We start from the raw sequence: 121,896 nt of genomic DNA on the forward strand, positions 1-121,896 counted from the left end.
GTGCATGTAATTGTAAGGTCACTTAGCTAGATTTCAGAGGACAGCTGTTACACTGTGATTCAGTATTATGTTTTTGATCATTAATGTCTGTCAGCTGTTAAGGAGCTCTAGTTCAAATGTTAAAGACGCACCTGTAAGATAAGTACACCAGTGCTGAGATACCAGTGAAGAGGAGAACAGGACCCCTGGTTTAGTTGTTCCTTTTTCTTTTTTCTTTTTTTTTTACAGTCTTTAAATCCAAATTTAGTAAAACTATGAGATGTATTTTTATATATAAAGCTAACCAGCAGTGTATAATCTAGCTGCAACATTAAGGTGATATGCAAATCACCGATAAGTATGATGACTGATGACAGTATTGTTTTATGTAATTTCATCTGAATCTAAGTAATAAAAAAGTAGTGCCTATTGTTTTTCTACAGCAGTTTACTTCTGATCACATTCTAATTAACTGTGTAAGAATCAAAGAAAAAAACAAAGCAAAACAAAGAAGGAAAAAGCTCGGAATTTCAAATGGTTGCTAAACTTTTAAATCACAGCAGAAACCAGGAAGAGAACCCAGACATAAAATATTCATGCAGCCCACAACAGGCAGGCAGATACTGAATTCTTCTGAATGCTGACCACTCCTGAATATAGATGAGAGGACGTGAACAGAAGCCAAACATGTGTTCTAACATAAAATGTCACTGTGCCCTGGAATTCAGTTATTCACACAACTAAACAATGAGTGAATGTCTCAGTACTGCACTCTGCACATACCACAATACAGCACATTTTTACAGCGGACAATGCATCCTGTTGTCACTTTAACGTTTTGAATCATTGTATTGAGGCAGGTTAGTCTCCACTTATTTCCAGTCTTTATGGTAAGCTAATCTAACCAGCTGTAGCCCTGTGTTTAACATGTGGATGTGAGTGTGGTAATAGTCTTCCACTCTGCATCCCAGTTAAACTTTTCCTGTAAAATATGAGCACTTTTAACTCAAATCTCCCACTATTATAAGTGATCATCTTTTCTAACACTTAGGGTTGAAATACCACAGTAGTAATTCTTTCTGTTTTTTATGGCAGAAACATTTATGGAATTGTAGAATTTTTAGCATGCGTATTTTTGCATGCAACTTTATTTTTCAGTGCAAGAAAAATGCCCTTTCTGGACCTCATTAAAATTCAGTTGAATGTCTTGCTTATTCCAGTTGTTTGTAATGCATATCTTTTTAAGAGGTGCAAAAAATTTTGATTTGGAAATAAAATGATGTTCTTTTTTCAGATAGAAAAGGGGGTTGCTTAAGTTGGTGTCATAGAAAGAGCACCACCTGTGTCTGTTATTAAAACACACCTGCCACTAAATTGTTCAAAAATCCTAATGCTAAGCATGTTATATTCACTACTCACTAGTACAGTGACAAAGAAATTATGTTAGTTGCAGCTGATAATTGTTATCATAGTTATTTTATTAACCAGCTGGCTTTAAGTACCACAGCAGATAAGAGCCAATGCGAGGGCCAGTAGCAGGGCCTGAGGTTGTTAATTTTAGCATCACAATGTTGCATTTTTTATTGATTAAATTTTGGGAGGCTTTTATTGTGTAAATGCCTAATAATAATAGCATAAGGCAGTATTTGGTTGTGAATTTTGTGCTGGTAAAAACTCCTACTGTGGTGACCTCTTGTGGTACGATAAGAGCCATTATGGAACATGGCACAGGATATACCCAGTTCTTTCTGATCTTTGGTGTCAATTATCGGTATATAATTGACAGGTAATCACAAAAACACAGGTTAAGTCCATTTTAACCCTTTTTTAGTTTAGACATATTTTATGAAAGAAGGCTGTTGAAATGAAATAAAAAGTTCCTTTAAACAAACTTATGATCGTCTATCCACCGGAGGCAAAGGCAAACACACTCACTTACTCACTCACAAACACCCACACCAAGACACACAAATATAAATGTACATGGAGGATGGAGTGTGTCCTATCAGCAGTGCGGTTCCTTGTGTTGATGACTGCGTCGTGAATGACATTGAGCGTAATGACCGACCGGCATGGCTTTTCAGTATAGCACATGCAGTCAAAGTTTTTGTCGAACAAGTTGATGTCATCTTGTGAGAGACCACCGCTCACAGTCAAAGGTCCACCCCGGTGTTGCTGCTTGATCTGGTAGTGACATGAGTGCAGATGAAGGAACACGTCATCATCCCAGTGCTTCCTTATACAGCGATCTTGGCCCTGGCAAAGTGCATCACCACAGAGGCGTGTTGCAGTGGAAACATTCACAATGTACCTGTTTATAACCTGCTCCAAGTGATGTTGTGCATCAAAGCAAGAGTCCTGCAGGGTTGTGGGATATTGGAACATTTGATTAAAATGTTATGATTGAAGTCTTGCATGAAAGATACCTAAAAGCAACCAATTTCCTATCAAAAGTACAATCTACCTCTGTGTCTGTGACATTCATGTCTCCCCAAGATATGACGCCAGCAGCACCCAGAGCAGCAGCTTCTCCAGTGGTGTTAACCAGATCAAACTGCACAATTCAATTTTCAATTCAATTCAATTCAATTTTATTTATATAGCGCCAAATCACAACAAAAGTCGCCTCAAGGCGCTTCATAGATACAGAGAAAAAACCCAACAATCATATGACCCCCTATGAGCAAGCACTTTGGCGACAGTGGGAAGGAAAAACTCCCTTTTAACAGGAAGAAACCTCCGGCAGAACCAGGCTCAGGGAGGGGCGGCCATCTGCTGCGACCGGTTGGGGTGAGAGAAGGAAGACAGGATAAAAGACATGCTGTGGAAGAGAGACAGAGGTTAATAACAGATATGATTCAATGCAGAGAGGTCTGTTAATACATAGTGAGTGAGAAAGGTGACTGGAAAGGAAAAACTCAATGCATCATGGGAATCCCCCGGCAGCCTACGTCTATTGCAGCATAACTAAGGGAGGATTCAGGATCACCTGGTCCAGCCCTAACTATATGCTTTAGCAAAAAGGAAAGTTTTAAGCCTAATCTTGAAAGTAGAGATAGTGTCTGTCTCCCGAATCCAAACTGGAAGCTGGTTCCACAGAAGAGGGGCCTGAAAACTGAAGGCTATGCCTGCCAGTCTACTTTTAAATACTCTAGGAACAACAAGTAACCCTGCAGAGCGAGAGCGAAGTGCTCTAATAGGGTGATATGGTACTACAAGGTCATTAAGATAAGATGGGGCCTGATTATTTAAGACCTTGTATGTGAGGAGCAGGATTTTGAATTCAATTCTGGATTTAACAGGAAGCCAATGAAGGTAAGCCAAAACAGGAGAAATATGCTCTCTCTTTCTAGTCCCTGTCAGGACTCTTGCTGCAGCATTTTGGATTAGTTGAAGGCTTTTCAGCGAGTTTTTTGGACATCCTGATAATAATGAATTACAGTCGTCCAGCCTGGAAGTAATAAATGCATGAACTAGTTTTTCAGCGTCACTCTGAGACAGGATATTTCTAATTTTAGAGATGTTGCGCAAATGGAAGAAAGCAGTCTTACATATTTGTTTAATATGTGCGTTGAAGGACATGTCCTGGTCAAAAATGACTCCAAGGTTCCTCACAGTGTTACTGGAGGCCAAGGTAATACCATCCAGAGTAAGAATCTGGTTAGATACCATATTTCTAAGATTTTCAGGGCCGAGTACAATAACCTCAGTTTTATCTGAATTAAGAAGCAGAAAGTTAGCGGCCATCCAGGTCTTTATGTCTTTAAGACATTCCTGCAGTCTAACTAATTGGTGTGTGCTATCTGGCTTCATGGACAGATAGAGCTGGGTGTCATCAGCATAGCAGTGAAAATGTATGCTATGTCTTCTAATGATGCTGCCTAAGGGAAGCATGTATAATGTAAACAGAATTGGTCCTAGCACTGAACCCTGTGGAACTCCATAATTAACCTCAGTGTGTGAAGAGGACTCACAAACAGAACAGAAAGAGTCAGAGTAATGTTGACTGATAGTTGAAACTCATTATTCATGTATAAGACTAAAACAAGCCTATTCCCTAAATACTTTGTAGCAATTACCTAATTCCCTGATAACATGTGTTTGTGTGTGTGTTTTTAAATGTCATGTATTGTTACAGGTTTTTATGAAATCATTGTTTAAGACTGAGTGCAGGAACGTGGGTGTAATCCTGAGTATAATGGAAGATTTGATAGGAAATTAAGTAAACAAACCATGTTTATTGTTGTTCCCTTAAAGCTTTAGCTTAATCCAGTGAGTAAATAATACACTATAAAAGTTTTAACTCTAATAAAAGATAAGGATAACAAAGAATGTAGCTTCAGGACAATTAATACTGGTTTCACTTTTGAAGGCTTTTAAAAATTGAAACATAAGAACAAAAAACAAAAGCAAACAAACAAAAAACATAATTGTTTGTTTCCATGTACTCTGTGCTCTGCTAAAGTAGCTTTCCATGATTCACTGTCTACTTTGACATTAGAATGAATAAAGATGAGGAAAACATCTGCCTGAAAAAAAAAGTTTTTTGAATAGCCTGAAGCCTAAGCTATAGTGCTGGAAGATGTTAGTGAACAAAGTTTACTGTGAATGAGAGCCTTGTACTTAGAAAGTAGTTCATCCCTAAATTCTATGTTGGATGGCAGATACCTTTCATTCCATCAAGGATTGGTGAGGCACACAGAGCACAAATTGTTTCTCAAGGTAATACAATACTGTGTGTTGAGCAGTGATGTCTTACTTCTGACACATAGTCATCAACGCTGTCCTTGTACACAGGTCTTATGTAGGCATAGATAGGGATTGAATAGGTGCTTTGGGGGAGGGTTGATACCCTCATGGCTTCCTGGATGCGATGGCGAACAAACAAACGAGCTTTCCAGGAGTCTTTGAGGACCAACTCCAGGTAGATGGAAGGAAAGAGTGCCGTGGACTCTTTTCAGAGCCACAAAAGATTTTCATTCCTCTGCTTCTCAATATCAGGACACTCTCCAGTGAAGCCCACCATGTCCTGGTTGTAGTCATAGTTATAGCAGTCAGGATACAAGTAGTAACCCCAAAGTCTTTTTGGCCTCAGTTTCTTCCCAATTTGGATGGACAAAATACCTCTTGGCTGCTCTTTCAAACACAATCTTTGCCCTTTCCTCTGCTTCATCTTCAGAAAGTGAAGTGTTCTTCTTTTTGACCTTTTCGATTGAAACCTCTCTGTAGATATATTTGCTTCCCCAGTTTCGAATCCACTGCGGTCTCCACTCTTCAAAGTCAAGCACAGCCAGGCCAGGTCCATCGGTGGGAATATAGTGCTTGATGTCATCTGCAGCATCGTCATGGTGGTCCTGCATGTCTGTTATTTGCGGCAAATCTTCATCATGCATTTCTCCAGTGTCTTCGTCAATATAGGGAAAGATGCCAAAGCGGTCAATGTAAAATATGGAGATGCTTTGGTTGGTCACCGTTTTCAGGGTGCTGCTGACAACGCTGAAGTAGGAGAGGTCAAGGGGCATACCAAAGTGGATGTTACACAGTTCAGTTGGAGCATTCCACGTGAACATGAAGTGATGGCCAGGAAGGATAGGGTAGTCTGTCCTTGGTAAGGACCTACAGGAGGATATCAGGGCCATTGCGCTGACAAACAGGAATAAAAAATGCTGTGTTTCATGGATCAGTTTCACTCCATACATTTTGTAACAAGAATGAGATCTGTCATAAAAGGAAACAAACACCAGTTAGGTTTGAGGCCCTGATATTGATATTCATCTTGCTTGGACAGATTTGTGCTGATGCCAGACTTATTGCTCTTTTTCTGTCTTCAAAAGGGGCAAAGTATAAAAGATGGAATTTCATTAATGAAATCATTTCTTAATTTTCCCAACATTTTCTTGTTCTTACCACATTCCAACATTTCTTTTGTATGCATGACAACAAGACGGGCTTGCCCCTGCATGTTCACGAAGTGACGACTTCAGTATTTAGCCTCACATGCAAAGACACTAAATTCCTTTTGCAGGAGCAAAAGTTTTTATAAAGCTACATTAATAAGAGCACTTATTAATAACACCATATATCCAAACAAAATTCCATCTTATAAAATCTTCCAAAACAATAACTTTTGGAAGATTTACAAATGTTGCAAATACAGTTACAAACACAATAAATTTGCTAAATCTTCATCAACAAAGTTTTTTTTTTCTTCAAATTTTCAATTTTAGTTTTATTAAACTTGATGAACTAATGATACATATTCTTGTTAGTAAATGTAAGAGAAGTTGGGTTAAGTAATGGCAGGGTGCAAGTCTTTAGAGCATCTTATTGATTCAATGCTCAAGATTATTTTTCACACAAAGCGATTTCTCCAGGATTTAGTTTTTTCCCCATGCTTTGCAGACAGCAGTGAAACCTTATGACTTGCTCTTTTTTTAGCAGAAGATGTGTTGTGTTCTCAATATACTGAAGAAAAAGAGCTGACTAAGCAATTGCTTGGCTTTCCCTTTGGTCTTCCCTTGTTGTATAACAGAAATGTAGCTACTCAGTAGGTACAGTTAATGTCTCTGATGTTCTCAATTCACTTGGAACAGTTACAAAGTTACAAGAAATATTGATAATAACAAAATGTTTCCACTCTGAATTGCCAAAGGCTGTAGGGGGATATCTTTTTATCCTTAAGAAATGAAATCATCACTTGAAAGTATTTTGTATTTACCTTGGTTACCTTTGTTTAATATAATTAAAATGTTTGTGTTGATCTGAAATATTTAAATGAGTTGATTGCAACAACTAAATAAATGTTAAATGGACTGCTGTTTATATAAAGGTTTCGTATTCTACTTCTACTTTACTATACTAGCAGTCACCTATGGTGATAAAATGCCCATCCCTACGAGTTTGAAGGCAATGTTTGGGCTCAAAAGGTGGTTTTAGTGTCAGGCTTCCAATTAGGTTATGGTTAGGTTTAGGCTGAGGTTTAGGATTAGGCATTCATTTTTGATGGTTAGCGTTAGGATAAGCGGCTAATGTGTGTGTGTGTGTGTGTGTGTGTGTGTGTGTGTGTGTGTGTGTGTGTGTGTGTGTGTGTGTGTGTGTGTGTACTTGCGTTAGGAACCACTAGTAAGCCTGCAGTGTCAGAGCGAAGTGCTCTACTTTGGTGAAATGGTATTATGAGGTCTTTAAGGTAAGATGAGGCCTGATTATTTAAACACTTTGTATGTGAGGGGAGGGATTTAAAATTTGATTCTGGATTTAACAGGGAGCCAATAAAGAGAAGCCAGTATGAGAGAAATATGCTCTCTCTTGCTAGTACCTGTCAGTGCTCTTTAACCATCTATTCCTCAAATCTACATCTCTCCTAAGAAGAAATTAAGCCTTTGGATCAAATGCAGCATTTTGGATCAAATGCAGGCTTTTCATGGAGTTTTTAGGACATCCTGATGATAATGAATTTCAATAGTCTGTTGCCGGTTAACCTGATTAGTTTTCAAATGTTCATCCAATTGTTTTTTATAGTACAATTTACAAAAAATCTAATTTAAAATGAGTTAATATTTTTTTAACATTGTGTTTCTTCTCAATTCAAACATTTAATATGTTTGTTGTTTTATTGTGAATAAAATATGGGTTCATGAGATTTGCAAATCATTAAATTCTGTGTTTATTTACATTTCAAACAGTGTTAAAGCATTTTGTGAACTGGGTGTAGTTTTGCAAGGACCATCCCTGGGATTAACATAGTTTTAACAGTTATTAAAAAAAACCTTGACCTTAGAAAATGTTTCCTAACCCACATAATGACAGTTTTATTTGAGTTCTATTTATTCAACACTACACTCTTGCCAAGTTATATTTAAAGTAGAAAGCATTTCAGAGCTGCTGGCAAACTTGACCCTATAATAAATCCCTACTAAACTCTCAATCAAACTTTAAATATAAACATGTTAATCAGGTAAATGAAGTCTCATTAATTATGTACTTACTTGTTCTGCGGGTCCAATTTGTTTTGGTCCAAAGTAAGCCCTCAGTGAGTAATTAATACCCGTTAGTCTCCTCGTTAAATAAGCTCTTGCAAGTGCTTGAATTATAGGTGGACCAATTGTGGTAGCTTGTCAGAGCTGAATGATCTGCTTCCTTGAGGTGTTCCCTCCTTTTTGGGCTGTCTTGATGTGTTCCAGGTTCCCTCCTTACTGCCTGGAGGAAGATAGCTGAGGAACCTCTGGGTTGAGAACAATCTGTCCTACCGCTACCACTCGCAGACAAAGTCTCTGTCCAGACACGCAAAGAATGTGAGTGTTTGAACTTGGTCATTTGTTTGTGGAAATGTAATAAGAAGGAAATCCACCTTTAGGTTAGTTATCAAAGTGATAAAATGTATGGACCAGATGGCTGGTTTCACCAAAGATCTTTACTCATAACAACAGATTTTGCAAAGAAAAGCGTCTGGACTTCTTTAAGTTGCTTGAAGACGTTTCACCTCTCATCCGAGAAGCTTCTTCAGTTCTAAGGTCAAATGGTGGAGAGTCCCAGATATAAACCTAGTGGGTGTTTCCCCCCACAGAGGGACAAAAGGACCCCCTGATGATCCTCTAATCGCCTGAGCCAAGGTGTGAAACTGGGTGTGGGTCCCAATCAGCCAGAGTTTCGGGTGTGTTCATTGTGAAACCAGGCCCCACCTTATCATGCGAATTCCTGAGGTCAGATGGCCCAGGATGTGAGTGGGCGTTAAGGCGTCTGGGAAGGGATCTCAAAACTGGATTATAGATGGTAGAGAGTTGGTGTCGTAAACCACCGCCTCTGTTCAAAGATGGTCGCTCACAGTGGACATAGATGGCTTCTTTCACTCCTCTTTCAAACCATCTGTCCTCTCTGTCCAAAATGTGAACATTGGCATCCTCGAAAGAGTGTCCTTTATCCTTAAGATGCAGATGGACTGCTGAGTCTTGTCCTGTGGAGGTGGCTCTTCTGTGTTGTGCCATGCGCTTGTGAAGTGGCTGTTTGGTCTCTCCAATGTAGAGGTCTGAGCAATCCTCGCTGCACTGTACAGCATACACCACATTGTTAAGTTTGTGTTTTGGCGTTTTGCTTCTCGGATGAAAGGTGAAACGTCTTCAAGCAACTTAAAGAAGTCCAGACGCTTTTCTTTGCAAGCTCCTTTGACTACGATGACCTGGATGACTGAGAACCTTCACAGACAACAACAGATTTTAAATGTTGTTTTTACATAACAAAAGAAAGGGTATATTTTAAATTGTGCCAAGTAATTAAATTCTGTAAACTGTTTCTACAAATTACTAACTTTGATTAACACTAGTCATTTTATACAGACCCATAATGTTTCTGTTTCAATGTTTCTTACGCATACTCCATGTAGTTTCACTCACATATATGTATACTTGTATGCTTTTTATTTTATTTTGTTTATTTATTTGTTTTCCCCTTGTTGTGTATTGTTTTCTCTTCTTACCTTTGCACCTTTGTGGTCCACCTACCCAATTTCATTGTGCAAGAAACTGCACAATGACAATACAAAACTCTAAGTCCAAGTCTGATTTTAAGGAAATCTCTTGTTTGGTTAAGATTTGAAACCCAATAAGTCTACAGTACAAATAGTCTAACCTTTGTGGAACTATACACAGATGGGAATCAAGAACCAGTGCCCAGTAGTTCAGAGAGCACGATGCCATAGTGCAAAATGGATCCAGGACAGAAAGCAGCACACAGACAGCATGCTAACATTAAGCTAGCAAAGAATCCAGAGTAAAGTTAAATCTGAGCAAATGCTGATCTCACCCCAGCAGCCAGACCCTGAACTTCAACAGCTAAAAAAAATGATGATCCTCTGTTTCTACCTGTTCAGGTTTCTACAATATAAGCACTGTGTTACAAAGACTGGTTTTCCTCTGCTTTGTGACCATACTTAGCTAATGAGAGGAAGATAATATGTATGTCCTCATTAGGATAGGGATTTGTGCTGGTGTGTGGGACTGTAACTGATAGGTTTATATTCTTAAATTATAATTGTGAGACAACATATTTAAGTTTATTTTACATAGAAACAGTGATGTAATTACTGCATTACTGTAATAAAAATATTCTGTATAGTATGTGTAATACGTTACTCTTTTGAGAACCAAAAAAATGACCCCAAAAGTGATCTCAACAAAGAGGGGAAATACCTCCAACATGCAAAAGCATTTGACCACATAGCAGGCAGTCAGTCTGCAAAATAGTAATATTGTAATTCTGTTTAGCAATCATGATTACAACAGTGAGAACTGATAAGAGAATTGAATCGATAATGGAATCAGAATGGCTAAACTCTTATCGATTCCCAGCCCTAGTTCTTTAGTTGTGGAAAAAATCTTAAATTTTTGAAACAATGTAATGTTTATTTTTATAATGTTGAGTTTCAGGTTCTTGGGAGGCCGATAGTGTTCTGTTGTGTATTCTTCTATCTGTGTATGCTTTTACTGCATTACATGTTTGGGATCATTGCCATGCTGTAAAAGGAAACTTTTGTCAGGCGGGACGGACTCAGGCGTAGACTGAGGAATACAGTTACACAGTTCTTTATTAAGCAACACCAGGTGCTCTAGATACAGATGGGGGGAAGGTGGGGGTTTCCAGGGATCCACTGGGTTAGTGGAAACGGGATCGCCACACTCACTCAGCTCCTCTCGCTGCTCGCGGGGAATTCCTTCCTCACACTCAGGGGATCCAAGGTTCATGATTCGGGACAGGTCCAGGAAATCTATTTACAAAGCTAGCACTAGGAGAACCAGAAGTTTGCAGAGCCGAGCTTTTACTAACATGAGTTACTCAATATTCCAGCGACGAGTAGCTCAGCGCTCCTGCCTTATGAAGAGGCCAGCAAACAAAGTGATGAATCACAGGTGGGTTATTAACTGCAGGTGTGTAGGTGAAGGCGAGAGCCCAACATGAGCTCCGCCCAGGCAGGGCGAGAAAGCAAAAGCCAAACCAAAATATTTGTAGCCGCGGGGCTGACCGGGCAGGCGCAGGGACTGTGGCAGCTGTTTCAAATCACAGTCTTTCCAAAATCTGACTTTACTTTTCTGGATTAAGTAAAGTCCAACATCATTAATCCAACATCACTAGCTGAAATGCAGCCTCAAAGCACAACAGAGCCTCCTGTGTGTTTTACAGATGGCTGTAGACAATCACTGTTTAACCTCTCTTTTGACCTCCTACTTACTTATTGACAATAATGCAAACATTACAAATTTGGTTGTTGTCTAATTTGGCATTCTTCTGCCTTTTATTCCCATTTCCCTTTGTTAAGAATGGCCTCCTGATAACCACCCATGAACTGTGACCATTTCTGATGAAGCTTTAACTATGAATGGATCAGCTGAAGAGCCAGAAACATCTCCCAAATTCTGTATTAGGCCCTTGCTGGATTTTCCTTTTTTCTTAAGGACATGACTTTTAGATCCTGTCCTTCTGTTGTACATTTTTCATACATTAAAATGGGAATAAATTAAAATAAATTAAAATAAAATGTTTTTACAACATATAATGTGGCTACATATACATTTTAAAAGGAGTTCTTAGCTAAGTTATATTTCTCATATTTCTTTATTTCTTATATTTTGTTTTGTTTTTTCTTTTTCTTGTATTTTGTACACCACAATTGCTTCCTTTAAAAATGTCCAGGCACAAGGACTAGACTGAAAATCACTGAATAAGGAGTCAGTGTCCAAGGAAAATCTTTAAAGACCTTCAGAAAGCCTGGAGAACTTTAAACATTTTTTTAAGGAGTATGGAAAAAATAACATATTTGGTCAGTCATGGGAAAGTTAGGATTAAGGTGCAAATTTATGTGTTGCAAATCATTTTTGTAGGTTGTCACCATTAGTTGTTTTTTTCATAATGTGGCTTAGAAAAATTTACTTTTAATCCCGTTAATAAACTTGGTAAAGTAGCCATATACTTAAAAAGATCTATCAAACACAAAACACACTCATTCTCTTTGTGACACTCGTGTTTATTTCATTCATCAAATCATTCTGATTTACAAGCACATGAATAAGATGCTATAGAAGAATGATGTCACTGTTCTGAGGACATGAATATTTGCATGTATTTGTATTGTTGTTGCTCTGCTCATGTCATTTATTAAGGAAACGTCTCCATTTTTTTGTATTATTTATTATTATTTGTTGATTCATACACTCAGCGGCCACTTCATTAGGTACATCTGTTAAACCACCCCATACTGTTAATGTGTCATCAGCTAATTAGGCCAGCAACTGAATTTAGGTGTGTAGCATGGTCAAGATGACCTGCTGAAGTTCAAACAAAGCATCAGAAGGGGCACTTTTTCTATTCTAACTGATCACTCAAAGCAATTTTAACTACAGACCCCAATTATACACTGATGGATGAATCTGGGCCAGATTCAAAGTTCAAACCTATATGACTGGCCTATTTAAATTCATAAAAAAAAATATGACTGACAGTCCTGCTCAGATGTTTACAACACAGGTAATGTTTAAAAAATGTCTTTCCAAATAGAGTCTTTGTAATGTAACAGACAGACGCTTCATCTACTCAACTTTAGATGAAGGTATATTTTTCAAAATTCAGTTTAGTTGAGCTGAGTTTAGTTTAATTAAGGCCCATTTACTTTTAAATAGTTAAAACTGAAGTTTAAAGTATAGCTTGTCTTAACAATTATTATTATTGTTGTTGATGTTGTTGTTATTAGTATTAATAGCACTATGTTTTGAGGGAATCATTTACTTACATTCCTTTCTGTTTTTGGAAAATAGATGAATGATAGATAATCACATGAACGAATTCTACTTTCCTCACACATTAAATCCAAATGAGTTTCATGGTGGTTGGGTGTACTAGTTTGGGAGAACAGTTCCGCCCTGCGTAGCACTGACAGGTAAAGTTTTCAGCCCAGGCACTGAGGTCAGCAGCAGAAGGGAGGCCAATAGCCACATACTTCCTATCAGCTCGTATGATGTGGAAATGGGTGGGGTTTAGGTGCAGGTAGTGGCGAGAGTTGTTGCTCTTCCGGACACAGCGGCCCTTCCCCTGACACAAGACTTCGCTGCAGAGCTTGGCGGCTGCAGTCACATTAGCAATGTAAGGGTTCAATGTGGATCTCAGGTACTTGGACAGAGCATCACAGGACGCCTGCAAAGACAGGAGTTTATATGAGAGGTTCAGGTGTTCAAAAAGTATGTACAAAAAAAATCTTAGAACTTCAAGATGAATGTCAGCTAAAATATTTTATTGGGGTAATTAAAGTCCAAATAAAACATATTGCTTAATGGATGTTTGTGTCCAAAGGAAGAACGTCAACTGGACTGAGAACACGGATAGTGGCAGTAAGACCATCTAAATGGTCTGTTTTATTCTTAATTAGAATTTGCATTCAGTTGTGCCACTTTAAATTGGTTGTAAGACAATAAGATATTGTGATTGTGTGAACATCAAATGACAAGAAAAAGATATACCAAATCAAAAAGCGGCTGCAGCAAATGAAGCTGCAATACCTCTTTCACATGTCTGGTAAACACAGATAAACAGTCACAACTGTTAGTTCCTCTTAAGAGAGGAAACAAAGGCATGTTAATTATTTGTTGATGCAAGGCTGGCCAGTTGTGTTCCTGTTTTCAGACCTGTGAAGAGTTACTAATATAGAGTTTTTATGGCTAAAGACAAATGCAGAAACTTCGGGTGGCTCGTGTGATACTTGAAGTCTTTTCTCTTCTCATGAAACAAACAAACACTGGATTTGCAATGTTGAGAAGGAATCACATTGCTCAGCTGGTAGATTTTTAATGCTGACGTGTCAATATTGTGTTGAGTTAGAATATCCCTTAATGATAGGAGATCTGATCAAAACATCCAGTAAATATCAGTAAGCTGTGAATTACCTTGTTGTTGTAGTCTCTGGCACCTCCCCATATTATGACCCCAGAAGCTCCAAGTGCTGCAGACTCTCCGATCGTGCTGATTAGATCTCTCTGAAAGAGCAGGAACGAAACTTTTTTTTTTAAATAAAAAGGCTCAAAGTAATTTAATGCCCTATCCTCGAGGCCCCCAAAACACCCCCCAGCTTCTCTCTCATTCACATCTTTTAGAATCCAGTATAGAAAACCTATAGATAAACCTTGGTAGAGTTGATATAAGGTACTACAAACTGTTCAAAGTGAATGAACTCCAAACCTTTATCACATTAGAGTTCTAAATTGAGGCCTTCATTCTCCTTTCAGAGCAGTATTAATTGATGTTTTTATGTCATTTTCAAAAGTTTTTAAAACATAAATCTTCATTTGTTGAGTTGTTTTTCTGTTGTGTTCTTGTGAATGCTTTTTGCTCTTACGTGAGAAATTTAATAACTATTTAGGTTCAAATGACAAAACCCTCATGTGATGGGCTGTTTATTGTAATCATAAAGATGAAGTGAATGATGTGCATAAATGTGATTTTAACACAAACACTCACCCTGGTCTGAAACTTTTTGGTCTGATCCCGGTACAGTGGCCTGCAATAGACATAGACTGGCATAACGTAAGGACGTTTAGGCAATGCTGCCACCCTCAGAGCCTCAAGAACACGGTTACGAACAAAGAGCGCAGCCCGGGGAGAGTTCCTCAGATTCTGGTGAAGGTAGACTGATGGGAAGAGAGCTGTGCTGCGTTCCCACAACCAAAGCATCTGGTTGTTCTGCTTGTGGGTCTTGTGGGAGCACTCTCCCGTGTAGCCAAGCTTGTTCCATCCATAGTTGTAGCAATCAGGAAACAGGTAGAAGCCCCATCGGCGGTTTGGACGCTCACCAGTACCAAGGCTAATGGTTTTTTCCATGAAGTGACGTCCAGCCCGCTGGAACTGTTTCTTTGCCAGTTTAAGAATTTGCTCTAATGATAAAAACGGGAGCATCTGCAGGGTACGACTGATGGACAATTTCTGATAAATGCGTTTTGAACCCCAGTTCTGGTCCCACAGGGGGCGCCAGGATTCCCAGTCAATGACAGCCAGCCCAGGAGAAGAATCCTGGGAGATGTAGTGATTTATTTGTTTTTGGGCTCTGGCCAGGTGCTCTGTCAGGTTGCCATTTTGGGGGACCCCACCGCTGTAGAGCTTATGCTTGACAGAATCAGCTCTAGGGTAATGACCAAGGCGGTCCTCATAGAAGATGGTGAGAAACTGGCCTGGCACAGCTGCGGGTGTCGTCACTGACTGGAAGGCTGCAGTGTCCAACGGGATGTGAAGACGTTTACAGTGCTCGACTGGCGCGTTCCATATAGCCACAAAGGAATGGTTATTGATGAGCGGTGGCTCAGTTGGAGGTAGGGCAAGGGCTAAGGTGATAGATCCAATTACACAGAAGCCAACAGAGGAGAAGAAGGATGGGGCCATGGTAATAGGTCTGGACAAGCAGGGCAGACAGTGGATAAAAGTCAGCAAACATCAACATAAATCACAGCTATTTTTGACAAACTCTGTTTTCTCTTTAAAATAACCAAACTCCGTCTTCTTAAGATGGGCTAAAAGTGGGAACTTTTGATCACATTTGAAGTTATTTGAAATATGACTCTCGGTGAAAGATGACTTCATAATTTTTACATCTCAAACAATTAATGGAGAAAACAGTTATTAGATGCTCTATTAGATCACCAGTGGATACAAAATAGTTCTGAAAGAGCTCCACTTGAAGCTGCAAATGTTAAATACTACTTTTATAATATGAATATAACAGGACACAAAGCTGTTTCTGCAGTTAGAATGTAAGATACTTCCTCCATTATTATTTTATGTGTGTGTGAAAGAGAAATACGACATAGCTCTGCTACATGCATGCTCTGTGCTCAGAGCTTAAAATGTCAGCAGTGGCCCCAATTTATGTAAATGATCATTATCAGCAAAACAGGGAAAATTAGAAAATTTTAGGTGCTAGAACGTACACATAAGTGCTTGGAATGATGAACCAAATCTCGAAGTTCACCCAGTGGCTGAACAATCTGCTCTATTCACCTACAGTAGTGTAAGGACACTCCCTGCGTGTTCAGAGTTCAAGTTCACTTGCCTAATCATCATCTGTAGGGGAAAATTTATGAAAACAGACTAATTGTAGTCCCTAACAATTTCATATGTTCATGCCATAAACTTTTATTTCATTATATATTTAAAAAATATTCATATTTATGACTAATTCTAAACAGCATATCATTTTAAAAATGATATTGTGTAGGAGAACTGAACATGTTATCAAGTCATGACTCGAAATGCCATTAATACACATTCTAAAAAATATTTTAAAAAATATGATTTATTTAATTTTAGTGTGACTTACTGATCTCTAACCAGGAACAACAACAAAATAGATTTGGCCTTTTGGACTGAGTCCTTTGCAGTTCTTCTTTTTCCTCTTGATCAATAACCATTTATACTGACAAAATTAACTTTTTGTTTGTGGATGATACTATTTGTAAGCAGCAAAATAGTCATTTACAGTGGATTTGGAATGATAAAAGTGCTAAATAATGATATAAAATAAAGATATTTGTAAAACCTTCCTTCATATTTGGTGTTCAGATAGAGCCCTTGTGAATGTGAATACATATGTTAACTACATTCTGTTTTTGATGTCCTTTTTGCTCATCCTGGTAAATCAATATAAAATTATAAATAAAATAAATATAAAATGACTCAAGGATTTCGCAGTATATCTGTAAACAAATTGTCCACATTTTAAAAAGATCAAATCTTTTTAATAATATCCTTTATCTTACAAGGTTATCTCACTATTCTTTTCAAATCAGTCAACATTTTTTGAATATAATAGTGTTTTAGCTCCTACCTGTTGCTGTCTTCAGTGGCTTGTCATAATACTTCAGTGTTTCTCAAGTAATTTTTTTGCTGTTTCATATGTCAGAGGAAACAGTTTCTTCTCTCTGGTAGATCCTTATCTAATTAAAATACTAACTGGTGAGTGGTTTTAGGGTGTCAGGTTAGAATAAATGATGCAAAGAATTTGGAAACAGTTTTGGACAAATACAATCAACACTAAGATAATTTAGTGAAAAAGGTTTTTAAAAAGTTGCATATTTGCAAGATGAAAGTAAAACTCAGAGTGCATGAAAAACAGAATGGTAACGAAAGTTAAAAAATAAACAACACAAGTTAAAACAACAACAACAGCCTGGTTCATGTATAATATTTCTGGTTTGTACTGATTTATCACAAAAATGACACGATGATGGCAACATGTTTTTCATACTTTAGCTTTGTGTCAATTTCATTTGTAAATCAGGAGATTGTAGTGCATATAGTATTTTAGTTACTTAAGGTCTTCAGAGTTTTGACAACATAAATTAATCTTATTTTAACAGAAAAAGTTATTTAAAGTCAAAACTTTTCTGTATAAAAACATATTTGCATACTTATTATTACTTATTACTAAATATTCCGAAACATTTTCTTCGTTCTTTAGAGTTTGTCTCTTAAAAAAAAAAAAAAAAAAAAAAGATTGGATCCAAAGATTGGATCTAGCTGGGACTTGATGTTTGAGTTAAAAGGGCCTCTGAGCAGAAAATATTCTTGCCAGGGCAGTCATCTCACACCAGTGACTCATCATTATCATTAGTTCAGCCTTCTGTTCCTTTTTCTCACTAACTGGGTCTGAGGTTTAATGACTGACTGTAGAAAAGGTAGTCAACGTTTTTCAAGACACAGTTTTTTCATTGTTTGAAAACCTAATATAAAGACAAAGATAAATAATGTCAACGGAACGTGAATCTGCCCCATCAGATTCATATCCAATCTGATCTGGATCAGTAGATGATCCAGTTGGCTGCAACTCAACTCACTAAGCGGAAGATGTTTCTTTGTTACTTCCCCTGAACTCATCACTTTATGTAATAATGGCAGGAAAAGGAAGAAACACACTGTAGCTTTGGAAAGTGTTTATTAGCAGTGCATTTACAGTCAGGTAACATTTTTCATGTGTTGCATACTCCTTGTTACATATGTAGTTTACAATCTTAAGATTTAATAAAGAATACAGTGACTACAGGAAATTTACAATTGCTACACAAAGTCTGAAGTAAAAGCCTAAAAACACTAACCTAAAGGCAGGCTTGAGCCGTCCATGTGACGTGCTTCATTGTTGCTTAATGTTAAATACTAAAATTTATTGGAGTACCCCTTCTACCCCTGTTTTCTTCTGTCTCTTTGACTACATAAGCAACATAGGCTGCCTTTTCATCAGCTATTTAAACTGCAACAAACTGCCAACTTCTCCAAAGGTAATGTTTCAGGTTAGTGTCATTACTCAATACTGTTTGTTCACTCTGAATGTAAAGCAAACTTTAGGGGATTGATTTCATTTAGAAAAAGTAACAACATTAAATTTTATTATCTAATGACTTTGAGCCAATGACTTGAGAGCCACCATCTACCGGAACCAAATTCCTTGTATGTGTCTGCACATATACTTGGCCAATAAACATGATTCTGATTCTGATTCTTTAAACTGTTTTTGTTAGGAACAAGGACACCGAATTAGAAGATTTTCTTACATTGTGTTATGATTGGTAAAATCAATAAATTCCTAATACATTAATGAAAGTTAGACCATCTACAGTTTTATTACTGAACAAACAGTATTTGCTGATGGAGGCTGGTTCTAAAATGATAAATGGTGAATAGATATGACAACTTTGTTTTGTCAACTTTGGCATCGTAGTTATAAGTATGCTTTATACTTGGAATTATCCAAAGAAAAGCACTTTGGGACACAGAGAGAGAGAGAGACTGAATAAAGAGTTTCACGAGAACCTGAGGTATCAAAAAACTGGTAAACTTTGGTAAAAAGGTGAAATTAAAGGACCTCAGTTTCCAGAGGCTGTGTCTGTCAGATATAGTTTGTGCCATCTCCTGCATCCAGTTGAGTGCTTCCTTGCACTTGCAGTTGTACATTCAGAGACAGTAGCCATTTACCAGTCACACTGAGATGAAGTAGAATCAAATACAAAATCCAGAGATCAATAATATAAAAAGTCTTTCTGTTCTTCAGGGTAACAAACCCAACAGAATGTATTCTGAAGTTAAAAGCAGCTATATGCTGCATCCTAACAGGCTCCAAAACGGTTTGTGACATCTCCTGGAAAGACTACAAGTAATAAGTAACAATACAAAAATATAAATTTGTACATATACCGCAAAGTATAGTAACAGTTCATTCAAGGTATTGGAAATAAAGGATGTCTTTAAAAATGCATCAAGTCTTTGTAATTGTGCTCCTATATATGTATGTGCAGTATTGTATTTTGAGCAGCCTTTGGTTTTTGTGGACAAAGCAAAACGGAGGATCATCATGCGACAAGCCAGCTCTGCCTTTTTTCATGAACTATAAGGCATTTCACATGATTTCTCTGCAATATGAGTTACAGTGAATAAATTCAAGCATGTATATTGGCTGTGCAATTCCATTTTTCCTTCTGTTTCAATGGGTACACTGCTGATTTAGGCCACAAATAATGTTTAGTCCGAATAAATGAATAATTGACTGACAGGCAATCATTTTCTGATTGGGTAAAATGTTTTCATGAGACATGTTTTCTGCATGTATTGTATTTCAGGTGGTATTTTGCAATTGTTTATAGCACATTTATCAAACAGCATCAGCAAGACGTTCCTATTACTGCAATTAGCTTTATGGTGCATAAAGTCAAGTTTATGTCAGTATCCTTGGATAAAATAAAAAATACATTTTGAATTAGAACATTATATTTACTGCAGTGTTGACATGTCACATCTACCCGCAGCTAAATTGAAACTAACTTTCTCTTTTGAAGCCATCTTCAAACATATATCTTTACTAATAATAAATTCAACAGGAGCAACAAAGTTAAGTGATGGCTGACGCAAGTTGGCGCTGCTGCACTCTCTCCTGCCTCCTGCTGTTCATCCTGTTCATCCTCCCACTCTGTCCTCTTCTTGTCGTGATCTTCGTACTCTTCCTCTTCCTCCCATGGCCCTTTATCTTCTCTCACTTTGTTGATGCTGTCGCAGTTCTCACCATTGTGGCCCTCATAGCAGTGGCAGCGGAACCTCTCCATTAGTAGCTGCTGTTCATGCGGTGAATGCCAGCCATTCACAGTAAAGTCCCCATCCTCAGAGGGATGGATGCGGTAACTGTCAGCACTTAGGTGGAGGTAATGCCGGGCGTGGGGGTCCCGGCGGATGCAGCGGCCATTACTCTGGCACAGGAATTCACTGCAGATTTCTGCGGCCCGTGTCACATTGGTGATGTACAGACCCAAGCGGTGGCTTAGGAAGGACTTGACGTGGGTGCAGCTGTGCTGTGGAAACAAGGTGAAATTCGTAATAGCTTATATGATACTACAGCCAAAATTTTGAGTTTAGTGGCTTCACATCAAGTTCTGCTTTAAACCCAATGATGAACCAGACTCACTATGACAAAGATTCGCCAGTGCCTAAATATAACCTTAAAATGAAAATGTATAGGTTGGAATGGAGTGGCATCCTCACAGATTCTGATTCCTCATGGATGATGAAAGAAACTTTCAATTTCAGCAGAGGTTGAAATAATTATTTCCCCCCACTGTAAAGCAACTTGAAGAGACTGTTATTGTCAACTGGCTGGAACAATATAAATAAAACTGAACTAAAATGAACTGAATTCCTAAAGATGTGTTAGGAGTTCAGCTTTATGTATAACATCGCTGCACATTAAAAATATTAATCACAAACGTCAGAAGAGCATATGCATGCACAGTCACCTCTTGTGATTTTGTTAGATGTTCATAAATAAATCTCCATATGCACCAGCATATATGATGAAAACATACTATAAATAATTTTACTTTGTTAATGTAGGGCAAAGACCACCTACCCTGGATGAGGTCAAATTTAAATCTCCCCAGATGACAAATCCTGCAGTTCCCAGTGCAGCACTCTCCCCTATGGTGTGGATCAAATCGTCCTACAGGAAAAATACAGGTAAACCATCACATCACATCACACATGTCTGTCACCATCACTACCACGCCACCATTTAAGGCAGGGATCTCAAATTATTGATGGCGAAGTGATGATGAAGTAGCTGAAGAAAAAAAATAATAATAAAAGAACAATAAAATAATACAAAGGTCAACATATTTGAACATTGAATTTTTAATACTGCTTGGACCACACTGCAGTGTGGTCCAAGTGTTACAGTGTTAGTAACAGTGTTTGTCAGTGTTACAGTGAGAAACTGGTTATGTTGTGCAAAGCTCCACAAGATCATACTTCAAAGAAATTCTTTAAATAGCCTTCTTCTTTTCAAAGACATCAGCAGTTAACCTGCCGAATCAACAGATCATCCTCAAACATTTGGTTTTCCCTGAACCTCCAATAGATGGCAGTAGGGAGCAGACTCAGAGTATAGCCTGACTGTTTAAGCACATTGTTACTGAAAATGATGTTTACTGCATACAAAAATTAATAATTATATGACAATTAATTTGAAGGGGTGGGTTGCAAGTTTAACTATTACTAATATGCAATCATATTAAGAATTACAGAAAACAATATTTGCTTTTTGACTTTTTCTTTGGAACATCAGGATTGGTGATTTAAATCTTTAAATTGAGGCCAAATGATGATTGTTTGCCAGTCATTTGAACACACAAAATTACAACATTTTCCACTATAAAATGCAGAACTGATCCCTTTGTCACATTGTCCCACATTGTGTTTGTGTGTCTGTTAGTACTCTGATGATTCCTTGTACTTTGATTCCTTGTTCCTATCCCGTTAGGGTTTTATTTATATATTTTTTATTAAAGCTGCTTTTGTAAGTTGACCTCATTTCCAGAGTCTTGCATTTGGGTCTATATTTGAAGCTTGGTAATGCACTAAAATTGACTGAGAAGATTAAAGTTTCTCCAGGATCTTTAATCCTGTCTTCTGTGAAGTATATCACAAAGGCTGCCATTCATATTTTAACACAAGTTTAACATATTTTATTCCAGCCCTACTGATTTTGATGAATGTGTTGTCTCTATTGATGCTGAAAAAGCCTTTGATCGAGTTGAGTTTGAGTGTCTCTTCTTCCACAGATTTTGTTCTGGAGCAAATTTTATGGTTTGTTTTTTTGAGTGGCACAGAAGTGTAATAACTTGCTTCAAGGACCTTGTCATAGCCTGGAAACTGGCATCATTTAAACAACTTGCTAATACAATCTACCACCATCACACTTTTTAAGATGCTTGCAAGCCAGGCACTTTATTTGTTTCCAGATTTCAGGCTCAAGTCCTCTACCAAGGCCAACCATACAACTTTATCCAACCAACAGAGGGCTGATCTCCCTGCTTTACAGTAAAATGTTAAACTTGACACATACCTCAAAATGTTATGGGAAGAAGATTTAGACTTAGGCCTCTGTACTCACAACTTGACATCATTATGTGCCCGCCACTGTTAATCCAGTTCAAAGTGGTGCATGGAGCCCACTTCTCAATATCCAGATTATCTTCTATCTATCCTGAAATCACTGCATATTGTGATAGATGACAAACTGCTGAAGCTTCACTGATCCATGTCTGTGGCTCTATATTTTTCTACCACTAGTAAAATCCTGCTTTTTTTCTAGTCAAACGTTTTAGAGACCAGTATGGAACAGGACTGCACAGGTGCCAGTACTGTTACATAAACAGTATAAGGAGCCTTAAGTCAATGTGGAGGCTGAAACATATTTTCCTTTGCGGCTACCGCTGCTGTACTTTTTATCCCTTCCAACCTTTATCCTCTGACTCATTCTGACTTAACTAAGGTTTTGCTTATGTGTGCCAACCACCTTTTGCATGCATCCTAAAATGCAGTTCAAATAGGAAAGAATATGTTCTGCTTAGAGGTTTCGATTCACATTTATTCATAAGACTGAAAATCAGAAAATTCAGACATTGCCTAAAGTTCTTGTTGTATGGTTTTGGAATTTTAAAAACCAAAAAGGCTATTACATTTTAAATTATCTTTTGAAAATGCATGTTGTATTTAATTAATCCACAATTTTTTAATGGATTTTTGATCAGAAGGAAGGAAACAGCACAATTGTCTTTTATTGTCTAAGGAATGCAGTGGTTTTGATGTCATACATTTAAGACATATAGTGAAAGTGGCCAAGAAAAGGAAGGTACTAATTTAAATTCTGATGTTATGTCATACTCCGCTGAGCTTATTGAATTTGAGCATGAACCTCCTTTAATTTCTCAGGAATTTTGCAGAGGTTTGTGATGAAACTTAGCACACGTATTGTGTGGGTATCCAAAAAGAGGAACTCATTGAGTATTTCATGTCAACTATCAAAGAAGATTTTTTAAATGCATTTTTGATATATCATCATGTTTAACTGACTTTGTTCAGAATTGAACCAGCAGTTAAACATGGTTCGGGCATCTGACAAGGATGCCCCCTGGGTGCCTCCTGGGTGAGGTGTTCTGGGCATGTCCCACTGGGAGGAGGCCCCGGGGCAGACCCAGGACACGCTGGAGAGATCATATCTCTCGGCTGGCCTGGGAACGCCTTGGTGTTCCCCCGGATAAGCTGGAGGAGGTGGCTGGGGAGAGGGAGGTCTGGGCTTCTCTGCTTGGGCTGCTGCCCCCGCAACCCGGCCCCGGATAAGTGGAAGAAAATGGATGGATGGATGGATGGATGGATGGATGGATGGATGGATGGATGGATGGATGGATGGATGGATGGATGGAAGTTCAGAATTGTCATTTATGTTTAAAATAATTTTACAGTCCAATAAATCTGGCAAGATTTGAATGACTTTCCCATAGAAGTTAATCATGAATGAGGAATTGCATTACCAGTCAAATTCAGAAGACAAATGAAAGAACAACAAAAAAAATATTCTATTGGTTCTATTTTGTCTTAGTTTGCCCAAGATAACATGCAACAAGGCCGACCTACCACCCCTAAGCTGCCACAGGGTGAGATGGGATTCATCCTGGACAGGTCGCCAGTTTGCAACAAGACTAATGTAGAGACACAGACGACAATTAATTAAGCTATTAACCTAACCCCACTAACTGCATGTCTTTAAACTGTGGCAGGAAGCTGGAGTACCCAGAGAGAGCCCACACAAGTATGGGTAGAACATGCAAGCTCACACAGAAAGGCTCTAGCCAGAAGGACTAAAACCCAGAACCTTCTTCCTGTGAAACAACAGTGCTAACCACTGTGTTATGGTATGTCATAGTGCTTTAAATAACAATTTAAAAATCAATAAAAAAAAATGTAAATGAAATATTGGGGAAAAAAATAAATTGTAGGTTGGATTTTTTTGTTTTTGTTTTGTTTTTAGGTCTGCTTCAAAATTCAGATAAAACTGAGGCTATTGTACTCAGCCCTGAAAATCTTTGTGTCTATGGCATGGTACGGCTGGCATTACCTTCTCCGCGGTAATGGAGTGGTTTCTGACCATGATATCTCCTTCAATGCACATAAAACACAAATTTAAAACTACTCTATAATTAGAAACATGTCTCATTGTGATGCTGAAAAACTAATTCTTGCATTTATTACTTATAGGCTGGACTACCGCAGTTGATTATTATCATATTTTCCTAAATGCTCTCTGAAAAGCCTTCAGTTGATCCAGAAAACTGCAATAAGAGTAGTGGCAGCGACTATTTAAAAGAGCATATTTCACCACATACTACTATATCTGTCCAATGGAGCATGTTGCTCTAGCCATACTTGTGGTTCTTAGGGTAGATCCTTCAGCTTTCAGGCCTTTCTTCTGTGGAACCAGATCCCAGTTTGGAATCAAGGATTATTGTAGGGTCTATCTTACAGTACAACGTATTTTGAGTTGACTGTTGTTATGATTTGGTGCTTTGTAAATAAAACTGAACTGAATTGACTTGAATTGGAGCAGGTAACCCTGAACCCTCCCTTAGTTATGCTGCAACAGGCATAGGCTGCGGGTGATCTCTTTATTTAATTATTAGTTACTATAATCTCTGTATCTCTTCCACAGTGTGTCTTTTGTCTCACTTCCCCTCACCTCAACTGAAGGTTTCGTTTTGACAAAAGGGATTTTTCCTTCCCACTGTCGGCAAGAGCTTGCTCATGGGGGTCATCTGATTATTGGGGTATTATCTTACACTGTTAAGGAACCGTTGTTGTGATTTTGTGCCATAAAAATAAAATTGAATTAAAAGTATCCCTGTGAAAGGAAAACGAACTACTTTGTTGCATAATGGAAATTTTATCCAGAACACACAGTAGAAAAAAATATATAATATTTTGGTAAACTTTGCTCTTACTGTAGTGAGAAAGTTGAGGGCCTCATCTCGGTAGCCCAGCCTCAGGTACACATAGGTGGGAAGGTCATACTCCTTTGAGGTCAGTGAGGCGACTCGGAGCGACTCTCTGATCCTGTGCTGGGTGAAGTGCAGGTTGCTGATGCTGTTGCTGTGATGCTTCCTGATTGTGACAGAGGGATAGAGGGCCATGCTGCTGTTCCATAGCCACACCAGCTCGTCATTCCTCAGCCTCTCCAGCAGGGGGCAGAAGCCTGTATAGTTCTGATCATGCAGGTTGTAATTGTGGCAATCAGGGTAGAGGTAAAAACCCCAGAGGGCACTGGGCCGGAGCTGTCTCCCCAGCTGAATGGTTTTTAGCATGAACATCTTGGCACTTTTCTCAAACCTCCGCCGTGCCAGTTCTTCCACTTGTGCTGCAGTCACGTTGATGTATGCTTTCTTGGTTAGCTCCTTTGATTTGCGTCTATAGATGTCCTTTTTGTGCCAATTACGACTCCACTGAGGTCGCCAGAACTCCCAGTCAATAACAGCCAGGCCACGAAAGTCCTCTGCAGGTATGAAGTAGTTGATGTCCTGGTGGGCTTTGAACAGATGTCGGTCCAGGCTGCAGTTTTGAGGTAGGCCACCAAAGACGGCTTTGCCATGTGGGGTGTAGTGAGGGTAGTAGCCCAGCCGGTTGGCATAGAAAATTGTGACGTTCTGGCCTGTCCAATCAGCACGTGGGCTTCCCTGGATGTGGAATAGGTGGTTAACGTTGGTGGTTATGTTGTACCTGAAGGTGCACAAGTCCAGTGGAGCATTCCAGGCAGCAATGAAAGGTTTTCGGCCAATCAGAGGCAGTTTGGCAGGTTTCTGACCAAAAGCTGAATGAAATAGCAAAATCAGCCAGGAGCAGGTGAGCGCAACAGGTACAGCATGGTGGGAGGAGGATTCCCCAAGTACTGGCACAACAGGCATTCTGGGATTCAGAAGGTGCAGCTGTCAGTCATCCTGACAAAGGGAAAAGTGACAGGGAAAAAGAAAAACAAATGAAAAACAAAACTCAGACATTTTTTTCATCTGTAAGACTTTTTTCTTTAATTATTATTTATCTATTGTTTCACCTTTGTAACCTGCATGAAATTTGTTGTATCATCTGTCTAATGAAAGTTACAATAACAAAATAGTAAAGGTAAGGATGGCTACAAAACAAAGCAACGCAGAGCAGGATAGTAAGATTTTCTCTGGGGATTTTTCATATATTTCACGTGGCACCACTTTGGGTCCTGACCTCAGAGTTAAGAGACTCTGTTTTCACATATAATGCAGCATTTCACAAAACTGACAGAGACTTTTTTATGTATAAAATGTTGCAGTACATCTGGTAAGCTCTCCTAAATTTCATTTGCCCTGACTGTTTTTATATTGTTTGGCAATTTTATTGAAGTCACATTTGATGAGCTCAACAGTTCTTCTGAATTAACAATGGTCTGGTTTAACTGTTTATTTCATCTTTCAACACAATAGAGGATCGTCAAAGCTTCAACATCTGACTTTATGAGTGTGCGTGTACATGGAAATTTGCCGTGTTCAAGTCTTGATAATATGTTGCATTCACTCAGTTTTGACATTCTACATTATTTACTCTTGGCCTTTTACTCTTTCCAAAATACATAAATGATTAAAAGGATTTGCATGGTATGAGTCAGAGGTCACATAGACTAAGTCAGTTGACACCAAGGTACATGGACTTCTGCTAGACAGAGCACGGCTTTTCTGTGCACATGTATTCTCCCCTTACCATAACTGAAGCCTCAAGCTGTAATGACAGGTCTTCCTTCCAAATGTCTCAGCAAGTTTCAGTGTTTGCTGCATCCCAACTTTTTCAAGCAAACATCCAGTCACAGAGCAGAGACAACAATCAGATGTCTGAAACCTGGATGTTCAAAAAAATTTCATTTGAATTTCTTTATTAACGAAAATGCAATTTATTTATATGCTATTTATTTATTGATTACCCTTTTAGTCATCTAGTGTGTGAGCAGCTTACTGGCTGAATGTTTAGTAAAGTACTAATGGCAGACAAGAGGTGATCTTATTTGCTGAATATGGTTTGAATTTTGAACTAGTTATAATTGTAAAATATTTTATGCTAAAAAATATTTGAAAAGCATTCTGGCTAGAACAGGCCAACATCAGCCTGGCAAAGGCTCCAATCTGGCCCTTTGGATAGCTTTTGAAAATGTGGAGGAGGGCATATCTTTTGGACTTTTAACTGTTTTTAAAAAAATAAATTTTACTGTTTGTCCTGCTGATAAAGACCCTCCCCACAGCCATTCATACTGCAGCAATAAAGTCAAATCAAAGTGGGTTGTATGTGGCCCCCCAATATATGATAACCTTGATAGCCCCAGTCTAGAAGTTTGGATGTTAAATTGTTTACTTTTTCACATAACATTTTCTTTTACAGAATGATATGTGATAAAGTAATGGTGTACATATGACATACGTTTGTTACAGAGACCGTTTTGTGACCATTTTGTGAATTCCTGTTATTAAAGCTCAAGGTGAGCATTTCGCATCACCAGCTTATTTACACCATGGTAGCAGTGGTAACTGAGAAGCTTGGCTACAAGGTTAACAGTGCAAAGGAGCAGTACCCTTCATGGAGGAGGCTAGAAACCAGGCTGAAGGTAGCAAGGCGTGAAGTTATCTAACTAAGTTATCTAAAGGGATGGCTAAAATGTTCAAGCAAGGTGCCCATAGCTGAGGTCTTAAAAACCGCCAAGGAAAGACTCACAGCCTTGGCCAGCCACCTGAAGAGGTATACCAGAGAGACAAACGCCAGGAAAATAAACAAACTGAGCCATCCAAGGTGTACTCTCAGTGGCAGAGGAACAGTATAACAACCAAGGCTGGAGAAGGAACAGTACTGGATGGGCATTTGGGAGAAGGAGTAACAGAGAGTTTGCATCCTTTCCAAAGTTTCATGTGTTCCTTCCTATGCTGAAAATACAACCTGAGGCTGTAACGAGTCCTGTGTAATTAATATAAATCTTCTATTTTATCTTCTCACTGGTGTTCTTGAGATATAATGATACAGCTTTTTATATTTTGTTCTCTTATATGGAAAGGTTTTTTTTTCTCCCTCACTTTCAGTTTTGCTCAACACACAATATGAGAATCAAATTACTTTCCTTTATTTTTGCAGTCAGTTTCTCTCTGTATTCATTTGACTGCACTTACTGTTAGCAATTTAGTTTTTAAAGTTCACTATACTGTAGAATTACAGTAAATGCATGGATGATTTGATCAGAGGAATGTTAGTGATTATTCTCTTTGTTAGTTTTTGTTTTGAGCAAAAAGGTTGAGCTGATTCAACTCGGTTTTATTTGACTTATATAGCACCAAATCACAACAATTAGCTTCAGGTGCTTTATATTGTAAGGTAAAGACACTACCATATTAAGAACAAACAGAGACAACTCTGACATCATGTGATCCCTTATGAGCAGTGGAAATGAAAAAACTCCCTTTTAACAGGGGTTTCTTTTGTTTGTGTTGTTTCAATGAATGGGACGAGAACAAATTCATCAACTAACACAAGCAAGCTTGATTGACAGTCTAAGTTCACCATTGATGGTGAGCTGAACTAAGCTTTCATATTCTCCACTAAGTGGTCCTTATCACGATAAATGATGAAGGAGAAGCCACCGATTAAACATGCTGGAATTTATATTCAAAGTCTGGCTTTATGTCAAAATAAATTATTTATCCAGAGTAGCTCCGAACCACAACCCGGTCTGGCATTGATTAAGATAAGAGTTTGTTGGTGTCTGTGGTCCTTGTGGACTGGCTCCACTCATTCAACAAATATTGTACAAGAAGGTATAAGAATGTCTAATTTTCAGTGATTGTAGGAAAATTTGGGTGAATATGACCTACAGTTGCCAGTGTCTGAAATTTTGGGTTTATGGGAGGAATGTTGACATAAAGTGGTATAATTTGCAGTAACTTACTCTTTTGTAAGTTCATATACAGTTTTGGAAGAATGGCAATTATTATTTTTGGTGAGTCATCTAGGTTTTGCTGTACAGCCTCCACAACCCTTGTGACCTCAAAGAAGCTAATTTCACACCTCTGTAGTGGACCTCAGAAGTAAATGCTACTCCCTGTGCCAGGTGTTTCTAAAAGAGGACAATGTTCTGAAAACAGAAATGTGAGGAGAGGGAGACTCATTTCCTGCTTTTGATGCTTGGGAACTGAGCCAAGTTCCCTGTGGGCAGGGCAGAGCAAAGAGTCGAAATAAAAGATATTCTGACATACACCGTCTGTCACATAAATATGTCTCGGCGCCAACTAAACATCGCCAAGTCACATTACTGTTCTTCAGTCAGATTCAGAAAGCTTTTAACATTGCAGGCTTCCTATTCGTTGGTTATGTCTGATTAAGAAGCAGACCTGATTTTAAATCCAACTTCCGAACTAATAAAATGGCCTCAATAAAACAGTTGAATAAAGAAAAAAATAAACATCCTTACTAAATTAACCTACATGTGTATGTAGAAGTAGAATGGGAGACAGATCCTTCAGCTTTCAGACCCCTCTGCTGTGGGAGCAGTTCCCAGTTGGACTTGAGAGACAGACACCCTCTCTACTTTTAGGATTATGCTTTAAACTTTCCTTTTTTGACAATGCATATAGTTAGGACTGGATTAGCTGACTCTGAATTCTCCATTAGTTATGTTGCAATAACCCATAGGCCATTTGGGTTAGGATTGGGCACAGGGTTTCCCATGATGGACCAAGTGATTCTTCTTCAGTCACCTCTTTTCACTCACCATGTGCTTATACACCACTTTTTATTCAGTCATTAGTGTTTCATCTGGCTGTCTCCCACAGCAGGTTTTTTGCCTTGTTTTCCTCCCCTCGCTGCTTACCACTGGCAGCAGATGGCCACCTTTCCCTGAACCCGGTTCTGCCAGAAAACTGAGAGAGCTTTTCTTTTGCACTGTCACCAAGTGCTTTTTCATAGGGGGTCATCTGATTGCTGGGGTTAACCTTACAATATATAAAACCTTGAAGCAACTGTTGTTGTGATTTGGCACTATTTGAACGAATTGAATTTAGTTCACTTAATGGATAAAAGGTCTAGGATGTCAACTGGTTTTAGGTGTAATCAAACAAACCTTTAGGACAAAAGGGTTCAAAGAAATGAAATGACAGTGAAATGAACGGCATTAACAATTCTGATCAACCATTTATAGAATCTGACAGAAAAGACACGTCATTCCAACCCAGAACAAGCCTGATGCGCAAGACTCAGGCTCATGACGGGAATCGTCTTCTTAAAAGCTATTGAAATATTTGCTACAGTATAGCGTCTTGCAGTTTATCATCTTTATACAGTGTACTGTGTACAAACGTGAGAGTTGTGTAACAGGTAACAAAGAGCTTTGTTTTAAGTCTACCCAACTGATTTTGTATTGTATTTTCTCAAACTGAAAGTGGCCTTGCAGCTCGTCTCTGCTATCATCTCTACAAGCACTCAGTAACACGACTCTGCCTCAGAATTTTCCACGAGGCACAAAAAAGCTGGTCCAACCATGTTAACCAGAGGAGCGAGAGAAGCCTTTTAACACATGTTATTGCTGAGCAAATGTGGTCCTGATTCCAGAAAACAAAAGCTGGAAAACAGGAACTACCAAAGTTGAAATTTGTACCCCCAGAGTCTATGGCTCATTGTAAAGAATTCTGGTTTAGGCCATTTCTGCTTTTGCTTCATTTTCCAGACCTGGAAGCTACTTTCATCTTTTATAAACAGTCTAATGGTAGCTACCATCCCATCAGGTGTCACCTGGGCCCTGTACTATTAAACCAGCTCAGCATGCCCAGGGTTTCTTTCTGTTATCTGGATTCACTTACTATGACAACAGCAATCAGGCAAGTGTTCACACAAATGTGATTATCAACTTAGGTGAAACCAGTTTCCCCTGTGTGGTAACATGAAATGTATGGCAAATGCGCGACCAGTCATATTAATGGTTAAGCGCTGCAGAGTGGAAATATTTGAAGAGGTTAACATAATACTAACTCAAAGCAAGCGCAGCAGTGTAAATGTATTTGACAGGAAAATCACTGCACAACAATTTCTGTTAAAAGCTGCAAGAACGTATCAAATCAAAGCACTTTAGGTGCTTTGATCAATAAGACTGGAAAAGAACTGCTGTGTTAAAAACATTTAGCCTGTTTGAGACCAGGAAAGGAAGCCGACACAAATGCCAACTGTGTAAGCTTCCAGACCTATCAATATCACAATTATATGATTATATTATGAGAGAATTTGAATGGATTATAATCAAATATTCAGTAAATTAATGTTTAAAAGAAATTTTTAGTTTTCATTCTTTCAGTTGCATGTCAGAAAGAATAACTATAAAAACAGGAGTCGATAGTAGGTTTAATCTATGCTCAAATTTGAAATAAGGTCAGCAATTACAGTATAGGTGTATGGTATAGGTGAGTATCCAGCTGCTTTTAGTAACAACACTTGAAAACTGTGCTCTCTCTTGTTGTCAGGTAATCTTGCTGTGACACTTTATGAGTCAAAGCATCCTTAAAATGGGATTTTGTTACTGCCTCTGTTACAGCTGATGCACAGCTTGTGCCTGTTGGGTAAAATCTCCACTCAGATGCTTAAGAAATTTGCTGCCGTGCATCTGATTTCTCAATGGGGAAAAACTCCTCACTTTGAGGGTTATTTTTTAACATTGAGCCAACATTCCTTGGATGATTGGGCACTCCTATCCTCCTCCTCCCCTTCCTGCATCACCCAGAGCATTCACCAAGGGTGGCTGCTTCCCTCAGGGTTTAAAAATACTTTTATCTTCCTCTTTGTGCAGCAAAACAAAAGGTCCCAGAAAGGCATGATCTTTCAGCCTGATAAAATAAAAGTTTTTAACAGTTATCTGGTGAAAACATGCTAAGGGTGTAAGAGCTCACCTATAGATGCTCGGGTCTCTTCTTCAGGGTTCAAAGCAGGAGTCATGGTGGCTGTCTGTGCTGCATGCTTGCATTCATTCCTTCTTGCAGTCTGAAATACAAGCCAGCCATCTGCACTTATATACAGCACAGAGAGGAGACGAGAGGGAGGAGAAAGTGTGACTACCACAACACAGTGATTAGAGAGCAGAGAGGGAAGGAGGGAGGAGGGAAGAGAGGCACAGAAACAAAGGAGAGAGAGTGAGGGTTTAAATTCGTTAGCTTGTAGAGCTCATCAGATGTCTTATCCTCCCTGGAAAAAAAAAGTCAATTCATCCACATCAGTCAGTCTAGAACACACATGTAAACAAAAATGTCATCAACTGTCTGTGAGAAAGTCTGACCAGATCTAATCTCACTTTTTTGCATATGAACTTTACATTCAATTAAAATAAATAAAATAAGTTGTCCCTTGCATTTTTTACTCGAATATATTAGTCTATACGTAGTATTAACATCATATAAAGATGGATACAGCTTCTGGGTGTGAAAAATGAAACCACGTTTGCACTGTCTTAAACCTACATTATTTTTAATGGCATTTGTGTTATATTGTACAACAGTGTGCCGCCTACTTCATGTCTCAGCGTAACGGCCTTTGTTGAACTAAAGGCTCCTTCTTGCCCTGCTGGAGCTAGAACACCAGAATCATGTTTCTCCTAAATGGGTTCACCAAAAAACAGATGCCTTGTTATAAATGAGCTGAGACTAATTTGGTTCAGTTACCAGAAGGTTGCTGAATCAATCCAAGCTCCTCCTGTACATGTGCATGTATCCTCAGGCTGAGTGTGTGTGTGTACCAAAAACAAATAATCAGTTACAAATAACAGCACTGTATGAATGCCTGTTTGACTGGATCAGTGAAAACTGTAGAAAACTGTTTCAGAGACCAGTGCAGCATAACAGATGTTTGTATATTAGCAATTACAAATTTGAAGGAGATATCTTCTGACATATTTTTTTATCACCTAGGAACAATTTGTATTAGAGCCTTGATTTTTTTTTCTTGACTTGCTCACCAAAGTAAAAGAAAATGTAGGCCCGTGTTTAGAAACAGTACCTATGTTTTAAAATTAAGTGACTTCTAGCAGTTGTGCACGAAAGGGTGTAAGAATAATGTGTTCATTTTTCTCTGGCAAATTCTGAAGAAAAATGTAAATATGGACTTTTTTTTAGAGCTCTGCTTTAGTAAATCTGAGACAGTGTAAAGTAAGTTTTGGTTTATTTTAGGAAACAAATACCACCAAATTACCAATCAACAGTAATTCATTTGTGTACTTTTTCCTTTATAACCCTGGCTGTACTAATAACAGTCAGTGTCTTTCTTTGATACAGAGGAAATCTTATAGGCCTCTGCCTGTCACTGTATATTGAGGGAGCAATCGTTATGGAATAGAACTTGCTAGAGACTCTACTCATTTTGAAGGTGTCTTTATTATTAACTTATGTAGTGGCAGTTCAGTTCAATTTCAATTTAGTTTTAATTGTTTACCACCAATCCACAACAGTAGTACAGAATAAAAACAATATTAGAGAGAAATTCAAAGAATCGGAAAATCTCAAGCAAGCATGAGGCAACAGTGCTAAGGGAACAACTCGCTTTTAATAGGACGAAGCCTTCAGCAGAGTAAGGGAGGGGCAGCCATCTGCCACAACCGGTTGGAAGTAAGAGGAAAGAGAGGAGAGCCAAAAAGAGACAGGATAAAAGAAAAGCTATAGGTGAGAGTGCCAGAGTTTAGAGAGGCAGAGTTTATTAATTACTAATGATTAAATACAGTGGTGGTGTATACACAGAAAGAAAGAGGACAGAGCTGAGTGAAAATAAAATAAAATAATTTCATCTTGTGAAGTCCCCCAGAAGCCTAAGCCTATTGCAACATAACAAAGGGAGGATTCAGGGTCACCTGATCCAGCTCTCACTATAAGCTTTATCAGAATATAAAGTTTTAAGCCTAATCTTGAAAGTGGAGAATGTCTACCTCCAAATCTAAACTGGGAGAGAGGCCTGATAGCTGAAGGCGCTGCCGCTCATTGTACCGATAAAAGTGCTAGGAACCAAAACTAAGCCTGTGGGTTAACAGCAAAGGACTCTTGTAGGATAATAATGTACTATGAGATAATTAAGATGTGATGGGGCCTGATTGTTCAAGATTTTGTTCATTTTAATTCTGAATTTAACAGAGAGCCAGTGAAGAGAAGCCAGGATAAGAGAAATATGGTCTCTCGCTTTCTATTCTCAATTAGTGCATTCTGAAACAACTGAAGGCTTTTCAGGGAGCTTTTGGAGCAACCTGATAACAATGAATAAGTCGTGTGTAAACTAGCTTTTGAGCATCACTAACACAGGATTTGTACAATTTATTGTACAAATTAAGCTACTAGTACGCCCAATTACATGCAGAACAGGAAGCATTACAGCAAAGCATTATGTGAAACAAAGACTACAAAATGAGGCTTGAGTGGTTTCTGTTTAAACCACCACAGACCAGTCAGAGGGCCAGTGCTGGCCCCTGTCTACTGGCGAAAGTGTCAACAATGGGCATGCAAGCATGGCGCAATGGAAGAAGGTGGCCTGGTCTGAATCACATTTCCACTGCATGTGGATGACAATGCTGAGAAACTTCAGATCCAACCATCCATGTTGATTTTTCTTTGACATTTACCACCTACCTAAGCACTGCTCCAGACCATGTACACCCTTTTATGAAAATGGTATTGCCCAAGGGCTGCGGCCTCTTTCTGTAGGATAATGCGCCACAAAGTAAAGTTCAGGAAGGTTCAGGAATTGTTTGAGAAGCACAACAAGTTTGAGGCATTGGCTTGGCATCCAAATTCCCCTCATCTGAATGCAATTGAGTATCTGTGGGATGTGCTGGACAAACAAGATTGATCCATTGAGGCTCCACCTTGCAATGTATAGGACTTAAAGGATCTGTTACTATCATCTTAGTGCCAGAAACAACGGCACACCTTCATATTTTTCATTATATATTTATTCTATACTAAAACATTAGTAATAGGCGGTATAGCACAAAAAGCTTCAAAGGATACATCCTCAATAATAAATGGGATCTATGGTTTATTACTGTATGTGAGTGCATTAGTTTTAGTTAATACTAATTACCTAGTAGCAGTTAATACTTCAGTCATAAATCCTTACTAGATGTCAGTGTTACTTAACTATTGCTAACATCGCTCCAATGCAAAGTTACACTTCTAGACCAGTGTTTTAAAAAGATCCAGGGAACTTTCTATAACACTTACATCCTGGTGTAAAACCAATCCTATAACCTCCTTTTAAAATTCTTCAACTAAAAGCTCAGAGTTTACAGTACATCTCAAAATAAATGTACAAGCATTTCAGCTTCTAATGTACACTGTGGTGCACCATTAGTTTTTTTTCCCTGTGTAGAACATTCAAATGGGTCATCTCATACAGGACATGCCAGTCTGCTAGTTTAATAAGTATAACCACATAAACTTGACAGCCCTGAAGAAAATCAGCTCAGTCAAACAGAGAACATGAAATCTCAGAGGGCTCAAAAGTCATTATTTTCTTCTTTCCCCAAAGTAAAATGCAGCTGTTAAAAGCAGTATCACCTTGTCTCCACATTTGTTAATTTGTATTCTCCATCCTCTGCACAGCAGAGTGTCACTGTGCTAATTAAATGATATTATATATATGGACCTGGCACTTTAGCCAGGGCTGAAATTCCAGTGGTTAACCACACATATTTACAACAAGGAGACAAAAGTCACAGGGAGCCCAATTCTTGCAAGCCCCTATATTTAATATGGACATGGCTTTTCCCTTTTAATGTTCTTTTCAGACTACAGAGTAAACCATCCAACTAAACAGTATTTACACGAAAAAATACAGCTACTTTGTATTCGTGGAGAGACATGTCATTATGGAGGAAACCGTTCTTTTACTGAAAACTGAAACATTTGTTTTGTTTATTCACTATCAGCTTCAGAGCATGTTTCTGATGAAGCTTCTTTTTTCTTTTATACAAACTTAGCAAAAACTTAGCCTGGTTTTCACTTAAATTTCAAGTAACTGTGAGTACGATACTCCACTTGTTATCTTTGATAGAGTGATGTGAAAAACAGGTCTCACTGGCCTGAAAATATGTATGGGCTCTTATTGTTTTTAGGCAGGCTGCTGATTTACAGTATATGACATGAACTGGTGGTATGTGAAAATTGGACCCAAAAGCAGACTTATTGCACAAATAGAAACATTTACAAGATTTATTTACAACAAACCTGTCAGAGCTTCGCCGTGTGGAGGTGAGGAAGAGCACACCCAAACGCGAGACTCACAGGTTGGTGAAGGCTGGAGTTAATTGTGAAGAATGGATGAACAGAACATAAGGTGGCTGAACTGACTGAACGAATGAACGACTGACTGACTGACTGAATGGATAGACACACATGTGGGAGAGACAACAGCAATGACAAGACCATGAGCTGGAGAGAACTGATGACTTAAATACACAGACTAATAAGGATGATAATGAGAGACCGGTGAGTACACAGCTGAACATAATCTGACTAATGGCACATGGAAGTAACTGGAACAGCAAAACAGGAAATGAGAACGAGTGACAAAATAAATTGAAGTTGAACAAACTGAAAATGATGGGTCAACAACGCAGGAACCCTGACAAAACCAAAACTAAGTGGTCAAACATGACTCGGGCTGCAACGTTCAAAGAGGACCTAGAGTAAAAAAAAAGGCAGTGGCCGGAGAAGGTTTGCATAAGAGTGGAACACACGTAATGGGGAGCTCTGATCACACGATGGTGTGATGAACTCTGACTGAAACGAAGCAGGCTATGACTGTGCAGGGCTTGCACGAGGCTCTGGTAGTTGCTGCCCCTTGAGCTCATGTAGAGGGGAACCCACTGCCTTGGTCCCTGTAGCAGGTGGTGGTGTGGAGACCGCAGATGGATGGGCAGGCTTGGCTGAGGCAGGAGGCGGGACTCGCTGAGGCCAGTCTTGTGTCTAACAGACCGATGCCTTCCGCCCTCCAGCTCGGCTTGACTGGGCCAGAGTCTATATATGTATATTTGCAAAAATACATATACACATATAGAACATGCAACAGAATGGAAGATCGTCTCTCACTCAGAGAACTAAGGTTACAAAGTAACCATGCATTCTGTAGAGACCCTGCTTGAGCACAACCACCTCATCCACACTGCCCCTATAAATGAAAAATCTTGTGTTTCTTGATATCAGAACTTGTGCATTTATGAGTGTTCAGATGTGAGTCACCAACTATTGGTGGTTCAGATGTTTTTTACTCTTACAGTAATCTCTGATTCTTGCCTCCTTTGGATCGTTTCTCTTGGCTTGTCCTATACATTTTTCTGTATTTGCTTCTGAACACATCTTTCTTCTCTGTCTTTTTAAATCCAACATACAGTATACATTTCAAAGGTTAACACTGACGCCTGCAAGAGATTTTAAAAGACAATGGGAACGTGCCATCAGTTTAGACTGGGTCTTAATTATATGCTTCGCATTGTTGTGTAAGAGGGAGCACTTTGGGGGGTGTGAACAGAAATTCAAGCAACACTGTTTAGTGAAGTTTTTTCACTGTTTGTGTATTTTTCGATGCTCTATAGCAACATCTTTACAACAGTTCCTTCAAACAAAACTGTGTTTACTTAAGCAAAATAAACAGTTTTCAGTGTAAGCTAGCTTCAAACTAAGCATCCCTAAATAATTGAAGACTGTTTCACATTAGAACAGAGGAGCCAGAGAGTTGGAAAAAGTATGAAGCCAGTTAAGCTCAAGTCTGACGAAACAACGCAGTACGCACTGGTTTGGAACATAAACTATATAATAGATAGACTTTGCCACTATGACATCATACTAGGGTTTCTGTACTCCACACACTGAAACATCATGCTAAGTTTTTGTTACCATATTTTTTGTGTGTTTGTTCTGTGTTTTTATGTTTTTTTTTTACCCAGAAGCAACTGTCAGGATCTGGGCAACACAAGGAGGCCAGAGTGAGTTAAAAATCTTCACTAACAAATCCTGAACAGGGGGAGCACTAGGAACATGGGAAAGACCTGAGGGAAGCTGAACTGACATTCCAGCAAAGGACAAGGGTAGACTGGGATAAAGTCCAAGAAAAACAACTCATACATTTAAGAATTATTAGTTCGGGCTTTAAAATCCAGAAGTCTGGTTCAAAATCAAAAATGTACTCACTTATCAAGATATAGTATTGCAAAATTTTTACACTTTCAAAAAAGTGTCTTCACTTTGAGAAAGAAGAGCTTTTAATAAAGTACAATTCAAGCCTTTGGACAAAGTCAGGAAAACTGAAAGACATACAAATATTACCTCAGTCTGTGTGTGTGTGTGTGTGTGTGTGTGTGTGTGTGTGTGTGTGTGTGTGTGTGTGTGTGTGTGTGTGTGTGTGTGTGTGTTGAGGGGCATTTTTTTGAACTCCTCAGGCAGTGTGATCCCGACAGCACATTCGTTTCCACTACCTCTGCAGATGAAAGGCACATACCATGAACCCAAACTACCCTTTCTTCACCTCCTCATCCCCCTCACTCACTCACTCACTCACCCATGTGCAGAAACCCCAGCGTCGGCTGGCTGTCGTGGTCATAGGCTCCTCGTGGGCATATGGACTTCATTACAGAAATGGCTATGCTCAGACAGCATGGATCCTACTGCTGCTTTAATGACCTCAGTTGTAATGAGGCTTTGAGAATGAGAAGGAATACTTGGCTAAAAATGGTGCCTGGAATCAATACTTACCACATGATACGTTGAGTTTCAGGATAAACAAAGTTGATTTTCTTCAGAAAAATTTGCCAGGCATTTACTTCTCCACTACTACGATAATTTAGTTTTGATAGACCAGGGATTGAAAAAGCATAATTGTGCTTGTTGGAGAAAAAGGCCATCAGTCCTTCAATATTTGGGGAGTTTCAACTTTCAGAGCCAATTCAAATAATTTCCATTTTGTCATTGTTACGTTTAGATAAATGTTTGCAGTCATGTATTTGTTAATTCAGTTAAACACAGTACTAGAAGGACAGTAAAACATTGTTAACTGGCTCTCAAGAAAAAAATAGCTGTGTTTTATCTGTGAAGCTATAGTAACAAACATTTTCCAGAAACCTCTGTGCTGTGATTTGCTCTATAAACAGACTGAAACCTATCAAATATGTCATTTTTTAAAGAAAGCACTGATATACCTATAGCCTTTCTGATTCTTTATTTAACAAGGAAGGTTTGATATTGGTTTTTAATTACTCTGTATCTTAGTGTATGAGTTTCTTTAATAGAGTTTTATCTACAGTGCTTAACAAATTACACCAACACCCAATGTGAGGTTGTTGCCACAGCTGCCATAGATCAGAATCACAGTATTAGTGATTTAAAATATTTGATATGTTGTAATTTTATGCCAAAATATAATTATTGTTGTTATCTGTGAGTATTCAAATGTACTGTTGCCAACTTTTTTGGTGGCAACGGTAGTGTGGAAACTCAGGCAACACGGAATAGGCATGACACATAGGATTCTCTGGATACACCAGAGGCTGAGGCTCCTCAGCAGAGACTCCAGCTGATGGTGAAGCCTGGGGCTCCTCAGCAGAGCACCCAACCAGTTTCACTAGACAACGACATCAGCTGCTCCACCTCAGGATTAACCAGAAACCAGAGTTAACTGGACCAAAGTTTACTGGGGATTGCAGCTGAGGTACAGTCTCTGCAGTCTAGTCTTTATTGCTTTTATGTTGGACCTGGAATCAACAAGATGTGTGAATCATTTGGAAGTTTGTGAAGGCTATAACTGTAATCATCCATTGGATGTCACTGGTAGGCTCTGTCTTTGAGGCTTTGAAGCTTCAAATCTTTTGTTGATACAACCAGGAAGAAGAAATACAAAATACAAAACTAAAGAAAATCGAGACATCCCAAACATCAAAATGTGCAGTTACATTGCATTATGTATTATGGACATCAGAAAAGCTGATTTTAGGGAAAGCCTTTGCAAATCAGCATCCCTGAGAGTTCAAAGGGAGGTTGCTGAAGGGTGCGAAGCCTAAATCGAAGTCCCATGAGGGAAATGAGGATCCAGACCTACAAGCTGTCGGCCTCTAGGCACCTTTTAGAAACTGGGAGATCAGACACGATTCATTACGACTGAGTGCTGAGCGTACAACACAAACTGCCTTAATCGATGCCAGCTTACCTCGTTGCACTTGTCCAGCTTGGACTGCAGAAACTGCAAGACGGTTTCCACTGTGGCCCCATGGGGTCTATCAGGCAGTTTAATTCCAGGGGCAGGGGGGCCTTGTTTCCAAGACAGTATTTTAATTTTCTCACAGTTATCTTTCAGTAACCATGCCATGTGTGTCAAGGAATCTGCAAAACACCTCTTGCATAACAATGTGGCAGCAAGTGACAGAATGATAGTGTTTACCCTTTCGGACAGGCCTTAATCTGTTCTGCCTCTCAGCCTGATGTCATCAAAGTGGATGAATAATCTTTGGATTACAAGTTTCTCTCATCTTAACCTTTAAACTGTGAAATGATCAACAAATGTGTTTGATATTGCATGCTTTTTTTTTTCAATCTCATCATACTGTGATGATGTGTATGACACTTATTTACTTATTTTCACTGAAACAGCAGCCCATCTCTAGTGTAGCAGTATCACAAACTCTCCATTCTACATTCAGACCTTTGTTCCTGTGAATTGTAGAAGTACCAGCAGTTGTATCATTCACTTCTTTTAAATGTATTTCAGTAGAAAGGACAAAATTATGTGTTTTCCACAGGGTTTATTATTATCTTTGCTGCAGAAATGGATACAGTTTAGTTTTCTTTTCTTCATTTCAATGAGTTTGTAAGATGAAACCATCTAGATCATCAATTGCTGCTGTTTGGACCTTGTTAACTGCTTGTGTACAAAGAATGTAAATGTTTAGCTGCATCGACTCCCCGCCTGTAATCAGCAACTGTAGATACCACTAGTGGAGTGGCAGTAGAAAGATAATAACCAGCGTCTTGTCTGGGACTCCGTGTCTGTCAGTTTCCTGTTTTATTCTGAAGGTCTCTGTTTCATGTGAGTGTGTTCGGTTTACGTTTCCCCTGTCACGTCAGTTCTGATTTCTCCCAGGTGTGTTCCCCTCCTGTCTTTCATCCCTTGATTATTGCTGTGTGTATTTAAGCCCTGTGTGTTCTCCTACCTGTTGTTGGTTTGTCTGCGTTATTTCCCTGCATCACCCTATTGTGGTTCCCCGAGTGTCCCTGCATCTCCATTTCAGGTCTGCTTGTGTTAGATTTTCCCAGTTTAGTTAATCTTAGGTTCTGCACTTGCCACCTCCTTTGCTGCTTGTTCTATCTCTGTTGCAATAAAGCTCACTCTCATCAAAGTCAGTGCTTGCATCTTGGGTCCTACTTCCAACCTCCACTCATCTGCCACTGCGGACGTGACAGTTACACACTGATTTTTCTGATTCTGGTCTTTTCATTGATTTGCTGATGTTGAAAAAAAAAACCTTTAGATGAACATCAGTCAGCATTAAGGCCCTTCAGAGGTTCAGGCCAGTAAGCTGGAGATGATTTGTTAGACAACAAAAAAGGTCACTGAGAGGAAACTCATGTTTAGTCTCTGCCAGGTTTACTTGCAGACACGCTGAACATCCACCATGAGAGCTGACACTGAACTGCAGCTGATTATGGTTATTAGTTAAAGTGCAGGAGCTAACTAAAGTCTGAGGTTTTTAAAATTACTGGTCTTTGGTGTCTGTGTACTTAACACATATTGAATGATGAACCCTAGAAGTTTATTTTCTAAAGCAGAGGTAGGATACAGCACTAAAAAAAAAGTTGAACTCTTTAACTTCTTGGTCTCATTGAAGAAGTTGAAGGAAACAAACAGCAAAACACTGTCTTTGTTATTTTTTTTAAACCAGCTGTGCTGATGATGTAATTTTTGTCTGTTCTAACAGGTTTGTGTTAAGAAAGTGAGGAAGATTATAACGTTAGAAATATTAGAAAACAAAGAGCTTGTGATATGCAGATGGGGAGGGTCTTTACACCCTCGGCTGTCAGTCATCTTAATCCATTAACAACACTGACAGAAGCTTGCTGCGAGAATAATTTAGCGGTGTCAGCGTCAGCTAATTATATTTTATTATATTTTAAAAACAAATCAGTTCTTGTTTGGATTTGACTGATCTTTCTTTTTGAGATACACTTCCAAACAGCTTTCCTACACTTATGCTATTCATCGATCATTTACTGGAAGTATCATGATGATGGCAGAGTGCTGGGTCACTGTGGACTCATAATTTGCACAGATAGCTCATCATTGCTGTTGAAGTAGGTCTCAGCTATGACCAAATTAAGAGAAATCATGCAACGCTAACTTCAATCCCCTACTACTACTTACCCGCTTGCATGTTTACTAATTACTGTGTTAATTCACACTAGACCACTTCCTCTCGTCCTACCATCCTCTGCTCCTCTAGCCTTTATGATCACCTGGACCCCATCAACATCTTACTTTAATAAAAGTGAATTTCATGTTTAGTGTAATATTTTTCTGATGCAGTCTCACAAACTCAAAAGTGCCTGATGTTTTTGGGCATGCTTAAAATTATCACCACAACTTTAATATTGTGTGAATTCAATTTAAAGGACAAGTGTCATCTCTGGAAAGAAACTGCGGTCAGTTTGCATGTGTTTGTGAATTTTCACCTGTTCCATTACGGCTGAATCACTGCTGATTTCAAATTTATTTCAAAACCTTAATTTGATGTCAAAAGCACAGTATGTAACATGTAGAATGGTGTCCTTTTTTAGAGACCATCAGAAATTTGTGGTCTTCTGGAACTTGTATTCTCTCATTTGTTCCCTTAATATTTATAGCTACATACATTCACACTCATTTGTTGCCAATAGTTTTGTAGTTATGGGTGGTTTATTCTCATTTTTGCACCTTTTTCTGTTTTTCTTCCCACATGTGATTTCTGTTGCTGAACTGATCCTGCCTGCTGGCTCTCCTCATCTCATCATTCCCATTTGCCCCCTTCTGAATGCATTATGTTTAGTAAAGATAAGCTATTTATTAGTGTTCTGAATCATATATCAAGTGAAGGTCTAACACATTGAAAACTTCACGTATATCACTCATTAAAATGATAGTGAGAACAGATAATTGACTTTAGGCAGAACTAATTCTAGTAAACTCTATCGCTTGGTTTAAGTAACTACACTCAAACATTGTGAATTTTTTATGAATAGTTAAACCATCACAAATACATTTCAAAACTCCATAGAACCCAAAACACAATGGTGGTTTAGAGCTACCAATTGTTTTCACTACTTTTTAGCTAAAGAGTGTTTGTTGTTTCAAAATGGAGAAAAGGAAGCCTGATGCGTAACTCATGGGTGAACCTATATGTGTGTATGCTCTGCTTTTCATTGGCTTCAGTAATGAGCATTATAACTGCTTTAAAAGCCTTAACTTAAACACGTCCTTGACAGCCTGTGGAAATTTTTGATAAATAAGATAAGTAAGTAAAAATAAATAATAATAAGTCTTCACTTATCCCGTGTAGCTCCCATTTGGAACAATCCAGATATTTGTCCAAAAGTTAGAACCTACTGACTTTTGCATCATGGCATGTAAAGGGGATAGAAAGAATCTAGAACATATTATTCAAGAGAGAAACTTTATTTTGTTGCGAGAACTTGTATCAAAATATGGAGTTAGTGACAATAAAGTTCCTGAAAACCAGCAACTTAAATTCATCATACAGAAAAAGTTTAAGCCCAATCCACTGAATTTAGAAAAGCCTATATGGATTACAGAATTTTTATATTTCTCTCCTCCCAGATTGTCATCATTTTCCCTTCAAATGGAAAGTAAGAGCACCTTGAGGCAACATTTTTGTGGTTTGGGATTATATAAATCAAACTGAATTGAAATGAATGCTGGTCAGCAGCCAACAGTCAGGTAAAACTAAAAACAAAGACCAAAAAACAAAAACTCAAAAATATTGTTTAGTGGGAACATTATGGGAATCTAAATTTGCAATTTGTGACATAAATAAAACCGCAATGTACATTTTTCCTGAACTGAACTTTAACACAGAGACAAACATTGTTGCCTGGATCAGACCACGATCAGACTGAGTTTTGCATTTATAGGCCAAATCTGAGAATTTCTCATTCTTTCAATACAAACAGTTTTCTTCAACTAGGGGACATTGGCATGAACTGTGGCTGATCACACTTGTGGTCTGGCAAAGACTTTACAGCAATTCTCTGGTCCTAAATAAAATCTTTGTGTCTACAATATGAGAGACTTGATAATCAAACAAAGTCCCAGGAATATGATGACACATAGACAGAAGAAATGGAGTGACAGGAGGAGCAGGATGTCTCCCAGCAGATTGATCCCCTGAGGGCGAAGTACCGGCACAGTGGGTTGGAGTGGGGGAGGAAGAGGAAGAGGTGGCATAGTCTGAGGTACCTCACAGTAAACACCTGTCCAGCCCTGGTAGCACTGGCAGGTAAACTTTTGCTTCATATCCAGGATGTCGTGGTTGTTTAGGTGGCCACTGATGTGAAAGCGAGGGCCGCTGGGAGCTGAGTTGTGGTGGATGTGGAAGAAGCGTGGGTTCAGGTGTAGGTAAGTGTCTGAGTCCAGGCTCTTACGGATGCATCTACCGTTCTTTTTGCACAATGCTTTGCTGCACAGCTTAGCTGCTGATGTGACATTGATGACATAATGTCCCAGAGGACCATTGATGTACTTCTTCACCGTTAGGCAGTTTCTCTAGGGGAGGAAGGAGAAATTCTAAGTCAAACGTATAAGACATTTATTAGAATAATATATTGTATTTAATTTTCAACAGCATTGTCAACACCATTAGCTTTTTTATTCCCTACTTTAAAGACATTTTCTTGTGCTGAACTGTCATAAAATATAAAGGCTAAGAACTAGAAAAGCACTAATAAATTATGCCCTCCAATGACTAATATACTGCTTTAAAGTTTGGAGGTGATCCAATGAAAACTAAAGCATTTGATTAATTTGAATAACCCTGACCTTTGACCTATGACCTTGAAGCATTACATAGTAAAATGGAGTATTTTATTATGTTTACCACTGTAATTTATAGACAAACATGCAGCCAGAAACAGAGTGAAACCGAAAGAAGCTCATTTCAAATCATTTCCCCTCTGTCTTATGAAAACGGTATTATTATGGGGCTCACCTCTAAATGCGCATGAGGACAGAGTGAAGAGTTTTAGGACAGTGCCAAAGTTTTGGCAGTGCAATAGGAGCATTGAGCCATCTGTGCAAAGTGCTGATTAGTCACTGATTCTGATAACGTGACTGGTTAAAATATTCTCCTCCTGAAAGTGAGACTCTTGCAAATACATATACCATAAGGCCAGCCACAAAATTACTCTTCATAACTTTCAGTCACAAAACTGACACTGAGCCTCGTTATGTTAACATCTAAAGAAGTCTTTTGGCTACTGCAGACATTAGTAAATCTGGGCCCAAATGGGCCTTCTTTAAAATACCAGCCTTGTGAAGGGATGTTTTCACAGGGTGTTTTTGTTTATAAGACCTCCATAAAACAACAGGGTTAGAACACACTCTGGCATGTTTGGCAGTCCATCGTCTTGTAGTTTCAATATAGCTAACATCAAGGCATCACATTGGAGACTAGTGTAAGGTCTTTGTTTCTGTGTTTTCAGACAGTAAAGGAACTGCACAGAAATTAGTGTGATTTTTTTTTCTGTTTTTTGCATGTACCACAGTGATTTTGAGTGGTGGTGGGCACTGCAGACTTTTCTTATGTTTTTCCCCCCTTTGGGTTGCAATGTAAATTGTCATGCACTTGAGCTTTGACATGTGGTGTTTGCTTTTTAAATATATTCCTTGCAGTGCTTCTCGTGTCTTTTATATGTTAGGCCACTGTAGTGCAGCACAATTAGTTTTATTTTAGCAATTAACTTATTTTAGAAGGAAGTTCTTTTTTATTGTTTTATTTGGTGCAGCTTTTGCACATCAAGACTTTAGCTCATTTTGAAAATGGTGGCAGTAAAATGTCTCAAAGGTTGGGACAGAGACATGTTTACCACTGTGTGGTATCTCTCCTTTAAATAAAAGTCTGTGATTTTTGGGGATCTCTAGAGACCAGTTGCTGGTTATGTTCACACATGGCTTCTTCTTTGCATTATAGAGCTTTAACCTACATTTTTGAATGGCATCCTCATTACCATCATCAATCCCAGCCAATCTACCTTAACTCTTCTATCCCTCTGCTGACGGTGGCCTCTAGAGGGTTTTCATAAAGTCGTCCTTCTGATGGTCGCCTTCATTACCATTGTCAGCCTTCAGTAATGGACACACAGGGCCTTTGTTGGCACCATCAGTACAGCCAACCCTCCTGAACTCCATCTCTGGCACTGCCCATCTGGTCAGCCTCCTGAAGTGGCCTGTCTTCTCCCCTGACCTCTTGGCCCAGCCACCGAACTTTGTCTCCTCTGCTCACCTCCTGACTGATCCGGTGGCCGATGAACTATTTCATCCTTGCCGTGGGCCAAACAGTCAGCCGCTGAATTGCTTCATCCCTGCCCCAGGCCACCTCCCAGCCCCCAGAACTACCTGATGGCAGCCATCAAATTCAAAATGAGCAAATATTTTTCTTATGATAAATTTTTCTTTTTTTTTTATTTACATTTTACACAGCTCCTCAAATTTGTTTAAATCTGTGTTTCTATTTTTGTCTGTATGTCTAGCAGTTACCTGTGATTGAGCATACTCTGAGGATCCCCAAAGGACGACACCTGATGCTCCCAAGGCAGCGCTTTCCCCAATAGTATGAATCAGGTCACTCTTAAAGAAAAGGACAGGTGTATATTTTGCCAGTAAACACTGTTAACACTTCAATTTATGATGCCTTTAAAGAGATCCAGGAATTCTTTATATCCACCATTGCACAATCTATTAATTTTCTCTTGTCTACAACCATCTTTGTGGTAAATACTAGGATATGTTAACATCAAAAGAGCAAAGCAAAGCAGGGATAATTGTGAAGTGGATCATAAGGAAAAATGGTCCCCCAAACATTGCAAAATATTGCAGTATGTTGTATATAGCTTAATTATTAGGCCAATAGACACTTTTTTGCTTTTTAAATGTGTCCAGTTGGCACACACACCATGAAGGTGTAATTAAAGAGCTTAAGGCCTACCTCTGACAGAACTACAAAGGTGTAGGCATAGAATGGTCGGGAGTAGACAAACACAGGCAATGTGAAATCCGCACGTGCAATGGATGCAATCCTCATAGCTTCCTTGACTCGATAATGGACAAACTTGACTGTGTTAGAGGAGGACTTTAGCTCATAGTCTAGGTAGATGGATGGATAGAGGGCTGTGCTCTCCTTCCAGAGCCATATCAGATGGTCATTGCGAACATGTTCAACATTTGGACATTCCCCAGTGTAATGTTGTGGATGTTGTTTGTAGCCATAGTTGTAGCAGTCTGGAAACAGATAAAACCCCCACAGTCCACCTGGTCTGCGACCTTGAGCCAGTGCCAAGGTCAGATTCATGAAAGCTTGTCCAGCTCTCTCAAAGCCTTCCTTCGCTTCCTTTTCAACTTTGCTCTCTGGCCAATTTGGGTGAAGTTTTCGGATCTGTTCCCTGGACCTTTTGCGGTAGATGTCTTTAGAGCCCCAGTTTCTGACCCACTGAGGCCTCCAGTTCTCCCAGTCAATGACGCCTAAACCTCGGAAATCTTTGTGGGGGATCAACTTGTCAATGTCAGCCCGGGCTTTTCCAAGATGTTTGGAGATGCTTTGGTTCTGCGGCAGGCCACCATTTATTGGGATCCCAGAGTTCGAGTAGTATGGGTAGTATCCCAGACGGCTGTGGTAGAAGATGGTGACATTTGGTCCACTTAGAGTTTCATTGAGGTTTGCTACAATATCAAAAATGCTAAGGTCCAAGTCCACCTTGAATCGAAGCCGACATGACTCAGTGGGAGCATTCCAGACTACAACAAAAGGCTTATGAGGTATCAGAGGTGGTTGGGTTGGTTTGGTCTGGTCACCATCAACTATGCAAACCCATAAGACCAGCAGCAGGAGATGGCGTGCCATTAGCACCATGGCCCTTGATTCCTCAAAGAACAATTAGTAGTCCTGCACAGAGAGAGAGAGCAGATATTACATTTTCAGAGGGAAAATAAATGCATTATGAGCTTCAATGAGCAGGAACAATCATGAAGCACATAAGTGATGAGCACTGAAGTGAATGCTCTAAATTCCCCAATAATGCAAGAAACAAAGCTACCTTGTTCTGCAAAGAGCAATGGAGTGAATATTGGTGCAAATGACGAGAGAGAGAGGGGCTGGTAAAACCACACACTTTTTAAACATTAAAACCACCAATATGAGATAGTTTGAGGAAAGTCTGTGGTGAATTAGCAAAGTGTCCCTTAAAAAAAAATTGCAGAAAGAAATCAGAAAAGCCACAGTAATATTTTGTCATGAATTTAAAACATAGTTAAATTTAGTAGAAAGTTGTTAGTGCTTCTGGAGGCAGTGAACAACTTCTAAATGTGGATATCATCTTTTCATAAATTAACTTAAATACCTAAAAACTTAACTGTTATTTACTACTGCATGGCTCAAACACACCAACCACAAAATGCAGACATACCTGTGAGTCATGGTGCAGGGGACAGTCGCATATTCTAAAGGTAAAACTAGCAACAAGCTTGATTTATAGTCACTCCAATGGCTGTATGCATGCCAACTGTGACATCACCATTTATGCTGGTATTGGAAGGCAATTTGCTGCATGCTTCTTGTGAATGAAAGAGATCGCCACTGAGTAAATTAATGATGAAATAAATTAAAGTACTTACAAGAAGAATTGAAATATGTTCAGTTGATGTGCCTTATTATTCATTCACTCTTCTATAGGATTATGGTCATTTAAAAACTACTTTTTAAAGTATTAAACACTGATCTTTAAAATGTTTTATATTTTTAAAAAAAATTGTATTAGAAATTTCATTATAAAGACCTCGAAGTACACTTTGCAAGTCCTCCTTTTTGCATTAAGTAGTTCAACCCGTTGTGGTCTCTGCTAACACAATGATGGTCATCAACCCAGCAACTCTCCTCACCCATCGTATCATAGATTTGCTACATGAAGGAAAATGAAGCACAATCCAAAGGGTTTAACAATAAATATAACTCAACAAACTCAAAACACAACATGCATATTATTTTAGTTAACATTTAGAAGTTTTGATACTGCACATGCTTACATTGATGCTTTCCCACTAGCCAACCAAATTAAATATTTATACATGTTGATGGTAAAACGCATAGACTTCAGTCAAAGCATAAGAATGTTTTAACAGAAATGATTGCAGTGAAATTAAACATTTAAATAGTGCTTATTTAAACTGCAAAATAGTAAAAGTGAATCAAAATAGGTTTCATGAACTCAAAAATGTAACAGGAACTCATATTTAACTTAACAGTTTAAAAACTATATAATGCCTTTAAGTAAATATCGTACAAATATGACAAAGCTTGAAAATAGGTTGTCTGATATTTGCCTTTTCATAATCTTTTCAGTAGTGTCAGAATGAGACACTTACTTACTAAATTCTACAAAGCATGTTTGTTTTAAATCTACAGTAGAAACCCCATTGTATATATAGTCATGCACACATGCAGTAGGACAGGCAAACTCTTGTTTAGCCTTTTTCAAACTAAGACTGTTATTTTCTTCGATCACTGTTCTCTACAGCTTTTTATGTTACACCATCATCCACTAATTGCTCTTGGAACCCCTCACAAGCAAGTAATCATATTTCATTTTTTCCAGAGTTAGGGTAAAGACATTGTGGCCAGTCTCTTAGGAAACATGGGTACTGAGGTTGTCTCCAAGAACGCATGGAAAATCTCCCATCATTCTTTTTTCAGGACTGTAACCAGAGCAGGGGAGCAGGAAACCACTGGTGGGCTGAGGCTTCTCTGATCATTTCTGCTTTACATTCATCTAAGAAAGCCCTGGATTGTTCACCAATGATTTTAATGGCACAAGAAGTGTATGATTTCAGTAGTTTTGGATCAGTAAGTTGAGAACTGCAGAAGAATGTGGACGAGAAAAAGGCAGTTACAGTCACAAATAAGTTCTTGAAAGATTATCAGAAGGTTTCCTCCCACTCAGATTAAAATGCATTTCTTTAGGCAGTGTGTTTTGCACCAGCTTCAATATCCTGCAGACTGAATGTTTTTTTCTGGTGATGCTAATCCAAGACAAGCAGAGTGTGGTGAAGGCGCTCAGGCTGGTCTCCAAACCACTGAAAGCAGGAACCCCTGGAAACATGGTGAATTCAGACCACAAGAAAGACCCCCCAAGTACAAGATCTGAGTATAAACATCCACATGAGATTCAATTTTATGTTTCATCACAGATGAATGCAATGGAACTGTGAGTGAGACGCAACTGAATTCATCTGGTCCAGACTGGAACAGGAAGTAAACTGTTGTTGTCATGTGTCATGATTAACAGTTGGTTGATCCACCCCTTTGATCTAGATCAAAATATCTAAACAGCTATAAACTAACTATAACTCCTGGATATTTGGTATTAAATTTTGGTCAAAACTTGATTAGGCACAAAATGGATCCAAGTTTACTTTGTATATTTTTTCATTTTTAGGGAAACAAACTGCTTTGAAACGTGATTTAGTCACTGGTTATCACTTAGGTGATCTCTCATTTCATCCAGTTTCATCAACAGGTTGTTCACTTCATTATTTGTCTTTGTTATCAACTAATCACGTTCCCACTGGCCTCATCTCAGAACTCATTCTGGGTTCATAGCTTTAAATATTAACATATTCAACTCTACTAATGACCTCACTAAAGATCTTTTTTTTTAAAACATTAGCATTATTATCCTTAATGTGTTTAATACACCCACCAATATTGGTTTTCAAAGCATTATTTAAAGGTTTAAATCATAATGTTGAGCATATCTGCATTCTGAAGTTAGCCCTGTGCTTTGATAAGTAAAGTAAATAAAGTGTATTTATATAGCAACGTTTCACAGACAGATGTGACAAAGTGCTTCACACGAGAGGTAACGAAGCACAACACAATCATAAATGCATCATAAAAGCACTGGTCTAATTAAAAGCTTTTTGAAATAAAATGTCTTTAGCTGCTTTTTGAAGGTCTATGAATTAATGACCTCAGTGTACAAAAAGAGGTGTATATATATATATGAATCAAATCAGCAATATAGTGAGGGGCCTGTCCATGTAATGTCCATGTAAAATTTTAAAATGAAATCTAGATCTGATTGGGAGCCAGTGTAGCAACTTTAAAGCAGAAGTTATATGATTTCCTCTGTTTGAGCGAGTCAGTAGTCTCGCTGCAGAGTTTTGGAGAAAAATAAAATAAATTTAAAAAGCAGATTCTTACTATCCGTTTTAAGTTTCGCTCCCAGGAAAAGCTTAATCACAAATAACAACTAAATTACTGAGGCTACGCTTCTGCAAGAGACCTAAATCACCCGGTTGCTGTTTAATGTCAGGCATTGAACTGTCCGGTGCAATAATCAAGGTTTCAGTTTTGTCTGGCTTTAGCTGTAAGTAGCTGTTGTTCAACCATTGCTTAATGTTTTTTAAGCAGTCAATCAAAGCGGAGAGTTGGTAATCTTCAGAAGCAGTATGGCTGAATATCATCAGCCAAAGGATGATAAGAAACATCAAGAAACTGCTGTATTATCTGGCCTAAAGGAAGAATGTATATTAAAAACAGAATAACTCCCAGCACCAAGCCTGTAGGAACTCCAGCACCATTCAGACATAATCTGATTTGCAGACACACTAAAACTCCTATCAAAGTAGACCAAGAGTGAGAAGGGGGGGCCTCACTAGCAGAACAAGAAGGAGGCTTTGCGGAAATTTAGGCATTGATCTTTAATCTTATCAACTAAAAATTGAAGAAAAGACACACCAATACTGCACTGGGGCACGCAGTAAGCACAAAAAGCGAAACACCATATCGATGCATGTAATGTTTGACCCATCACTACCTGAAATGTTAGCAAGCAAGCAAGCAAAAGTCCTTTTCTGATGCAGATAATGCATTGCTGTGACAAAAAAAATCATGTGACTAATGACAATGTCATGCGGAGGAGAGAATCATATCTTGTCTTAGGTGTTGTTTGTGTGTTTACATTGTTTGGCTCGTTATCATCCACTGTACTAAAAAGCAGAATAAGAGCCACTTTAAGAAAAAAAATTAATTTGGGTCATTTTGAAAATAAAGTCGAAATTTCAAGATTTCATTCAAAATACTATTTTGAGAAAAAAGTCAAAATACTATTGTTTTGTCCTGTAATGTTAGATATCAAACTGCACCACTAGAGACTGGTGCCGTAAAAAAGAAGAAAATGTTGTCCAGCAAAAGTCACGATTGCAAACTGATAAACATACATGTAATTTCCTGCTGCATTCAGTGATGTAAGTTTATGTGCCTTGTTCATTAAAAGGCACTTGTTCCTTGCTGAGGACTTGTTTGATTATCAGCCCCCAATACAACCACTTTGAGAATAAAATAACTATATGATAAATAATGGAGCCCTGAAATAGAGAAACCTGATTTAAAAGTGATACATGTCACTGAATAAAATACACACTAATGAACTTACTTTAGAACACATTTTAGTATACTTCAGTGCTAAATCATATACCTGTTACTTCCGATTTTTACTGAGAAAGTTCACTGGGAAATATATCCTATAATCTTTGTAAACAACAAAATGCAAATGCTTAACCTGCAGAGCAATGATATTAAAGTGAGGCTAAGCAAATTTTGTCCAAATGGAGTGTACTTGCAATAAACCGTTTCTTTCTTGTGAATATTTTAAATAAGTAGTTGCAAAAATGTTTCTTCCATCTCTGTTGTCATGCTGTGTGATGTTAGCATTGCTGGAAGCTTGAGGCAAAATCATATGTTCAGTAATATCTTAGCCTAACATTGTCAATCTGGCAAATTGTCAAATGAGTTGCCCAAAACTTGTGACAACCCAATACCTACATATGATATAGACATTTTTAACTGTTATTGAATGATGAGTCTTTTTGTCTTTTCACACTGGGACAACGGCAAAGGACAGTAGCTCACTGCCAGGCACAGTCACAACTTCTCACAGTCTCGGTTAAGGGCAACTAACGATTTTCCACCGTTTTGCTTTTTAATGGCCACTAACTACCAAGCAAAACTTCCCACTATTAGCAACTATGGAAATACTGATTCCTTGTCTAGTATCTGCTATTTATCGTTTGATGAGGTAAAACAGTTTAAAGAAGCTATAATAGCAATTTTCTTGAACAGATTACATACCTTCCCCTTCTTTACTGAATGTGCTTCAAATTAAGACCTGTTGGTGGATGACTGCCTCCTCTCTTGGTGTTGTAAAACTCAGAAAATCTCCATCTGATAAGCTGTGAATGATCTCTTTGTCTCTGCACCCAATTCTTTTGGGTCCCTGGGGTGATATCAGGGCAGAAATGCCCGAGTATTGTTTTGTTGTCCCCTCCTCCAACGTTACTCAATACTCACAAAGCCATCTTCATAAAGAAAGTCTTTAATAAATGCAACATATTGACAACAGTTAGGATTAATTCATGGAGGGTTTTGTTTTGAGAATTTCCTTAAATGACCAGATTTTAGATTTTAAGAAACGTTTTAATGTGAAGAAGAGAACACTTTAGAGCAACAGATGGTCAGAGCATCTCCATGACCATGTTCATTTACTCAGTCATGATCAGAGGTGGAGAGTAACAAAGTACATACCCTTGATTAATGTATTGTAGTAGAATTTTTAAATATCTGTGTTTTACTTGATTATTTTTCCTTTTTCCTTTTAATCCTTACATTTTCACACCAATATCTGGACTTTCTACTCTTCACAATTTCCAAACAAGCTTGTTGCTTTTGGTTTAAGACATTTGAGGGGAGTCATTTTTTCAAGTCAATGCATGCCTTTATACAATCAAACTTTGAACCTAAACAGTAATACATGAAAGGCAGGAGGTTCTCATACACAAAGAGATGAAAGATGCAAAGTCACGTAGTTTATGCATAATTTTGTCACGGTCCGTCGGTCCTCAAAGTGTGAGCTGCCATTTTTTTTGCACTGTTGTTGCTCCCTATTCTCCACTTCCTCCTTTCCCAGTCTCTGTGTGTGTGTGTGTGTGTGTGTGTGTGTGTGTGTGTGTGTGTGTGTGTGTGTGTGTACCAGGTTTGGTGCATTGTCAGGATGTGGCCTGTTTCCCAGTGTGCCTTAGTTTTCTTGATGGCACTACTGCGAGGAAGAGCCTTAAAATGGGGACCCAAACATCCATGTCTCATGAAGAATTCTTAAACAAATTCTGGAATGTGTTTGATAAAGGCTCTAATCCATACTCAGCGACTCACAGGCTATTTTATTTAAAGCAATGTAAGAGGAGTGTTGAGGATTAATCACTCAACTTTTGGATTCTGGCTGAAGAGACAGGTTGGGAGGAAAAGGGCCTCTGAGGTGTTTTTCTGTACTTTTTAAATAATGAACTAAAGAGAGAATTAGCAGCTAAAGAATTACCTGCTTCCCTTGATGCTCTAATTTCCATGTTTGTACACATAGGTGGCCATATGCACCACCCTAAGGGAGTCCAGCTCTGTTCCCATAACATTACTGGCCTTTGCAGATCAGTTTATTAGTGAGGATAAAACAGGAGTAACACATTTCCTTCTCTGTGTACCAGTTAAAAGTCTTGCAGCAGCATTTTGGACCAGCAGAAGATGTGACAAGGATGACTGGCTAATACCAAAGTATAACAAGTTACAGTAATCCAGTCGAGTTGTAATAAAAGGATGGAATACTGTTCTGAGATCATTTTTTGACAAGATGGGTTAAATTTTGGCCAGTTACCTATGCTGAAAAACCTGGATTTCACTACTGCTCTCACTTGACTGTCAAACCAAAAATCACTATCCATTTTAAAACCCAAATGGTGACAGTGGCCTTTCCATACTGTGCTAGAGGGCCAGTGTCCACATGAAAATAGCCCACCAGTGACACCTGGCCGAATAGACAGAACCTCTGTCTTATTTTCATTAAAATTTTAAAAAACTAAAAGTCAACCAAGTTTTCACTTCCCCAAAGACAGTCTTTTAGCACTTGAATGGAGTAGTAATTTTTCTCTTTTAGAGGCATATAAACCTGCATCTCATTTGCATATAAATAGAAAGCAGTTTTGTGCCTCCTAAAAATAGAGCCAAGGGGCAAGCGATATAGGGGGGAAAGCAGAGGTCCAAGTATTGATCCCTGTGGTACGCCACACAAGACTAGAGCTGAGGAGGATCTGAAATCCAAGAAGACTGACACAAAAAGTTTTCTTAGACCTAAACCACTGCAGAACAGTGCTACAAATGCCTACACAGTGTTCCAAGTGAGATAGTAAAATATTGTGATGCACCATGTCAAAGGCAGCTGTTAAGTCCCTGAGAACGAAGACCACATGATCTCGTACATCTGTAGCCAGGAGGATGTCATTAACAACCCCAAGTATAAGATTCTGTGTTATGCAGAGATTTAAAACCCATCCATCTTTTTCCAGTTATCTGGGGCCAGGTGGTGGGGGCAGCAGCCTAAGCAGAGAAGCCCAGACCTTCCTCTCACCAGCCATCAACCGCCATCCTCCAGCTTGTACGGGGGAACACCAAGGAGTTCCCAGGGCAGCCGTGAGACATAACCACTCCAGCGAGTCCTGGACCTGCCCTAGGTCTGCCCTGGGGCCTACCATCATTTGGGACATACCTGGAACACCTCACTCAGGTGCCCAGGACGTATCCTGTAAGGTGCCCGAAACACCTCAACAGGTTGCTTTTGATGTGGAGGAGCAGCGGCTCTACTCTGAGCCCCTCCCAGATGGACGAGCTCCTCGCCCGATCTCTAAGGGAGAGGCCAGCCACCCTTCAGAGGAAGCTCATTTCTGCAGCTTGTATCCGCAATCTCGTTCTTTCGGTCCCTACCCACAGCTCGTGATCATAGGTGATAGTTGGGGGATGATCGACCAGTAAATTGAGAGTGTTGCTTTTACACTCAGCTCTCTCTTTATTACGATGGAGCAGTTCAGCGTCCGCATCGCTGCGGCTGCAGCACCAATCTAGCTGTCAATTTCCTGCGCCCTTCTCCCATCACTCTTGAACAAGAAGTGATGGTTTTAGATGTGTCCTTGATCCAACGCAGCTGATTTAAATGGCTAAATTACCTCCTCAACATGTCTTGAAGTTCTCCAGAGGCCTGGTAATGAACTCATCATGTGATTCAGGTGTGTTGACCCAGGGTGATATCTAAAACCTGCAGGACTCCGGCCCTCGAGGCCTGGAATTGCCCACCTCTGCTCTACAATGCTTCTTTTCCCACCATCAACCAAGGAAGAGAAAAGCATGAGAAGATCACCATCTAGTGGCCATTAGGGTACTTTAGCAATACCATATAGGTGGCAGTAAAGTAAAAAGAAAAAAAACAACAAACAAAAAAAATCCCAGCTATTTAATAATAAAATTGTAAGTACAACAATATGATTACCGAAATGTACTGAACGTGCAAAAAAAATTCGATAGCTTTGCAATAAAATGTTTAGGTAAACTATTATAAATTCATATGATATGATATTGATAGTATTACACGAATCCTAATAGTGTAAATACAAAACAAACAGTGAAAAAAAGTATAACCATCTTGGTTTTACATCATCCCTTGTGCTAGAAATCTCTTCTGCCTCTATTTAGCAAGAACAACTTTCCACCCCCAACCCTCTCCACCATCTGTTGAAACTAAGATAAACTAATCAGCTTTTTAAATAACATTTTAAGCAAACAAGACTTTTTTACAGGATAAAATCCTTGGTCCCAAAAATGACTACCAAAGTTTTCAATTACTGAGATCCTGCTTCATGAGAACATCGTAGATTGTCGGTGCTGCTTCTTTGAAACTTGTGACCTTTGCTCAGTGTTTTATACTGCAGAATGTAGGAGCAGCTGGTCTCCAGATTAGTGTTGGTGTTAATTCCACTGATGTACTTGCTGCATGAAGACAGGTCCTGCATGAGACTGTCTGTCCATTTGTCACCTCAGCATTCACAAACTTCAACATTTTATTTGTTTACTATTAAAATATATTTTAGGTTAATTTGATTGTCACAGCAGAGCATTAACATTGTGCTTCTTGATATCAACATGTCTTATACAATGAACAGCCAACACATTATGCTTCTGGACTGGTCTTCTATAAAACCTTAAAAGGCACCTTGTTGTGTCTGGCACTAATATGTTAGCAGATCAAGTTTTGAAACTTGAGTGTATAAGATGTCACTTATCATTGTAGGCTCTGTTGGTAGTTGTTCACCACTACTGACTGGAATAATAAGGACTGCGGATATGTGCCATTCTGGGCATTTTGCAGAACACCAGAAGAGTGGAAACAGTAGAAAAGCAGAAAAATGGTTAGTGGTCAGGTCACGGAATCAGGTTTAAGTACTTAATTAGACAACTATAAAGATGTAACCTGTAAAAATAATGTCATAGGGAATTATCATAGAGAATTGAGCCTTTTACCACATTATTTTGGTCTCCCAAAATCTATTTCTCAATGTCTGCAGTGCTTATGGTGGTTAGAAAGTTCCTGGTTAAGAAAGCAGTAAATCAAGTCTATTTTACTATGTTTAAACACACATAGTAGGCTACATACTGCATACTGTACACATTATAATATGTACAAGATAAAGTAGAATATGTATAATATAAAAATAAATTTTATATCTGGATTAGCACAAGAATATAATGTTATTTTACAATCCAGTCGGTTTAATTTCAGGCAAATGATAATGATAAAGCTAATTGTTTCCTTACAGAGAATTTTCTTCATACTTCCACGCTCTACATCTTCTGGCATCCCCCTGCCCCCCACCCTTCTCCCTCTGCAGAGCTGCATTTCTGCTGCCGCATGGGATGAACCGTTTTTGTTTTCAGCGACATTTTATTCTTACCACGGAAAATATATATATAGTTCAACAGTTTTACAGTGTTTAATGTGTCACATCTTTCGGCTTTTCTGCCCATGTTATCTGTATTATAGCGGATATGGGCAGATTTTGTTGAAAGCAACACCCCTCTGCTGTATCCTTAAAGTGGTTTGCTCCCTCCTGCTGCCATGTTGGATGTACGCATTACTGCTGCAGTCGCTGGAGTTTCCGAATGAAAGTTGAGCGTTTATCTGTCTACGTACACTTAACGAGTCACTGGTTTCACATTCAACATCAAACTGAGAATACAAGGGTTTTTCCTAAGCAGGAGCCAGACTGGAAAAGAGATCGCAACCACATCCTCCTCCGCCCTCCTGCTCGGAGTCGAACTGAGCGGAGATGATCCGGTTGCAGGCCACAGCAACCGGAGCCCGCATGGATTTTCTGTAAATACAGCCGTTTGTAGTGCCCGTTCCAGGGATAACTGCATTGTTTCGGGGTCGACTACAAGATTCTGGTGCCATGAACAGCCACCCGCCGCCCCGCAGGGCGGTTAACGTCGGCTCCCTGCTCCTTACCCCGCAGGAGAACGAGTGCCTGTTCTGCTACTTAGGCAGGAAATGCGCCGTAAGTTCCTGCGTTTGTTTACCACCTGCAACTTAAAAGTAGGTGCAGGTGTATTCACTTCACATTGTATGGGAAATGCATGTGCTTCTCAGTCCAGCTAGAATAGCTTAAAATTAGATGAATGAGTTACTCAACTATTCATAAATAAAACATAAAGATAAATATGGTCAGGGGGGAAATGGCCAGCGATAAATAAAACTTGTAATACAATACTTAATACTTTAGTTGGGCAATTCCTGATAACCTTAATGAGTCAGTACTTTAGATGCTAAGCCAATACATGGAAGAAAAAACATTTAAGATGCATGCAGGTGTGCATGCATATCAAGGAGGAGGGGGGGGAATCGATAGAATCAATGCAAGTAAATGGACTTTTAGCTCATTGTTTTGGTTTCCGAGACTGTGTTTTTACAGTTTTCTTTCTTAGTGTCAGCATTGTTTATGCTCGCTCCTGGTAAATAAGCACAGGTACAAAGCTGAGCTTGGCTTTCTTTAAAGATGAACACAGCGCATTTGTGCTTTTAGGTCCTCATCAGCTGGATGCAAATGATAGCCACAATAATAAAATAACAACAGAGTTCTTCTCGCAGGTGATAAAAGCAGCTTCTTAAATTTGCTATTAAATTTATTAAAATTGAAGCTCCAATAATTACTGTTATTCTGCTACTAAAGGCAAAACCATTAAGAAGCACTTGACTCACTAGTGCAACTCTCAAACACGCACTTTAAAGCATATAACCTGGAGAGTAAACAGTGTCACACTAATTTAGAAAATCTTAATTTAGCCTGAAAAAGAGTTTGTTGCTCTATTAAAAAAAAAAAGCCCTTTATAACGCTGGGACATCTTACTATCAATCAGTGATGAAGAACAAAAGGACAACCCAGGGTTTCTTTTTAGCACTGTAGTCAGGATAAGAGTCAGAACACTGAACCAAGCATTCCTGTAATATTAAACTGTCTATATTCTTCACAAATAAAATTCAAGAAAACACAAAAACACTCAGACAGCACAAGGGATAGCTCTTGTGTTTTCTAAAACTTTTTTTTAATTACAACACGCTGACGTCAGCCTTTTTTTTTCCTTCTTTTTTTAATTGCAATATGATGATGTCTCCCCAGCAACATTATGATATCATAGGGTAATAGGTGATATTTAGTCAGACTCTTTCTCTCCAATTGATTTTTCTCTCTGGTTTCCTTCTTTGAAAATAAGTAGATTGACAGTCTGTCAGCATTACCTGTACATGGTGTTAATGTGCTGTGTTCAAGGCTGGGCTGTTCAACAATAATTAAAAAAGCCGAGAAGCCTGTTGGGTTATGTACAACAGGCCTTTAAGGTGGCTGGAATTAAACAATCACTTGACCGAACTGTCTTAGCTTAGGCCGATGTCCAACCTTTATTTTATCTCAGAATTTCTTGAAAAAGCAGTTGTAAAACAGATAACTGATAATCTGCAGAGAGGTTTAATTTAAGATTTCCAGTCAGGTTTCAAAATTCATCTCACTACACTAACAGGATTAGTGAAGGTTACTTATGGTCTTCTTGTGAACTCGTCTCTGTTCTTGTCCTGCTAGACCTCGTTCGATACCATTGAACATATTGTATTATTACAGAGATTAGAACATGCTGTGAGTGTTACTGTGCTGCATTGGTTTGAATCATATATATCTGACCGACTCCAATTGGTTCACATAATTGGAGCGTCTTCTTCACACACAGGTTAATTATTGAGTTCCACAGGGTTCTGTGCTAGAACCACTTTTATGTACATTGTATAGGCTTCCTTTAGGCAGTACCATTTGAAGGCATAGCATAGATTTTCATTCATTTAGTTAAACTGCAGGAATGTCTTAAAGACATTAAGACCTGTGTCGATCTGTAGGACCAGCACCCCAATACAGCTCCGTCAAATTAATCCTAATCTCTGATCCCATGGATCTTACCCAGTAGGCAGTACAGAGCTTATGTGGAGCTGATAGGTGAGGGGACTTGCCCAATTCTAACTGCCTCAAAAGCTTTCCAGGTGTCTACCCTGCCTCCTCTCATGCGAAAAAACGGGAGTCTGAGTACCCTTGCAGGCCTGGCATCCAGTAGCCACACCTGTTAATGGCAGCTCCCCTCCAGATAGGTTCTCTTGGAAAATCATTGGTTTCATTTAGTGACTTGGGAAAGTCCCAGGGGTCTGTTACTTTTGTAAGGCTGAAGTGGCCTCTAAGAGCTATTTATATTAAAGCAGATTAATACTCGGGTTTTTACCTGTACTGTTTAACAAAGGGCTAAAAAGGTAATGTCCATAATGTAGACTTTTGTGATGCAGGATATTTTATTAAAGTAATTTAGAATCAGTAAAACAAAAGCAGAATCAAATAATACTAATAAAAACAAAATCAAATCACTTGAATTATACATATCTAATTAACCTACTCTGAGATAATGCTGACCTTGTTCTGATCTTTGTGAGGAAAAAGGTTAAGAGAATAAGTGCGCCTTGGCCTCCCGGCCTCCTCCCGGTGGGACATGCCCCTCATCCAGGACTCACCCAGGAGGCATCCTTGTCAGATGCCCAAATCACCTTAACTTGCTCCTTTCAGTGTGGCGGATCAGCGGCTCTATTCTGAGCCTGTCCCGGATGGCCGAACTTCTGACCCTGTCTTTAAAGGAGAGACCAGCCACCCTTCAGAGGAAGCTCATTTCTGCCGCTTGTATCCGCGATCTCGTTCTTTCGGTTACTACTCACAGCTCATGACCATAGGTGAGGAAAAGGACGTAGATCGACAAGTAAATTGAGAGCTTTGCTTTTACACTCAGCTCTCTCTTCACCACAACAGGCCGGTAGAGCATCCCCATCATTGCAGCTACAGCACCAATCCATCTGTTGATCTTCCGCTCCCTTCTCCCTTCACTCGTGAACAAGACCCTGAGATATTTAAACTCCTCCACTTGGGACATCAGTTCGTCTCTGTCCCACAGTGGGTACTCCACCCTTTTCCGTGAATCGCTACCTTATCATGCTTGAGAGGTTTGTGTCCCAGGGATCCCAGGGGCTATGTTCTCAGGGGACTTTTGCCTCCTGTACGGTCTCCCATGGCAAACTGGTCCTGGGTGAAGGACCAGACATAGCGATAACAATCAGAGGAACAGTTCACCCTGACTGGGATAGGGTTACTGGGGCCCTGCCCTGGAGCTGGGCCCGTAGAGGGTGCCCAAGGGCGAGTGTCTGGTGGCCAGGCCTCAGTCCATGGGGCCTGTCTGGACACAACCTGAAAAAGGGACATGGGCCCATCCTTCTGTAGGCCCACCACCCACAGGAGGTGCTGTAGGGGTCTGGTGCAGTGTGTGTCAGGCGGTGGCCAGGAGCGGAGGCCCTGGCGGACCGATCCCCTGCTACCAAGACTAACAGTCTGTATCATTTTAAACATAAAAGGTTGAATGTTAAGACCTTTTTCCCTCTCTCAGATGTGATTAGAGGTAAGCCGGGGTGACTTCAAGCTCTCTCTGGCCCACTTATCTTGCCAACTGGATGATCATTTTCCCACTTCTAAGTTCAGATAAAACTGAGGTTATTGTCCTTATATAGCAAAATAAATATTACAAACATGGCATCTAACCAGATACTCACTCTGGATGGCATTACCTTGGCTGCTAGTATCACTGAGTAACACTGCGCAAATTAAACAAAAATATGTGGAACTGCTTTCTTGCATCTGTGTAATATCTCTAAACATCCTATCTCAGAGTGATGCTGAAAAACTAGTTGATGCATTTTATACTTCTAGGCTAGGCTAGTGAAATTCATTATTATCAAAATGTCCCCCCCAAAAAAACTCTGAAAAGCCTTCATTTGATCTGAAATGCTTGAGCAAGAATACTGACAGAGATTAGAAAAGAGAGAGCATATTTCTCCCAAACTGGCTTCTCCTCACTGGCTTCCTGTTAAATCCAGAATCTAATTAAAATCCTTCTCATCGCATAAAAGGTCTTAAATAATCAGGCCCCATTTTATCTTAAAAGATCTCATAGTACCATAACACCATAAGCGAGCTCTTTGCTCTTGGACTGCAGGCTAAACTTGTGGTTCCTAGAAAATTGAAAGCAGAATGGGAGCCAGAGCCTTCAGCTATAAAGCCCCTCTTCTGCTTCCAATTTGGATCACAACAATAGATAAACCTTCCTTTTTGATAAAGCAAGTAGGACTGGACCTGAATCCTTCCTTAGTTTTGTTGCAATAGGCCTAGTCTACTGGGGACTTCCCATGATGCACAGAGTATTTCTTATTCACTCACCTTTTTTCACTCGCTGTGTTTAGACGCCAGGCATTTAATCATGAGTTATTAATAATCTCTGGTTCTTTTTCGCGCTCTTTTTTCTTTTCTTTTTTTTTCTCTTCCCTTCAACCCCAACTGGCTGCAGCAGATGGCTGCCCCTCCCTGTACCTGGTTCTGCCAGTGATTTCTTCTTGCTAAAAGGGAGTTTTACCTTCCCACTGTTGCCAAATGCTTGCTTGTGGGGGCCATCTGAGTATTGTAGTTTTTTCTGTATTATTATAGGGTGTTTGCCTTGCAATATAAAGTGCCTTGAGGTGACTGTGATTTGCTACATAATACTAACTGCTCAAATCAGTTACGTCTTCAGTGATTAATGCATGTACACATTTTTAGCACGAACTCATGGTAGTAGGCACTATCAGGAGTTTAACAGGAAGCAGCCAGGCTGCTAATGATATAAAAATGACTGAGATATTGATTTTTGCGTTCATCGTTAACAGATGCTAAGATCTTAGCTTGCAGAGGCTGCAGTGTCACCACTGTCTGTGTTCATTGCTGCATTCTTCTCCTCTGTAAGAATTTAGATGCTTTTAATTTAAGGTTTTAAGGAACACATTTTGACCTTTTCTGGGGGATGCTGATTGGTGATTTCCTGCTGAAAAGTGTTTGCACCTGTTCCTTTGACCTACACCTATAAATTACAGATGGAAAGGACGCAGTGACATTTCCTCTTAACTTCCTCAGCAGCCGGAGTTACTTCCACTGCAGAGGAATCATGGCAGTGCATCAAACACTGTGCAACCTCTGCAGAAACCACAAACTGGAGCTGTTTGAAACCTGTGCAGTGCTGACTACTGCAGCTGGACTCCTCTTGTTGTTGTTAAAACACTGTGGAAAAGTGTAAGACAATGAGGCGGTGTCAGTACTTTTAAGTTTTACCCTCCTGAAGTTGGGAATCGGTGTATAAGAGTTACAAGTCCTTCACTTTTCACCTAATGTAAATGTAAAGTCAGCCATTTGTCATCAGAGTTCTTGTTTTGTTTGTGACTACATCAATACAGCTGAGTCACAACTCACGAATCAGTGTAGGGCCTTTGATAGCCTTTGATATTTGTGACTCCCTGTTAAGGTAGAATGCATTTGACATATATAATCTGATTTCCAAAGGTCTCAGTGTTTCCCTGATAACCAACTCTATTTCTCCTCCCAGCTGTAATTGTGGCTGTTTGAAGGTTTTGCATAGTGTATGTTTCCTCCTCCATTTGTCACACATGGAGTTTACAGGTATATACTAAAGAACATTGTGTGTCTGTAAAATCTTAAAGAAAAAATGGAGGGAGATAAAGTGGTTACATTTTCAGCAACGTAACCTTCTTTTCTGTAGTTGTCTTTGTTCTTTCTGTAAATCACAAAGGTGATGATATTAACCATCATATCTGTGCTTCAGACTCTGTGTTCAGCAGTGGTCCAGGTGTATGGTGCTGAGAGGAGCTGTAACTGGGTGAAGAGGTGCTGTGGAGTGGTCTGCCTTGTCAAGGACAACCCTCAGAGATCCTACTTCATCAGAGTCTTTGACATCAAGGTGAGTGACACCAAACGGAAACAATCCAAAAGCTTTAAACACCGCAGAATAGTTGAAAGATGCATCTTAAATGATTATTTTCACATTTTTGGAATTTTCTTTTTCTTCTTTCTTCCTCTTTGCTTTCTGTCAGAAGAAAAACTGAGATATGAACCTGCTGCCAGTTAGCTTAGCAGTGGTTACAGCACTGGAAACAGGCAATCGGTGCATTTAATAGAATCTGCCTCTAATGTTCACAAACACTCATATCTTGTTTGTAAAAGAAATAAGAACACGGATTTAAAGGGGGTTACTTAGATTCCCAAAAAGTTGATTCTGTTTATCTGGACGTAGCGTTTTCAGTGGGAGAAACGTTTCCTCACTCATCCAGTTGACTTCTTCAGTCTCAGCTGACTGCAGGTTTCCCCAATCTTATAAACAGTACATTTGCACAATGACTAAAACTAGCATCACTGGCAAACAATGGGCTGTGAGGTCAGTTCCTTGATCATTAATATGCAAATTGTGATGACCACTGATCAACAAAAACAGCAATAACGCTGTTTGCCAGTGGTGCTAGTTTCAGTTATTGTGCAAATGAACTGTTTATAAGATTGGGGAAACCTGCAGTCAGCTGAGACTGAAGAAGTCACCTGGATGAGTGTGGAAACGTTTCTCCCACTGAAAACGCTACGTCCAGATAAACAGAATCAACTTTTTGGGATTTCCTCTCCTGGATGATTGAGCATGCATCAAGACTTTATTCAAGAATAGTGCTTGGAACAAAATTGTTTAGTTTTTTTTCTCAGTGCTTCTGTGGAGGGTTGTGGCCAGACTTTTCACATTTACTCTGTGTGTTCACTGACTTAATTAGAACAGCACTTTATATATGATGTACATTCAGTTGCACATCTCAAATGGATCAAAATGAATTATCAGATGTGTGGTTACTGCCTGAGGCGGATACAGGCTCTCAAAGTAATATCAGTGTGGACTTAAGCTGTATATATATCCATGTAGGGCTGGGCCATATTATACCGTTCATGGTAATGGTATAATGTTAGACAACGATAGGAAAATGAAATATCGCGATAGAATATGAGTAAAACGCGCATGCGCAGAGCCTTTGTTTTCATACGCACATGGCCGATTGTTGAGTGAAACAGATGAACCAGAATTGGTTTGTAAAAAACGGTGCAACTTCAGTGATGTGAAACTGGTTTGGTGTTTGTCCGTCAGATACACGACAAAGCACATTTTTTTGCAGAACATGCAAGCGGCCGTCGTTATTGTCGTATTTGTCGGACTAAGATGCTCTTAAATCTGGGAGTAATCTGGGTCCTAAACTCCGTATACTTCAGGTCAAACGAACACTGCAGCATCACTGAGAGTTAAAAACTGTCTAAATTCTTTCATCTTTAATAAAACGATCAGCATTGCTGCTTTACCAGGTGTAACTATGAAGTTTAACTTCCAGGCATCCATGAAAACAAAATTTATTACATTTAACGGAGTTAGAAGTTAGCAGGAAGCTAGCGGAAGTTAGCTCGCTAGTTACCTAAGCATGATATAGCATGTTCTGACTGAGAGATTTCTGAAAAAATTCAAACGTACAGCTCTGCTTTCACGTCCAACATAAATGAAGAGAGGAAACTAAACAGCAGTGACGTTTGTAGGGTTACTGATGTTGGGCTAGCTGGTATATAATGATGTGCTACCTGATCGCTAGCGACACAGCTATGTTAGCATAACATAAACAGTGAAGCTGGAGGACGAACACTAACACTTTTCCACTTATAAAAGTTAACGTTAAGGTTCCTGATAGTTAGAGACAAATGCAATCGCATGGCAGGATGCTGTAAACGGACCAAACTTCAGTCAGGAGAACAACTGAGATAATCCATCCACAATACGAGATTAGTCATTAATATACTGCAACAACATGGGAATAGAGCCGCTGCCAGAGAATTCAACATTAATGAATCAATGGTACAGAAGTGGAGGAAGCAAGAAGAATGAGTTTAATAAAGTTTGATTTATCTGACTGCTTTGTTTCGCTTAATGTGCCTTATAATCCCGTGCACCTTATGGTCCGAAAAATACGTACTGCACACTGCAGTTTAATGTTGCAAAGCACCTCTTTTTAACTTCAGTGGATATTATACATGGTTATGCTCAGGATATGTCAGCCCATTTCTACTGGAAATGCCTTTTGGTTAAACTTTCAGCAAGGAATTTGCATTTGCACTGTTACATTTTTATAAAGCTTTAATGTACATAAAAACCAGCTTCTTGTTTAAGTGAAAATAAATGGAAGGTTGTCTTTTTGCGCTAGTAATGTTGTGGAGTTGTATTTTGACTCGCATCAATTATATCGTCGGTTATATCGTTATCGCAAATTTTCAAATATATATCGTGATAAATATTTTTGGCCATATCGCCCTGCTCTATATGCATGTATATATTTATTTTCTCTTTCTAATGGGAAAAAACACTGCTCACTTATCAGAATCAAGGAATGCTGAATTATGACAAGAAGGACAGTCATGATTATTTTGGTCAGGTTTTATTTCAGAAGTATAAGATTGCATTAAGCTAACAAACCATCTGTTGATTGAACTAGATGTGACAGGAGAGAGGAGGGTCTGACTGTTACCATCCCTGTTACATTCACGTTTAGCCATGAATGTAACAGGGATAATCTGCCTTTCTGAAACACTGTATGACCAGTCAGTACTATTCAGTATGACCCAAAATAAGTGACTGATAAACTCGTTATCTTTACTCATTAACTCAGCGGAAAGTATTTTTCAGAGTGTATTTGCAGCCAGAAGTATTGTCTCCTCGTGGCCATTAAATAGAATTCAGGTTTAAGCTATTTTGCTTCACTTTTCAGATCTGTAAACTATGTTTATTTTTTATACTGTTTGTGGACCAGACGAGTAGGTATTGATCACCGAGGGTGGTCTGTGGGTGCAGGTGACGGCAGACTTGCATCTCAGATGACCTGTATTATAACTATAGGTAGTGCGATGGCAGGGCCAATAATAAACCCAGCACCTCAGTCCCATGGACTGAGTAACAGAAACTAGGAAATGCTGAGACACCTGCAGAAAAGGCACCTTGAAGCAATTGTTGTTGTGATTTGGCACCATATAAATAAAATTGATTTGAAAAACCTTTTTGTAACTTTTACTTCCTCTAGTCAGTGCTCGTTGACCAAAAGTACTCTTCCGTCATCTCGGCTGGAGCTGAAGTAAACGTACTGATATGAAAAAAGGCGTTGCGTTTAATTTATTACACAACATAAAATACAAGTCCGTCCATTCGCTTTCGCTTATCCTTTTCGGGATCGTGGGGGGGCGCAGGAGCCTATCCCAGCTGTCATAGGGTGAGAGGCAGGGCTCAAGTTTTATGCTTAAAAATTATAAGTAATTGTTTTATCATATTTAAATTGTTTGATTGTGTTCAAAGCCAAATTTTTAATTGAATTTCTAATTAACGGCCCAGCCCTACTTGTAGATAGAAAATGCATGCTGCAAATATTTGGCAGTTTCTTGTTGGTTGTGTTGTTGGTGATTTTTTTTTTTTTTTTTTTTTTTCATTTAACTAAGTGGAGGTGAGCTCCTTATGGAGGTGTGTTCAAGGATACCAAAATGCATCATTGTCTTCCAGAAGACATTTAATTTCTTGAACAAGCAGCCAGCTCTTAAATCTCTCTTTGGGTTGTTGGGAGTATGAATTTAAGTTGTAGAGGATTAGAAGTCAGATTTTTTTTCTGAACTTTTTTTTTTTTTTCAATTTCATTTTTCCGTAATTTTTTTCTGTAGGAAGGGAAAATGATGTTCGAACAGGAACTCTACCACAACTTCTTCATCAGCAACTCCAGACCCTACTTCATTACATTTGCAGGAGATGTAAGTGTTTGTTTTCTTTTGACTTCTTCAAGACTTGAATGTCTACAGCAGATGATTAGTCTTCCTGTTTTTAGAGTCTATTCTCACCAAGAATTTTATCAGCATAAAATAAGGCTGTGTGGTTCTTTCATATTTCCAAATATCAGTTGTCAGGCTTGTCTTTATCCACCTACAGTGTATTACGATTTAATGTTGCACAGTTTTTCTGTTCTTCAGAGAAAGCTGTTAGAATCACATTTCACCCTTTCTCTTTCTTTCAGACATGTCAGATTGGCTTGAACTTCGCCAGCGAAGAAGAAGCCAAACGATTCAGAGCCACCATTGATGACTTGCTCAACCGACGACAGCGGAAAATAGGTGAACTTTAATGTATCAGTTTGTCTTTGTGTTCTTCCTCAATTGGTTTAACCTTTCACAACTTTTATTGGAGAACACACCTTATCTTTTGCTCACTCAGCCTGAATGCGGCTCAGAAGTCACTGCCTTAAAGGCAGGTTTGGGGCTGACTTAGAGTTTGGCACACTGTTAGAAAAGGGAGGGGAGGTAGTTAAAAGTGCAGGATTGTTTAGTGGTGAAAGTAAAAACAGCTCTACTTTGAGCTGTGAATAGCACTGACTCTCCGGACACTAGCAGTGGAAGGCTTGTAGAGGACTGATCCTCACCAAAAGTATTTCTCGGAAGAAAAAAAAAATCACCTCTCATATCAGTCATCAAGCTGTGGTTTCCACTGACAGGTTTGGTTTGGGACTGTGTTTTTGTTTGTTTCTGTGGGGTTTTGTTCCCCTATTTCTATTTTTTCTTTCGCTTCGCTGCTGTGTGCTCCATCTCTTTCTCTCTGCTGCTGTAAAGCTGTCAGTCTTTCTCAGTAGAGTAAATGTCTCTGCTGTGAGGCTCCTCTGACTTCCCTTCAGCTCCTTCCAGCATGTTGGCCTTTTGAAGTGCACCTCTCAAACTGTGACGATGACTGAGGGTTCAAAGGCTCACGGGGCTGGCACAGCTGGCAGGACGCTGTATGGCAAACACAGTTGAGCTTTCAAATATTTTGCTTCTCTTCTTTTTCTGCTCAGGCCAAGAATAACCTGACTGCTCTATTAAAATGCTTTTTCATATGTGAAGCAGCATTTCTGCAGCTTAGGGCTTTAACAGAACTAACTGAACCTAAAAAGCACTTTTCTGACTCTTTTTTTTTTTTTTTTCTCACTAAAACCTCTTAATAAGTTCCGCTTCATACATTCTAAAGATTGCTGACTCGTGATTACTTTTCTGAAACCATAATTCTGTTAATTTTTCTTTTGCAGAGAAAAGAGGCGACCCTAAAAATGGTATGTTAAACTCTTAATAAGTTTTGCTTACGTAGGCTCTTAACTTTAGTTAATTTTGTAAAAATTATTTTTCTCATTCAGGCTTTAAAAAATTCAATAACAAGTACATAGAAATGAATAAAATGAGGATGTCATTCATCCCCTGAAGTAAAAAAAAAACCCAAAGAAATACAGCAAGATGCAACATGTGGAGAAATGGCAAAGTAAACGCTTCAGTTATCCAAGGATTCAATAGAGGATTGATAGAAATATGCTAAAACTGTAGCATATGAAGCACTGAATAACCAAGAATATAGGCACTCAATCATTTCCAATATTAGCAGGTTACTATTCTAAATAAATGAATTCTAAGAATCTAAGCCAGGACTGCAGTAATTATCTGTGCGCAAATACATGTTGAGCTTTTAGTTTCTTGGTTCAGTTTTCATGTAATCTCTTTTGCTACATTGAATTAAATGGTGGTTTGACAGGTCTTTCTGTAAATACACCTCCTAAACATTAGTAACACTTAGATTTCAGAAACTGCCGTTTCGTACATATAGATCATCTGCTTATAAACCACCAAATATGCCCAACAAATGCACCCGATTGCTACTATTGACCTTCTAGTTTTTGTTTTGTTTTGTTCTTTGTGTGTGTATTTTGAAAATTACTGAGTGAATTAGCAGTTGGAATATCTGTTTGAACTTGCTTGTGTGGGTTTTGATGGTTACAGTGGAGAGACCATTAAATGAAAGCTGTTAAACACATGAACTTCAGACAGTTTTGATGGCGATTGGTAAGGAATCCATTGACTTTGTACTAGGATATAGAATAAGAACCAGCTGATGTCCAGTTCAGCTAGTTATTTCTAGAACAGTTCAGAGCTGCAGTGGCTGTAGGAGTGGCTGTAGCTCAGGTGGTAGAGCAGGTCACATACTAACGGGGAAGGTTGGTGGTTGCATGCCAGATATCCTTGGGCAACATATTATCATCCATCGGAGTCTGAATGCACTTGAATGTTAGATTGTGCAATGGGTGTAAATTTGTGAATGGGTGAGTGAGGCTAGTTGTGTAAAACACTTTAAGTGCTCAAAGTAGAAAAGCGCTATATATGAACCAGTCCATTTCCCATTATCCAGTGTTTAAGAGCAGTGTTGATCAAACTGGCAAACACTGGTCTTGTAGAAGGACCTCCTTGTATGACCGCATAGGCGAGACAGTGATGACAACAGCGTTCGTCCTACAGAACGTGTGTGTGTGTTAGTGTGTGTGTGTGTTTGAGAAATTCCATTAGACTGTTTCCTAACACATTGGCAGCATTGTTTCACAGTCTGGCTCTCACACTGACAGAGTGAAGCAGGTTAAATCTGGTTTATGGAGAAACCTTTCTGTGCCGTATGTAGACCACACGCTTTCTGTTGTTCTCTTTAAACCCTCTGGTGTGGGTTTTAATACTTCATACAAAAGCCTTTGTTGGTGATAACATCTTCAAGTATGGAGAAACTAGTCATATGTATTGCTCAGGTCTGATTTTGGCCCCGTTCTTCCCCACAAACAGTCCTGAAGGTTCTGTGGGCCCCGTCTATAAACTCTGAGCTTTAGTGCTTTCCAGTGATTTTCAACTGGATTTAGGTCAGATGATTGGCTGGGCCATTCTAGCAACTTGAATTTCTTTCTTTCTGTGTGTTTGGAATCATTGTCTTGCTGAGACATCCACACTCATTTCATCTTCATCATTCTGGTAGATGGCAGCAGGTTTTTATCAAGAATGTCTCTGTACATTTTCCATTCATCCTTCCTTCAGTTACATGAAGCATGCCAGTGCCATATGCTGAAAATCAGCCCCACACCATGATGTTCCCACCTCCAAACTTCACTGTTGGTATTGTGTTTTTGCAGTGCCTTTGACCTTTGACCTTGTCTAAATGTTGTTCTGCGCTTCAACATGCTTTTTCTTCAGCTGTGGAGCCTTGCATGGTGAGCGTGCATACAGGCCACGGTGGTTGAGTGCATTACTGATTGTTATGTGTGTATTGTACCTGCTAATGCCAGGACTTCTTATTAATAATTATGTATTACATCAGTTTAAAATATTTATTAAACTTCATTCATGTTTTGTGAATTTTTTTCAAAATAGAAATTAGCACGTTCTTCATTTTTGTTCATCTAAATGATTAGGTTGGATATTGGTTAAAGATGGCTGCTTTTGAGTCCTTGCTTTAATTAAGAAGCTGTAAAATGTGGTTATCAGTGTGGATGGATATTTGATGTTAGTTTTTAGAATTTTATAAATGATTAATCCTTTGTATTTTCTTTTCAGTCAGTACTATTAAAGTACTTATTTTGATATCAAAGCAAAAGTACCTCAACAGCTCTGTTTGAAGGCAGGGAAACAAGCACCTCCCCCATCCCACCCTAGTCCTTAGGCTGCTGATGAGGTAGACCTGTTGGTCTAGTTGTAGAAGTCCAGAATTCTTGGGGAGTGTGGTGGGGGTGCAACCAGGGATTCAGACATAGATTACTAGTGGATTAGTGGCTGTGTCAGATGTTACTTCAGTTTGTGGAGATTACAAGGAATTTCCACACTGTATGGCTTGCACCAACAACATGGACAGTTCATTGTGCACATTAAAAAAAGAATATGTCATGAATGCTCAGTGCAGACGGATGAAACCACACAGTTTGTGGCAGCCTTCTGTCATATCGGTACATGGGGTTATAGCAAGGCATGTTGATGGCACTGTAAGAGTGTCAAAAAGGGTCGCTTGCTTGGATTATTTTCCTAGAGTTAAGAGCAAACCAGCATTTCATGGAATTTAGTTTCAGTTCCCTCAGACAGGCGTTAAGCCTTTAAAATATATATATTTGTGTAAATAAGGGTGGGTGATCTTTATCCTTCAACCTCAGGTCCTCTACCAGAGGTCTGGGATCTTGAGGGTCCTGCGCAGCATCTTTGCTGTTCCTAGGACTGCACTCTTCTGGACAGAGATCTCGAATGTTGTTCCTGGGATCTGCTGGAGTCACTCGCCTAGCTTGGGAGTCACCGCACGTAGTGCTCCGATTACCAATGGGACCACCGTTACCTTCACTCTTTGCATTTTCTTGAGTTCTTCTCTGAGCCCTTGGTACTTATGTTCCTTCTTCTTGATGTTGCTTTCATTCGGTATCACTACAGCCGTATTCCTCTGCTTGTCCACCACTACTATGTCCGGTTGGTTAGCCACCACTATTTTGTCCGTCTGTATCTGGAATTCCCACAGGATCTTAGCTCAGCCATCCTCCACCACCATAAGGGGGGTTCCCATTTTGACCTTGTGATTTCCAGGCCATACTCAGCACAGATGTTTCTGTATGCTATGTCGGCCACTTGGTTATGGCGTTCCATGTATGCCCTGCCTGCTAGCACCCTGCTGTTATGTGCTGGATTGTCTCAGGGGCATCTGTGCACAGCCTGCACCCAGTTTCTATGGATCTTGTACTTGGAGCTTGTTCCTGTGCTGCCATGATTAGTGCTGCATCTGTCAAGAGGTGCTGTGCTAGGTTTAAATCTCTCACAATGGATGTCCCTTTATGTTTTTGCACTGTCCTAATACTGAACTCATGATGTCAAGATGCATACAAATATGTACACACAAACTCATTTACTCGCACATAAACACATTTCATTCCAATGTTGACCCTGTGCTAACTTGCATATGACAAATAAAAACTAAAACAGTGACACCACAACACTACCAATGTTTTGATGAGTTCTTCTTGTCCTTAGCAGGCGACCAGCGGCGGTGGTCTGCCACGCAACCAGTACGCTGCTGTAGGTGCCGCAGGTTCTCTTGCTTGATCAACGATTATCTTCCACGCTTTTCGATCTAAGGCGATGGTTCTTGCCTGCTCGAGGTCAAGTCGAAGGGCCTTCAAATCATCCTGGATTTGTTTAATCCATGTCTTCTTTGGTGCATTTCGATGCACCCTCCAATCGGTGGGGCGGGTCAAGCAGAGTAGGCCATGGGGGTAGCGGCTTGGGTCCATTCGACAAATGTGGCCAAACCAACGGAGTCGGCGGCGCTGGATTAGGTCGCTGATCGTCGGTTGGCTGCCGCAGCTGGTGAGGATGGTGTCATTCGAATGACTGTCGTGAAGGGAAACGCCGAGAATGCATCTAAGGCAACGCATTTGGAAAACTTCGAGCTTGGTCAGGTCGTGTTTGAGCATTGTCCACGTCTCTGCGCCGTAAAGTAGAATGGGCAGGATCAGGGTTCGGTAAAGGCAGATCTTTGTCGCCAATGAGATGTTGTTCTTCTTCCAGACGCACCAGCGCAGGGAAGCAAATGCTGCCGCCGCCTGCCCAATTCTGGAGCGTATCTCCACTGATGATGCCACTTTCTTCTCCTCGACGAGGGACCCCAGATATTGAAATTGTTGGACTTGTTTGATCTGCACACCATCGAGGTGGACGATCGTTGGTGAGCCGTCGGTGGTCAGGACTTTGGTCTTCTCGGCGTTAACCTTGAGGCCGTACAGTTTGGAGTGCCGGGAAATGTCATAGAGGATGTGAGTTGCCTCGGTGTCGTCTTCGGCAAAAATGGCGCTATCGTCAGCGAACATTAGATCGGTGATAAATCGATCGGTCGAGGCTTGGACTCCGCGGCGGCCCTCGAATGCTTTGCGCATTATCGCATCGATGACGATGTTGAACAACAGCGGTGACACCACATCGCCCTGCCGGGCCCCTGTCATGATGGGGAATTCTTCGGACACTTCGTCATGAATGCGTACCTGGCTGGTCGAGCCATCGTAGGCGGTTTGTAGTAGTTCGATGAAGATCATCGAGCTACTTCTGATGAGTTGGCGATACTCATCTGTATCATCAGCATATATCATCAGTACTTATCACACTCACTCTGTATTTTGTGTCTCTCTCTCACACACACACACACACACACACACACACACACACACACAAAGATACTTTTTGGCTGAATATGTGACAATAAAAATCTGAGTTGTTAAAAATCATTAAAAAAATTATAGTGGTTGTTACTTTTTCAACTCTTTCTGCTAACTTCCTCCACATGCACAGGCCCAACTCTGCATGTGGCCACAGTAGACATAAAGAACCCGGAGATCAACAATGTCCGATTCCACAACTCCCACAGCCATCAACAGCCATATCACATCAACAACATGCTGAGCCACAGCGGCCTGAGCCGGAAGGACAAGAAAACCAAAGGCAAGAAGAAGAAACTGACGAAGGCCGATATCGGCACGCCGAGCAACTTCCAGTGAGTCCGAGTCACACCACACAGTGTACTGAGTGCTCCAGTGCTGAGCAAATAAGACTTTTTTTTTATTTATTGAACCAAATCAAATGTCTAAAATAATGAACATATTTTATCATGTAGTTAAACTTTTTCATCTGTTGATGGAGAAAATTACTTATTATTAATATTTATTATTGCACAATCAAATTTTGACAGTTTAGTAACTGCAGTTCTTCCATATGGGCAAGCTGCTCTTGTGGCCATTCTGCTCTCTTAAGGCCTTTTGTCTTGTGGCCAAACAGATTTCAACTGCAGTATCCTAGATTTAACCTGGCAACAGTAGTCCTAGTTCTGCTGTGGAGATCTGCTGTGAGTGGGAGAGCAGAACAAGGACCACCAGCTGCAGTCTAAGTTGGTGTGGTTGAAAATTGTCTACGAGATGTAGCTGATTATTTCTCTGTTGTTTACTGTCACAAGGGTAGGGGTTAAAAACGTGGTCCCTTTAGCACATGTGCATATATATCCTCACATATGCACACATACCACGCTGTGAAACCCACAAATATGACCTAATTCACACCTCCAGCTCATAGTTGATCTCCAGAGTAGGGCTGTTCGATATAACGATATATATCGGCTGACGATATAAAAACATCTATCGTTTCATTTTACACTATCGTTTGTTTTGTGGTGTCGCAAAATAAACTGTTTACGGCAATATTTTCTCATCATTTTGATGGTCACTGTAGTGGCTATATTAATTTCTTAAAGTTCTCTCTTTCTCTTATATTTAATATAACCACACTACAGACGGACAAGTGCCTGTTTTTATGCGTTGTCGTTAGCAACAACGACGGTAAAACCACCGCGTGTCTGCTTGTTTATTTTCCACATAAACCTTTCAGAATAAAGCTCAAGATCCTGTTGAGACCTTTCAAAATAAACTGAATGACGTGAAAGAGTATGCAGAGTGTTTATGGATGAGAAGCAAAAAAGAGCCGTCAGGTGCTAGAAAACAAACCTTAGACTCAAACGTTAGAACAGGCTTTTCCCCGCAGCACGCCGTGTAATAAATACTTACAAAGAAAACTGCGGCCTTTACAACTTATGTCTAAAAATGTATCGATTCATCCATTGGTTAAAACACTCGACTCCAGCTACATGACGCCCAGCTGGAAACACTTCCCACAAGTCGAGCTGCCCGAGATTCACAGAATTTACAAAAAATGTTAAATTTTTGTGATTTATATCGTTATTGGGACGATAGATGTCTTATATCGGGATATGAGATTTTGGTCATATCGCACAGCCCTACTCCAGAGTGGGAAGACTACTATTCCCAGCTGCAGGTAATCATGATAGAGTTGTAGCTCACCCAGCCAAAAGATTTTCTGTGAAAGCAGCTGAATCAAGGTCACCATAACAGTGACCAGTGGATTGTGTCAGGTTACATTTCACCGCGTGTTATATTTGTATAACTATGCATGTGACGAATAAAGAATCTTGTATCAAGCTTGCTGATTGGAAAACACAAGATTAGAAAGGCTGGTGTTAGCTGGTAGGCAGAGACTGAACAGCAGAAAAGCAAAAGTCTGCTTTACACACCCTAAAACTTGAAACACAATGACAAATGATAAAGTTTTTGGACTGTGGTGTCTGTACAGTCTGATCTAGCAATGATAGGCTCCTTTGTGGCAACAGTGAACATGTTACATTAACGTCTGAGAGCCTTCAATGGCCACATTATCAGAGTGCAGTGTGTGCATTCACTGTGTATCATGTGCACATGCTAACCAGCTGATGTTCTTCTGTGTACTTACATACGCGTGTTTGCATGATCTCACTACACATCTGTCTTCTTCAGGCACATTGGTCATGTGGGCTGGGATCCAAACACAGGTTTTGATGTGAGTACCCCCCTTTATATATACACACACACAAGCAAGCACAGTAGTGACTTGTGTGGTGGCTGCTTGATGAAATCGCACAAATTTGGCTCTTGTTGCTTCCTGCTCTGCATCTGAGAACCTGCACAGAAGGAATTTGGAGATTTTCTGTCAGGTCAAAAAAACATCTGTAGGTTACATCTTTGTAACGCTGACTCTGTGGGCAATAATGTAGCTGTCACGCTGTCTTCCGCTTTCCTTGTACTGGCAACATTTACTGTGTGTTACTGGATCATTTATGATACATTACTATATGACTTGCAATTAATTAAAACGTACTTGTTTAAAGCTTTATGTGTCTACTTTACAGACCCAAAATGTATAAGGATGATGGATTCAGACTTGATTAGGCCCAGATCAGTCATGTCCCTGCAAGCCCCATTCAGATACATTTTGGATCCATTCACAGTTACTTATTGTCCCGACAAGATCAGGATACACTTTTAGAAATTGCTCAACCTTCCAAAATTATACAGAAATATCTAAAATGTAGTTGACCAACATGTAGATCGCTCTCTAAAGGCTTCTGGCATTGTTTTTAGTTAAATTTAGTATTTAAATTTAGTTTTGTGTTTTTGTTTTTTTTAGCTTACCGTATTTTCACGACCATAAGGCGCACTTAAAAGTCTTAGATTTTCTTCAAAAAGTGCGGCGCGCCCTATAGCGCGGTGCGCCCTATGTGTTGTAAGGAGGACGTAGTAGAGAACACCATGAGAACGTTAAAGGGTGAAGTGTGGGCGTTGATCGTATATACCGGGACAATCGCACATACCTGTATAAAAGAACAGGTATGTGCATTATGCAGGACATCGTTGTTTTAACAACCCTGAAAATGGCAAAGAGACACGCTTACGAAGCACAGTTTAAACTGAAGGCCATCAGCTACGCGGAGGAACATGGAAATCAAGCAGCGGCGAGAGAATTTAAGATTAACGAATCGATGGTTCGCAAATGGAGGAAGCTGGAAAACAAGCTCCGGCAGGTCAAGAAAACGCAGCCGAGTTTCCGCGGACATAAGGCGAGGTGGCCCGAGTTGGAGGAAAGACTCGAGCGTTGGATCATCGAGCAAAGAGCGAGCGGGAGAAGCGTTTCGACGGTCACCATTCGGCTAAAAGCAGTTTCACTAGCTGAAGAGATGAACATTGAACATTTCCAAGGAGGTCCGTCTTGGTGCTTTCGTTTTATGAAACGGTGCCATTTTCCCATCCGGACCAGGACTACGGTAGTGCAGCAACTTCCAGCGGATTATAAGGAAAAGCTGGCCATCTTCTGCTCCTACTGCAGCAAACACATCGGCGACAAAAACATCCAGCCCAGCCACATCACTAACATGGACGAGGTCCCGCTCACTTTTGACATCCCGGTGAGTCACACTGTGGAGAAGAAGGGGACCAGCACGGTAGCGTGCCCATCTCACAGCCGATGTGAAAAAACTTGTGAAGCAAATGAACTGTGAGCTTGCTGTCATTCCGGGAGGCCTGACAAAGGAACTCCAACCGCTGGACATCGGTGTGAACCGCCCGTTCAAAGTAAGGCTGCGAGCGGCCTGGGAGCGATGGATGACCGGTGGAGACCACAGTTTCACTAAGAGTGGAAGGCAGCGCCGGGCGAGTTACGCCACAATTTGCCAATGGATTGTAGATGCTTGGGCTAACATGTCTGCTGGCACTGTTGTTCGAGCTTTCGCAAAAGCCGGCATCGTTTCCGAGGAGCCGCACGGCACGGAAAGTGACTCTGACAGTGAAGACAGTGAACCTGGCATGTTTGATGGAGATTTAGCGCAGCTGTTCAATTCAGACACAGAGGATGAGGACTTCGATGGGTTTAATTGATGATAAAAATGTGAGTACCAAACTTTGTTTTGCTCCTGCTTTATTTTTAAATACGCACACTTGTATGCTTGTGTGTTGTTGATGATGACGATTATTGGTAATAAAAATGTGAGTACCAAACTCAGTTTTGCTCCTGCTTTATTTTTAAATATGCACACTTGTATGCTTGTGTGTTGTTGATGATGACGATTACCGGCAATAGAAATGTGAGTAAGGTACTGAATTCAGGTTTGCTCCCGCTTTATTTTTAAATATGCATACGGTACTTGTATGCGCCCTATGGTCCAGTGCGCCTTATGTGTGTGTTAAATACAGTAAGGGCACACATAACTGAGACTGCGCCTTTTAGCACAGTGCGCCTTATGGTCGTGAAAATACGGTAATGTAAAACTGTTACTGTTAGCAACAGTTAAACACCTCTCCTGTTGCTGTAAGAGAGCCATCATGTGTCAGTGAAGTCTGATAATAGACAAAATTATACAAAGTTCCACTGAGCAACATTAAAGTATTTTTTTCTGTAAATCACATTAAGCATTTTTATCCAAAATTATTAACAAGTAAAGACTGTTTCTGTTGTTTTCACATTCAGTTGTTATCAGAAGCTTGCATACACTCAACATGGGCGCGAATGTTTTGGTAATTTTGGGCTTTTAATGGTTTCTTTGAAGTGTTTTTCCAAGTTGGAATGAATGTACAGCATATAACCTTAATGATTTTAAAAAAGATGCAGATGTTGGAGTTTATTTTGGGTTTTCTCTAATCCAGACCTGTGTCAGTTATCTTCTCTCCAGCTGATCATATCATATGAGTTACAGAAATCACATTTTGTCTAAAGATTTCTGAAGAAATAGACCAATGTGTTAAAAATGGCTCACAGCAGTTATACTGCAGATCAGGCTGTGCGTAGGAAATGAATCGTACTAACAAAAAACTCAGTTGCTGCTAAAACATCTATTTTAGTAGCATCCTTTAAACAAAACCTGTAAGGTTAGTATAATCTTTAAAGCTTCGATAAATGTTTCTAATGCACATAAGCATAAGAAAAATAAAAATACCTGATTGGATACCAGGAATCAGGGTACAGCCAGTGTGCATTTCCTGCTGCTCACCACAAGGTGTCACACGGCACTTTGAGCGTCAGTCTGAGCTCCTGCACTGCGGACAAATTAAACACTCATCAGACCTAGAACATGAGGAAGTCTATTATTAGTTTAAAAAAAACAATCCAACATAAACAGGGAGCTGTTTAGCTTTTAAAACCAGTTTTATTCAGTTAAAGGGTCTTTAAAATATAAAGCACTTTGAGGCCACTGCTGGTGTGATTCAGCTCTATATAAATAAGACTAAATTGAAACTGAATTGAAGATCTTCAGCAGGAGTTAATATTTCCATAGACAAACAGTGACAGTAAGTAACATACAAGGTTAAAGCCTTAGCCCGGATACATCTTTGAACAGCAAACTTACCTGTTCTTCCATATTTACTTCAGTCCTTTGTTTTGTTTTTTTGTTTGTTTGTTTTTGTCTGCACAGCATAAAAAAATCAAAAGAGGAAACTGTAAAAGTATCGACAAAAAGATGTGAATTAAACTGCAAGCATTATGACATTCACAAAACAAGCATCGTGTTTACCTTTCTGGACCAATGTCAGTCATCTTCAGTGAAGACAGTGAAATCTGTCACATACATCCACACAGAAACCAAAGAACACACTTTACAGCCCAGCAGAGTTTCTATTTTAAATGTCATGTAGTATCACCTGTTATTTCTCCACTACATTGTATGAGAAAGATGACACCTGTGGCAGCCACCTAGTGTTTTGGTGTTCAGGGTATTTATTTTTAGTTCATATTGTTTTATATCTCTGTGACTATCTCACAAACAAATTAATACGTCCACTCCAACTGTGTGGAAGCTTTAGGTAGTTATATTTAGGGCAATATCCCACAGTGACAGCTACAAATAAGCTAAAAAGATGTGATCCTTTTGTAGATTTCAAATAAAATGAAAGGTAAGCTGATGTAGTAAATATTCTTTTATTGGATTAGAAAATTGTACACTATAGTTTTCTTTAGATTTTGAATATATCGGAGCATTAAACAGGCGGATGTGTTTTTGGGTTTGAGGGTCCAACAGGACAGAGATGATACAGAAACATGACATCCTTATAAAGTTCACACTTTAAGTTTATGAATGTGCAACTTTTCACAGTTCTCATTCTCTAGTTACTTGCTGGATGAAAACATAATTTTGACTTATAAACACATGGACATACTTCATATAGAGAGGAAAAAGGGGGAAATGGGACATAAACTCCTGCACAAATGCTGGGCTTTATAGCAATGATGACGGGCTCAGGTTGTGTGATATGAGCAGGACAGAAACACCACAGAAGGGGAAGAATGACAAAGTTGATTCTGATTGATAAGACTTTGATTTACCTTGTATCTGGGTTTACATGTTATTGATATACAGACATATCTACTGTCTCTTTCTGCTGCCATCAGACATTAAAAAGCATTAGATGAAGTTTACGTCACTGTTACCAACGCCCATATTAACGGCCACCCAAGTATTTTTGTTTTTCTGTGGCTAAAGTCATATTTGAGTTGCTGGCCTGGTTTTTGCACCATAAGGTTCTTCATAAGGTCCTCCCCAGCGTAAAGCGTATTTTAAAATATACTTTGTCAACAGCTGAATAACCTGGACCCTGAACTGAAGAACCTGTTCGACATGTGCGGCATCTCTGAGGCTCAGCTGAAGGACAGAGAAACGTCCAAGGTCATCTACGACTTCATCGAGAAGAAGGGAGGGGTGGAGGCAGTCAAGAACGAGCTGAGAAGACAGGGTGAGCACACACACACACACACACACACACACACACACACTAACCTACCTGTGAACTGAACTGATAATTACAAATTGTTGAACAGTATAAAAAAAAGAGTTTTAAGTTCCCATTTTTTGTCTTTCACAGAGAAATAGAAATTGTTGAACTAGAAATAGAAATGTCTTTGTTCAAAAATGTACTGTGAACACAGAAATGATACAGTATATTAATTACATTTTTTAAATTAGAATAAAATGCTTATTTTTTTTATTGTGTTGTTTACCACTTCCAAAACACATAGCTATTTCATCGTTTTGGGGATATTTCATCATTAAAAAAATAATTAATAACTGAATAAATGCCAGATTTAAGTGAAATGTTCATAAAAATCCAGTTGATTCTCACTGGTCAGTGTATGAAGTCAGAGATCTGATATTTTTGAACTTTTATAAATTCACATGTTGCAGTTCTTCTCACGGTTTTATCTTGAGCTGCCACCTGCTTCCTTTTTTTCACATCACACAGCAAATATGAGCAGATCAAGTGCTTTTCTGAGTCTGAATTGTTATTTTGTGAAACGTACTCAGATTCTTCTGTCCTGACTGTTTGAATCATGTTACCATGGACTAGTTAGAAAAGAGGTGTTTGAATTTAGGACAGTGCCAGCGTATGTGTTGGTGTAAATTGAACCCCTCTTTAATTACCTATTTTCTAATAATGCGAGTCGTTCCCTCATTTATCTTTAATATTTTATAAGAATTTTATTTTTTTTTAGTGTTGCAGACTAATACTGGTTAGTTTATAAAATGCCTTGTTTGAGAGAGTAGCCTGTAGTATGAAGTTAGTTTAGCATGCACATGATATATTTTACTCATGTGGCTTCAAATATTTCAGGTATCTACAGTCACATGAAGGTGGTTTGAATTTAGTAAGACAATCTGTGGTTACTTAATCTAGTTAACTTAGGAAAAGTTGGTGTAATCAGCATTATACCACTGAGAAACATCGACAGGGATAAGACTCTAAGCTCTCAAGTATCATTTTACTTGGTGCATTTCAGGGAAAGATAAAGACTTCAGACGATCTCTAAAGTTTCCAGGGATTTAGAGGTTTTTAGGTTCTTCCTAAAAAAAAATTCCAGTGAGCTGATTGGTCGATAGATGGTGATTTCTTACAAATTTATCTCTTGTGTCAAACACAACCTGCTCTGCAGCAGACTGGGCCTGCAGCATAAGTAATTGTTGCAGTGTGGTAAGAACTGACCCACATTAGACCCTTAGGCTACGTTCAGACTGCAGGTCTTAATGCTCAATTCCGATTTTTTTGATCAAATCCGATTTTTTTTGTCTGCTTGTTCACACTACAAATAAAATGTGACAGCAAACGCGCTCCAGTGTGAACCCTCAAAGCGGCCCGCATGCGCAAAAGAAGATGTCACACACAACGCGCCGTTTAGACCCAGACCAAACGGTATTGTTTGACTGATGGCCGTTAATATAAAGACTTGTTTCGAACTTTACGTTTCCCAATTTTGCTTTAAGTTATTAAGTTATTTTGTTATTTACATATGGCCTAATGATTATCCTTATTGCTGTTTTAGAGAGGAGCGGCGCTTCAAAGGATAGCTGCAGATTTCTGTCAGAATCTGCAGATTATACAGTACAAATAAAATGTTCACGTTTCTCCAACGTTGTCTTCACAACAGTTTCACTGACATCTACACTGGATGGCCAGGAAGCGTTCACAATGTCTCCGGCGCTGATAATTAGCGTCTGTCTTGTGTCAGTGACGTAAAAGACGGATTTAATGCGACATGACCGTTCAAACAGCAGTCGCTTTCTGAAACATCAGATATGTATCGGATTCAGTACCACATACGAAAGTGACCCAGATCGGCTTTGAAAGGCGCTTTCGCCTGCAGTGTGAACGTAGGCTTAGTTACTTTGGGGCTTAGTTACTTTTCTGAGCTCCAGATCCAGATGTTTCCCCAGATCACAGTGCTGCAGCAGAGTGGCGCAAAACTGCACAAGAGTTAAACGTAGGATGTTTCTTGTTGTGTTCTACTTCTACAGCACCCCCTCCACCACCTTCTCGAGGCGGCCCTCCGCCTCCTCCTCCGCCGCCCCACAGCTTGGCTCCACCCCCACCTCCACCTTCCAGAGGAGGCCGAGGAGCCCCTCCTCCCCCTCCTCCATCCAGGGCCCCGGCCTTAGCCCCGCCTCCACCACCTCCCTCCAGACCGGGAACTCTGGGTGCCCCACCTCCCCCACCTCCACCCACCAGGGGAAGTCACCAGCCGCCTCCTGCATCCCACCACCACCACCAGTCTCCCCCTCCTCCTCCCCTTCCTTTACATGCCTCTGTTACTCCCCAACCTCCACCCCCTCCACCTCTCCCAGTGGCACAGCATTCTGTGGTGAGCAGCACTCCTGCACTGCCACCTCCCCCTCCTCCTCCCCCACCTGGCCCACCTCCTCCTCCAGAGCCAGATAGCGTAGGTGGGGGTGGAGACTCGCCTCATTCACCAAGTCCAAGTGGGAAGTCTGTGCTGTTGGAGCAGATTAGAGGAGGAACCCAGCTGAAGAAGGTGGAGCAAAACAACAGAGTGCCAACTTCCAGTACTGGACGAGATGCCCTGCTGGACCAGATCCGACAGGGAATCCAGCTCAAGACTGTGAGTCAGTCCCTTTGATCACTGCGATCACTACAATAATACGTAATAAATACTTGAGGCTTTATTTGCACATATGAAGACAGCCTTTTTTTGTTTCCTTTCGTTCTGGGGTTTTGTTTTGTTTTTGTGAAAACCCACATTGTAGTTCCTGGTAGATTCTTCATAAGCTACTTGGGAATTTTACTACTTATTAGCCAGCTAACCACAGTCTCAGATAAGCCCACCAAAATTACCAGTGGAATGTTTTGTTTTTGTTGTTTACTGCTTAAATCAGCCTGTCCACTGTTTACTCCAAAACTAAGCTTTTCCTATATTCAGCCCTTTTTAGACAAATCTTTTATGGCAGTGTAAACGTATCTATGCATTTCATATAGTCACTCAGTCTGCCTTTAAGTCAGACTTAAAAATTAATGTAATCAAGATCCTTTGTGGAAAAAGATGTATTCAGAGATCTGATGTTTCCCCATTTGTTTTATCTACTTCATAATCATAATCTATTTTGTAAAACTGAACCTAGGTCTTATGTTATAATTCAATTATGAGGTTTTCTACAGTGTATATAAAGTACTGCAGTGTGGGCATAACATTCAACTAATTTAGCATGATTTTTAATTTGTATAATGAGAGTTTGTTATGTTTTGGGTTGTTTGTCATTTAAAGCAAATTCCATAAATATCTTTTGCAAATGTGCCTTTGTGAAGACTATTCAGAAAACAAGAGGACATGTAGTGAATGGACATGGGTATTTCAGCAAAAATACAACTTGATGTTCCACTTTTCATCCCGAGTTTTTCCACCTCACCCCCAAAAGCTTCTGCTACTACTGGCAAAAGGTGGCAGTGAAGAAACCTACTAGACTACCAACTACGAGAAAAGATGCATTTTAAGACAATACATTTTTAATCTACCTTTTCATATGAGCAGTTTTCCATTATAAATGTCTAAATGCCATAAGATTCATTTAAAGTTAAAACGTTCATCTTAAAACAATAATGTGAAGAGCAAACTCTGAACCACAACTTTCCTCTGGATTGTGTTACAATGCTACAATGTTGCAATTCTTTTTATGTTTTCTGTTTGTCTGTTCCCAGGTGTCGGATCATCCAGAGTCCGGCCCTCCGACACCAGCTCCAACCACAGGCATTGTTGGTGCTCTCATGGAAGTGATGCAGAAGAGGAGCAAAGCCATCCATTCCTCAGGTAGCAGCCTGAAAATGTTCCTTTTTCTGTCAGTCGATTTTCTCCATGGACCTTTCAACCTGTTGTTCATTGTTTATTCTTTAAGTTTTTCTTCTGTTGTTGAAATCAGAAAAATTACCAGTATTTCAGTTTAGTTTTCTCATCAAACATGTAGTCAAGTACTTATCACTGCCCCACCTCTCACCACTGTGTGCGTGCGTGCGTGCGTGCGTGCGTGCGTGCGTGCTAGCTATCCCTGAATGCACATCAGGGAGACTGAGCAAAGGTTACCATTAGGGGTGTGTGTCTGTCAGCACATGTGTGGTCATCTGTAAAGTCTGTTCACTCGTTTATTTCCTGTTTAGATTTTGATTGACTGAGCCAATATGAAAACTCTCCGCCTTCTTCATCTTAATGTTTCTTTTCTCAGATGAAGATGATGATGATGACGAAGATGAGGATTTTGAGGACGACGATGAGTGGGATGACTAATCAGCGCACACACACACACACACACACATACAGTTTCTCCTAAAAACCTAGTATCTGACTGACTAAAAATGTAAATGTTGTATGAACTTGCTGTATATTTATTTTTGCCTTATTTCTTCTCTTTTTAAAAAAAAAAAAAAAGATTATTATAAATAATCTGTGCAATACCTGATCCGTTAAATCTGGTCCGTTTGCCACACATCCTCACAACTCCACATGTCATTTCCTTCATGTCATTAGAAGCACTTAAATCCAGCATCAGCACAATGTGGAGACGGCACCAGCTACATTTCACTTTCGCTAATAGGTGAATAGAGAACACTCAACTTTGAGGAGTCTGAATCTGTGTGTGCTCCTTGAGAAATATTTGTGTGCGTTTTCATGTCTTCATTCCTTGAAAATTAAAAGGGAGACCAAATGGGCATGATCATCTTTGTGTTTGATAGCAGTTGGTTTAGTATTAGAGAACACTATTAGTTTCTTTTCATACTTTCAAGTTCCCTGCAAAATTTTGGTTGCGTCTTCTTTTTTTCCCCTTTCCTTTGATTCATCTGCTGCACCATGTCCTCGACTTCCATGATAGTTTTTGTTTTTTTTGTTTGTTTTTTTTTGGGGGGGGGGTACAGGATATCAAGCAGGACAATGGGGTCCTTTAAAAGACTAAAAGTTGCTACTTCAGACATGACTGGTAAGTTAGGTTTTTGTTTGGTTTTTTTCATTGGATCTAGTTCTTTTTTTGCCATTCCTGTGACATTCCCTGCAGCATGTGGGTTTGCACTGCCTGTGATCCTGCATCTGTAAACATTGTAGGAAAATTACTTGTTTTAAAATTTTTTTATTGCCCTCCGGTGAGGCTTAATGCTGCATTTAGAAGCTACTGACGTCGACCAAGTGAAAAGGGAGCGAGACAGGCAGTGGTGGTGCACAGTCAATAAGAATACTAAATTGTATACCTAAATAAATGTTATTTACAGAGAGGCATTTGTCTTCTATTCTTTGTCTGAATGGTTTACAGCAGAAATTCACTGAGATTTGTCACATGGGATGTATGTGGAGTTGGTTTCAGGGAAGAGGCTTAAAATGACTAGCCAGTTAACTCATGTGCCCAAAATATTTGCATAAACACACCTCTCCGCAGTTCCCTCACACGGACTCGTACCTACACGTACATCTAAAAATAAAATATCTATGTATTGATGGCATATACTGACCAAATGTTGATGACCCCTCCTTTAACCATACATTCTTCACTTCACTTTCGGATCACTCTGACACCACCATTATAATAGGGGGAGACTGCAACCTGGGTTTTAATCCAGGAATTCATAGAAATTAGTCAAATGAACTGGGAGACTACAGATATTCTTAAACAATACATGAATGATTTTGGTCTTTGTGATGCTGTGTGTTCACATCACCCCACTCTCAGAGACCAGTGCACCACTCACATTCTTCCCGAGATTACTTTTTAGTTAGTAGCTCCATTATGAGGGAGATTACAGGCAGATTCGTTCAATCAATATTGGTGATTGTGCAGCAATGTCTTATCTTTGTGACACAAAGAAGATGCATCACCAATTAGGAACTGGAGATTTAATACATCATTACTTAAAGAACAAGATTTCAGTCATTATTTCAAAAACCAGTGGGAAATGTATTGAAAAATTAATTACCCTAAAATACTTAAAGTATTCTTAAACTAGGTTGCAAAGCCCTTGCCAGAAGATTAGAAAAAGTCACTTCATTCATAATAGGTTTTATCAACACTCAGCCAATAAAAATGCACGCTAATAAATGTAAGAGATTATTGCTTCAGAGAGAACACATCTGCAAAACGCTGTTGCAATTCAGCAACATCTTTTCGTTGGTTCTGTATGAGATGGTCATCATAATGAAGGGAGGCAGGAATGGTGGAATTTGGCAGCGCCAGACCTTATTCCACCTCTTTCCTTCTCCAAGCTCACCAAGGAAGCAGTTTCAGCCTTTGTCCATGCTCTTAGGAGGTTAAGGTGCAATTCCTGAGCTTGGAGAAGGTTCTCCCTTGATAATCTTCACAATGTGTGTAGCTTTTCTCTCTGGTCCAGAAAGTACAAAATTTCTCTTTTATCTGGGCTTGGACCTCCCCCAGTTTCCTTAAGTTAGGTCCTAAACCCCCTGCGGCTTCCTGCCGAACAGTAACTCAAAGAGAGAAAATCCCATGGAGGCATGGGGCATCTCCCTGCTGCAAACAACATAGGTCTAACCAGTGACCATTTTGCTCATCCTTGTGAATGAACTTACGAATCATGGATTTTAAAATCTTATTTAGCCTTTCCACCAACCTGTCAGTCTGAGGGTAGGTGAAACAGATCTAACGCCCAATAATTCACATAGTTCTTTTAGTGTGTGAGTATCTCCTTCAGAATGCCAACTAAAGAGAAAACCTGAAACAGTGCCTGCGCAAGACTTTTTGCAGAAATGTTGCACAGCAGCCCTTCTTTGCGATATTGTATTGCATCCTTTAGAACTAATAAAAAGCGAGTGAAGTGCCCGATGAGGTCCGTGCCAATGCATTAAAATTGGACCTCTATTAAAGGTAACAGGTGGCTGGCTGGTTCACCAGGCAGCAACAGAAGCCACTGACACGTCTCTGCAATGGCCTGAAAAACCTCCAGGAAGGCCAGTGGTTGTCCCCTTCATCTGTTAGAGTGTCACTGTGGGTTCCAGGAGGGGCAGCGGTGGTGCCCAGGAGGTGCCAGGACGAGCAAAACAGATTGCCCAAAACTTTGGTGTAGCACTCAGCCTGGTTCTGCTACCGTTCTAGCTGTTGTTGGTGCACTGCCATCTGTTCCATATGCATGGCGGTAACTCAACCACGATCTTGGCGCATTTGCTGGCTACGCCAGTTGCTGGTCCATTGGCATCACTGTGGAAGTAAGACCCGTCACACTCAGCACTGTACTATGAGTGACAATTTATTTATAGTGCTTTATATACAATAACAGAGGTGTAGCTTTTCAGCTTCTGTTGGCTAAGTTTGCCCTCTTCTTGTCCTCTGTCTGCTCCCACTCCTCTCTTCTGGGTCCCGGCATGCTACTCAAATAGTGGCGACATGATGAAATTAATGAGAGACGGCTGTGACCTCCAGCCTTCCATAGAACTGCCCCCTGAACCCACTGTTACACCCCGCCCCTTCAGCTGAGACACAAACCATACCCCACCACACCTACTATTGCCTGGTTTGAGTCACTAGAGTCAAACATCTCGAAATCTTTATGGAAAAATAAACCATCACAAATAAGTTTTAAAAAAATATACGAAAGACAAAACCCAATGTTGGTCTAAATTAAGCTTGTTAGACAGCCCATGGCTGAAACTAGAACAACTCTTTGGAAAAGTGAAAATCTGCCTTTCATGAGCTCCAGTGTTAAGCATCATAGCTGTTTTAAAAGCCATAAGAAAGAGTGCAGGAATTTCAATTTTTTGATAAAAAAAAAAACAAAACAAAAGTAAAAATTTAAAAGCAGTAAAAGTAAGACTGACATTGTGTCTCTGTCAATGATGCTGCATCTCCAGCAGACAACAGCAAAATAGATGAAACTCACTATCACAGGCTGGTAGAAGATCTCTAACATCTTGCTGCACACATTAATGGATCTGAGCTTCCTTAGAAAGTACATTGTGCTCATCCCCTTCTTATACACAGCATCACTTATGGTCCTCCAGTCCAGTCCGTCATTCAGGTGAATACCCAAATACCTGTATCTGTCTACTGTTTCCACCCTAGTTGTATTGGAGATTATGTATCGGAATTTCAGGAGCAGGACCACGCCTCCAAACACGCTCCTTCCGGTTGTCATCTGTATAGGTTCCCCCAGTTCTGCAAACTGTTTATTCTCATTTACGTGCCCCACCCTCCCTCCCTCCTTGTTTTCAATTCTTTAACTTCTTCATTTCTATTTAGTACATGGGGTTCGCCAATCCCCTTCGAGGCCTTCCCCAATCCACAGCTCAATTCATGTCAAAGCATTTACTTTTACCTACTAAAATGCTGTTAAACCTAAAATGGGGACGTGGGCCCAGCTAGTGAAGTTTTTATTCTCTGGAAGTCAACCGCCATCTTTTTTGTCTTGCTGACATTCAGATGGAGGTGATTGCTGCCTGCCCACCAGCTCCCTGTACTCTAACTCCTACCCACCCTAAATGCACCAAACCACTGCTGTGTCATCAGAGACCTTCTGCAGGTGGCATGTTTCACTGTTGTACTACAAATCCGAGGTGTAGAAGGTAAACAGGACATAAGAGGTGACACCCATCTTGAGCAGCTTCTCACTCAGCAGAAGTAGTTGGATGAAGGCACAGGAATATAAAAAGAAACATGATACTTGCATGTCACCAGTACCATCCTGGTGAGAGTGACCATGCTGCAACAGGTAGACAGCAGTATTATCCACCCCCACAAGAGGCTGGAAAGCAAACTGAAGAGGGTTGAGAACATGTTTCACCTGCAAGCTGAACCAGTCTCTTCAGCACCTTGATGGTCAATAATGGTCTGAATTCATTAAGGCCAGAAGGTGTGGCTTTCTTTGGTACTGGCACTGACAGTCAAGCGTCAGCCAGCAGAGGTTGCATGAGGAGAGGAGGGCTGCTGAGACAGGGCAATGACGGGGAGGGGGTCAAGCTGTTCTAGCACTGAAAGCAAGTCTTCACCAGTTTTTCTCACAAAGGTGGTCTCAGTCTGGAGCTGAAGGGGTGCAGCAGAGGAGGATGTGGATGCAGGGAGGTGTTGATGAGAGAAAGAGGGGATCCAATTTACTTTGCACACAGGTATGTTGATGAGTGTGTTTGTCAGCTGCACACACGCTGACTGCTGGTGAGGCAGGTTGGTAACACCTGGCTGTGTCTGTGGCTGCTGGCATGGCTCTGTCACAGATGAATGAGAAGAAGATGGCTGTATCTGATCTGGCCTCACACAAAGCTTCTTGGCTTGTTGAACTTCCTGTTCAGTCTTTTTTGTTTCAACAAATCTTTGAAATCTTCTTTCACTTGTGCTAGAGGTGCAATGTCAGATTCTCTTTATCTTTTTGCCCTAAAAACAAACACAATAGAATTTTCAGGAGCTGATACAAACTTTTTTCAGTGATCTTTTCATCGTTCAGTTCAGTGATGCGCACGTGTACGGACTGCATGTTGGCAGTTTGGACATACGTAGTGTCTTTGGTGGACCAATCAGGATTCTTTTTGGTGTGACGGCATCTTTCTGTTTCTGCCTGACTGAAATATGTGGCCTTCTGTTCATTTGACAGTAACTTCCACTGTGGACAGAAGATCATAAGAACACACTGTCAGCATGCATAAGTACACAGCTACACTGCTACAACACATAACTATAGGACAGCTGCTACACATGCACAAACACCAGCATAAAGCATGAACAGATACGTATATATATATGCAGATTTACACACTTACACTCGTTCCCACAACTGCATTTACCGCTGCACTTCTAGTGATGTTCAGCTCAGCCATGACCTTTGACCTCTGCTCTGTCAGGTACAGCATGAAAGCATTTGGTGGCTTCTTAATATATGACCACTCTTCATTCTGCTGGGATTGATGCTTTTTTTTGCTGCAGGAATAAAATGCAGAGTAAAAGCACGTGTTACCTCTGTATACAACTGTGAGGAAAGTAGTTTAAAAACAATATGGATAGTGGAATAAACTCCACTTCCCATGACTATCCAATAGGAAGCAGTGTATGGGTTGATGCAAAAGCATGCAGTATTCTGGCTGATGTGCAACTATAACAACAAAACACATGCATTATAAGAAAACAGATTTTCAAGATGTATCATATATGATATAAACACACATATTACTTTAAGAGTGCATTTTAAAGAGGACCATGAGGTCACAGAGAACCTGGTGTGAATTATTATGAAGCAATTTATAAATGAAAAGTTACTGAAGATGTGACACGTTTTCTTTTTCAAAGAAATTTGCTCATGGAGTTATCTTTGACCAAAACTTATAAATTACCCTAAGTGGAGATTCTGTTCATGCAGTTGCTTATTAATGAGACCTTTTACATCCAGGTCATGACCTTTGACCTTCTTCTGATGTATTGTGGATAATGTTCAGTTCTAGTGTTATTATTAGTTGGGGTTTAGTCTAGTTAATATTGTCATTCATGCTCTCTGGTTTATGTGTCATTTTCCTGTTTAGGTCTGCCTTGTCCTCTATGTATAACTTTTAGTTTAGCCTCATCCCCCTTATCTGTTCCCATGTTCCTCTCCTTGTGTTCCTTTCCGTTCCCCCAGTCTGTCATGTATTTCATGTCTGCGTGTTCCACATCCTCTTGCCAAGCTTGTGTTGTCACGTCTACATCTCTCCATGTTTTCTGTTTTATTTCGAAAGTCTTGTGTTTACATGTTTAGTGTGTTTAGTTCTGCTTCCCCTGTGGCGTCAGGTTAATTGGTGACAGTTGTGTTTTCACCAGGTGTTTCCACTTTCCACTACCCCGTTACCTTTCCATGTTTAAGTCCTCTGTCTTCCTTTGTTCAGTAGTCAGTTTGTCTGTTTGCCTTGCTTAATGTCACGTCAGGTCCTAATCATTCCAAAATTCAGAAATGTCAGCGAAACATCAGGGTGCACAATTTAAACATAAATTTTCATCACTTGGTCCCAGGTGGACCGTGGAGTGTCATTCCAGACTCCTCCTGGAAAATCATCCGTGGAGCGAATTGCCAGAATCAATGGGGTCTCCTGTGAAGGCCCTGCCATTTCTTCCTCCCCTCGGACAGTGGTGTCGGACAGCCTCACCACTGAGCACAGCTTATATGGGCTCATATGATAGTTGTTTTTTTTGTTTATTTGGTTTCTCCTTTCCTTTTTTATTGTCATTACCCTATAAGACTGGCGTTGGTTGTCACACTTTTCAATCTTGCATGAATTGTTGATCATTGAAACATTGTTCAATAATCATTCTTTTATTAAATCAAATCTTAAGATGCTGGTTCAAAATGGGTCTCTAACCCTAACCAAAAAAAAGTAATTAGCACTCAACCAACCCCATAGCAGGGTTGGTTGTTACACACCTCTTTATAAACCTAGCTACCACTAGCTTTAATTTGCTAGTGAAAAACTGACTTCACCTTTTTAACAAGTGTCCATATTTATATATTGGCTAATGTTTTGTGATCTATCATTTATTTCAGATTTATTTATGTAGGTAGTCCCTTTGAAATTTAATGTCTCATGTAATATAATAAGGAAAACCATATGAAAAATTACTCTGACCCATGACAATTACATAAAACTTCTTCCTCTCAAAGTTTTATGTTGGGTCCACAAATTCACCAGTAAAAAAAAAAAAAAAAGAACAAGTTTGTCAGGTCAAATGTGTGATATTAACACAACTCTACAGTTCTCACTAATGTGCCAGTAACAAGCAATGTGACAACCAACCGGCCACACATTTTTCAGAAACACATGATTGGGAACAAAAGTTTTCATTTCTTTTGGTTTTAGTTTAAAGTAAAAAACAACAACAACAAACAATTAAACGTGAAACTTTAAATCAGCCAGTTGTGCACATGTGATGAGAATAATTGCAAGAAATTATTATGACATTCCCCTCGGTGTTACTTTTTTTTTTAAACCAATTGTTCACCAATAAAATTTACATTTGGTAAAATTTGGTGCTTTATAGTACAATTGGGTCACTATTTGATGAGTACAACAACAAGTGCTAAATAATTTGTCTTGTGTCTTGGAGGTGTCTCCTCCTGCTACAGGGAGTGCAGAATTATTAGGCAAATGAGTATTCTGTCCACATCATCCTCTTCATGCATGTTGTCTTACTCCAAGCTGTATAGGCTCGAAAGCCTACTACCAATTAAGCATATTAGGTGATGTGCATCTCTGTAATGAGAAGGGGTGTGGTCTAATGACATCAACACCCTATATCAGGTGTGCATAATTATTAGGCATTGTCCTTTTCTTTGGCAAAATGGGTCAAAAGAAGGACTTGACAGGCTCAGAAAAGTCAAAAATAGTGAGATATCTTGCAGAGGGATGCAGCAGTCTCAAAATTGCAAAGCTTCTGAAGCGTGATCATCCAACAATCAAGCGTTTCATTCAAAATAGTCAACAGGGTCGCAAGAAGCGTGTGGAAAAACCAAGGCGCAAAATAACTGCCCATCAACTGAGAAAAGTCAAGCGTGCAGCTGCCAAGATGCCACTTGCCACCAGTTTGGCCATATTTCAGAGCTGCAACATCACTGGAGTGCCCAAAAGCACAAGGTGTGCAATACTCAGAGACATGGCCAAGGTAAGAAAGGCTGAAAGACGAGCACCACTGAACAAGACACACAAGCTGAAACGTCAAGACTGGGCCAAGAAATATCTCAAGACTGGTTTTTCTAAGGTTTTATGGACTGATGAAATGAGAGTGAGTCTTGATGGGCCAGATGGATGGGCCCATGGCTGGATTGGTAAAGGGCAGAGAGCTCCAGTCCGACTCAGACGCCAGCAAGGTGGAGGTGGAGTACTGGTTTGGGCTGGTATCATCAAAGATGAGCTTGTGGGGCCTTTTCGGGTTGAGGATGGAGTCAAGCTCAACTCCCAGTCCTACTGCCAGTTTCTGGAAGACACCTTCTTCAAGCAGTGGTACAGGAAGAAGTCTGCATCCTTCAAGAAAAACATGATTTTCATGCAGGACAATGCTCCATCACACGCGTCCAAGTACTCCACAGCGTGGCTGGCAAGAAAGGGTATAAAAGAAGAAAAACTAATGACATGGCCTCCTTGTTCACCTGATCTGAACCCCATTGAGAACCTGTGGTCCATCATCAAATGTGAGATTTACAAGGAGGGAAAACAGTACACCTCTCTGAACAGTGTCTGGGAGGCTGTGGTTGCTGCTGCACGCAATGTTGATGGTGAACAGATCAAAACACTGACAGAATCCATGGATGGCAGGCTTTTGAGTGTCCTTGCAAAGAAAGGTGGCTATATTGGTCGCTGATTTGTTTTTGTTTTGTTTTTGAATGTCAGAAATGTATATTTGTGAATGTGGAGATGTTATATTGGTTTCACTGGTAAAAATAAATAATTGAAATGGGTATATATTTGTTTTTTTGTTAAGTTGCCTAATAATTATGCACAGTAATAGTCACCTGCACACACAGATATCCCCCTAAAACAGCTAAAACTAAAAACAAACTAAAAACTACTTCCAAAAACATTCAGCTTTGATATTAATGAGTTTTTTGGGTTCATTGAGAACATGGTTGTTGTTCAATAATAAAATTATTCCTCAAAAATACAACTTGCCTAATAATTCTGCACTCCCTGTAATTTGCTGTGTAGGAATTTGAAGTTCGGAAAGATTGACACAAACGGTAAATGGTGAGGTGAGTAATAAATATACTTTTAGCAAATCACTTCTCAACTCCCATTGTGAGGAAACAGGATTTTATTTGTGTTCTTCAAATGCTGCAGGGGTTTGAAGACTTTCAGCTGTGAACAATGGGTACTGTCAGAACCACTCATAAAACAGACTGACTTACTGATGCTTCTGCTTTAAATCACAGTAAACTTTTATTTAAATGTAATCAATGTAAAGTAAGTAGTATTGGGTTAAAATACATGTTACCTTTGTTCATTTACTGCTGTGCTTTTCCTGAAGTATTAAAAGCTTTTGACAAAGTTACAGCAGGGAGAGAAGCGGAGCCAGAACTACCTGTAATTCTGAGATGTCGGCAGTCTAAGACCCAGTTACCCAAATGCTAAAACAACTTTAATCACTTTGCTTCATTTCATGAAGCTTCCATGTGTATCCGCCATGTTTGCCACACTAAGCATTAAGTTTACTACACAGACACAAAGTTTCACAGTTAGAGATGCCAAAGTGACGTAGTGCTACTTGCACTGGTTTTTGTGGTGCCGCAAAAATAAAACATGAAAGTCAACTATAGGTTTGAAGACATTTTTTAAAATACATTGACATCAAAGTGACTTATGGCTTTTACAAGAGGATTTATAACTATTTAATTTTTTTAATTAAATGGTCAATATTAATCTGTTAATACATTATGGTATTTAAACATTTCCATAATATAACATTTTTTAAAAAATGATATAATTACTGTTGTTTATAGAACCTGACAAAGCTGAAAACTTCAGCCATACGTTGCATCGTATACAGTGTTCCTATGCCTTCATACAGTAAAAGCCAACAATCCACCAAGGCGGGAAAGAGGTAAAGTGTAAACTAGCAGAAGACTGAATGGTCCCTCCGGAGGTCCTGTCAGTGCTTCATACGTCAACTCCCTCCTCTTTTAGAAGTCTGTTATCTAACAGGACCACAGCCACCTGTATTTGCCGTGGTTTCAGCACTGTTGCGCTAACATTCATAGTCCTCAATGGAACAGTGCTGTCGTGGTTACAGTGCTGTTACGTTGCTATCTTCTCTCATGCTCTCCTCACTACTACTAGTTGTGTGGGTGGAGTTTCCGTTGTGGCTGGAGATCATCATGGCGCTGTCTCTCAGGGATGCTCCGACATTACTGGGCAATGAGACACTCTGTGGGAGGGGCCTACCCACGGTGTAGCTATGTGGCCCATTGCTAAGTGAGTCTCTGTCGGGCATAGTGGTGCTGTTAGTGACCCGGTGGGAGTCGTAGGGTGTCAGGCAGTCATTCTCCAGAATGAGGTCACCTTCATCATCATCATCACCACCATCATCACTGTCACCCTCAGCAATGCTGTTGCTATGGTAACAAAAGACATGCCAAATGATTAAGAAAAAAGTGAATGCAATATAAGCTGCACGTGTCCGTTCCTATTGGCAACTTGTGAATAAAGTTGAGAATTCAGCTAGCTTTGACTGCATTTTTCTAAAATTCATGATTCTCATTATTATTTCAAAACAACAGTTTCAATGAAGTTTCATTTCATTAAACGTTTAAGCACAAACTTCTTTTTCTTTTTCTCCTTTAACAGATATGATGTATGCCAGTGCTGCCACAGTCCCCATTCTTTCTGTTCATTAGCAGGCCCAAAAAAAGATAGTATGCATGACAAACCTTGCAGTGATGGGATTGCTCAGAGAGGCGGGGCTTTGTGAGTCATGTGACACGGCAGAGCCTGTAGATCCAACTGAGCCCAGAGAACCCGAGTTACCTACGGAGGTTTTACTCCTACGATGCGTAACATTGTTCCTCTGGTTAGCTGGCTTTACGGTCACAATAAGGTTGTGACTATTTGCCACCATCATGTCTGTGACCTAAAATGACAGATGAGATAGTCAAATAGGGCTTAAATGATGCGATGAAAAATGCAGCTGTTTTTCTTAGATTTAAAGTGTACATGTTATATATAACATATAATATTATTTTTTAATGAATATAATATTGTGCAATTTGCACTCCACTCTTCTCCACACAATGCCAGTCTTACTTTATTTGTTAGTTTATTTGTTATTTATTGTAGACTTTACTATTTTTACTCTTTATCATGTTGCTGTAACACAAAAGTTTCTTTTTTGCACTCCACTGAAACATGTGACAGTTAAAAGCTAAACTTTAGCCATTAAGAGCGGCCCATGGTGAAATTAGCCATTTGTTTTACCAAACTGTATTCTACAAGGTGCGTGTGCGTAAGTATGGGAGGGCCCGGTAGCTTTTAGAGACTTGATTGGGCAATACATTGTCAGTAATTAAAATGACCGAATGGGCTGCTGTCAGCGCTTGTAAAGCCAGTGCGCAGCAGCGCTTCAATTGACCCATTGGCCCAAAAATGTGTTGGCCTACCAGTATGCCAGATTACCAGTCCAGCCCTGATTGATTATCATTAAAATGCTCTAATGAGTGCATATAGAGTGACTTAACATCCCGTTACTTTGATACATACAAACGCTGGTCTAATCATTACTACTACTTTTACTTCCTAAGCTGTTTTTGAACTGTTACTTTGTAAGCTTGTATCCACTACGGATAAAGAAAAAAAAAAAAACGACACACACAAGTGCGACTGTGTTGTAATTTATGGGCAAAGTACATTTACTGTTCATGAATCTTGATCAAGTTAATTCTGAATCTTCTGTATATATTGAATTTTCTTTGAGCCTGGAAGGGCATTTACCTGATCCAAAGATTTTCCTGCTACATCGATGCCATTGACCTCGAGGATCTCGTCGTTAACACCCAACAGCCCAGTGCTTTCTGCTAACCCACCACGCACAAGACGAGATATGAACACCCCTGGAACCTTCAGGAGCAAGAAGAAAGATACAAATATGAGACAACAGCTTTTAGCTATTATAGCTGATATTCATATATTCATAACTTTTGTCTTTATGTCTGCGTGAAGGTGCTACTTGCTGATATTTTTAGAGAAATTTTGAGATGGGGGTATCTTACCGGCCCAATCATAACTGCACAATTGGTACATCATTGGTGAATTACAGGGAAATAATTCATCAATTTTGTCAGCATTAAAGGCAGAATACTGTCTTGTAAGCAGGGTAAAAGCAAAGTAACAAACCTTACCTTCTCTACGCCCTGCGGTGTCACCCGCACGCTCACGCCGTCACGTATGTAGAACCCAAGTGGTTTTTGAGTGCCATGCTTGTGAAGTCGTACCCGTCGATGTGTCTCAGGCAAAATGTCCACATCGATGATTGAAGAAATCTGTCTGAAGTTCTTTGGCGGTCCAATCATGAGGCCAGATCTGCCCTTTGAGTGGGTGGAGCCTGAGCCAGTGGCACGCAGGCTCGTTAAGCCCAGCCCCTTTCTACGCCTCTGAAGGGAGTTGGTGCCAAAAATGATAGGTTCATCCTCTTTAAGAAGACACAAAAGAATGGAGACTGTTAATGGCTACTTGCTGATTTGTGATTCTTTTAAAGTGTTAAACTTTACAGTTACGGTGTATTATTTACACCATAATTGGAAAAAATAAAGTCCATCCATCTTGTTCTGCTTATTCGGGCTGGGTCGCGGGGGCAGCAGCCTAAAAAGAGAAGCCCAGACCTCCCTCTTCCTGGCCACCTCCTCCAGCTTGTCCAGGGGAACACCAGGGTGCTCCGAGGCCGAGAGATATAACCTCTCCAGCATGTCCTGGGTCTGCCCCGCGGCCTCTTCCCAGTAGGACATGCCCAGAACACCTCACCCAGGAGGCATCTTTGTTAGATGCCCGAACCACCTCAACTACCTCCTTTCAATGTGGAGGAGCAGCTGCTCTACTCTGAGTCCCTCCCAGATGGCCGAACTTACCCGATCTCTAAGGGAGGCCAGCCACCCTTCGGAAGAAGCTCATTTCCACAAGTCTTTGATACTGGATAGTTGAACTTTTCATTCCAAAATTTCTACATTCAAAAGATCAGAGCTTTCTTGTGTGTACTGTCAGTCTCAGATATGAACACAATATTACTACTAGCTTCAGATCATTTTTTCCCACAGTTCCATTCTGTCTGTATCCATATTTTGTCAGGAATAAAACCAGCCATTTTAGCTAACTGAACTACAGATACAGATAGCAGTTGTAACACGCAGAATAACTACTAAAATGTCAAAAAATGTAAACTTTCACAATTTTCACATTTTTCAAAACTTCTACCCAGTTCTATAAAATCTTTGAACTTATACCGGAATGACGGAAAGAGAAAAGCATGGAGAAGAGGGAGAAACAACTCATCATCTGATGCACATTAGCTGTCAAACAGGGTTAATGGGAATGTATGGCTGCCAGTGTGTGTGTGTGTGTGTGTGTGTGTGTGTGTACACATGCACGCACACATTAGGTCACTGGGAAGCAGCATTAAGCAGCATTAATGGTTAATGCACAAAAATAATGTTTCCTATCAAGGCATACAGAGCCAGACTAAAGCATGAAGACACAAACATGGTTAAGCCTTCTCTAAATGCACAAATAATGCAATCAGATCCCTCTAATTTTGCAAAAGCTATTTTTGGACCACTATAGATCAACCTGTATTGATCATTATTTTGTGTTCTTGTATGTTATATACAAGGACACAAAATATAGTCTTTTTCAGAAAAGTTAAACATGTGCTAAACCTCATACAAAGTTGTTAAATTCCAGTGTGTCCCAGTTAGACCAGCTCCTACAGGAAACAGTGAGGAATGATCACTGCCCCACCACAGTCTCAAATAACTGTAAATATTTATGGCAGACCTGTGACATGCTAGCTTTACTTTGCACATTTTTTACTGAATCTCATCTTTGTTTATTTTTTGACCCGCCCCATACAGTAAAAACTGGTGACAATTCGAACCAAAAATTTCATATTTGGATTCATCCGACCTGTTGGTACTGATACTGATTTTCAGTCCAGTTCTAGCGTGACCGCTAATGATGGTAACAGCAGGCATAAACGACCTGTGTGACTGTTTTCTGCCAAAATTTTAGCCCAGCCAGGCTTATTAATCAGTAGTCTTGGCATTCTGGCTGCAGGGCCTTCGCTCATCTTTTCACATTTTATAAAACACTCTATGACCTCATAATTAAATCAACAAAACACGCACTATAGCCGAAATTACAGTGAACCCACGATCTCTAACATGTATGTGGAGTGACATTGACAGACAACATCAAAGCTATAAGATCAGACATGAACCTCCCCCTCTCTGCTGGCTAAAGCTTTAAATACTTGCTGCTTACTACTATCATAAGCTTTAGAGCTCAGAAATGGTATTCAGGATGGCCGTAAAGAGTAAATCTGTGTCTGTGTCTTAGTGCCCCATATATCTGTCCCTAATGTACCATGTTCCTGTTATCTGCAGCTGTCATGAGCATTTGTATGTTTCTTGCTAGTGTGACCTCACTCTGTAGTGGCCCACCATCTGGAGCCCAAGGGGGTGCCATATGGCCATATGCAGTGCAGGACAACAACAGGCCTGTGCACAGTGCAGACAAAGGGGGAGCGTCATTCTGTAAGGGCTTTGTTACTTCACCTCCTATTTAAAAGCAGACTATTAGGTCTGAAACTGTATCATTTTTTTTCAATTGTGATAAAAGCTCCTGTAATCACTGTGATGCTGTTTTACATTTAAAACAATGCATCAGACAACTGGTGCATCTATTGTGTTATTTTGTTTAAATTGTATTTGTTAAAACACACTTTTTTCAAAGCTCTTGTGTTTTGAACCCATCAACCATGATTACTTAGTCTGTTTACCGCCGCTCCATTTCTTAGTGTTTCTCTCAGTGGAACATGACATTTCTGTGCCACGTGTTACAAGTTGTACTGTCTCAGTAGTTTCCAGTTTGAATCATTTTAGTTTATCAGATGCAAAATTGTGATGTGAAAAAAGGTATTTTGTCTCTTAGTTATCATAAATCACCTCAGCAACATACTCAGGGTGGAGCAGCACAAAGGTACACACTGCTCTTCTGTCAGTATTACTAAGACCGTAGTCACTTTGATTCTTCACATGGAACCTTACTGATTAAAATACATATAACTGCTTTGTTGTGTCAAAGTCTACTCGATGTAGACTTTGTTGCAGTGTTAATGTGTTAAAGTAATCAACAAGTGCAAGTCAACAATTCTCTTTCTCACACACACACACACACACACACACACGCACGCGCACACGCGCGCACGCTCGCACGCACGCACACACACACACACACACACACACAGTAGTGGCATTGCATGGATCTGATATGACTGATGAAGTCTCAAAAGACATCAGTCATATAAACTGAGTGAGATTATCTTGCTCCAAAAAGTTAAATAAACTCACTCATGGCTAATGGCTTAAAGCAGCAGATGGGTTTCTATCCTGTGGTATCCCCCTGTCTATCCCTCACTCACAAACACATACTCACAAATGCACACCAGTGCTAACACACAAAGACAAGCTGTAGTAAAGGTCAAAATGAATGTAGCCAAGTAAGAGGAATTGAAGTGGAGAGAGAAGCGTGTAGGAAAGGAAACACATATCTGCTGTTTTCAGTGTAAAATGAACTTCTTGTTGCCTTCATAAAGGGTTTGATGATGTCTTCAGTCATTTAGAAGTCTTTCACATTTCACTGAATACTTACAAGTGACACTAGTGAGCAACAGAGCTGCTACAAAGACTACTAATAAAAATGTGAGATCCTTACTGAACTTATTTGAGACAGACCTGGTTAGTTAAAAACAAACTATCGTCACCACTTAATCTTCCTGTTGCTCTATCCTTCAGCTGTGCAAATTTTGCCAATCATGTGGATGCAGTGAATAAATGGGATTACACTTCAGGAATGAAAGATAAGTGATTGTGGGAATAGATTTTAGCTGCCTTACTCAAGTCCTAATCCTTTCTAGTGACGCCACTACTCCTAATGCAATGCATGGGTTTAAGATTTTCCAGTAGGATTTACAGGATTTTATCATTTCTGGACTGCAGAGTTTAAAAGAGTAAACAAAGCGAATACAAGCCTCCTCAATAAGATTTCAACAAACGTATTGCACGTGCACATGTTTGCTCTCTCTGTGTTTCCAGGGCCTTGTTTTCCTGAGCTCGCTTCCTTTTTAGTTCCCCAGACCATAGAGCTGATCTGATTTGCTGGCAGCTGTCTGTGACTCCGATCTCTAGCAGCCTGCTAAGCAGCACATTAATGTCATCACATCCTGAGTTATGACATAGCATGAAAAGGTGTACTGGGAGACAACAATGGTACAGTGTATTAGAAAACACTCACATAATCCATAATGATGGATGGATAAACATCACCACTGTCAGCAGGTGTAATAAGTGTTTCTGCTTCATATGTAGTGTCTCAGGGGTAAACAATAAAGCTCACTAACATTACAGTCTACCTGTAAAATTACAGGATACATTTTTGTCTTTCTTGAATTATTCACTCTTGCTATGTCTTGGGCACAAAGTATGTGCTACCAGAGGTGTGTGCTACGAAGCCAGTTTAACTGGTTAGTGACGTCATAGTTGTCAGTGTCACAAGGGTGGTTCTCTTTTTAAACTTGGATACATTACTGTGGATTATGTTCAGAGCTTTGGAAGTGCCAATTTTTCACTAATTCTTGATTTGTATGCTTTAAAAAGAGATTTAAAATTGGAAGAAGCTGCCATTCTCAGTGGGAATACTGAGCTTGCTGACCTCTGCCGATTCAGTGAAGTAAAATCCAGACACATAAGGGTAACAAATAAGTCCTCAGTGTACTTTTGAGCAATTAAATGATTTCAAAATTAACATGAAATTTAACAAGCAGTCAGATTAAATGCCAGCACTGGAATAAATTGTTTAGAACCAGCTGGAGTCAGTGAAGTGAGCTCGGGAAAAGCTCAGGAAAAATGTGTGCATGACCTAAATTGTCGGACAAGAATTATCAGATTCTGTAAATTCTTTAAAACTGGTAAGCAGTGATTGATTAGAGCAACGGGATTGTTCATGTATAGCGAGGGTGTGCTGGGAATGCCTGGCAAAGGCCCCCGGTCCACGAGATCTTAAACTCCCACTTCAGGTGGAGCTTCAACAGCATTCCGAAGGAGGCTAAGGACATTGAGTCCGAATGGACCATGTGCAACACCTCCATTGCTGCACATGAGGCTACAGGCTACTGCACTGAGCTGCAGCTGCAAGGTGGCCGGTGCCTGTCATGGTGGTAACCTCCGAACTTGATAGTGGATAACCGAGGTGAAGGGAGCCAACACGCTACAGAAGGAGTCCTGTTGGGCTTGGTTAGCTTACGGGACTTCAGAGGCAGCTGATGGGTAACGGCAGGCCTGGAAACGCCTCGGTGTTCTCCATTAAAAGCTGGAGGAAATGGCTACGGACAGGGAGGTCTGGGCTTCTCTGCTTAGGCTGCTGACCCAACAACGTGGCCCCAGATAAGCGGAAGAAAATGGATAGACAGGTGGATGTGATCGTCCACTAGTAAATGAATCATTGATGTTATTCTCTTGGAGGGACGAAAACATTTTAAAAAGATATGAAATATACTTTGGAAGCCATTAAAATAACTGTAGGATCAATGTGTAGAAAGACATATAACATGTTGAGATCTGTCATTTAGACTGCTTTGCAAAGTAATTTTTCAAGCCTAATTAACTAAAAATGTATTTTTACCTCATTTTTTCTCTTACCTCTCTTGGTTATAATAATGCGGAGCAGCGGATTGGCTGATGCAATGGCTTTGTGGTAATTTTCATCATTGTTAATTGGAAGGAGGTCCCCGTGGACATCTGCATATCCTAGTAGCACATCAACACCAGGGATGTGATGAATCGTTTGGAGGAGGCGGTAGAACTCCTTGAAGCCCCCTGGACCATTTCTCTTCAGAGCAAAACGACGATATTCTGCATCAAACTGTAGAAGGCAACAAACACACATCAAATGATTTTTAATAGTGAGGCTCAATCTGTGTTTACAATTTTAGCTAAATGTAATACTAAGCATTTTAAGTGTGGCTAACCGCTACAGCCACTAACTAGGAATGGATAACAAAACCTGTTGAGCCTATTTAACATACTTTGGGATTCATTGTTGAAGACCGTAGTCCTTAAGAGTTTTGATACGATGTCACCTCTAAGCATAGAAAAAGTGCGATGTCACTAAAACCTATCTAGAAAAGTTTTAGACACTTCCCTCACATCCAACCTGTGGGGCATACACACTGACAACAGTCAACATCGGCTGTTTCATTTCCAGCTTCAGAGTCATGATTCTGTCTGACACTCTTCAACTTCAGATCACTGTTCACAAACTCTTCCTTCAACATGACCCCCACTCTATTCTCTTCCTATCTGTACTATGAGAGAACAGCTTGCATCCACCTCCAATGCCCCTGGCCTGGGTTCCTTTCACCTGGTCTCCTGCATGCACACTATATCTAACTTTCTTCTCACCATCATATCAGCATCTCTCTCACTTCAGCAGTCATAGTCCCTACATTTAGAGTCCCTGCGTTCACCTCCACAACCCTGCCTTTGTTTCTCCTTGTTTTCAGCCAGCAGAAGCACAGTTTCCACCAGCACCCTCATGGCCAACAGCACTGGAGGCTGTGGGTTCGACTGATCTGACATGGAAAGCTCATTCTTGATCATCTGCATGTTTTATTTTCCAAAGATATTATGCCGGATGCCCTTCCTGACACAACCCTCTCTATTTATCTGGACCTGTTTACCGCCATTTCCTGTAGCTTCTCTCTCAGTAGCAGCGACTGCATTGCGTTAAATCAAAAAGGGGATCCTCTTAATGCATTCCTAATTATCGATTCAATTCCATTTTATTTATATAGCACCAAACCACACAACAATCGCCTCAAAGTGCTTTATATTAGTATAGTATAGAAGTAAATTAATCTACATAGATAAGGCTAACGTGAACACCGACAGTAAAATTTGAGATTTTGTTTCATTTCAGTGCTAAAATCCAAGCCCCTCATAAAGGCCATCCTCAGTAACCACCTTTGATATGGATGTAAAGGTACAGTGCCCATTTCATGAATGGAAACACAAACAAGGAAAAATCACAGGGAACTGTAGGGACAGTACTGGTACAGGAGTTTAAACATATTTCAAATATTATGGAATATTTGTTATTTTTATGTACTGTAGTAACAAATCTTAAAAATTATGTCATTCTATCACTCTTCCTGTATCGTGACATCTCCAACTTGCATGATGTACTGACAAGGCACGTACTGTTTGTGTGCTGTTTGGAACTAGTGATGCCTGGCGAAAGCAGAAATGTTTAAAAATTGTTTAATTAAAACTGAGACATGACCTAAAACTCAAACTCTGGAGTTTAATTTTTGTCCCAACTGTATATTATAACAGAAACTTTCAAACAGTAATTACACAATGAGATTCACGCTGACTTTGTTTTGTCTCCCAACATTATGCTTCTTCCGGTGGATATTAACACAAATACTGTGCCTCCCTTTAGCTCTATAATTAACAGCACAGAGTATTAGACCTCTCACTGGCATGTTTGCCTTGAAAGCTATACTGGGCGTACTCAGTGTGAAGAATGTGTGCTTTATCAGAGCATTCATCTGTATCTTGGACTCTAGGGTGGCATGCTACTTTACCAGTACTGTCATATGATATATGGAAATGTTGACGTTGCTGCATTCAGGGCCGTAATCAGGTTTTAGGGATTAGTGGGGTACAGAAGAGTCACACTGGTGCTCTTTGTTTAAGTAAAACAATAAGGTTATTTTTAAAGTGCTTTTCACATATGTGTTGGCATAAAGTGCTCACATGTTCTTATGAATAATAACAATACGATTGAATGGAAAATGGAAGCACAGTTAACAGGAATATAAAGCCAAGTTCAAACACAGCATGAAAGAAAATATTATAAAGAAAGTTATTAAACAATAAGAATGAGTCCACAGAGTTGGATAAATGAAGTCAAAGAGGGACTTCAGAAATCCAAAATTTCTTTTGCCACCGGCTGAAAGGCTCCATCCCCACCCCAATCTCACACGAGTAACACATTCTGAGATAAAAGATTGCTGCATTTCCATTTAGTGCTCTGTATATAAGTAGCCGGTGTTGAGTATAAAGCAGGAGTAATATGAGCTGACTTAGGAGAAAACATAAGTATTCTGGTGGCAGCATTTTGTATTGCTTGAAAATGAGAAGGAGATGATTTCACTTGTATTTTTATTTTTTATTCCTATTTATTCTATTTATCCCCTTTGTATATTTTATTTATATTTGTCTCTGTATTTATATATGTGTGTGTGTGTGTGTGTGTATATATATATATATAACAATTCTGTAACTGTAACTTCGGTCGTTGCTGTGCTTTTTTTTGGAAGTCGAATTTCCCAGAGGAACCCACCCGAGGGATTAATAAAGTTCTATCTTATCTTATCTCTTATCTTATTTCCTGGATGGGATTGAGCAGAAAAAAAGCTGGGATCCAAGGAAAACTGAGGCTGTGCTCAGTGACAATGCATCTGACCACTTGTTCCCTTGCGTGCCCCACTGACTGGAACTTCTCATCTATAGACTGATTCTCCGGGTCGTACTACCTCAGGCTGCTTCACCCTGTCTCTCCTTGTCAGCTGGTCTCTGATCCTGCAGTCCTCAGCATTCACTGACGACTTAGAGTCAACCTGCGGTTTCTCTGCTGGCTGCTGCTGTTGATAATTGTGCAACTTTACAGATGGCACTCTGTCATTCTGGAGCCAATAAATCATTTGCATTGAATGATTTTGTTGGTTTCATGAAGTTTGACTTTTTTATTCTGAACTGAATCCTGGTAGCGCAGGACAGACTACAGAGGCCTCACTGGGGTTGGTTCAGATGGGTACTGGGACCCTGGCAGAGGAGGAGGAGAACTAATATTAGTGTTTGGAGTGTTTCACCAGTTAGCATCGCAGTGGATGCAGGACAATTTTATATCTTTGAACTTCAGCTTGTTAGAGTTGGAGGTAAAAACTAATCTACCAACCACCTGGTTCTATCAGCCCTGGTCAAAGAAAACAGAGCTGTCTATTTTACAAGGCTGGCTTTTAATAGTCAGCACAATCCAACATTATTATTTGATACCATTACCATGATCATATCACCTGCTTAACCTGCTCTTTCTGTTTTTTCTGATGACAATAGCAAAAATTTTCTTCATTTTTTTTCTTACACAGGTGCAAATGAAAAATACAATATGTTATGCACTGGCTCTCCATCCATTCTGTCCCAGGCTCAGCATAGAAATCTCTCTAGTTTATACACCTGTGGCCATGAAAGTGATTAGAACACCTGAATTCAATAATTTGGATGGGTGAATACTTTTGGCAATATAATGTATTTATATCTGTTCCTTTTTATTGGCAACTTTGTACAAAAGAGGAATTTGTTGCTGTGTCATTGTGTAAAACTGTTCTCATGCCATGACATGTTGTTTCTAAAGGACCACAGCCTCCTGCCAAAGGGCAGTGTCACAAACAGTTTGAGACAGGCAAGCAAGATCCATGCCGACCCCCCACTTCATAGAGTCCTGGAGGTGTCCTAGAGGTCCTGGAGGTCTACAAGTCTTGTAGGGAGGCAGATTGCTGCCAATCACCTTCTCAGTGGAGGGAATGACATGCTGCAGTCTGCATTTGTCCTTGGCAGCAGCACGGTGATGGAGGAGGTGAGAATAGATTCATTGATGGAGAAAAACTGCACCATCACTGACGTTGCAGGTTGTATTTTCTCTGTTGTGTCTTCTTGATGAGGAGGCTGATGTTTGGGAGGGATGTCTGGTTTCCACTGTCATCTCCACTGTTTTCACAACATTTAAGCTCCAGGTTGTTGTCACTGCACAAAGTCACCAGTCAATCTCGCTCATATAGACGGACTCATCTCCACATGAGATAAGCCCAACAGGGTGGTGTCATCTGCAAACTTCGGGAGTTTACAGACTGGTGTCTGGAGGTGCAGCTGTTGGTATACAAGAAGAAGATTAGAAAAGTAAAGACAGAGCCCTGAGGGGAACCAGTGCTGATGCAATGAAAGACAGGAAGTCAATGATCCACCTGCAGGTGGGAGCAGACACATTCAGCTGGGAGAGCTTTTCCTGCAGCAGAGTACGGATGAATATATTAAAAGCACAACCAAAGTCCACAAAAGTAGCCTAGCATGAATTCCTGCAGAGTCCAGGTGCAGTGCCATGTTAACAGCATCACCTACTGACCTGTTGGCTCTGTAGGCGAACTGCAGGGGATCCAGGAGGGGGACAGTGATAGAGTTTAGATGTGATAGTACCAGACGGTCAAACTCTTCATGACTACAGAGGTCAGAGCAACAGGTCGGTTTGTGATCCCTTTTTTTAAAAAATGGAACAAGAATGATAAGTCCTGTGGAAGCAGGCTGGCACATGACATGTCTCTGATCAGCACAGGGCTTCAGGGTGGATGGAGACACTGAGCCTGGTCCTGCTGCTTTCTGGGTGTTCTGTTTTGAGTTTGTTTACATCTCTTTCAAGTAGGGAGAGAGGTTTCTAGGGAGATGGAGAAATTACTGAAGGGATGAGCATTTGAGTCCAGATGAGGGGAGCAGTATTGCTGAATAACAGTCACATCATTATACCAGCCACTGTAAGCAGAAAACCAGATACCTCCACCTTTGTCTTGCCGAAGAACTTCATGTGGCAATCTGCTCTGAAGAGTTGGAGTTCTACCAACTGCACCACAGAGTCCAGTATAGATCCACTCAAGTTTCCGTAAAACACAAAACAGCCAATTTAGAGCAGTCTCTGTTTTTCCCCATCAATAGCTGGAGTTCATCTATTTTACTGCCCAATGAGCTTATGTTCCCTGTAGTGGAGTATGGAGGCGGTGGAGATGCAGGAGCGTACCGGCTTGCTTTCCTCTCCTACAGCGTCTCACTTCATGAACCTGAATGGCCAGATCAGGCAATGAATGATGGAAATAAGTCCTCAGGAGTTGTAGCCCTGATGCTCATTAGCTCATCTCTGGTGTAAAAAGTTCTGGTTGTATGGCAAAGCACAGAGTAAAGCTGAAAGACTGCGCAAAATATTCACGAAACTGTTCCCACTAAAAATGTAAACAACAAACCGGTTGAGTTAAAAACACAGCAGCCAGTACAGCAAGGCCATGAAGGCATTTGAGCAGGAAATATGATCAGCTGGTGACGTGTGACCCAAAAGTAAACAAATGACTCAGCCATCATCACTGGACCACCAGCTAGTTATACTCCATACAACCAAATGACATATCACAACTGTCATCTTGAGCTGACAGTTGTTGTGAGTTGGTGCTATATAAATACAACTGAACTGAACTGAATGACAGGAAGAGCAGAGATTGGACAGTGGGTAAGATACTGATCCATTCTTCAGAGGGTAAGTGTGTGACTGATAGACAAAAGCACTAGGTGAATGTGTGTGTGTGTGACTGCGTGAATGAGACAAGCAGTAGAAACTGTTGTAAATGATGAAACTGAGGAGAAAGGTGTTGTATAAGAACCAAACCATGTACTGATTCTAATAGGTGATAACACCGTCCCGCGTTACTGAACTGTTGAGTTACTTCAGTTACTGCTAAAGAGTTAAGCATTCGACTCACTCTTTGTCACTGTATATAATGCTGTCACTCTTACTGCACTATAATGTGTCATCACTGACAGTAGCACACTGGAATAAAAGGAAAATCTCCCTCTTTTTTTGCACTAATCAGTGCTGCTGTCTGCAAGCTGCACTCTCTGATACAATGTTCATTTAGAACATCATCAAATTCATATTATTGGATTTCCTTAAAAAATGGATATCATTTTGAGGCTATGTTGCCCATTCTAGTGTCAATTTCTTTGGATAATCATGGGAAACACAACTTGCTTATAAAGGATGAACGTTGCCACTGTGACATGACCCACTGGTTAGTAAATCCCATTGTAAAGCTAAAAATGTTCCCTACGCGATCAGTTTGCAGGCGGATGTCATGAGCACGGCACAAACCTGACTGTGAAGCAGAGGAAATCACAGAATTCTCTAACAGGAGCTTCATTTACTAAACTGCCCTTCATGTTGTTTGACTTTAAGCACGTCACAGGACACAGACTTCTACAGAACCACAGGTGTTTCTGACACACCCCCTCCTACCTACAAAAAACTGCGTGGGTTTGAGCACTGACTCAGTCTACATATTTCTATACGTGGACTGGTCCACATTCTTCATGTGAAACCAGTCTACAGTCTGTGCGAGGCGGCTGAAGGGCCTGTGGAAGGTTTTATCTTTAAACTATTTTTCAGGCTCTTCAAACATTAGCAATAAAAAGTACATTGAAAATGCTGCCAATATTTGAGTTTACGGACACAGCTTCACCTAAAAAATATTTTGGTTTTCATCTTCATGAAAGCACTTACTATTACAGAATAATCGCACTGTAGTTTTATGTGTTCGGTATGCTTATTTCTCATTATTTCTCTTATTACAAAAGCTCAACCTCACAAACAACTAAAATGTGAACACCAAAGAATAAGCCAACACAGCTTGGCACCACACACACACACACACACACACACACACACACACACACACACACACACACACACACACACACACACACACACACACACACACACAGACAGAGAGAGAGAGAGAGAGAGAGAGATCGAGTTAAACACAGGACTGGGATTATCGAGGCTGAGCAGGCTGACACGATGTTGATGGTGTTGGTGGTGTTGGTGGGGGGGCTGCGGGCGGCAGCAGCCAGGCCGCTGTCAGCTGAACCCGGTCGGATTTCGTTTCTTCTAAATATCGCGTGAATTTGCAGCGGCCAGATATTTGTGTTTGTTACATCACGATCTGGATGAGAAGAGCGGAGGGCTGGGGTCCTGATAACGCACACCCTGCGTCGCTAACAGCATCAGTCAGCAGCCCATCACTTACTTTGCTCTTGACCTCCACCAGGTTGTCCGACAGTCTGAACGAAGTCCGCTGCTGCTGCTGCTGCTGTTGCCTGGACATTGTGCTCCTCGGTCGGCTGCTTGTTTGAGGCACTGCGGGTAAAAATATCCGCTGGAGGTCTGACAGCCTGGCAGCTCCCTCCTCTACTCTCGAGCGTAAAGCTGCTGAGGGGCTGCAGCGGTAATGGTGTTGTCCTCGGACAGGCTCCTGGCTGCCGTGCTGCTGCGGGCCCGTCTTTCGTTCCTCCCGACGCGCAGAAACAAACCCGGCTCCTCACAGGTGCAGTCCGGTAAATCCAGTATGAGATCTGAGGTACCAGCGAAACCCGCCCTTCTGCTCCCCACCCCTCCTCCTGATGAACACAGGGGGCGGGACGTGATACTGGAAGAAGAAAACACAACATGACCTGTCTATTACTCTCTCTCTCTCTCTCTCTCTCTTTCCGTGTGTGCGTGCGCGTGTGTGTGCTGCTCCATACTCCAGTGGACAGATTCATATTACTCCTCCTTTGCTTTTGCTGGCACAAGGACAGAAAGGATAATACTGTGTTCTAATGTCAAATCACTTTTACTTATATCATACTGATAGCCTGGTGAATATAAAATGTTATATTTCAGAGAAAAACTCAACTAGTGCAAACAACGCACTTTTAACCAGTGTGGAAACACCAAGACAGAAACAAAGAGTGTATTAGACAACCAGCTGTAACAACCATAAGTTATGTTCCAACCATATAATGTTAGAGCACAATAGTGCTGTGACAAAGCATTTGCATCCTTTATAAATATGCATAGTTTTATGCATATTGGGTACATGTTTCAGATCACCAAACACATTTTACTATCAGACAAAGATGAGAACATTCAAAATGCAATGTTTAAATTGTGATTTCATGATTTTCAATCAAAGAAGGCTATCCAGACCTACCTGACCCTATGCAAAACAGTAACTCCCCCATAAACCTGAGTGTGCTGCACTTGGCAGCTGAACTGCAATCAAGTGTTTGTGGTAACTGGCAGTGAGTCTTTCACATAGCTGTGGAGGAGTTTTGGCCTCTTTTTTGTTGAATTGTTTTAATTCAACCACGTTGGATGGTTTTCTAGCATGAGGTCATGTTAAAAAGCATCTCAGTCTGATTTAATTCATTTGATCATTGGTTTTTTGAGCCATTCAGAGGTGGACCTACTATATGTGTGTGGATCATTGTCCTGCTGCATAACCCAAATGTGCTTGTGCTTCAGTTCATGAACTGGTGGATGAACATTCTCCTTCAGGATTTGCTGGTAGAGAGCAGAATTCATGCTTCATCAATTACATCAAGTCATCCAGGCCCTGAAGCAGCAGAGCAGCCCCAGACCATCACACTACCACACCACCATGTTTATCTGTTAGTATGATGTTCTTTTCATGAAAAGCTATGTTAGTTTTATATCAGATTTAACAGGACTCAAACTTTCCAAAAAGTCCAGCATGTCTCCATTGTTCAAGTTTTCTCCATTTGTGGATAACAGCTGTAACCATAGTTACCCACGCCTTAGCAATGGCTTCATCCCCCCTGTTCAGACTAATAGATGTCAGTGACTTTGTTTCTCAGCTGTTTCCTTGGATTAAAGCAGAATTTTAGACTATTTTACTTTGTTGGATAGGTTCTATTTAAGTGATTTTGTCTGTCAAAAATTCTGTCAATAATCAGGCCTGGCTGTGGCTAATGAAACTGAACTCCATCCATCCATCCATTCGCTTCCGCTTATCCTTTTTCTGGAGCCTATCCCAGCTGTCATAGGGCGAGAGGCGGGGTACAGCCTGGACAGGTCGCCAGTCTGTCGCAGTGAAACTGAACTCATCTTTCCAAAAAAAAATGTGGTCAATCACAGTTGATTTGTGATTCAACAAGGATTCAATCCAATTTTGATTATAGAGAAGCAAATCACAACAGCAGTTGCCTCAGTGCCCTTTATACTGTAAGGTAAAGACCCTGCAATAATACAGAGAAAACAAAGAGATCCCAACAATCAGATAACCCTCTACGAGCAAGCACTTTGGCAACAGTGGGAAGGAAAAGCTCTCTTTTAACAGATAGGGCTACCTGTGAAGACAGGATAAAGAATTATAGTGAGTGAAGAAGACTGTAACTACAATATATGTAAATCACCAAAACTAGCTCAATTAAGGCTGAAGCCATTAGTGAGATCTTGTACACTGTGTTTGGTAACCTAGCGGAGAAAAAAAGTTCTGCTTTTGACATCACTGCATCTCTCCAGATTGCCAAGTAGGACCAGATGAGAATGCTATTTGACAGCAAAGGCTACAGTAAGGACACTTCGCCGATGTCTCCCTAGTGTGTATTGAAGCAACGGGTGACCTGGTGGGATTCTGGTGAGTATTAATGTAAAGCTTTGTCTAATCAGTAAAGTCTTAAACAAAATGCAATGGAAAAATTCATTACATGAATCAGCATAGCAATTATTCATCTGCTTTGGTGAGAGTAACTAATTAATAATTATATATGTTAATAACCATTAATAATAACCAATGATGAGATTCAGAGCCGTATATAAACACACAGTGCATCATGGGAAGCCTCCAGCCAGTTAGGCCAGTGTGTTTGTGTGTGTGTATCATGGCAGGGCCCCTGCTTATATAAGAGACTGTTTGCCCTTTAGCCTTTAATTTGGTTCGGTGTCTTGCTCATGGACACTTTGGCATGTGCATTTAGTAGACAACCCACACCTCAGAAATGCTCAGAAGGACAGAGAGATGGACAGAGAGATGGACAGAGAGATGGACAGACATGTCTAATCCTCTCTTGTTTTCTGTGCATCACCAACTTGCCACTTCTTTAGCATTATGGTTTGCTTTAATGTTAGCCTATGAGTTAGGGTCATTCAAATAAGGGTCATGGTTGGAACATGTTGATCAGAAGGATTGTTGAAGCAGGATATCATGGTTATGTAGTTCATATAAATATATATGCCCCACAGGAGATAGCATGAGTATTAAAAACTAAAACTGTGAACATCAAAAGATCATGATTTTTGTCCCAGGTTTGAGTCAGACAAAAAATATAAGTAGAAGTTGCTATTATAGAGTGGTTGGTAATAGAGGGGTAATAAATTGGAAACAAGAAAGTATCAAGAAGGTTCATGCTGTAGTCTGTGTACAAAAGCTTGAAAAGCTCTGGGAGACAGTGGTCCCTCGTTTATCGCGGGAGCTGCATTCCAAAAATAACCTGCAATAGGTGAAATCCGTGAAGTAGCCAACTTTACTTTTTACAATTATTATAGATGTTTTAAAGCTGTAAAACCCCTCACTACACACTTTATACACTTTTCTCAGACAGGCAGGAACATTTTCACACTTTTCTCTATTGTTTAAACACTCTCAAAGTTCAAAGCTTTGTAGAAAAATAAGTCCAGTATTATAAAATGAAACCAAAGGCACCTGCAGGTGCTTTTGGCGGTGCAAAACGCTGAATCAACATTGTTGTTATTTGTTGGGGAGAAAACTTACCAACATACAGTACAGCACTTCAGAGTCACACTGCTAGTGATCGAAGATTTATGTCAATTTGACAAGCTGGACACATTCTGTGCTGTACAGAAGACGAGATTGATTCACAAAGGTCTACAGCTGATCAGGACGCAGAACACAAACTTTTATTCTTTATTCCCATTAGACCCTAATGGAAATAAAGAAGAAAGGTATTTATAGTGTGCCACGTGTTTCATCTATTAACCTGCAGCCACACCCAGGAAACCAGATGAGTCAGGTTTAATGAATCTGAGCTCAGTGAGAGACAGAGTGAGACTGAACCAGATAAAAGTGTGCATGTGATCAGGAATGTCAGCTATGTGAGCTGACCTGCAACTGCTCTTAATCCAAAGCTCTTCTTTATGCCTTCATATTTCATGTCTCTCTGCTTTTCATTTTCTTCCCAATTCCACGTAACAAGTATTCTCCTTTGTGGCTCATTTTTATTCTTTCCTTTTAAGTTTTACATTTCCATGTTTCTCTCATGAAACCTGTCTGATTACTAATACACACATCTTATCTGACCTGCAAACACTTCTGATTTTATTGCTTTTTTTCCGCTCAATTACACAACTCTTTTTTTACTCCACTCTTTCCTTCTCGTGCTTCAGCCTCAGGGGTTTCAGTTTAATGTGTTCTTCTGTTTAATGGTTAGTGCTTTTCCTTTTTCTTCTTCACACTCGTCTTTACTATGGAGACCACTTTTTTCCCCCAAAGATAACATCTGGCATACTTTAGTGAAGTAAGACATGCTTTTAGCAACACCTCACACACATTTTTCTGCAGGTCCTGCTCTTGTATGTCTGATATGTGTGGTATGTCCCAGCTTCAAAGGTAAGTTAGTTTTGTGTGTTGAGGTGTGACAGGTGGTGATGCTGTAGAACAGGTTTTTATCTGTGTCACGTGTTTTTCTGGTTGGTTTCCAGTGTAACAATACAGGGTGGAGGTCATACGCGCACACATTCCAGCATACAATGGGATGTCACTCAGGCCTCTTGACTGCTAGTCACAATAGGATCTGCATACCAGTGTCTTGTCCTACGTCAGATGATTTTATGATTGCTTTTACTTTACCCTACTGTTTGTTCAAAAAAGGAAAAATATGGATGACTTTCAGCCCATACTTCAAAAATCACTGATGCAAATGAAAATGAGAATGAGCTTTAGTTTTTGTATTGTTTTTGTTTATTTTGCAAATTTTTCTATTTTTAATAAGTAGATTTATGTTACGACTCTGAATGAAGCAGAAATTTTCATTGTAAAATGAAACTGCAACTTCACAAGATGTGATTTACTTTTACTATGTAAGCAGTAGCCTAGTGAAAGTTCTTCATCTTTGTATTATAATTCAGTAAAAAGGACTAGATGTTACAGTCCCTGATAATGCTTTGCTTTAGATGGAGAGACTCTTGAGGGATGGCTGTTATGAGGAAAAGCAGCCCAGAAACTTTACCAGCAGCACACATCGTTGTGTGCATCAACTTTCGGTCTTTTCCCCAGGCTAATTTTCCTTGGTTAGGTTTAGGGATTAGAGATCTGATCTAGATTAGATATTAAGATTTGGGACACATCGTCAGTAGTGGACCTTGGATTCATCGGGTGTTTCGGCCATTATCACTAGACACCCTCATCCAAGGAGGCCCTGCCAGGGTTGATCAGGCCCTGGAGTGTGTCACTGGTTTATGTTAAATTGTTATTTCTTCTTCTTTCTTCTGTTTAGTTTTCTACAGTTTATTCTATCTATTCACTACAACTGAGCAATAATACTTACCTCTTTAGCATTTATGGAGTCTCACTTCTTCAAAGGGATAGAAAAGGTGATAGAGAGAAGTAAGACAAAAGGGACAAGATAGGAGAGAGCAGAGAGGAGACCCGGAAGGGCCATTAACATTAACACAGCAGTGTTAAAATAGTAGTAACAGTAATTTCCCTGCATGTGCAAACTTATCTTTTTGGAATCAGAATCAGAAAACTTTATTAATGCCTGAGGAAATAATGCAAAAAGCTGGCAATTTATTGTCCAAGCTGACTTGGTTGAAGTCACCCAAAATAGAATGAAGGCACTCGGGTGCGCAGTCTGTTACTGGGCCATGGCAGAGTGAACAGTGTCACATGCAGCTGTGGGGCTAGCAGAGGGAGCAGCATAAACAGCCACCATGGGTAAATTCCCTGGGCAAATAACACGGCCTGAGTTCGAGAGCGCACAGTTCAATGTCAGGGCAACAACTCCGCTCTTTCATTGTTATGTGAACAGGGTTACACCACCAGTTGTTAACAAGAATAGCAAGCCCGCCTCCTTTCTGTTTTCCACACGTGAGGTGTGAATTCAACAAAAGTTCCATTATATTTGAACATAGTAGTGAAAAACCTTTTATACTGCTACAACCTCAGCTAATCTTAGCACAACATACCAAAATGTCATAGACTGGTCCATCTGTGGCACAGTCACTTTTATATTGTCATTTCAGTAACAACATGGAATCCCTGAAGATGACAAAGAAGGACTTTAGGGGAAAATGTGTAAGTGGCTGGTGATTAGTTCCTCACAGGAGCTAGCAGAACTCAGTTGGAAAGAGGGTGCTGCAGCAAAATCCTCCTTGTGAGAATCCTCGATCTGGTCTCTACACTCACCACACCTGTTACCACCACTTGATTAAATGCATTACTGCAAGAGAAAAATTTATTAAGATACATCTTCTAAATTGCAAACTTTATTTTGTTAGGTTGTGTTGACTGAATAATTTTGAGAAACTCCATCAACTTAATTTTTTATTTAATTTGAAATTAAATCCCAATTTTAATGGGTTTAAAGTGAAATTCAAGGTGCAGTTAATTAAATCAGGTAGATAATGTGTTGCATGTTTAAGGTAAGTAACATTTGTTTTACAAATAGCAGTTCTACTAAAGCAATGTTATGAGCAGTAGTGGATTTGTTTATGATGTTACGCTCATGTTACAAATGTACCATACCACATGTAAGTAATGCTAATATTTAACACTGTATATAGTCATTCTGAACTTTAGCATAGAAGTGGATAATACTTATGAGAGCAAAGCACGATTAAAACGTTGCTTTTTAATTATATCTAATTTCAGTCACAGACTCTTTTTTGTTGTTTGTGTGTTTAAAAGTTAGACGCCTTCAAACTGTGAATACTTCTGTGAGAAGGATACCTGCTACATGATATTACATTGTAAATGATTTTGGTTACTGTTGCGAAACAGCTACGTATTGTTCTTGATCTTAAGAGCTGTATGTATCATTATTACTTTTTTAACACATCAAGTTTCGTGAAATATTGTTGATATGATTTTGGCAGTAGCATCCTGGCATACACTATGTGAATGCCAGGACATTAAGACTTTACGTAAGCAATTTGCGCATAGATAAACATTATTTAATATTTTTAAAAATATATTAAATTATAACTGTGGTGGATTATCTGTCTGCAGTTTTAAGCAAGTTTAAATTGTGAAGCCTGACATTTGTTTGTAATAAGGGTTAACGTTTCTTACAGCAATTTTTCTGTATGTGTTGTCTACAGATAAAAGAAGAGTTCAAGAGAATAACCACTGTAAGCTTTGAATCTACCTTCATGGCTAAACTTGACCATTGGACCCAAATACTGATGGATGCAGTTTCATCAAGGGGAGGAGCTAAAGGAGTGAGAGTCAGGCAGGTTCCTGAGGTATGATAACTGTTTAGACTTTGGTTAACTTCAAAGTGCAGTTAGTTGGCAGTCACCCATATAGTTTATACTCATTTCAATACTTTGTCTATTTTTTCTTGACAGCTATGATGGCATTTGAAACAACTTTTCCTAGATTATGAAGTGTCTGTGTTTTTCTCATCCACTTAATTTAAACTCCACGCACCCAGTCAAAGAAGAAGTCCAGACCACAGAAAGTCATCACAGATTCATTTTGTTAGACAGTGATTGCTTAAGGTTTGCATAATTTATCCATTCTGTAGCAATATTTGTCACAGTCTTTACTTATATGCTAATCCAACTGTGTTTTGACATTTCTAAAGAATAATAAAGTAATCAAAAACAGAATAAGTGGAGACCCTAACTTTGATGAAAATACAGTTTTGCTCTATTTAAACTAATGTCAGTGTATAAGGCCTTGAAATTACATTATTATCAACAGTGTGACAAGATTTTTGTGTCAAGATAACGCCGTTTTTCCTCTTTCCTCATGCACATATACAAACCAGATATGCAGTTTGGAATCAAACCTGTACAAGTGATACATTTCCTGGCCTCTGGAGGGCACCAACACCTCAACTAAACAACAGAGGTGGACTTTGAAGTGGTCATGTATTTGTTTGCTTGTTTTGCTTGTTTTGTTGGTTATGAGTCCAGATTGTAAACCATGGTTTTTCTCCATGTACAGCACTTCTGTCTCTCTCCAGCATATCTGCCTGCCTGTGTTCCTGTATTTTAAAAAAACTCATCCTGCTTTGAGATGTATTTAAGATTTGTATGTCTCTCCGGCCCAGGAACTAAGGTTCCAAGGAAGTCTGTTCTGTGTCTGTGCACTACCTTCAATAGAGGTCCTGTTTGAGCACATTGGCATGGACCTCATTGAGCTGTTTCACTGGAGTGCACAAGGTTATCACATTGTATTAGTTTTGGTGGATTATGCAACTCAATATCCAGAAGCAGAATGCAGCTAAAAAAGTTACGACTCTGAGTTAAGCAAAATAAAGTTGAAGGGACTGTAAATAAGCATTGATTGCAGGTGTGCAGTTGGGTCATTCTACTACAAGATCATAGTAGCATACAGAGCACTGACTGAAATGAAATATTTTGAGATGAACAAGGTTTTTCATGTTTTTCTACATTTATGCATAAATATTAGGTAAGATATAATCAGATATTAACACATCCTATAAGTAAATAAAGATGTATTCTGTCAAATCCCAAGTATCATAATCAGTCCTGAGTCCTTTTTTCCTTCAGCCTACACTGATAGTGAATTCATGCAATCAATTCCCTAGATATGCCTTCAGTGCAATCCAGTCTGTTCTTAGCATTGATTCTTACTTTTGGAACTGGATAGCTGAAACAAATCACTCTGTAACAGATGGTGAAGGTCAAGGGCCGAGGGTTCTCATGTGAAAAAAGCTCAGTGATACTTTTATAGTTAGCTTATCGTCTTTTTGGTGATCTGACAGAGTGTGAGCAGCAGTCCTGACAGATGCTGGGGGTCGTGGTCTCATGGCTTTCAGGACATTGTCTTGATAAATTTAATCTGCACTCAGTAATAGGCTTCTCTAGACTGCATTTTGTCTTTGAGTGTTGAACCACACAGTACATTGAATTAATAACTGTGACTGTCTGCATGTGGATTGCAGTGCAAAGAGCACTTTTAGTGGTAAATAAGTTTAAAACAAAAAGAATGCAAACATCATTTCTGATTTTTTATTACATTATTCAGTTTAAATCATTTTATTGACATGGCACTAATTCACAACAAAAGCTCTGTCTTTATGCAATATAATTAAGAATCTGGAGGATGTCTGTGTCCTGAATAAAACTGTGAGCTGGTTTTAACAGGAGGGGCCTGAAAGCTAAAGGCTCTTCCTCCCAAACTCTAATAACCACAAATGCACCAGCAGTCTGAGAGAAAAGTGCAATATTGGCATAAAACGATACCATGGAGTCTTTGTCTGAATCTGTATTATTGTAGGGTCTTTACATTATGATATAAAAGCAACTGTTGTTGTGATTTGGCACTATGTAAATAAAATCAAATTGAATTTTTAATGAGATGGGATCTGGTCATTCAGGACTCTGCCAGTCAGTGAAAGGATTTCAAATTCAAATCTAGATGTAAAAGTGAAGTTTGTATTCCCTGTTACTATTCTCACCTTTCAGACACACCTAAATAAGGACTTTCAGGGAGTTTTTAGAAAAACTTGATAATAAATGTTGGCATACATAAATCAGTGTTTGTAATTAGTGTTGTTTAAAAAAATCCAATTGGGCATGCACAGAAAGTCTGAAGGGAGAAAGAAGTTAATAATAATAATAATAATAATAATAATAATAATACATTTTATTTGAAAGCGCCTTTCAAAACACTCAAGGTCGCTGTACACAGTAGAATAAAAGCAACATAAAAGCAAGAAGTTTACAGAATCATAAAAGCATAAGACATAAACAAATAAAATAGGAGAGTGGAAAGGTTATGTGGGATAAGCTATTTTGTACAAGTGGGTTTTGAGTTTGGACTTAAAGAGAGAGAAGGAAGAGATGTTTCTTAAATCAGGAGGTAGGGAATTCCAGAGTCATGGAGCAGAGCAGCTGAAAGCCTTGCTCCCCATGGTTGCAAGACGGGGGGAAGGGACGGAGAGTGAAAGGGAAGAAGAAGATCTGAGACAACGAGATGGGGCGGTGATCTTAACCAGGTCAGAGAGATATCGAGGAGAGAGATGATGAATAGCCTTAAATGTGTACAAGAGTATTTTGAAATTGATGCGATATTTGACCGGGAGTCAATGAAGCTGCTGCAGGACAGGAGTGATGTGGTGGGCAGAAGGGGTCCTGGTGATGACACGGGCAGCAGAGTTCTGGCAGTTAATGACATAATGTGTCATTCTAGACTAGAATAAAATATATAGA

The 121,896-nt window shown here is 39.9% G+C and overlaps 5 protein-coding genes, 2 long non-coding RNA genes and 1 pseudogene across 10 annotated transcripts; 2 read left to right on the forward strand and 6 right to left on the reverse strand.

Annotated features, from left to right (window-relative positions):
• Nucleotides 1–1,914: 1,914 nt before the first annotated feature.
• Nucleotides 1,915–8,079, reverse strand: LOC113024934 (hyaluronidase PH-20-like; annotated as a pseudogene).
• Nucleotides 8,080–11,993: 3,914 nt separating this feature from the next.
• On the reverse strand, nt 11,994–17,093 carry LOC113027409 (hyaluronidase PH-20-like). Of its 2 annotated transcripts, XM_026177018.1 has the most exons (4): nt 16,826–17,093; nt 14,470–15,394; nt 13,899–13,988; nt 11,994–13,152 (listed from the first exon to the last, which is right to left on the reverse strand). In XM_026177018.1, exons 2-4 carry the CDS (start codon nt 15,382–15,384, stop codon nt 12,823–12,825), a joined length of 1,335 nt encoding a protein of 444 aa, XP_026032803.1. In that variant the 5' UTR covers nt 15,385–15,394; nt 16,826–17,093; the 3' UTR covers nt 11,994–12,822. The 2 variants fall into 2 exon arrangements, with proteins under 2 accessions (XP_026032803.1, XP_026032802.1); XM_026177017.1 differs by lacking the exon at nt 16,826–17,093 and having other exon boundaries at nt 14,470–16,178.
• Nucleotides 17,094–18,460: 1,367 nt separating this feature from the next.
• Nucleotides 18,461–32,411, reverse strand: hyal4 (hyaluronidase 4). The gene is made up of 4 exons (XM_026174772.1): nt 32,292–32,411; nt 25,311–26,300; nt 20,885–20,974; nt 18,461–20,330 (listed from the first exon to the last, which is right to left on the reverse strand). Exons 2-4 carry the CDS (start codon nt 26,265–26,267, stop codon nt 19,830–19,832), a joined length of 1,548 nt encoding a protein of 515 aa, XP_026030557.1. The 5' UTR covers nt 26,268–26,300; nt 32,292–32,411; the 3' UTR covers nt 18,461–19,829.
• Nucleotides 32,412–44,053: 11,642 nt separating this feature from the next.
• hyal6 (hyaluronoglucosaminidase 6) lies at nt 44,054–53,935 on the reverse strand. The gene is made up of 4 exons (XM_026174773.1): nt 53,804–53,935; nt 47,609–48,562; nt 47,161–47,250; nt 44,054–45,171 (listed from the first exon to the last, which is right to left on the reverse strand). Exons 2-4 carry the CDS (start codon nt 48,527–48,529, stop codon nt 44,683–44,685), a joined length of 1,500 nt encoding a protein of 499 aa, XP_026030558.1. The 5' UTR covers nt 48,530–48,562; nt 53,804–53,935; the 3' UTR covers nt 44,054–44,682.
• Nucleotides 53,936–58,626: 4,691 nt separating this feature from the next.
• On the forward strand, nt 58,627–86,466 carry LOC113026240 (neural Wiskott-Aldrich syndrome protein-like). Of its 2 annotated transcripts, XM_026174774.1 has the most exons (11): nt 58,627–59,097; nt 64,811–64,945; nt 68,755–68,841; nt 69,102–69,198; nt 70,140–70,163; nt 75,223–75,424; nt 77,268–77,310; nt 81,875–82,028; nt 84,083–84,684; nt 85,776–85,884; nt 86,294–86,466. In XM_026174774.1, the coding sequence occupies exons 1-11, from the start codon at nt 58,993–58,995 to the stop codon at nt 86,353–86,355; spliced, it is 1,620 nt and encodes a 539-aa protein (XP_026030559.1). In that variant the 5' UTR covers nt 58,627–58,992; the 3' UTR covers nt 86,356–86,466. The 2 variants fall into 2 exon arrangements, with proteins under 2 accessions (XP_026030559.1, XP_026030560.1); XM_026174775.1 differs by lacking the exon at nt 70,140–70,163.
• A 3,852-nt stretch (nt 86,467–90,318) lies between these two features.
• LOC113027410 (uncharacterized) lies at nt 90,319–92,172 on the reverse strand. The gene is made up of 3 exons (XR_003273048.1): nt 91,807–92,172; nt 91,543–91,649; nt 90,319–91,423 (listed from the first exon to the last, which is right to left on the reverse strand). It is a non-coding gene; the product is annotated as an uncharacterized LOC113027410 (long non-coding RNA).
• Nucleotides 92,173–95,918: 3,746 nt separating this feature from the next.
• pard6a (par-6 family cell polarity regulator alpha) lies at nt 95,919–111,997 on the reverse strand. The gene is made up of 6 exons (XM_026174776.1): nt 111,716–111,997; nt 104,454–104,676; nt 98,889–99,178; nt 98,482–98,607; nt 97,425–97,624; nt 95,919–97,109 (listed from the first exon to the last, which is right to left on the reverse strand). Exons 1-6 carry the CDS (start codon nt 111,791–111,793, stop codon nt 96,782–96,784), a joined length of 1,245 nt encoding a protein of 414 aa, XP_026030561.1. The 5' UTR covers nt 111,794–111,997; the 3' UTR covers nt 95,919–96,781.
• Nucleotides 111,998–112,226: 229 nt separating this feature from the next.
• LOC113026242 (uncharacterized) lies at nt 112,227–120,209 on the forward strand. 2 transcript variants are annotated; one of them, XR_003272898.1, is made up of 5 exons: nt 112,227–113,120; nt 113,995–114,109; nt 118,810–118,953; nt 119,059–119,211; nt 119,484–120,209. It is a non-coding gene; the product is annotated as an uncharacterized LOC113026242 (long non-coding RNA). The 2 variants fall into 2 exon arrangements; XR_003272897.1 differs by lacking the exon at nt 112,227–113,120 and having other exon boundaries at nt 113,748–114,109.
• The last annotated feature ends 1,687 nt before the right edge of the window (nt 120,210–121,896 follow it).

The sequence above is a fragment of the Astatotilapia calliptera genome, chromosome 7 (genome assembly GCF_900246225.1).
Source record: "Astatotilapia calliptera chromosome 7, fAstCal1.2, whole genome shotgun sequence".
Taxonomy (NCBI): Eukaryota; Metazoa; Chordata; class Actinopteri; order Cichliformes; family Cichlidae; genus Astatotilapia; species Astatotilapia calliptera.

Coding starts and splice junctions, on each gene's coding strand:
- LOC113027409 (XM_026177018.1), bottom strand. CDS start 15,384: ATGGCCCCATCCTTCTTCTCCTCTGTTGGCTTCTGTGTAATTGGATCT. Junction 13,989..14,469: donor CCAAAAAGTTTCAGACCAGG/GTGAGTGTTTGT, acceptor CTGCTCTTTCAG/AGAGATCTAATCAGCACGAT. Junction 13,153..13,898: donor CCAGAGACTACAACAACAAG/GTAATTCACAGC, acceptor CTGTCTTTGCAG/GCGTCCTGTGATGCTCTGTC.
- hyal4 (XM_026174772.1), bottom strand. CDS start 26,267: ATGCCTGTTGTGCCAGTACTTGGGGAATCCTCCTCCCACCATGCTGTA. Junction 20,975..25,310: donor CCCTCAACTTTCTCACTACA/GTAAGAGCAAAG, acceptor TTTTTCCTGTAG/GACGATTTGATCCACACCAT. Junction 20,331..20,884: donor TAAATTTGACCTCATCCAGG/GTAGGTGGTCTT, acceptor TTGTTTCCACAG/CACAGCTGCACCCACGTCAA.
- hyal6 (XM_026174773.1), bottom strand. CDS start 48,529: ATGGTGCTAATGGCACGCCATCTCCTGCTGCTGGTCTTATGGGTTTGC. Junction 47,251..47,608: donor CCTTTGTAGTTCTGTCAGAG/GTAGGCCTTAAG, acceptor CTTTTCTTTAAG/AGTGACCTGATTCATACTAT. Junction 45,172..47,160: donor CAGAGTATGCTCAATCACAG/GTAACTGCTAGA, acceptor TTCCTCCCCTAG/AGAAACTGCCTAACGGTGAA.
- LOC113026240 (XM_026174774.1), top strand. CDS start 58,993: ATGAACAGCCACCCGCCGCCCCGCAGGGCGGTTAACGTCGGCTCCCTG. Junction 82,029..84,082: donor GAACGAGCTGAGAAGACAGG/GTGAGCACACAC, acceptor CTACTTCTACAG/CACCCCCTCCACCACCTTCT. Junction 85,885..86,293: donor CAAAGCCATCCATTCCTCAG/GTAGCAGCCTGA, acceptor TTCTTTTCTCAG/ATGAAGATGATGATGATGAC.
- pard6a (XM_026174776.1), bottom strand. CDS start 111,793: ATGTCCAGGCAACAGCAGCAGCAGCAGCAGCGGACTTCGTTCAGACTG. Junction 104,677..111,715: donor TGGTGGAGGTCAAGAGCAAA/GTAAGTGATGGG, acceptor TGCCTTCTACAG/TTTGATGCAGAATATCGTCG. Junction 97,625..98,481: donor CAGGAAAATCTTTGGATCAG/GTAAATGCCCTT, acceptor CTGTCATTTTAG/GTCACAGACATGATGGTGGC.